General features: G+C 41.5%; 2 protein-coding genes across 2 annotated transcripts; both read right to left on the bottom strand.

Annotated features, from left to right (window-relative positions):
• Nucleotides 1–35,494: 35,494 nt before the first annotated feature.
• Nucleotides 35,495–38,974, bottom strand: LOC147623357 (catalase isozyme 3-like). Its single transcript, XM_086821511.1, has 8 exons — nucleotides 38,521–38,974; nucleotides 38,304–38,400; nucleotides 37,704–37,981; nucleotides 36,625–37,401; nucleotides 36,300–36,389; nucleotides 36,018–36,085; nucleotides 35,819–35,912; nucleotides 35,495–35,712 (listed from the first exon to the last, which is right to left on the bottom strand). Exons 1-8 carry the CDS (start codon nucleotides 38,533–38,535, stop codon nucleotides 35,653–35,655), a joined length of 1,479 nt encoding a protein of 492 aa, XP_086677637.1. The 5' UTR covers nucleotides 38,536–38,974; the 3' UTR covers nucleotides 35,495–35,652.
• Nucleotides 38,975–96,259: 57,285 nt separating this feature from the next.
• Nucleotides 96,260–139,387, bottom strand: LOC147623356 (beta-glucuronosyltransferase GlcAT14B-like). Its single transcript, XM_086821512.1, has 4 exons — nucleotides 138,196–139,387; nucleotides 125,753–125,828; nucleotides 125,512–125,627; nucleotides 96,260–97,031 (listed from the first exon to the last, which is right to left on the bottom strand). Exons 1-4 carry the CDS (start codon nucleotides 138,773–138,775, stop codon nucleotides 96,511–96,513), a joined length of 1,293 nt encoding a protein of 430 aa, XP_086677638.1. The 5' UTR covers nucleotides 138,776–139,387; the 3' UTR covers nucleotides 96,260–96,510.
• Nucleotides 139,388–144,179: the final 4,792 nt, after the last annotated feature.

Below are 144,179 nucleotides of genomic sequence, written 5' to 3'. Positions count from 1 at the left end.
TTCTTCCATGGATTCTTCACTACTAGTTTCAATGGTGGTCAGGTTCCTTAAGGCACTCAGGTGTGTGCTTTTTTGATAAGAAGATCCTAGGTGATTCGATGCACTATCGTCGTCAGGTGTGAGATTGTCTCTGATGAGCTTTCCAGATCTTAAGTGCATGTATGTATGATTTGATAAGCTACTTTGTTGACCCAATTTAATTTTGATCCGATTCGGGCGCTCTATTTTTGAGGCCATGAGATTGCAAAGAATAGCTCATGGTGTGAAGTGTCAGAAAACAGTTCACGTCGTGAACGTTTTTCTGCACTTTCATGTGTTCAAAAATTTTTCTCTTAGGGTCAAGTGACCCCTCGTCCTTGTTGTAGGCGTCTCTCCTTTATGACCTTCTTGGCCTTAGCCTAACTGTGCGTTGGATTAGACTAAACCGTGGTTTGCAAGAAAAGTTCACGTCATGAACAAAAAGGGTTCACATCGTGAGGGTTTTCTAATTGGCTCACGTCGTGAACAAATTGGTTCACACTGTGAAGAGTTCTAAAAAAGTTCATAGCGTGAACAAATTTCTGAACTTCCACGATTCTAAATCTTGTTAGACCTCGTGGTGTCAGAGGTGTCAGGATAAGGTTACCTATTTTTGGCAAGGCAATCCTGTGATTCGCGGCGTTAATTGTGGCGCTGATGTCGGGAGCGATTCACGCGTGAAGTTACAAAAAAAGTTCACGGCGTGAACGTTTTTTTATAGTTTCACGTGGAAACTTCCCACATTGAATGTTATGATTTTAGGTGAAAAATACTTATCCAACGGTTCCCAAAATGATTGTGCCACGTCTCAGGAGTGGAATACAAGTTCACGGCATAGTCAATGGCTCCTTATTTTTTTTATTTTTGTGAATTTTTAGAAAAGAAGAAAACAGAACACCAACTTGTTCATTCACGTTGGTGCTTTCAAAATGATTCAAATATCAAAATTAACTAGAAAAAACAATGAAGCTCTATTCTAAGACCACTCCACCATACACACACAACAACCACAACCAATTTTACACGATTTCTTACTTTTAGACAAATCTTATCCATTTATTTTCTACACAATGCACTACCATAATGCAAGGGCAATCATGAATCTTATGCAATGGGATCTGAAACTCCAAGAGGAAGGAAGAAACAAATGTGTTTCCTTGGCAAAGCAGCGATGCCAAAAATGTTATGGGCTACCACACCTCCAAGAGAGAACTCAATGCATTCACCTAAAGGATGAGCAATAAATTACAACTGTTGTAGGGCACTTACCAATGCTTCAAACTTGAGTCCCTTGAGGCCTCCAAGCTCACTTGTTAAGCTCCAAACCTCCAAGCTCCACCTCCACACTATCACCATAGAGTCACTCGCACCATCGCATAAGGCAATCACTCTCTCTCACTCTCCCACACAAGCATAAATCATACAAGCATACAAGAGGAACAATGCTAGAATGATCTCTCTATCTCAATATCTCTCAAGACACAAGGAAGAGCTCTCTATATAGCACAAAAGGGGATTGTGTCTTTTCATTATAAGAAAATGCCTTATATACATTTGGCCCTTATTCACACTTGGGCACCCAAAACTTACTTAATCAGGCCTTGGGGCCAATATCTCATAATGTATAACTTTTATAGTGCCGTTTCATGACACTTATTAATGTCCTCAATTGGAGGATCATGTTTGTTAATCCAAAATGGGATTAACACACTTGAAACTATCAATTTATTAGATTTGGCCTCCCTCAGATACAATGACTAAGTTAATGGTGCAAACTGGTGATCATCGCCATCATCAGGTACAACCTGGCACTTCTAAGAGCAGAATAGACAACACTAGACAACTAGTTGCAAATGTTTTCTTAGTTGACAACAATGCAGGACCAAGAAAGGTGCAAATGAATGTCACAAAGGATCTCTTAACAACATCTTTGTTGGGGGATGAGAGGGAGGATGAGATAGAGACTATTCCACTTGGAGATGCCGAACTTCCAAATTTCCTTAAAGAGCTGCCCCCCTTGGTTGAGAATCAAACATAAGACTTAAATAATAATTTACTCAAGCTTTTTGTTCTAGCCAAATCTTTTATTGTTCCATGAAAATATATTTGTTTCCATCCTCAGGTTCAAGAGAATAGTTGCAAAAGAGAAGAAATTAAAGATGCCAATGGGAGAAGGCTATGATAGCCTATTAGCACTAAAGAAGAGTTCAAGGTATCCTTTTTTCCATGGAAGTCGATTCCCAGGACAAGGGTTTCCTATGCCATGTTTATGATCCAAGGTAAGATTACTTATCGCTACATCAAATAAATAGTTTGTGTTAAAAAAGTAACACATTTGGATGGAGCTGACTAGGTGTGTATGTTTTTGGAGACCCTGAAAGGATTATGGATGGTAGAGAAAGGTCATGTCTATTCCATTGGGAACAAAATCTACACCAACATACCAAGAAGTACATAAAGAAGGGTTTGCATCATGAAGAAAATATCTCCATGTGTTCATTGGATAGAAATTCAATTTTCTGTATTTACGCGTATTTTCTTAATTACTATTTTGTTCATGTGCAAAAAAGCCCACTAGAAGACGCACACACTCTAAGAACAAATCTAGTTGAGAGTATGCATGGAAGCTGGTTAGTTGGAGATGGAAACAAGCAAAATATCCCCTTATATGATGCATCTGTATCTAATATGGCAAATGCTTTATTGCAAAGTGCAAAACAAATGCTTATATGAATGGCAAGCATGTGGGAGATGGTCCTAGTTTAGAGGCCTTAATAACTAGAGCAATTGCTAGGAGTACACCAACCCCACCACAGGTGAGCCATATTGATCACAATGTAGTTGGAGGGAGTCCAATGTATGAAGACACACCAAATATTCATGGAGATAAGGAGACAGTTCAAAGAAAGAGATAATCATTGACAATGTTGGGATAGAGAAGAATAGCTCGCATATCGACCTGATTATGTGATGGAGAATAGGGATAGAAAGCCAAGGAAGATCAGCTTTGACTTTGGAGCTACAATTCCACAACACCAATGAAATAGAGATGCCTCATTAGGCATAGTTAAAAAACTTGTGCACAAAACTTTTTGGGCTATACACAAGACTCCAATGAACTCTAAATTAAAATATATAAGTTGGGTGGAAGGTAAGGTAAAGTGTAATCATTACATCCAAATTTCAACAAAAGGTGTAGTGGCTCCTTATTTCTACTTTGAGAGAAGACATCAACATCCAATTCCAAGAGCGCAGAAAGCTCAGATGATGTACTTTTGCAATGATGATGTCACGCACACTTGGCATCTTGATCTCAACATCATACATGTTCTTGAGCTTTTCAAAGCATTTGGATTGTAGAGGAGGGCACAAGCATCACGTAAGAGGAGATAAAAATGCTTATGTAGGCAAGGTTTAGGCTACAAACACAAGAACTCTAAAAGTTCAAGTATGCGCAAGAAGAAGTTGAGGGCACCTCCACAGCACAACCAAGAGAGGTGTGTCCAACTATGCATGTAGAATTTGAGGATGCATGTACAACTATGCAAGAAGAACCAAGAGATGCCTCCATAAGGAAACGAAGGTCTAGATGGAGATCTACAATCTCTAGGGATGCAAGTAAGAGGATTGCCAAAGCTCGGTCAGAAGCATTTGTCTTAAAGGGAGAGATAGTAGAAGCCATTGAAGAAGGATATCTTTCATGTAAAATTAACAAGCTTTGACATGGATGGTCTGCAATATGATGTGTATGTCAAAGGCCAACCTTCTTGCACATGCCCTGATTTTCAAAAGAGAGAAATAGGGAATAAGTCATATCTAGCTTACAAACAAGCACATCTATTTTATATTCCTGGTTGTCTTAGGCCTTGATGAGAATCAACATATGTTTGTGCATCAAGCAAACATATCTAGCAGAGATCTTGCAACAAGAGTTCTGAGCTCAAGAAGGAACCATCCTTGAGGAGGGTGGGATACAAAGATGAGGATGCTTTAAAAGACTCTACTTTTTGGAAACAATCATCTACATTTTGATTATTGTCATGTACATATGATGAAAGAAGTGTTGGCTACTATTTCCTATAAAGTAACTCCAAGAGAGTTAGGTTCCCTTATAGATTATCATTTTTTCACACTTAAGCAAAGTGTTAGATACTCCTTTTGATAAGTTAAATGCAAAAGGGACTTAATCAATGTCTCAACTCGATGGCCATATTCATGTCAGAAAGTCTAAAAGGTTTCTCTTTTTTATAAATTCTACCTTTGAGAGTCTTTCATTGTTGTTGTATTTGTTGCAAACATGATATATTAGCTTCCATTTATCTCATAATAATAGATTATTTCTTAAGTGCAATAAAATCTTGCAAAATTATCAAAAAATCTTGCAAAAAATATTCCCCAATGGTGTGTTGCTACCCGCTATTTTTTTCATAGTGCCCCAATGGTATGTTGCTACCCGCTATTTTTTGCATAGTGCCCAAGGGGTCCCCTATGCAAAAAATAGCTGATTTAGGTGGAACGTCATGCTCGTATAGCATCCGATGGGGGTGAAACTTTACAAGTGGGTCAATGGGTTTGCTACCCCTCCACTTGCAAAGTTTCACCACCATCAGACGCGAGATGGGTGGGACTGTGTGTTGCCACCCGCCATTTTTTGCATAGTGCCCAAGGGGTCCCCTATGCAAAAGATAGCGGCTTTGGGTGGGACATCACGCTCGTATGATGGCATCCGATGGGGGTGAAACTTTCAAGTGGGTCCATGGGGCTACTACCTCTCTATGCACAAAGTTTCACAACCATCGGATGGGTGGGATGGTGTGTAGTCACCCGCTATTTTTTGATAGTGCCTAAGAGGTCCCCTATGCAAAAAATAGTGGGTTTGGGTGGGACATCATGCTCGTATAGCGTCCGATGGGGGTGAACTTTACAAGTGAGTCCATGGGGCTGCTACTCCTCCACTCACAAAATTTCACCACCATCGGATGATGGATGGGCGGGACGGTGTGTTGCCACCCGCTATTTTTGCATAGTGCCCAAGGGGTCCCCTATGCAAAAAATAGTTGATTTGGGTGGGGACGTCATGCTTGTATGGCATCTGATGGGGTTGAAACTTTACAAGTGGGTCCACGTGTCAAAGTTTCACCACCATCAGACACCGGATGGGTGGGACAGTGTGTTGCCACCTGTTATTTTTTGCATAGTGCATGCAAAAAATAGCAGGTTTGGGTGGGATGTCATGCTTGTATGGCATTCGATGGGTGAAAATTTACGAGTGGATCCATGGGGCTGCTATCCCTCCTCTCGCAAATTTTAACCACCCACCATCAAACGCCAGATGGGTGGGATGATGTGTAGTCACGCTATTTTTTGCATAGTGCCCAAGGGGTCTCCTATGCAAAAAATAGTGGGTTTGGGTGTGTGACGTCATGCTCGTATTAGTGTCCGATATGCGGGTGAATTTTTTTTAGTGGGTCCATGGGGCTACTAACCCTCTACTCCACAAAATTTCACAACCATGGAATGCCGGATGGGCAAGACGGTTTGTTGCCACTCGCTATTTTTTGCATTGTACGCCCAAGGGGTCCCCTATGCAAAAAATAGTGGGTTTGGGTGGGACGTCATGCCCGTATGGCATCCGATGGGGGTGAAACTTTGTGAGTGGATCCATGGGACTACTACCCCTACACTTGCAAAGTTTCACCACCATCGACGAATGCTGAATGGGTGGGACGGTGTGTAGTCACACGCTATTTTTTGCATAGTGCCCAAGGGGTCCCCTATGTAAAAAATAGCTGGTTTGGGTGGGATATCACGCTCGTATGGTGTCGTATGGTGTCGGATGGGAGTGAAACTTTGCAAGTGGGTCCGTGGGGATACTACCTCTCCACTCGCAAAGTTTCACCACCATTTAATGCCGGATGGACATGACCATATGTAGCCACCCACTATTTTTTGCATAGTGCCCAAGGGGTCCCCTATGCAAAATATAGCTGGTTTGGGTGGGGCATCACACTCGTATGGCCCAAGATACGGTAATTAAATTTCAGGAATATTTGAATTCATTTTTGGTATCTCGCTCGAGATATGGTAATTCAAAATCACACATTTTAATTCATTTTTAGTATCTCGCCCAAGATATATTAGATAAATTTCCAATTCTTGCTTGTGAAATATTTTTCTTCATTACATTAATTCATTTTCAGTATCTCGCCCAAGATACCAAGAATGTATTTTCATTTTTCGGTTGTGAAATATTTTCTTCATTACCATATCTCGCCCGAGATATATTAATTCAATTTCACGCATATATTAATCCAATTTCATTTTTCAGTGTCTCGCCCGAGATATATTAAATAAATTTCCGTTTCTCTCCCGAGATATTTTAAATCAATTTCATGCAAATACTAACCCGATTTCATTTTCGGTATCTTGCCCGAGATATATTAAATAAATTTTCGTATCTCGCCTGAGAAACATTTTCTCAATTTTTATATATCACCCCAAGATATAAATATACATACTGAGATGGCATGGCACCATGATCAAGTAATCTAGTCAGCAACTCCACCTATCTCGCCTGAGATATGTTACTATGCTGACTAGATTGCCTAGTCATGATGCCATGTATCTCGCCCCCAGATATAATGTGGCAAATCTACTCAAACCTACCTGGCTACCACATATCTCGAGCAAGATATGTGACCGTGGCAGCTTGGCAGTGTATGATTGGTACTTTTTAACCCACCCGAGATACCCACAGACACGGATTCGGGAAGCTAAAAAATGTCCTACTTCTTTCCAAACTGCCCCAAAGTAGCCATCTTATCATGTTACCACCCTACAATAGTACTCAATAACTTTGCCAATGGACTCTCTGAGTATAGAACAAGAGAGATACAAGTCATATGAGCAATATGACTCATATGGATATCTAGAACAACCTCCATCCATTAATCATACCTCTTTGTTTCAAAGCCATGGTGCAACAAAGAGCAAGGGACTTTAACAATATGGCATGTAGGCAACCTCTTTGGTGTTTCCATTACAAAGGCCCCACACCATGTTGATGAGTGTCCTTATAGCCACACCATGTTCATGAGTGCCCTTATAGAGTCATTGCATCTAGTGCCCAAACTCCATCCCCGAATCTAGTGCCAAATCCCAATGTCATTCCATACTAAGGCACATGTTACAAGTCTGGATTTAAACATGGCTTCAAGGATTATCCTAACAAAGTGACAATCACCCCAGTGGTGGTAGGAGCATCAACCACTTTGACGAGTCTTAAATTATTAAGTGTACAAGGAGGACTTATTCATATAGTCCTGCCCTTAATGCTATCACAAGGCTCCAAACCAAGTCGAGGTTTGCCTAGGAGACATCCAAGGCAACAAAGAAGAAGTCCTCAAAGCTAGTAGCCCAAGAGAGGCACCATCCCCAAAGGTTGCATCTACCCCTAAAAAGGCTAATGAACCACAATGAAAGGTCTAGAAGAAGAAGAGCTCAAAGAGCCTACCGCCCCGCGGGTGAAAACACAATGCACGATCACTTTGTTAAGGGAAATGACATCGTGACCATTGAAAGTGATTCAGACAATAAATTCAAAGCTACCTCCCTCATGGAGACGATGAGAAATCCCCCGTTCAAACCAGCTCTTCCTAAAGAGAAGAAATCATCTACAAGAACCTTCCAAAGAAGAGCTACTGACCCTGCCTAAGTCGATCCCTTACCCCTTCCTAGAGCCGATTATAGAACCAATAAGGGAACCTCAATGCCTACCAAATGCCTTGACCAAGACTTGCAAAAAATAGTCAATTTTGAAGCCTCTAGAACCAATCCAACTAGATTTTACATTGCTAGATGCAGGAGGACTCGGCTTGGAACAAGGTTTGGACAATGCTCAAATCATATCCTTGTTTGTGCACTCGATGCATTCGAGACAGAATTTGTAGTGGAACCGGCTCACCTTCTTGAGTTAGAGTTCCTCTAAAAAGACCATCAAGTTATGGCTAGCCTTGGTTGACATCAGGGCTAGCCAGAACTTGTTGTCTTAGGATAGGTGGACCCCATTAGGCCACTAACCCCTCGCACTGAGCAATAACCATTACCACAATAATTCCCAATCTATAACCATCAGTTATTTTAAAGTAGAGTTTCTAATTGGATCTAAACCTATGCCATGTAAGTTTTATGTGACCCCATCAGTTTTGAATTGGTACTTCATGAAAGTTTTATGTGACCCTTTGTGCAAGTACATTGAAAGAGAACATCATCATTGTTGGGAGGGGATGGATTGCAACCACAGATTGTATCATCAACTGGAAAGAAGGACCACGATGCTTGAACTCCCCTTTGGAATGGTTTTATTGTACTCTTGGTGGATGATGGCACCTCGAACCCATCAGCATCCTAAGCCTCATCCTTATAAATCACCACCTCATGTAACCTCTAACACTAAGCAACCCTATTCCCTCGTCACATTGGCCCCACCTCCTTAAACCATTATGGAGATCTAAAACCTCATTAGGGAAGAGACAAAGACCACCCCCTAAACCTCAACCCCCAAACCTCAACCTCAGCAACCCTTCAAGGAGGTCACCACAAGAAAGAACGAGTACCCAAGAGTATCCTAGCTAGCCAAGGAAAGTGTGATGCCCATGCAAGGACTTAGCATAGCCATTTAGCCTAAAGCCCAATTAAAATTCCCATGTTCAATGTCCTACCCAAACCCCAAACCCCAAGCCCCACTGGGATCCCCATCAAGCTGCTAGAAGCCCATAGCCTTTATGAAGGGAACCCATCTATCTAGGTCCCAAAAACCTTATCGTCTACACAAACCTAGAAGCCAAAATGATCCAAGCAATGGCCTTATAGTAATACCTAGTACCACCCTAAAAATTGATGTCTCGTTGGATCCCAACCAAACTAATAGAAGCACAAGGATTCTATGAAAGGAAACCCCCACATCTGGGTGTCGAGAGATTAAAGCAACCCATGTCCCATACCCCTATAAATGTACCCTCAAACATTAAATCCAAGTGGGTGTGGAGACCCAAGCTATGTCTCTGATGCCAACCCCAAAGCTTAAGTAGGAATGGAGAGTAGTGGCTTCCGTTTTGACTCGTGTGCTAAGACCACCTTCAAAGAAGTCAAAAGAGCATGTGGATAGCAAGCAACAAGGCAACACCTTACCCATGTGCAATGGCCCTACCCCATCGAAAAAGAGCTACCCATGGTGCTAAAGCCCAAAGAGAATTGTGCACACACTTATGTGGCATTACCAAGCAACCATAGGGCTTTAAAAATTCACTATGACCCCATAGCACCTATGTGGTGCCACGTCGTAGCATCAACTCACCAATTGAAGGCCAAAGTTTAGAGCGGCCAAGCTAACCACACAGTGGCATCTAATATTTTGTCATAGATGGGCAAGTGACTCTTTTCCCTTGCCCATGCATAGTAGCATCAAACCCCAACTCATGTGTGCATATGTAACATAACCTTCTCCACTTGTGTATAGTCAATACCTTCACCGAGAATGATAAAAAAACATAAAAATCTAAAAACATACCAAGAGTCATTTTATAAAAAACAAATGAATCGACAAGATCTCAAAAGTTTAATCACCCGATTGTTGTCCCTAAAGTTAGATTGACATGGTCGGATCATGATGATTTGTGGGGTCTGACGATTTGTAAAATCAAATCGACAATTTGAAGGTAATGATTCAAGAAGCGGGATTGTCTAGAAGTTGGATTGGCATCGTCCAAAAGTGAGATCGCCACAATCCAAGGATGGACAATCCAAGAGGTTGAATCACCTAGAAAGTGGGATCATCCACCAAGAGTCGAATTGCCACAATCCAAGATCAATGATCCAAGAGGTTGAATCAGCTAGAAAGTAGGATCGTCCAGAAGTTAAATTGCCATGATCTAAGAATCGATGATCAAAGATGAATCATTCAGAAATCATATTACCATGATCCAGGAATCGGCAATCAAAGATGTTGAATCATTCAAGAGTTGGTCACCCCATGATCTAAGAATCCATCAAAAGTGTGAGATCGGTGAGGTCAGATCGTGATCTTAGAAGTGAGATCAACACTTAAAGAGGTTGGATCTTAGAAGTGAGATCAACACTTAAAGAGGTTGGATCACCTCGAAAGTCCAACTATTTGGGAAGTGCAATCATACACTTGCTTGTATGGATCACTTCATGCCTAGAGAGAGGAGAGAAAGCATGAATGTCCACCTGCATGTAGAGGGAGAAGACTAGATCTGTGTGCAAAGAGAAAATACTAGATCTACATGTAGATAGAGAAAATTATAACTTTTTATAGAGAGAGAAGATTAGATCTGTGTAGAGAGAGAAAACTAAACTTGCATGTATAGAGAGAAAATTTAACCTACATGTAGAGAGAGAAGAATAGATCTACATGTAGAGAGAGAAGATGACATCTAAGATCTCCATGTAGAGAAAGAAGCAGCTAGGTTTGTAGGTGAGAGAAGGAACCCAAAATTGTGAGATCGATGAGGTCGAATCACGATCTTAGAAGTGAGATCGATGAGGTCGAATCACAATCTTAGAAGTGGGATCGACAATTAAATAGGTTGTATTATCTAGAAAGTCACACTGTTAGGGAAGTGTGATCACACTCTCACTTGCATGGATCACCTCATGCCTCATGCTGCCTAGAGAGAGGAGAGAAAGCGTGAACGTCCACTTGCATGTAGAGGGGAGAGAAAGCATGAACGTCCACTTGCATGTAGAGAGAGGAGAGAAAGCGTGAACGTCCACTTGCATGTAGAGGGAGAAGACTAGATCTGGATGCAAAGAGAAAAGACTAGATCTGCATGGAAAGAGAAAAAACTAGATCTGCATGGAAAGAGAAAAAACTAGATCTGCAACCATTTAGGGAGATTCCTTCACTTCTAGGAGTGGAAGTGGAGGCCTTTTAGTTTTCCTATTTAGTGGTTTCATTCAATCTTAATCTCACTTTGTTAAGCTCTTTACCCATTTCTCAAAGAATTCCTCATGTAATAACCCCTTGAATTGCAAGTTTTTTTGTGATCAAGTATGTGTTAGAAGAAAATCTAATTCTAGGATGTGAATGGATTTTACCACCCATGCTCAAATAATATATTCACCTTATATATATGATTTTGGGATGTAAATGGATTATTCTCACACAAGCTCAAATATTATTCACTCACCAACAATATATTCACCTTAAAGGTAGACAATAAAAGTTGGTGGTACCATTTTTTGATAAATGAAGATCTAACACTAAATGGCCTCTATGATTCTCAACAGAAAAAGCTACTAGCTTCTTCCCAAAATGCTTTCCTACTTGAAGACATGACTTCTCCATCAACAACCCTCTCTAATAAATCCACTATTCCTTGAACTCTAGCATTATCATCAAAGAAACATGTTCCTTTATCCAATTTAATAATCTCGCAATCAACATCCATTTTACTAACTCAAACATTGTGGGTTCTAAAGAACTTATTGCAAGCTCAGGGATACTAAGCTTGAAGAACCTACTTTCTTAAAAAGGAGGGTAGCCACAATGACACAAGTCAAGTGTTCACATAAGAATCTATTAAACTATCTAAAATACTTTGATACATTGGATGAATTGTACAAAAAGGGCTCAATTAAAGAACCTACATCAACATCTTCTCTTCAATTCAAGAAGGATATTCAGTCATCATTGGGAATATTCATCGAAGATAGATGAAACTCTTAAACATGCCAACAATTTCACTACCATGAAAATTTAAATTTTTTCATATCGGGAAAAGTATTGGTTTTTCGTGCCCATGAAAATAATCAAAAAAATGGAGATGATCTACAAATCGTACTTACATCTCCCCAACCTCATTATCAAACTGAGATCCACCCAAGGTGAGACTCATGAGTTTTACACCGTGAAAATCACTTGGTCTTTCTCAATTGTGAAACTAAAATGGTTTTTCACACCATCAAGGAAGACATAAAAATGGTAAAAAATAAACATTGATGTGCTAGTGGGATAATTCCACATCTCAATTAAATATTTCCTCAGGAATTTTGGACAGTGAAAAACTCAACTAGTTTTTAATGCCATGCAAAGCTACCCTAAATTTTCAGCATTAGTCATGGAAGAAACAAAAATAACATTACTCTACCACTTCTACATGACTTACTGAATGATTTCAAGATCAATCAACAATAAAAAAGGGAGACAATGGAAAACTTTAGTTTTTCACACCGTGAAAGGCTTCCCTAGTTTTTTATGCCACACTTAAGCATGATGTTTGGCATCTAAACACTCATATATCATTACAAATGTGTTGTATTAACATGGAATCATGTAAATACCAACAAATGAGTTGGTTCACCCATGAAAAACTCATGTTTTTCACATCACAAGGTGGTACACATTAAGCATCAAAATTATATCTACATGGCTATCTCACTTCATCATGGGCATAAAAAAGCCTAAATAAGCTTACCTTTTAATTGTGGCATGAAAAACTCAGCTCGCTTTTCCCATTGATGGGTTTTTTTGTGTCAAGAACTTAGTGCCCAATAGATGTGCCTACCCCAAACCTAGAACTGAAAATAAAAAGTTAGGCATGTTCGAAACATTAAGGAAAAAGGGGTTGTTGCATGGCCACCTGCTACTAGTGAACTAGTTGTTGTGAGCTGTTGTTAAGTTGAGGGAGAACTGGTGCATGTGTAGAGGAGTTGGCGGCGGGGACAAGCAATAGATGCATGAGCGGCATAGTTGTGAAAAGGAGGATAGGGTGAGGGTGAGAGAATAGTTGTAGATAGAAGTGGTGTGAGAGAACCAAGGGGGAATTGGTGAATAAGATCTGTGGAAGCTTGCTAGTTAATATAGTGTTTTGTTTGGGAAGAAGATGTGGGAATTGGTGTGAGGAAGCTTGGGTTTGTCCCCAGAGCAAAGGGTGCAAGGGTGATAGAGGATCTTGTAGGAGGTTGATGCCCTAGGATCTCTGGGGAGTTACAGCTCTGTTAGAACTTGGACTAGCCCAAGGATTTGCTCAACAGTTTTCTGATGTGTTTGAAGGTGAACACCTACAGGGTGTGGCTGCAGTGTTCATTGATACTGGTTCTTGAAGAATTGAGAAGAAATTCTTGAAGAGCTTTTCTGGGACATACATTGAAGAGAATCCCTTTGTTTTCTTGGTGCTTTTATATATTGTCTAAACCCCATGTCGTAGGGTTGTTAAGACTGGCTAAATTATCATCTACATGCAAAGGGCTTCCTATGGTTTTGATTTGATTTAATGTCATTTTTATGCACTAATATATTTTGTTTGGTTTGAGATTGTTAAGAGAATAACTATGGGAATGAAAATCTAAAGTTTGTTGAATCAGGTCTGAGTCAGAAAGCTCTAATTTTAAGTCAGCAGGGTCTGACAAAGTCAGCTAGAGTCAGCTCTATGTTTGGTTTAGTTAGTTGTTGTAAAAGAGTAGATTTTGTTTGGTTTGAAGCTTGTGAAGTCTAGGCTAAAAATTAGAGAATAGTCAAAAGTCAATTGGATAGATTATGGGCTGAATGGTGGTCTAGGTCAACTGAGGGCTGATTCAGGTCAGAAGAGTGTCAGCCTATAATCAGAGTTGTGCATCAAGGGAGGTCAAGTGAGGGTATACAAGGGTACATCTTGTCTTTCTTGGAATAAAGAGAATTTAATTAGGGTTTGGTCTAACTGTCCACCAGCAAAGACCAATCAACAGAGCAGGAAGTCAGTTTTGAATTATGGGCTGAAGGTGTGTCAGGGTTAACAGGAAATCAACAACTGCTATCAGTTTTGGGCTCGTTGTGTTGGTTCTTGGTGTTTTCTTGGGTTTTTGAGAGTGTAGTGGTGTCAGCGCGGACATTGGGGTGAAGCATTCTAAGTCAAATCTGAAGCAGCTGAATCAACTAAGTCAGCTAAGTCAGGTTTGGTTAACAAGAAGTTAGTAGGGGAGTACTGACAGATTCTATGAGGATCTGGGGGGCAAGTATTTGAAGTTTGTTGATACTAGAGTACTTTTTGGGAGCTTGGAGGACATATCTGATGGGGCCATAGCAGACATCCGGTTCAGGTTGTTACAGCTAGCAAAGTGATCAGTTGAGAGTCATCTGAGAGCTTTTTTGGTCAGCTAGTTGTCAAAGGAGGTTAGTTGAGGAGTTAGGAGTGAAGATCAAAGCTGTGGGAGGTCAAGATTGACCTGGGATGATAGCTGGTGGAGCCAGGTAATTAGTTTGAGGGATTTTAAGGTGTCCGACTATGTCAACAGGTCACAGGATATCAGCTAAGTTGATTAGTACTGTGGATTTGTGTTTTACTAATGTTGTGGTGCTAATTTGTAAAACCCTCCCTGCTCTACAGTGGTGTGTTCGAACAAGCTATAGAGGCAAGACTCCCTCGACACATCAATGCCACAAAGGTTCTTCCAAAAAACCAACATATTGATCAAGGGATGTACTAACAATATACAGGAAGGGTCCCAACACACCAAAAGCAAAGACATGATGGAGGACTTAGACATTGAGCCAGCTAGGCTGAGAGTTTAGATCTCTGCTTCCAGGTTGAGAGTTTAGATCTCTACTTCCAGTAACCAAGTCTCTAAAATACCATTGATTGATATAGGGTTTCCTTTTAAACATGGGAGATCTTGGGTAAACTAGATCTTGTTCTCACAAGTGCTAAAGTGTGAAGTGTTAACTCATGCATGGTGTACGCTAAGGGACTTTTAAAAGTTCATATCAATGTGAGAAATTATCCCTTGGCTAGAAAAGGTGTATGTGATGCTTCTGGCATATATGGCATACAAAAAGATGAATCTTCTATAACACCCCCTTGTGGTGGTTGATGTGTAGTCATATGGATCTTTTTCTTGTGTATGTGGATATGTCATTCTTAGAGATACGTTCTTATAGATAATGTGCCCAAGGATGACACAATGTTTAACCCAAAGTAGGGTTCAAAGAGATGCGATAGAGTTTGCATCTCTCAAAAATAATCCTAAGATTAGTAAGATTCTCATTCCACTTTGAGTGAGTTCAATGAGATGCGGTAGAGTCTTCATCCCTCAAAAACAAGCCTAAGATGAGTAAGATGCTCCTTCTACTTTGAGTGCACACAAAGATCATCTATGAATATCTCCAAGATCTTCCAGAGGATATCCTTGAAAGATCATCTAATATCTCCAAGATCTTTCAAAGGATATCCTTGAAGGTTGTACACATTAAGCATTGAAAGGGGATAGAGGCATTAGTCAAGCCAAATGGCATGATGCATTTCCCACTTGATAGCAAATATTATCTTGTATATTGATCACGTGAATTGATTATTACTTGTATATGTACATGTAACATATACATGTAGGTCCATATAGCACCAGATGACCAGCATAAGACAGCTTTCAATACAATGTGGGGGACATTTGCATACAAGGTTATGCCCTTCGGTCTCACCAATGCCCTAGTAGCAACATTTCATGTGCGCAGCCTTCAAAGACTACTTACAGAAGTGGTTAGGTATTCATTGATGATCTGTATGCATACTCTCAATGGGTGGACCATCTGACCTACTTAAGGAAAGTGTTCGAACAATGTTGATTATATCGTATATCCCTGAACCCTTTAAAGTGTTAGTTTTGGGTCAAACATGGTGTGATATTGGGACACATTGTCTCAAAGCGGTATATCCACGGACGATAGCAAGGTCAAGTTGATATTCGAGCTGCCACCGCCAACCAATTACAAAGGTGTGCAAAGATTTATGGGCCATGTGGGGTATTACCGCTGCTTCATAATTTTCTATGCTGAAATTTCCAGACCATTATACAAGCTACTCATTGTCTTTGAATGGACTTAGGAATGCCAGGAAGCATATGATCAACTCAAGAGCAAGCATTGGCTAGCGCGCCAATTCTACGACTCTCCAATTGGGATCTCATATTTTATGTGCATATTGATGCATCAGACTTTGCTATTGGTTGCGTACTAGCCCAACCTGGTGAGTTCAAATTGGACTATCCAGTCTGCTTCACTAGTCGTCAGTTAAATGATGCACAGAGGTGAACTACACCACCACAGACTTTGCTATTGGTTGCGTACTAGCCCAACCTGGTGAGTTCAAATTGGACTATCCAGTCTGCTTCACTAGTCGTCAGTTAAATGATGCACAGAGGTGAACTACACCACCACAGAGAGGGAAGGATTGGCCATGGTTTACGTCGTCAAGAAGTATCGACATTACCTATTGGCCAACAAATTTATATTCTTGTGGACCATCAAGCCTTATTATACTTAGTGAATAAGCCTTGCGCCATGGGGAGAATCACACGATGGTTGCTATTATTGTTGGAATTTGACTTTACAGTCAAAGTAAGAAAAGGAACACAGCATGTGTTAGCCGATCATATGTCAAGAATTCCAAATGGGGAATCAGTAACTAGTGTTGAAAGATGATCTCCCTGATGCTTGTTTGTTCAAATTGGACATGGTACCCGAATGGAGCGAGGAAATCTCAGATTATCTAGCTCATGGTTTTTCGTAGGAAATACCTTTGAACAAAGATAAAATGTGGCGGCTTATCAACCTTGCTGATGCACCCGAATGGAGCGAGGAAATCTCAAATTATCTAGCTCATGGAGCGAGGAAATCTCAGATTATCTAGCTCATGGTTTCCCGTAGGAAATACCTTTGTTCAAAGGTATTTTCATAGGAAATACCTTTGAACAAAGATAAAATGCAGCATCTTATCAACCTTGCTGAACCTTATCACCTGATTATTGTGGGAGAACTATATAAGTTAGGAAAGGATAATGTGCTAAGAAGATGTGTGAGAGAAGATGAGTTTGTCACAATATTAGATTAAGCTCATTCATGGATAGTAGGTGGGCATTGTGGCTGGAGAGATCACAGCTTGTAAAGTGCTTCAAGCAAGACTATGGTGGCCTACATTATTCGGAGATGCCATAAAATTTGTCAAAAGGTGTGAAGAATGTCAACGTTTCGCTATCCCACAACAAAAGGACAAAATGCCGCTCACCCCTATTATTGTTGTAAGACAACCATTCAAAAAATGGGGAATAGATTTTTTTGGACCTATTAGTCCAGCGGCACATCCATCCCGAGCCTGATAATATGTGATTGTTGGCCATGGACTATTGCACAAAATGGGTAGAAGCCAGAGCCTCAAAGAGAGTTGATACACGAACAACAACAAAATTCTTATACGAGCAAATTATCTCGAGGTTCGGCTGCCCATTAGAATTAGTTAGTGATTGCGACTCACATTTTATTAATGAGGTGATTGATTATTTACCAAGAAAAAGAAACTCAAATACTGAGGCCTGGGACCATCCCGAGTGTCTGAGATCACACCTTAGGGGTCAATTCGAATTGAGACGATTAATGGCATACAGATGGAGGATTATGTCAATGGAAGTAAACTCAAAAAATATTTTGGACCACTAACCCAAGAGATGCTCTTACCAAGAACATCTCTTAAAACAATAGAAATAGCTTGTAAAGGAAAAACTCCAACAAGCTCAAGAAGAGGCTAAGGCAAGGGAGGCAAAAGCTAAACAAATACTCCAGAAGAGACTGCTACATGTCAACACGGCTTCCTTGATTCTCTCAGATGAAGAGGAACTAAACATTGAGCCAGCACGACTCAAGGTGGGACTTACTACAACTAAAGGCCATGCAACGAGCATTGCACTAATAGATACGGGATCAAGTCATAACTTGATCTCGTATGAAACCTAGGTAGCATTAGATAGACCACACCTTCAACCCATGCACAAGTACGTAGCACAAGTACGTAGTGTGCACTTAATAACTACGAGAGCTGAGGGATTTTTAAGTATTAACATTTCCATCAGAAATAATTCCTTAGTCGGGAAGGTGTTTGTCATGCCTGCACGATCCATGGAAGAGAAAATGATTCTAGGATGATCCTGGATCTGCGCTTGCAACAAATGCAATATCCAATGGGAAGAGAGGACAGCGTTGTTGAGCAAGGGTGGCAAGGTCATGTTCATACCCTTATGGAGCTTGACAAATAGAGGGAAACAGATCATGATTGATGAAAATGGGACACCTAATATAGTGACATCACCTCATAAAACAAAGCAAGCATCAGTCCCACGAAACTCACACAAACAATACCCAAAATCTAAGGGTTTATAGAAGTGGGTGCCCAAGATTCAACTTAAAAACCAACCCCACAAGAAGGACACCATGAATAATATGGGGACAGTAGGAAAAATTTGCAAAGAAATCAAAAGTCAGACCTTGCTTATACAAACAGATTAACAGGACTGCAAGCATCCCAATATCCCATAGGGGTTCCATAAGCAATGGGTCCAAAAAGACTTACTTTCTATGAGGACAAGGATACTACCAAGGCAATATACGAAAATATGGGTACCCAAACCCTACTCAGTGGCCAACACCACAAGCAATTCAAGTCACAAAAGAGAGAGTAGTAAAAGCATGCAACATCAACTCCCAACCCATGCAGGAACCTCGCCAATCTTTGTGTGGAGAAAAATGACAACTCAATAAAATGGGTTGGGAATTGCCAAAACAATGACAGTAGCCACTTTGGTCACAGAACTGAACATGGAACCTAATGTAGAAACAAAGAAGTTCAGCAAAGAGACATAGATAGAATCCCTCCACCACAGGACCCAGTAACAACATTGTTTAGTTGGGTGGAAGGAAGATTAAAAAACTCCCACATAGAACTAAAACGACTGCATCAACAAATACCCAGAAGTGCCCAAGTGTCACCTTGGTTCTCGTGGCAATAAAAAATGAAGGTATCCAATGGTTGCACAATGGGTACAAGGTAAGTAGGGTATCATTCACTCAATATGTGCATGTTTAAATGCTTGAGCATGAAGAAAATAATACAAGGTATCAATCTTGTGCATTCATGATCCAAAAATGTTCACATCATGAACCAGTTCAAAAATGTTCACATCATGAACCAGTTCAAAAATGTTCATGCCGTGAACCTGTTAAAAAAGAGTTCACGCCGTGAACCAATTCAAAAACGTTCATGTCGTGAACTGGTTCACAAAGGTTCACGCCGTGAAACAGTCATTTCTTGAGCCAATCAAACAACACCACATGGTTTTCTTCATTAAGGCAACCTCCCTATCCGACGACTGCATTATAAAATCAAATTTCTTTCCTTTCTCGTCATTTTGCATTGTGTGACCTTTGCTTTTCGATTGCGCTTCCGCTGCTGCTTATTATTCTGCATCTTCCATCCCGAATTTTGTGCTATAATTATCTTCTATCGAGGTGGGAGTTTGATCCATTCCCTTTTCGTTTTCTTTTTCCTTTTTATTTATGATCTTCATGATTGATCAATATCTTCTCGACAATACTTGTTGTACATAAATTACCAAATCATAATTATTCTAAGATTTCTTCACGATATCCTCACATGCATTAAGCACAGTCGACACCTTAAAAATGAAAGAAAAAATGGAAAACCAATAACATAAAAAACGGCACCTTCACTAAAGTTTCATGATATTATCACCCTGTAGTTTCACGAAACCTCAGGTTCGTAAAATTGTAGTTTCATGGAACCTTACCGGTTCACGAAACCTCATTGTTTCATGGAACCTCACCGATTCACGAAACATAACTTCACGAAACCGTGTTTCACGAACCTTACTATTCCTCACCGGTTCACGAAACCTCATTGTTTCACGGAATCTCATCAGTTCACAAAACATAACTTCACGAAACCGGGTTTCACGGAACCTCACCGGTTCACGAAACCTAACTTTATGAAACCTCATTGTTTCACGGAACCTCACTGGTTCACGAAACATAACTTCACGAAATCGTGTTTCACGGAACCTCATTGTTTCATGGAACCTCACCGGTTCATGAAACCTAACTTTCAGAACCTCACTGTTTTCACGAAACCTCACCAGTTCATGAAACCTAACTTCACGAAACATAACTTCACACGAAACCCTGTTTCACGGAACCTCATTGTTTCACAGAACCTCACCGGTTCACGAAACCTAACTTCACGAAACCTCACTATTTCACGGAACCTCACCGTTTCACAGAACCTCATCGTTTCACGGAACCTCACAGGTTCATGAAACCTAACTTCACGGAGTCTAACTTCATAGCCTCCAAGTTCACGAAACCAGTCAAACCCTACACCTTTTGCACCTTCACGCCACAGCTTTCACCTGTCTATTAACACACCCTATGATTACTCCTACACTAACACACTTCTCATTTCAACTAATCGGTTATCCACTAACCAAAAGAAGAAGAAGAAGAAGAAGAGAGGAAATGGTACCGACGCCTGTGTTGTTCATGTATAGATGTTGGCCTCGGAGTCAGAAGCTATCGAGACCCCAGCTGCCACACTCAAGCCAATGCCACTGGATCCCTAGCAAGTCAGAGAAAGAAGCCAATGTGGGTCCCGAAGCTGAATTATTTGGGCCCTTATGCCCAAGCCTTCCATGGGTCCATCATCAGCAAAGAAGCCCTCACGACCCATGGAAAGGTAGCCCTACATTACCACAGCCCAGAATGCCTCCAAATTATGGAAGAGGCTGAAGTAAAAGCGAAGCTAGAAAAGGTGGGCTTGGGGAGAATGGCACAAATACTCCCAAGAAGCATTGACACAAAACTCTGCGCTCGTCGCTGAATACATCAAGACCTATAACAAGGGCACCAAACGGGAAACTATCACAAACGTTGGCGGCACTATAAAGCAACTCCTAATCACAGAAGAGCTCACACAAGATGCTTTGCAGCTCCTGCCCCAGCCAGTCAAGGTCCATGCCCACGCATTTGACAAAATGCCTCTGAACGCAATGCTCAAGAAAAGTTCTTACAACTCCAATGGGATCGAGTACGAAAACATCTGTGATGAGCATGAAGAGATATCGGAGATCAATCCGACTGCTTCTGTAGATGTGAAAGAGTTCAAGGATTGGAACCAAGGAGCTAGAAAAGTTATGTATTGGCTCTCTATCAGTATACAGGACACCATGATTGGGCACATTCAGGATGATACCAAGTCCCCCACCACGGAGGCATGGGACACCTTGGTAAAACTCCATGAAACAAATATCAAGGCACCAAAGATACAGTTGAAGAATGAACTTCATACTATGGAGAAAAAGAGTATGTCTGTGAATGACTATGCATTGAAGATAAAGGGTATTGTGGAATCCCTTGCATCTATTGGTGTTTCAGTAGATGATGATGATAAGGTGGAAGTCTGTCTACGTGGTCTCAGGCCACAATACAAGGCGTTCAAGACGTCTATTCAAACTCGAAAAAATATTCCCAATTTCACAGATTTGGTGTTTATATTGATTATAGAAGAGAAGAGCTTGGGTGAAGACCAACAGCCCTCAAAACAAAAACAGTTCAGAGCAACAGGCCTTCTACACAAGTTTAGGAAGAGAACAAGGTAGAGGAGGCCATGGATGACGCGGTCAAGGAGGTGGCCGATCAGGTAATCAGAATTATGGCCAGCAGTAGCAACAACAAGCAGCCCAGAATTTACAACAACAACAACAACACACAGGTGGAAGAGGCCAAGGGGGAGTCAAAGAGGTCGTGGAAATCGACAAAGGCAGTATAATGATACACATGGATGCTTTTATTGTTGGTAAGCCTGGACATGTGCAAGTAGATTGTTATAAGAAGCAGGCTGCATGCAAAATGGAAAATTACAGCAAAACAACTATGCATCCTCAAGCAAAAACAATGAGGATAATGAAAAGGTGTTTGTTATGTAGCATGTTGTTAATGCCATGTCTGAAAATGTTGAAGCAACACATAAAGATGATGTATGGTACGTTAATTCAGGTGCTTCGAACCACATGACAAGTCATGGGGAGTGGTTCAAGGAGATGAAAAACCTTGAAAGACCAGGTTTTGTGGAAACAGGAGATGACACTACTCATCCAATTGCCCATGTTGGAGATATGCCATTGTCTATGCAGGATGGCAAAGTGAAGTACCTCTTATAGATGTACTTCATGTTTCGAACATAACAAAGAATCTGGTTTCAGTTGGCCAGATGATTGAGCAGGGTTTGCAGGTTCGGTTTAATCTTGATGTGGTTGTTATGTTGAAGACTTTAAAGACAAGTGCAGGTTGGTTGCAAAAGGCAACAGAGTGGGCAGAATGTTTACATTGAATGTAAACATGCCTGAAGTGAGTGCTACAATGTTTGCAAATGGTTTAGGAATTGTTGCAGACACAGACATTTGGCATAAAAGAATTGGACATGTGAATGTGCAGAGAATGAAGTCTATGCAGACTAAAGGAATTGTGACAAGGCTGCCAAAGTTTAAAGTTGAAGGTATGCAAAGAATATGTGAAGCATGCCAATTTGGAAAGCAAACAAAGCATGTATTTCCACTTAACAGATATGTGAGCAAAAATGCGCTAGATGTTATGCATTCAGATGTATGGGGTCCTACGAAGACCATGTCTATGGGAGGCTGCAGGTATTATGTGACATTTATTATGATGACCACACAAGGAAAGTATGGGTATACTTCATGAAGGAGAAGAGTGAGGTGTTCACTCATTTTTAGAATTTCAGAGTTATGGTTGGAAAGCAAACAGGGAAATATATAAAGTGCCTAAGGTCAGATGGAGGGGGAGAGTACTTCTCCAATGAGTTCTCTAAATTTTTGAAGAAGAATGGTATTCGGAGATAGTTTATATGCAGATACACTCCGCAGCAAAATAGAGTTGATGAGCGAAAAAACAGGCACACTGCTGAGATTGCGCGAGCATTGATGGAAGAGAAGAATATGCCGCATAGCTATTGGGCTGAGGCTGTTTCTACAACAGTTTACATCATGAACAGGACTCCAACTGCAGCAATACATGATGTAACTTCAGAGGAGAAATTTACTGGCAAAAAACCAGATTTGTCTCATCTGAAAGTCTTTGGATGCATTGCATATGTGCATGTGCCAGATGAGCTCAGAACTAAGCTGGATCCAAAAGCTGAAAAATTTGTGTTTATTGGGTATTCCCTTGAGCAAAAGGGATACATGTGTTATAACCCTACTACACGTGTTATAACCCTGCTACACGTGAGTTGAGGGTAAGCAGGGATGTTGTTTTTTATGAGATGAGCAGCTAGTATGCTATTGAAAAAGAAGCTGTTGGGGCTGATGTGAGTGGAAATGTGGTTGCACAAAATGCAAGTCAGCAACAATCACAGTCTCTGAGTGGACCAGGAGAGTCCTCATCTAGTGGTTCAGTTGATAGACCATGGAGTGGCAAGCTGCGTCATAATACCAGTCCTACAAATGTGATTAGTACATCACATAAAGGCAAAGAGAAAGTGGTTGAGCCCCTTTAGTATGCCTGACATTTCTACAGGGCATTCTCATGTTGATGGAGAGTCTAGTGGCTCAGAGATGAGCCTTGATGTGAGGAGCTTGGGATACCAGCTATGAGAACACCTGGTGTAAAGAAGGCTATGGAAGCCATGAATGCAAAGCTGCGAAGATCTGGGAGAGTGAAGAATCCTGTAGTAGTACAGAGGTTTACCTATGATGGTTATGTGGCACATCACTATGCATACATGGCGAAAGTTGTACAGGTTGTAGAGCCCACATGCATTCATGAGGCTGTTGGAAATGTGTGCTGGGAGAAAGCTATGGATGAGGAGATGGATGCACTATATGGAAATTAAACTTGGGACTTAGTGCAATTGCTTGAAGGCAAGAAAGCCATTGGATGCAAGTGGGTGTACAAAGTAAAACATAACAGTGATGGAAGCATAAGCAAGTACAAGGCTAGATTGGTAGCCAAAGGATATGCGCAGACATATGGCATTGATTATGAGGAAACTTTCAGCCCACTTGCCAAGATGGCAACAGTGAGAATAGCAGTGTGGCTGCGTCAAAGCAATGGTCTTTACATCAGATGGATGTAAAGAATGCATTCTTGCATGGGGATTTGCAAGAAGAGGTGTATATGTTGCAGCCACCTGGTTATGAGGATGTGAGTCACCCCGAGCATGTTTGCAGGTTGAAGAAAGCCTTGTATAGCTTAAAACAAGCACCAAGAGCATGGTCTAAAAAGATTTCTGAATGTCTTGTCACTATTGGCTTTCATGTAGCCAATGCAGATTTCTCACTGTATGTGAGACACACTGATAGAGGGGTTGTGCTTGTTGTCATCTATGTAGATGACCTGATCATTACAGGGGACCATGATGTAGAGATCTTTGATGTAAAGATCTTGCTTAGACAGAAGTTTGAGATGAAGGATCTAGGGGAGCGCAGATATTTCTTGGGTATTGAGGTGATTAGGTCACCACATGGTATTGGATTACTGTAGAGACAGTATGGCTTGGACATATTGTCCAAGTATGGTATGACAGGCTATAAGCCTATGCATTGCCATTGGATCAGAATGGCAAGTTGAGTGCAGATTCAGGAGAGATTTTGGAGGATCCTACTATGTATAGGCGCATAGTAGGAAGCTTGATCTACATGACGATCACCAGGCCAGATTTAAGCTATGCTATTGGGTTGGTGAGTCAGTTTATGCAGGTTCCACGGAAGCTGCATTTGGATGCATTGAGACGCATACTGAGGTATGTGAAGTCTACTTTGCATTGTGGACTATTTTATGAAACTGGGAACAGAGATATGTGTACATGGGTACACAGATGCTGATTGGGCTGGTAGTATCTCAGATAGAAGATCTACTAGTGGCTTCATGTTTTCTTTGGGGAGTGCTGCTATGACTTGGAGTAGCAAGAAGCAGCCTACGGTTGCTCTATCCAGTGCAGAGGCTGAGTAACAGAGGTGCTGCTATGGTAGCATGTGAGGTAGCTTGGTTGAGAAAGCTACTTGTTGCAGATTTGGGTCTATCAGTGGGGTGGATAGACAAGTTGTCATTTTTTGTGACATTAGCAATATACATTTGGCCAAGAACCCAGTTTTTCATGCTCGCATGAAGCATATAGAGGTCCACTACCATTTTGTCAAAGAGAAGGTCTTGGCAGGAGACGTTGACCTTGTTTATGTCAGCACACACAGGATCAGGTAGCTGACATCTTCACCAAAGCTTTGGGTATAGAGAAGCTCTGCATATTCAGGGCTTTGCTTGGTGTACATGAGATGGAGTTGAGCTCGAGGGAGAGTGTTGAGATATCGAGCTCATCTAGTGAGGCGGTGGACACTGATGACCCGCCTGGGGGATAGGCCCCACACTTACACCATTGGCATGGTTGGTGAGATCATGGGTGATATGTGGCCAGTGGGATGACAGGCTGTGTCACAGCCATTCTAGAAACTAGCATAGTTATAGCGCCAGCTCATTTAGTTGGGTTCACACTATAGAGAACCTTAGTATGTATTTGGTTGAGTACCTTTTTCATATGTGTGTACTCTTATCTTTGTATATGGTGTGTGGAGTGAAGAAGAATAAGATTTTCAGCCTCTCACCTTGTGTGTTCTCTTTTAGGGTTTTGTGAGAGTGTATGTGCTTGCAAGAGCTCAAGCTCTCTTCTCCCCTCGTGCATCTTTTCAATTGTGTAGATAGTCTCGAGTTCCCTAGCGAGGAATGGCGAAGTCGTCCACATACATAAACATGTCCACGGATACTTTTCTATCCTATTACCAAACTAGTGTTAAGTTTAGGCACCCGTGTGTGAATAAGGACTAATTATATATATAATTAACTTTCTCATAATAAAAAAACACAATCCCCCTTTGTGCCAATTGAGTGTTTCTTATCTACTTGCTATTGTCTTGTGTGAGCGAGAGAGAGTTGAGAGTAGAGTGTGTGTGAAGCTTGGTGCATGTGCCTCTTGTTTGTTATGAGAGAGTGAGCAAAAGTGAGAGAGGTGAGTCCTTGTAGTGAGGTGAATCAACTTCTATAGGTGAGTCCTTGTAGTGAGGTGAATCAACTTCTATAGGTGATGCCAATGAGGATAATTCAAGAGCTTGGAGAGCTAGCAACCATGTGTGGTGCATGGAGGTTAAGGAGATCCTGAGCGGGAGAAGCGAGGTAAGTTCCCCACATTAGTGTACCATCTCCCTACACAAGATGAATATGAGTTCACATTACAGTGTGGTTTGGAAATTTCTCTTTAAAATGGTGCATGCAAAGAAGAAGGATGAATTATTATTTTTGGAAGCCTAGCTTAGCAAGCATGGCACATAAGTACATTCTTAAACTCGTAACCTCTTTGTTGTTTTTAAACTATGTTTCACTTGTATTAGTTTTGTTGTATTTTAGGATCATGTTACTATAAATCATACCCATGTGCAATCAAAAAGCAATGCAAATGTAAGAGTAGAATGTGTGAGAGTGTATTTGTGTTTTTAACAAAGATGTTAATTTTTAACACATTCATGTGAATACGACCTCGATCCTGTCCTACTTCTCTTTTTGTTTTGCCTAGGATAAGGCATAACTCTAGTTTACCCCAATCCGATATGTACTTCTTCAATGATTAGGTATTGAATACTATATTTTATTTGTCCACAATCTTATATGAAATTTGTTGTCTTTCATATGCTGTCAATGTTTATATGTGAATATGAGTATCTTCACCTTCACTTGCACATGCATAAGAAGAAAAGAGAGGGCTCCCACAACAGTTTCTATTTGGCCACAATCTTATATGAAATTTGTTGTCTTTCATATGCTGTCAATGTTTATATGTGAATATAAGTATCTTCACCTTCACTTGCACATGCATAAGAAGAAAAGAGAGGGCTCCCACAACAGTTTCTACAGTGCATCTAAGGGGAGCCCCCTATTTTTTGTTACAAGCCTAACTCAGCCACCCACTCTCCAACTGGCTACCTACATGGCTACAGAACTAGCTACTATAGTTGACCCATCTATTCTTGGACTACAGACTCGGCTTACAGGCTCGATAGTGGCCAGGTGGGACAGCTGTGTGGTAATTTTTTGGCATTTTTTGCCCATTCCAAAAAATACACATACTTGCCTGGCTATAGACCAAATCCCTACGCCTCCATTGTTTGTAGTGGTAGTGACATATTATTGGACAAAAAAAAATATTAAAGTACTATAGCACTCTCCACAAAGCTAGAAGTAAGGTTAGGTGAATGTAGTGGTTGGGGGTGAGGTCAGACTCTAGGTAGAGACAAAAGTAAAAAATGCAGTGGGGTTGGAGGTGAGGTCAGACTCTAAGTAGAGACAAAAGTAAAGGGAGGTGAATGTAGTGGTTGGGGGTGAGCTCAGACTCTAGGTAGAGACAAAAGTAAAGGGAGGTGAATGCAGTGGTTGGGGGTAAATCCCCCCTAGAGTGATGATGTGAACATGTATAGGGTATGGCCGATCAATCTTGAAAAGGCAATAAGCCCAAAGCTTTACAAAAAGCTTTGAACTTTTCACGAGGAAGAGCCTTCGCGTCGTGAATAAATCTGCCATGTTATGTGTAGGCACATATACCAAGTTGATCTCTACTACTGCAGAGAGTCTTTCCCTGACATAGTGGTAATGCACCTCAATGTGCTTAGTGCGAGCATGAAACACTGGGTTCCTCGACTGCTAATGCACTCTGGCTGTCAGTGAAAATTGTAGTGCTAAAAAACGACTGTCCAACACACAAATCAGCCACCATAAGATGTCTGAGCCTTCGCGTCATGAATAAATGTGCCATGTTGTCATGTTGTGTAGGCACATAGACCAAGTTGATCTCTGCTTGCAGAGAGTCTTTCCTTGACATGGTAATGCACCTCAATGTGCTTAGTGCGAGCATGAAACACTAGGTTCCTCGATTGCTAATGCACTCTGGCTGTTAGTGAAAATCATAGTGCTAGATGACTGTCCAACACACAAATCAGCCACCATAAGATGTCTGAGCCACACACTCTCAACTGTAGCTGTAAAAGCTACCTTGTACTCAGCTTCATAGCTGGAAGTGGCCACCGTAGGCTGCTTCTTGCTGAGCCATGATGTACATAAATCACCAATGCAAAAGCAAAACCCACTAGTCGTGTGTCATAACATCCAGCCCAATCTGAATCACTGAAAGCATGTAGCTGTGACTCACCCCCCTTAATTTGTAGCATTATATGGTAGTGATGTGTGTGAACACACTTAGGACCACTGGGGCACTTTTTTCCTCACTAGGAGGTTTTTTCCCCATGTGCGTATAACAACCTCTTATCTACTCATTTTAGGGTGTGTACTTATCTTTTGTATCTGGCACACATTTGTTTATTCTTATATAGTGAGTTTGTGTGCTCTCAAGCTTCTCTATCTTGTGTGTGTGCATTGTTCAACCGTAAGCCTAATTCCAATAATTGGTATCAGAGCTAGCTTCCTTGACACTTGATCTAGTAGTTTGCCTTCCTCATGATCGTGTTTTTCTACCTTTGATTGAGATACCCTCTTAGGAGAAGAAGGTATATACTGTAGTGTGTTGTATACAATGTATACAACATTTTCAAGGTCTGTGGTGCAATTCGGGTGCGTTTTAGGCACCGCAAGGTTTCTACAGACGTTCTGGAGAGGCGTCATTTTGGATTGGTTCTGCTCATTTTTGGGTGTTTAGGCTATGCAAGCAGCGGCAAATATTTTGTGTGCAACAGCATCTAAAATGTCAACAATAACATCGACCATCATACTTTTGCTAGTAACACTCTATTCTATATTTTTCATACACTTTGCAGGTGATCCAGTTAGTTGGCAGCCATCCGGGGTTGCATTCAGTGAGAATACTGAGTACTTGCAGCAGTGGTAGACAGTCATGGCTGGAAGTAGTGATGTATTCAACATGTTGTCTACTAAGGACAAACTTGATGGGAATAACTACCCATTGGGATCCTAAATGATGAGGCACGTATTGGTTGCTAAAGGCCTTTGGAATGTCGTCAATGGTAGTAATCTAGTAGTGAAACTCGTCCTATTTCACAACTACCAGTGCAACCAGGTGTTGTAGGTACATCTAAAGTAGAATTTGATATAGATGTGGCTCCTCCACATGCACCACCAGTACCTCCCAGTGCTGATCAAACAAGATGGGATGGAAGAGATGCATAGGCACATGCATTGCTTGTACTTTCTGTGAAGCGAAGCATTATTCCTCATATTTGATCATGTAAAACTTCAAAACATGCATGGGATACACTTGCTGCATTATACCAGGTGTGCAATGAAGCACATGTTGCATATCTACGCAAACAGTTGGAGTCTGAGCACATGAATGAGGAAGACTCAATGGACAGCTTCTTCACCAAGATCAAAGATTTTAAGGAGCAGCTCGCTAGTATGCATGAGATATATCCTGATAGTACATTGGTGCCCACAGTTCTCAATGCATTGTCGGATTCTTATCAGAGTTTTAACTCTACCCTTAGACTCATGAAGAAGGGAAATCCAAATGCCCTTACATTTGATGAGCTAGTTTCAGTACTCTTGCAAGAAGAGCAATCTAGGCAAAACAGATCTGTTATACGAGTTGGTGACCAAGCTTTTGTTGCTAGTCAGAAAGGCAAAGGTAAAGCTTCTTCGCATGGTGGCTATAAGCCAAAATTAGAATCCTCAGGTAAGGATGCAGAGAAAGAAAAGTCAATATTAGATAAAGTGGAAAAAATCCCATTCCCATGAAAAAAGTGGGGGTATGGTAAACTCATCCAAAAGTTTGTCAAAACATATTCATGTGACATATCATTGGAAAGAGATTGAAAAGTAGAATCTAGATCTACTTTGTCCGACAAATTTGGAGTTTGCATGTTCAAGTTATGGCCAAAATAATTTTTTTAAATACATTTCCATTTTATCTAATATTAACTTAGAAGGTGATAAGCCTAAAAACAAGGGCAAGTGTCACTATTGCAAGAAACCAGGGCACTACATAAATGAGTGCAAGAAAAGGCTCCAAAAGGAGAAAAAGAAAGAATCATGGCTATGGCTGATGCATCTGCACCAAGTGCAGAGAAGAAGGAATCTGCAAGTTTTACTCAAGATGATTGGGCATGGACTGTACATTGCAGTTATGACCCTTCTGTTCATGATGTATGCACGTCAGTGGGCAGAATCGGATGCTTGGTACTTTGACAATGGTGCTAGTAAGCACATTACTTCACAAAATAGTTTGTTCTTATCTCTGGAATCTGTCCCAAGTGCAGGAACCTCCCATGTGCAAATGGTTCCTCATATCCTGTAAGGAGTTGTGGCACTGCTGTAACTAGGGGTGCATTTATTCTTTCTAAAGTTTTATATGTGCCAGGCATTAAGAAGAACTTGCTGCTGTCAGTTTCAGCCTTAGCCTTGTCAGGCTTGATGGTGAAATTTATGGATGATAGATATACAATTCAGGATAAAAATAATGGTTATTCTATCATTGTCTTAGGTAATTCTTGCGAAAGAATGGCATTCAGAGGTAATTTACATGTAGATACACTCCGTAGCAAAATGGAGTTGCTGATGAGCAGAAAAACAGGCACATTGCAGAGATAGCACGAGCATTAATGATGGCAGAGAAGAATATGCCACATAGCTATTGGGGGCTAAGGCTGTGTGTACAACAGTTTATATCATGAACATGACTCCTACTGCAGCCATACATGATGTAACGCCAGAGGAGAAGTTTACTAGCAAGAAACCTGATTTGTCTCACTTAAAAGTTTTTGGATGTATTGCATATGTACATATGCTAGATGAGTTACGTAGTAGCAAGATGGATCCAAAGGCAGAAAAATGAGTGTTTACTGGGTATTCCCTCAAGCAAAAGGGATACAGATGCTATAATCATGCTACACGTGAATTAAGGGTAAGCAGGGATGTTGTATTTGATGAGATAAGTAGCTGGTATGCTGTTGAAAAAGATGCTATTGGGACTGAAGTAAGTGGAAACGTGGCTGCAAAAATTTCAAGTTAGCAATCACAGTCATTGAGTGGACCAGGAGAGTCCTCATCCAGTGGTTATGTTGATAGACCATGGAGTGGCAGGTTGTGTCATAATACCAGTCTTGAAAATGTAGTTGGTACATCACATAAAGGCAAAAAGAAAGTGGTTGAGCCCTTTGGTATGCCTAATATTTCTGCAGGGGCATTCTCTTGTTGATAGAGATTCTAGTGGCTCGAAGATGAGCCTTGATGAGGAGCTTGGGATTCCAACAATGAGGACACCTGGTGTGAAGAAGGCTATGGAAGCCATGAATGCAAAGTTACGAAGATCTGGAAGAGTCAAAAACCCTGTGCAGAGGTTGACTTATGATGGTTATGTGGCACATCACTATGATTATATCGCAAAAGTTGTGCAGGTTGTAGAACCCACATGTCTTGATGAGGCTATTGGAAATGTGTGTTGGGAGGAGAAAGCTATGGATGAGGAGATGGATGCATTGTATAGAAGTGAGACTTGGGATTTGGTGCCATTGCCTGAAGGTAGGAAAGCTATTGGCTATAAGTGAGTGCATAAGGTGAAACATAACAGTGATGGTAGTATAAGCAGGTACAAGGCTAGATTGGTAGCCAAAGGATATGCGCTAGACCTCCTCCACTTGCCTCTGTAGAAGAAAACACAGCCTGGGGGCTGGCCCGACAGCAGTTGGAGAGGTTGTAGAGCAGAAAACGCAGCTAAGAAAGGAGAAACGCAGCCACTGTTTGAAGGATCTACAGCCTAGAGAATCTAGGGAAGCATAAAACAGAGAGAAACAGATTGTACAGCAGCCAGAGCCTAGGCGAATGATACCATAAAAGATGTGCACAAGCGGAAGCAATGAACATGAGAGAGAGAAAGATTGCAAGCAAGGACTAAGCTTTATTAACTTGAGGTTACAGAGTACAAGAGCCAGCAAATAGGGCACAAAATGATATAATAGAATGAATAAAGGGATCACCTCTTATATAGTTGTGCATGAAGCAGCCGGCTGTAGGAAAACAGGCTGACAGCTCCACAATAGCATAAATAGAAGGATGCAATATTTAACAGGATGCAGGTTATGTGTTGAAGGATCCCACTATGTACAGGATGCAGGTTATGTGTTGAAGGATCCCACTATGTACAGGAAGATTGTGGGGAGTTTGATCTATGTCACAATTAGCAGGCTAGATTTGAGTTACACTGTTGGCTTAGAGAGCTAGTTTATACAGGTTCTGCGTAAACCACATCTTGATAGTATATGCGACGCACGCTTCGGTATTTGAGGGCAACTATTGATTATGCATTGTTTTATGCAGCAGGTGTACCATTGGAGCTATATGGGTACACAAATGCAAATTGGACAGGTAGCATCTCTGACATGAGATCTACCAATGGATTTATGTTTTTCATTGGGGAGTGCTGCTGTGACATGGAGCAGCACAAGAAGCAGCCTGCAGTTGCCTTGTCGAGTACAAACTGCACAAACTGTTGTATTCTCTGCAGACAGCAGCACTCTGCAGTAGTAGTGCTACTATACTGCACCCAAACTATCACAACTAGTGACCTCAATTTGCATACATACACACAATGGTAACTTTTAGACCTCTTTGCAGCAGTGTATGCACAACCAATCACCCTTCCTGCGGTTCCAAAAACAGAGTTCTGTAAAGAATCGAAACTTACCCGCATTGCCCGTGAACGCCTGTGAACTAAAAAACAAAGGTCCAAACGCGTCGAAACGCTTTTTCGGCCCAAATATTTTATCCAACGTACCTAATAGTTGCCCTCCTGTAGCTCTCCTCCCACGAAGAAAACTCCTCAATCGAAGTTCGTTTTCCGGTGCCTCCCGAAGAGCTCCCGACAAAGGGTGTAGTAGCCAACACAAATGGGAAAGAGTAGATGAAGCTCTTACCCTCGTACCACTTCCTATGCTTCTCTTGCTTGCCGCTCAGCCCTAATAGTTGCCCTGTAGCTCTCCTCCCACGAAGAAAACTCCTCAATCGAAGTTCGTTTTTTGGTGCCTCTCCCGAAGAGCTCCCGCGACAAAGGGTGTAGTAGCCAACACAAATGGGGAAGAGTAGATGAAGCTCTTACCCTCGTACCACTTCCTGTGCTTCTCTTGGTTGCCGCTCAGCCCTTAACATGAACTAGGCTTTGATACCATGAAAAGATGCAGGGGAGGAGAGAGCTTGAGCTCTTGCAAGCACACACACACTCACACGAACCCTAAAGGAGAACACATAAGGTGAGAGGCTAAAAGTTCTTCTTCTTCTTCACACAATAAAAGAGGTCTACAAAGAAGATAAAGTGACTAAGACACATAATAGAGTATATACAATCGGTCCATAATGTGAACATGCTAAGAGGAGTACTAGTCGGTGTAGTCCAACTGTAGAATCTCTGGGCGAAGATATGTCAGTGCTAGCTACCAAACCCGCTAGTGATGTAAATGTCGAACGGTCATGTAGGCGCCTCGTGAGTGTCAGCTCATATCGAGCTTGACATCTCAACAAAATTGTAGTCTAAATTAAAGTTTAAGATTATTCTCTCAACACCATTTCTAGTTATCATGGGTAGTTAAAGATTTTTTGTTAATATGGTATGCGTTTAGAGATTTTTCTTACATTTGATGACATCGCATACATCTTTCAATAAATAAAACACTTAAATTAATATTCATTTCATAATAATAAAGATCGCACAAAGATTGTTATGGACAAGGAGCACATGCTTGGAGAGAATCTCTCTTGTGCTAGATAAGATTCAATATAAACCACAATCTGAATTTTAAAAATCATGTTACAAGGTTTGATTATTATGGTTAGAGTTGATTGCTACCTTTGTGTGCATGCATTAATAACATGGAAGTTGAGAGAATGATAATTTTACGGGACTATGGAAGGTGTGGAAAAGTCTACATTGTACCATGTGTTCTTCTATTTTTCTATAGTACAAGTTTACAAAAGCTCTTTCTATTTTGCTATAGTACAGGTTTACAAAAGCTTACCTAAAAAGAAAATATTCGTACAGTCCCTCTTAAAGGAAATATAGAAAAAATGCCATAAGTAGAGATTCATGGTATTTGCTCAAAGAAATGGTTATAGGCAAAACTCCATTATAACTACATATTTTTTTAGTTTAGATACACTCATTTTATATATTTTCAGATGATACAATTATCCCTTATGTATAAAAGTTTTGAGTTTTTGAAATGAAACCCATAATTTAAAAAAAAATCCAAGAACTGAATACATATGTTACCTTACATACTTGTTAGTGAACCCTTTTGAGTATCCATTTAATATTTTAAAAAGGGTCAGGTGTTGGACACAAGCACAAGTTCACACATTCACATGGGTCTATAAGAGGTCTACAAGCAATTATATCTCATCCAAGTAGGGATTCAAGAAAGGATTTCTTTTGTTAAAAGTCTTAAAATCAGATTGTGATTATTTCGACAAAACGAAAAAGTGATTTGACTATCTTTGAATATTTTACATTTAAAAAAATTGCTACTCAAAATCATTGTTGTCAAATCATTCCTTAGAAACCAAAAGCAAGAAACTTATCCTCCAATTACACATAATTTTGAGAGGAAGCATGCTAAGTCTAGCACACTAGATATTCTAATCTATAGAGTGATAAAAGTATCCTCAAGCACGAGCTATCCAAAAAAAATTTATTTAATCCAAATTTATCAACACACTAGTATATTAATTATGTTTTAATGGCTTGCACATTAACTAGTTTTTTTTGTTGGATACACATGTACTGGTGAGGATGATTTTTAACGGGATGGGTCACCCTTCCAAATGTCAGGTTTAGTAGGAATAATACCCGTTTTTTTACAATTTATCTTATTTTTTGACGGTCACTCAAAATACGTGACTTTATTTTACGACCAAAATACCCAAAACGGGCACGACGCCCGTAAAAAAGCAACCTTGCACGTACATGGAGGAATCAATTTGAGGGGAAAAGACAAAGAGGATGATATTCACGAATCACAAGGATTTAGCAGCTTCCTACTTTTAAAGTTAGAACTTTAAGTACACTTTGTGATAATGTTTCAAAGCATCCAATTGGGCTTTGAAAGTACCAACTAAAAACATCGGCAGAGGGGGACATTTGAACCCGTGACCTTGGGACTTTTTTATTATTGCATTTTTTTAAATTACAAATGCTAGCCGTATGGTGGTGGGTAAGGAGTCATGTGACTTTATATATTCTTATTATTATATTTACACTGTGAAACAAATCTCAAATCTATTGAAAATCTTTTCCATAAGCCATCGCTATAGAGTCTATTTTTAATCTTTTCCGTAGCGAGTGGATTATTTCAATCCTGTGTCCAATGAGAGCACCGCTAGTAGATTGAGATATTAATTTAGCTTATGATTACATTTTCCCATTTGCCCAAAGTCATTAATATTTGTTATTCATGTTCAGATAGCTATGCGAAATATGGATAAATTAATTGGGTTGTGATTGCTTGTTGGTAATAATTAAATGGCGTCCAAAAAAACATTCATAACTGTTATTAATGGAGCTGCTGATCACTCATGTGCTCATAATAGAGAGAACCTTGCATTGCAGTATTAGAAAAGTAATTTACAGATTATTCCTGGTAGGACTGTATACACTTATTTAGACAAACTATCTTATTGTCATTCTGTTTCTTAATAGCATGGACACTATTGTGCTGTGTTCACACTTGTTGATGTCATATGTTGGATCTTACCCTCACCCGAGTAGCAATCTTCTGCCCTAACAGCTTGTCACACTGCATCATCAAGTATAATTAGCAAGTAATCAGTGCCCAACATTAATTAACGAGCTGTTAATTTGAGATTATATTAGAATTCAAACCTCACTAGATGAAAACCTACTTGAGTTAGATAGGAGAACCAAATGTTTCGGACTTCTTGGGTGAGTTTTGGATCAGAGAGGGCTTCAATCCAGAGCTTGATGAAGCGTTCTTGTCTATTATTTTATCATAGCACGTTCTGAGTTAGCAATCTAGATGCCATTGATTGTACTCATTTCAATGAGTTTTAAGGTCTAATTATACTAGAGTAATTAGTATACCTGTCTGGGGCCCAAGATCTGTATCTCACACCAGGTTGAATAAAGTCATTCTGCTTATCAATTATCACCTGCAAGAGTGAGCTATTATAAGCATCTTGGGTCAATTAGTAGTTTAATTTGACCTTAATTACCTCCTTGAAGGCATCTGATACCATAGCACACTCACTAAGCCACATTTTTAATTAGCTCCTTGTAGGCTTTTGATTTATATTTCATACCATAGTACAACCAGTAAGCCAAATTTTTTAGTAATGTAAGCTGCATAGTAGAGGAGGTTCCCACCTTCCTTCTTGGGCCTGTGAGTGTATGTGAAGGGATGGGCACTTTTTCAGCTGGACATGCGGGATCGTAGCGTGATGGAAAGTAGTTCACCTGTTTCACAAATTAATCAATATTCTTTTATAATTAACCCAGGAATGAGCAGCTAAAACCAAAGCTCCTAACTTGTTAGTATTTTGCTTCTCTCATCATAAGAAACATGACCAAGAATCATGAAGCTTATAAAACAGTAGCTGATTTCTCTATTACAAATGAAGTAAATGAGGAATCTAAGCTCTTCAGTGGCATGATCAGTTGATAAAAACAAAGCAAAAATCTCAACACTTACCTCTTCATCTCTATGCATGAAATTCATGAAACCATCATAGTGGTTGTTGAAGTGTGCACACTTGGGAGCATTCACAGGCAGCATGAGATAATTAGGGCCCAACCGATGCCGTTGTGTGTCAGAATAAGCAAAAAGCCTAGCCTGGAACATCTTGTCATCAGTATAGTAGATCCCGGGAACAATATGGGCAGGGTTGAAGGCCAGCATCTCGTTCTCTGCAAAGAAGTTGTCAATGTTCTTGTTCAAAACAAGCCTTCCAACAGGCTGCAGTGGGAAAATATCCTCTGGCCATATCTTGCTAGTGTCAAGTGGATCAAAATCAAACTTGTCTTCATGTGCAGGGTCCATGGTTTGGATGTACAGTTTCCATTCAGGGTAGTTTCCGGCGGCGATGCTGTCATAGAGGTCCTTGGTTGCATGGCTATGGTTAGTGCCCCCGACTACAATGGCCTCCTCAACTGTGAGACATTTCACTCCACAGGTGGGTTTCCAGTGAAACTTCACATATGTTGGAGTCCCCACTTTGTTGAGCAAGGTGAAGGTATGCACCCCAAAACCCTCCATATGCCTGTAGTTGAGGGGTATGCCCACATCATCAAAGAAGAACATGAAAGTGTGGAGGGACTCTGGGTGGTGAGAGAGGTAGTCCAGAATCCTCCACATCTCCTGGATGTTGGTCTTTGGGTTTGGCTTGAAGGCATGGATCACATCCGGGAACTTGATACCGTCTCGGATGAAGAAAATGGGGAAGTTGTTCCCCACTATATCAAAGTTCCCCTGCAGGATATCACCACCAAAACACTCATTCAAATCAAACAAACAAACTAAACCCCCAAAAAAAAATAACTCTTGTAAATTTCTACTATTTTTCTTTGATTTCAAATTCATCCCCTTTTCAAGCTGCAGCCACCCTTGGCAGCCCCTTGTCATGCATGCATGCACACATCTTAAATAGCCACCCTTGGCAACCCCTTGCCATGCATGCATGCACACATCTTACTAATGAGGTTGATTAAGGTAAAGATACAAGTACTAAGCAGCTAAGCTGCATCATAAGATCATGATGATGAGCTGATTACCTCTCTCGTGTAGAACTTGACGGCAAATCCCCGGGGGTCTCGGATGGTCTCGGGACTGCCCCTTTCATGGATGACAGTGGAGAACCGCACAATGACAGGGGTTTGCACACCTGGGCTGCGGAGGAAATCAGCACAGGTGAGGTGGGAAACGTCATGGGTGACCTCGAAGAAGCCCTTAGCACTGGCGCCTCTAGCATGCACCACACGCTCCGGGATCCTCTCCCTCTCAAAGTGTGCCAACTTCTCCACCAAATGATAGTCCTCCAACAGGATAGGACCTGGAAATCGCCAAATGATCCAATAACTACATCATTAGTGCTAACCATCGTGTAATAAGCCGCAATGTTGTTGATTTATGTAAGTACATATACCTCCTCTCAGGAGAAAAAAAATTCGACAATCACTTTTAAATATTAGAGATAAAAGATGTTTAAATATTAAAGCGCTAGCTGATGTTCAGTAAGTGAAGACATTAGTTCTTGCATGGAGCAAACAGGTCACAGTGAAATACAGCTAGCTGATTAGGAGCTGGTAAACGGGATGAAAAGCAAAAAAAAAAAACATGATAATTGAACATAATTAGAGATGTAATTATCATACCTCGAGAGCCTACAGTGAGCGAGGAGTTGTCGTTCCACACAGGCGCTCCGGCGTTGGTGGTGAGGTATGGCGAGTTGTAAGAACTGGATGGACGATACTGCAATTATAACAAACGATCTACCAGTTAAAAGATGCGAATAAATAATGATCATGAGCACAATTAGGAGAAGACGGCAATGACTGATATTGATCTTAATTTAATAATGATCGATACCACCTTGTAGGGATCCATAAGAAGAAGCTGCAGCTGGGGGCTACTAAAAAGGGTGTCGAAGAGGGGTTGGAAGCTCAGGTAGAGGGAAGGCTGCTTTTATAGTGAGCAAAGGTGGCGAGTAGCTGAGCAAACGTCTGCTGCTGCTGCAAGTAGCGGGAGGAGGGGGGGGGGGGGGGGGGGGGGGCGGGGGGGGTAAAGTCTTTTTCTCGGTAAGAGTGGCTGCAGGAAACTTACTTTCTCGGCATTATCCTCACAAGGGCGCTCAATTCAAGCACGCAATTAGTTTGATTGGCAGCTCCCCCACCTCGCCTCGCGGCGGCCCCTCCTCCTCCTACTGCAGTTGAGCTTACGTGGATTGACACGCCACTCCCCCCCCCCCCTTTCACCCTACAACTTTTAACATCAGGCACCATGCCAGCCGAGCATGCATGTAACCTCTCTCGATAAGATCCCTCTCACTTCAAAAGTGCCCACCACCTACTCGTACCCTTTATCTCTAAGAACACATCACATGCTAGAGTCCAGAGCCTTTTATATAGCTTGTTCACACGAGCGGCAAATGTGCGGTGCATTTCCTTACCGTAGCCATCCCTCCGCAACCCCGCGCACCCACCCCAACTACAATAGTGCTCTGGAAAAATAAGGCAACTTAGTGTATTTTTACTGGCTAGAATCGTGAAAACATACTTCAGATTTTTCATTGCCCTTATTTTAATTATTTTAAGGATTCATTTGTTATATAGTTTCATTTCCCTTATTTTAAGGATTCATTTGTTATATAATTTAGTTTCATTGCTCTTACTTCATTTCCCTTATTTTAAGGATTCATTTGTTATATAATTTAGTTTCATTGCTCTTACTTTAAGAATTTATTTTTTATATAATTTCGTTATAAAACCAGCATGTACTATATACATTTCGAGAACTAAAACTCGGTCGGCGGATCGAGGACTTGCCTTCGGTTGAAAAACATGTTTTTATCGAGCACACGACTGCAATGCAATGTGTCAAAAGATGTGAACACATCCATTTTCCTTTTCGATAAGAAAAAGAAAATAGATAAGATCACTCTCACTTCAAAAGTGCCCACCAGCTACTCTAAGAACACATCACATGCTAGATAGAGTCCAAGAGCCTTTATATCTCCTGGTCACACACAAGGGACACATGCCAGCAATTCCCTCATGGCATGGCCATCCCTTCCCAACATGCACACAAGGGTTTGAAAAAAACCCCCACTTTACTATAGTTTGCACCTACAAATTTTGAAAAATACCTTCAAATTTAAAACTTGAAGGTACAAATACCTCCATATTTTGAGAAGTTGTAGAACCAAAACCTTCAAGATTTCAAGATTTTTCTTGATAAATAATTTCACAATTTTTAGATGAAGGTTTTTGGGAAAATACTTTTTTTTAAATACTACTGCACGCGCATCATACATTGTGCATGTTGACTATACAACAGTGCTCAGAAAAAAATAGCAACAGTGTATTTTTACCGGCTAGAATTATGAAAAAATGCTTAAGATTTTTCATTGCCCTTACTTTAAGAATTCATTTGCTATATAATTGAGTTATAAAACCGGCATGCAGATCGAGGACTTGCCTTCATTTTGATTGGTTGAAAAAATGTTTTTATCAAGTACTTGACTCAATGCAAAGATTCAACGGCAATCCAACATGTCAGAAGATGTGCACATCTATTTTCTTTCTCTTTTTTTTCATCATATCAGTGGTGGTAGTAGTGCCGTGGAAGTGCTGCAGTCCAATGCAAAGCAACGTGCACTGTACATATTGGATGTATGGGGAATCCCATGCATGTATAAAAAAGAATGTGACTTGTACATATTGCATGGAGGTTTGGAAACCACGACCCGCATACCATAGCGACTTGCTCTATCCATCGCAACAACCATCTTCGATTTTAAATTATACAAGTAGGTGACTCACGCGTTGCTACGGCTGCGGCCATACCCAAAAATTTTACTTTCCCAAGCACGACCCAACTTGAAAAATTATACCTTCATTTCAAATTTTGAAAATTCGAAAATCTTGCTTTCTTTATTGCCCCTTTTCTCCCTCTTGTTTTGGCAATCCTCCTTTCTCTATGGCCCCTTTTCTCCCTCTAGTTTTGGCCATGTAGAGAAAGAGTAAGTTGTAAAAGAGTAAATGTAAGTAATCGTTGCACTGCCGGAAAACACGTGGCCCACTTGGCCATAAATCACTGATTAGGCCCTATGCATGGCTCGAAAAAAAATATTATTTTCAACCGTTAAAATTAAAAGCAATGCGTAAGGTTTAACCGAAGTTTAGGGTTGAAAATCCCAAGAAATCACACAAGGATTGGGATCTAAAACTAAAATGAACAAATATGGCACAAGCCGGGGCCGAGGCCGCCCACATATCAACTTTGGACTTATAAATCTCCCAAGGGAGATGATACCACATGAGGCCCCCACAAGACTCGAACTCACGACCTTGGGGATTAGAGTCCAACACTCTAACAGTTAAACTAGCGCTCAAAAAAAAATGAACAAATATCATCCCTTAAAATTAAAGGCAAGATTGAATGTAAGTGTGACATACAATGATGGTACTTTCTTTGATGTCATTTCAGCGTAGTTTGAAGTTTGAGCCCAAGGGACACCAGTGCTTAGCTTTTCTTTGCAGCGCCTATGTCCACTCCACGTGGTACAGTCTCCCATCATCGTCTCTCTTTCAGATGATGTCACCAGTGGCCATTTTGATTCCTGCTATCTCTCTTGAACATAATTCACGATTGATATTTTGGACTTATTTTGAAAAACCAATTCAAGACAGCAACCCACCACAAAAAATCCGAACAGTCTTTTAATTTTCACGATTGATATTTTGGACTTATTTTGAAAAACCAATTCAAGACAGCAACCCACCACAAAAAATCCGAACAGTCTTTTAATTTTCAATCTAACAAACATTGAAAGTCTTTCGATGCAACCATGACCCTGTTTTTACACTCGTTTAATTATTTTTAAGAATCAATTAATCGCAAATCAGAACAATCTTTCTACCTAACGATGATCGATCTTTCTTCAGGATGGTGGAAAGGAAATTGCACTTTGACAATATTACTATTATATATATATATATATATATATGAGGCAATAAGAAAAGCCTACCTTCAAAAAAATGCTATAAATTGGTCTACCAAAATCAACCAAATGCCTACATTTTTCTCGATCCAAAATATTGCAATATGCATGTATTTATTATGCTCACTTTTTGTAACACATGGTTGGTTGAATGAGATAATGGATGCATTTATGTTCATGTTTTTTAAAGATTGTTATCCTCCCCTCCTAGGGTTTACCCCACTGGCAATGTCCTTTCCTTTCCAACATGGTTGGTTGAATGAAATAATCAATGCTAATATTTTTATAGAGATTATTGTCCTCACTTGCGAGGGTTTGTTTACCTTAGTGACGGCGGTAGCGCCCTTGCCTCCCCGGAAAAGGAGGTAGCGGGTCCGAATCTACCCACTCCCATTATTGATGGTGGATAGTGATGGCATTAGTGTCCTTGATTGATGCATGCAACTTGCAAGCTACGAGTACCTGCTCTTTAAAATTCACGGGTTTGGTGAAATATAGCAAATCCTTGATTGATGCATGCAGCTTTCAGGCTTGATTTCTGACTAGCACCTTTGCCCTTCAAAATTGACAGGTTTGGTGAAATATACTAAGTTTTTTTGTATTTTACTATAGTTTTTTATGTGCATTTTAAAATTTTGCAAATATATTACGGCCAAAATCCTCAGAAACAGGTGTGACTCGCGTTAAAAAGTAACTATACATGCAGGATAAAGGAGAGATGCCCACAGCTAAGCTTCATGTTGTTTGAGTATTTTAGTAGTGAAAATGTATAGTTTCTTAGCATGCAAAATGGTGGTAAAATTAAGAACTCATTTTCAAAGTGCTAAAGATACGCATGTGTTGTAATATACATCATCAAATTGAAGCAACATGTCATAACTAAAAAATCTAAGTTACCAATAAAAATTTATGAAATGGAATAATTTGCTCTTTTTTAAGTGCACGAAATCATATTTTAAAAAAAAGTAAAACAAGTTCGATTACAAAATATGCGTTTGATCCAAGAAGCATGACTTTCCCTTTAAGCAAGAAATGGTATAATTTAGGATGAGCACATTTTAATGTTGGAATTATGGTATATTAATTAATTAATACCTAAACAAAATTTGAGACCCATAATAAGTCAGTGGTTAGAGAGAAAGAGAGGGGTATTAACGTCGGTAATAGAGTGAATATGTCACCGCATCAGGTATCCGTTTTTTCAAAGCACTTATCGGAACGAAAGTTAATAGAGTCAAGGGGGCGGGTCACGTCAATGGAGAGATGTTCTTGTCGTTTTGAGTCACACGCGTAGAATTTTAAGCGCATTATCGTAGGCCTGTCGCTCGAAGGACAAACGCGTGACCAAACCTTCTTTGTCAGATTTTGGCGGCTCTTCCCACGCAACACTGACTGGTGGCCTAAATGCCCGCATCTACGCCTGCACTTCTGCTCCGTGTGAACACCTCCGTTTCCTCCACCAAGTCCTAGACTTGAAGAAAATAGCCTTTTTTTTTTTTTAAGAATCCCAATTGGTTCAAATTCTTTTTACGGCTAAAGGTCTCAATTGGTTCAATTCCTTTTACGGGAAGATCTCAACCAGCCATTTTGAATTTTCAACCGGCTAAAGGTTAACCTAAGGCATACCTTTCCCAAACACCCATTTTGAATTTTCAACTGGCTCAAGGTTAAGCATTGCTTTGAAAGAATGCATGTCAATATATATATATATATATATATATATATATATATATATATATATATATATATATATATATATATATATATATGTATGTATGTATGTAGAGAGAGAGATAATATGTATGTTACAGTACACACACATACATATATACATACATAAATATATGTATGTATGTATGTATATATGTAAACATATATGGGGGTTTGATTGTACTGATTATGTGCCACTAACTTCTTTTACATTTGTAACATGCTTTACACACTAGACTTGTGTTTTTTTAACACTATTTTTAACTTTAGGAAAAAAAAGGTATTTGAACTTAGTTATATTTTATCACATGAATCAATGGATCTGTAGAGACAAGACAATTGTGGATAGAAACACTAGCCACAATGCATTTTTTTCAAGGGTTATATTATTCAATATACACACTCCCTACCATATATTGTTGAAATGTGAGTATTGTCATAAGTAAAAAATTTCAAAATCATCTCTTGTCTTTACTCATTCTACTCCATGAAGAGTTTAATAAGGTTTTCTCGAGGAATCTAGAAAATCTAGAGATCTACTTTTAATGGATATTTAACACATTTAACCTCTGTGCATATGACCACATACAATCTGAGGAGTTTTTCCTATCAAATGGTTGAAATAGCTTGTTGTCTATTTCTATTCACCAAAAGTGATGTTGATCACCTTGTTTGTGTACACGGAAGGCCTCAAGTAAATTTTCTACTTCTAAAAATGTGATCTTGTATCTAAGCTCCTTTTTGTGGGAGCTAAACGATTGAATAATTATTTATGCATGAAAATCTATGGAAAGCACATAAAAAATTGTTTAGAAAATGAATTTAGATTATTAAGTTGTAGTGAGAAGTGTGAATAGTGATGTGATTGAGAAGTGATAGGTGAGGTGGAGAGATTCCAAGACTTGAATTCAAGAGGAGAAAAGATGTGTTGTTAGCTTTACTTAGGTCTATATGTTGTAATCTTCGCATTCAAAATCAAGCAATCAATAATGAACCTCATGTTAATTCTTTTTTCACTCTAATTTTTTGTGATATTTTCAAGATCAATATCTATTCAATTCATTTTTATGGTATTACAACCTAATGTGAACTTAGGTTTAAGAATTCTATTGCTTGTTGGAATGTTGGCTTTACATTATTGAGTGGCAAGGAGCTCACTCATATGTATATTAAGGGCATCAAGTTGTTCTCCGAGATTTGATCATTGAGGAGAGGCGTGTAGAACTCCAAATGGTGTGATATTGTTGTATGATGTTTCTTTGGGAAAATGTTTGTTTGTATGATGTAAGAGGAAAAAAGGGGTGAAAGAAGCATCTAGAATGATTCAAAAAGTTATGGATAAGGATTGGGGAGATGAGGACACTTAAGAGGCCACATGGGTGTCTAGGTGTCTTTATGGCAATCAAGATGGTTGATTGGTTTTAGAGAGTTCTATGGAGAGCTATGAAATTCATGATTAGTAATATGTTTAATGTCTTGTGCTTATCTTAGTACACATTTATGATTGAGCTTTATTCTTTCTTAATGCGTGTCATCGCATTAGAAATAGAATTGAAATTAGTGACATTTGACTGACCATCATTTTGGATTATGGTCCATGATTATGGTCTTTTTTCTTCCTTACTTGTTACTCACTTGTTATCAATCTAGTTGTGGGTTCTTCTCTCATTCTCCTTATTTCATTAGAGGATAAGGAGCACTCTTGAAACACCCAAAAGAAAGAGTCACACTTATTTCATTAGAGCACTCCTTATTTCATTAGAGGATAAGGAGCACTCTTGAAACATCCCAAAGCAAGAGTCACACTTATATACCCAAGATTTACCTATAATCCATGGCCATCATTGCATTAAAAGCATATCCAAGAATCATTTACCTATAATCCATGGCCATCATTCCGTCATCATAGAGTACCTTGAGGAGAATAAGTGGGCTTGGTTGGCCCCCCAACAATAGGCTTCAAATCAAATATAATGATAAGCCACCCTTGAGCTAGAGATTACATAATCTTGGCCTAGTCTACACCCTCAAGGCGTGCACATCCCAAGGTGTATTTTTTTTACGAGCATTCTTTGGCTAGCGCTTTTTGGTTTTAAGGCAAGCGTTTTCTCTCTCTACTCTTCTTTCTCTATCTCGCTCTACTCTTTCTCTCTCTATTGTTTCTCTATCTCTCTTCCAAGCTTCTCTCAATGTACTACGATTCCATAGCACATTTTTAAAGACAATGTATAAAGATGAAACTTCCAATATATTCCCAAAATGTATTCCAAGACTTTTGTATATTATGGAGATATTATGAGCACCACCTACGGGACGTTGAGCACAAGACACCATGGGCTAATATCATTGTTCCTTTTGAGATGAAACTTTTATTATATTCCAAACAAAAATTACAAGACTACAAGATATTTTGACGAACACCTATGAGATGTTGAACACAAGTAACAATACATGAAAGCATGTGGGACCTCAACTATCATCTTCAACTTCTCCAACTACCCTAAATTTGCAATGAAGGTGGCAACTTCTCCTTGAAGAGAAGCCTCTTTTGCCTCTTCAAAGGATCTCCACATCCCAATGGTTGTTCCCGCTCTCACCTCTAACATGTTCTTGTAAGGTCTACCACCTTCTCCATTGTGAGCTTCTTGTAGAGTTCCTGTAGCTCGGACGTTGTTGTCCATGCCTCCAAAAGGGCATCCAATCTTGGTTCTTTTTCTTTGAGGTGCATGGAATATGTAACAACTTTAATTACGGTGCTTGCAAACGTCATATTATTAGAGGGATTGGTGGATGAACCCATGATAATAGAGATGAAGTGATCGACGGGGTGTAGAGTACTTGAGAGGGTGAGAGGGAGAGAGGGTGAGAGATTGGCAATTATGTTTGAGAGGGGAGAGGGGAGTGGAAAGAGTTTGAGGGAGAGAGGGTGGCAATTGTGTTTTAGATGGAAGAGGAAAGTGTAGGGTTTGAGAGGGATGCGAGAAGGTGAGAGGGGACAGGATGGTTTTTGAGATAGTGAGAGTGGGGCGATTAGAAGGGGGGGTGAGAATAGCCTTTGAGAGGGTGAGAGGGGAGAGGTGAGTTTGCTTGAGGCTAAGAGAGCATGGGGGAGAGAGAAAGCGAGGGAGATTGCTAGCGTTTATTTAAATGGTGCATGCCACGATGGCAGGCGCCACGTTTTGCGCAACACATGGTGGCAAGCACCACATGTGTTGCATGCACAACACATGGTGGCAAGCACCACGTGTGTTACATGCACAACACATGGTGGCAGGCATCACGTGTGTTGCACGCACAACACATGCATGCAACACATGGTGGCAAGCATCACGTGTGTTGCATGCATAACACATGCATGTAACACACGGTGGTAGTGTTACATGTGCAACACACACATACACCACACGCATGCGCAACACACGTGGTAGCGCCACATGTATTACTCGAACGCAGGCAATACACGTGGCATGGGCGTGGCGCTGCCATGTGTGTTACCTGCACATGGGCAGATCATGTAGCAGTACCACGTCAATGGGCCTCTCCAAGTTGAATGATACATTTCCCCCCATTAGGTGAATTTTAGACTCAACTTTGGGCCTTTTTCAAGAGAGAAAGGCTTTCGACCAATAGGAAGAGAGCCACCGTAACGGAACTTTTGATAATTAGACGTTTTTTATATATTCTTTATATGAATATATTGTTATTAAAGAAATATGAAGTGCATTTGACCACACTTTATAATGTCATTTCTTTAATATATATGAAAATTAGAATGTTGTCAGCTCATTTAATAAATCTCAGCTCATTTAATGAATGGTTTTAAATCAAAAAATTTCCCTTGTTCAGCTCATTTAATAAAAGTGCTTTTTTCCTCTAAAAATTTGAAATGTTCTCTTCGAAGTTCCTAGGTCATTTAATGAATAGATTTCCCTCTAAAAATTTCACACGTTTTGGAGGTTATCTCTTCTGGAGAAATACAAAATGTTATCATGATTTATGTAACTATATGCTGTTAAAAATACGTTTATCTCCATTTATCTCTATGTGATGGTCGTTTGCACTAGAAAACTTGCTTCCTTGTAATGTCTTTACATTGAATGGTCCTTTCTTTTCTCCTTGGTACCTATTTTCAAAAATCAAAGTAATGTATATAAGTAATAATGATTATAACGTAGTTTTGGAATGAATACTTTTTCGAGGTTAGATTGAATAACATACCTTATGGTCGTTGCACTTGAACACATAATCATCATGCACTTATAGGTCATCCTCATTTGCCAAGTCTGTTCTCACTGACGTAGTGAGATTTTTGACCTTATATTAAGTACTGTCAAGAGCTCATGTTCAAACCTTATGCATCAATGGATTTTCAATGTCATCCTCCAAGTCCTTATCAATTGCTACAAGTTTTCCATTGACATAATGCCATCTCATATAATGAAAGGCCAAAATAAAATTATGGGAGCCAATCATATATTTACAGACAATAGATTTCCTATGGATTTTGTAGGTAACCCCATTTAATTCTTTCACATCCCAATTTTGACCTAAGAAATCTAAACATTTCTCTGATTTACAAATAAACATTGACGATGTTTTTTTGACCTCCTCGTTCATAAAAGAAGTCGACAAAAACATGCAATCGCATAAAGACAACGATTTTCACTTGACGATTTGCTACATTTGGTCTTATACACCTCTACACGTCTTGGTATATCTTTAATCAAAAGCACTCACTTGTTTCTGCTATTGGTATGGGCCATTCTGGACTATCAAATGAAGGCAGTGGTAATGCTTTCAAAGATCCATAACCTGTAACACTATGAGGTGCCGTGTAAAATTCATTATAAAAGAAAACTCCTCTCTCTGCCAAAGACCTGCTTGATGTTTCTTTGTATAGCTGCTCAACAATAGATGCATGAAAAACATCGAAAGATTCCCAAAATACTATCTATAGGCTGCCAGTCAACCAAGTTTGAAGGATATATATCTATACAGAGACGAATACAAGAGAAGCATAAGTATAGAAATGAAACACATTATATAAACATAATGTAAAAACATTTACTTACAGTTTGGTCTATGGAGTGGGATTCCATTAGGCAAACATTGCAGAGGTAGTCCTAAGTGCATGTAGGCATGTTATATAAGGACTTCCTTAATGCTCCTACCTATGTCAGATAGTTTGAAGTCTTGAACTCTGCCTTTGTAAGTGTTGATGAACTCATTCTTTGTTTTTTTTCGCTTCCTAGTCTGTAACATAATCCAACTATCAATAGAGATTGTGGTAGGAATCCACCTGTGATTATCCATATCAAAACTGTTGAACTGTTGTATATTATAATAGCTCTAGTAGAGGAGCAAGGACACCTAAGCAATAGAAACTAAGACAAATATTCTGCATTTTCTTATTGGATGTTTAAAACATTGATAGCACGAAGCGTGCTATTGTGTGTGGGATGATTCTTGTTGTTGGGGCAGTAAGGCTTGTCATTGAGGGGGTGCTTGCTCTTCGGGATGCTCTTGGGTTGGTTGCTCTTCCGGACGCTCTTGGGTTGGTTACTCTTCCAGACGCTCTTGGGGTAGTTGCTCTTTCGGACGCTCTTGGGGTGGTTGCTCTTCTGGAACTGAAGCTTGCTATCGTTTGCGGGGTTGAAGCTTCCAAATTGATGTCTTCAGATTCATCAGATTCTAGAAGCTCGACAACAAACCTGTTGACTTGTGTTCGGGGGTACTGCCATGGCGGTGGTCCTGGTTGCGGCCTTGATGGAGGGGGCACAAACGCAATAGGGATATTAGGCGGCCTGCTATGAATGTTGATAATAAGGAGTATTCTAATAATCGTGGATTCTACAAAAAGCCAAAAAAATAGACATGTGCCGTCAAAGAATGAGGAAGGAAAGTAAGATATCATTAAAAAAAAGGAGCATGGCTACATTTTCTGTGGGCAACAAGAGAACTAAGTGTAGCAACAACTTTGCATTATTGTAGCACACCCTCCAACCGCAACTATGGCCATCCCGTTTTGCTGCGAGACTCTGCATCTCACAGTCCTTGTGTGTTCTAGCAGCAGTGTGTCTTGGATTATGGCCTCGAGAGCAGTTATTAGCTTTCTAACCGATCTGCACAAAACAATACTGTTGTCAATACTGAAAGTTCTCTAACTAATTCTCTCTCTCTCTCTCTCTCTCTCTCTCTCTCTCTCTCTCTCTCTCTCTCTCTCTCTCTCTCTCTCTCTCTCTCTCTCTCTCTCTCTCTCTCTCCAACTTGTTTTACGATATATAAATCATGAATGTGTGGACTTACAGTCTCACGATGCCATGGAATTCTTCACCTGAATTGGCCAAGTAACAAGTCTTGGATTCCATATCGTAAAGGATCAAACTCCAGTGTGAACTACAACATGCAATTAGGAGTATCAAAACTAACATCAAAAATATATAGTAAATTTAGGTCACAATACTAAGACTATAAATGAGATTGCATGTCACTTACTGTTCATTGTATGCCATTAGAATTATTTGAGCTACATCAAAATTTATTGAACTAAACCACGGACAAACATCAACCAATGAAGTATGTTGTGCAGTAAGAACGGAGGAAAGAAGGGAATCTACAATATATACACGATTTTGAACATCGAATGGGAGATTTGATATAACCAAGCTGCATAAGAAAATTACATTATATTAGTTACTTTGGACAAGCAACCCACTTTACAATCAAGATGATGAAATAGACGTAGCAAACCTTAGAACTGTTATGATAATTCTATCGTTGACCTCCCTTAAAACATTGGATAAAACATCAATCTCCTCCGCATCGAAAGGGAAAAATTACGTGGTGCCTCGCCACCTGGAAGTCTAACGTGAAACGAGGAGACAAAATAACTCAAAGCTCTCACATTCGACTTATGCATTTCCCGAATAGCCGCTTTCTTCAACCGCAATTCTTGGAGCTCCTGCATCCTGGCTTGGTCGCCAATCCTTTGTGCGTTCAGCCTTGTGTCACATGAATGACTAGCCTCTGTCACTTTTGTGATCTTAACTTTCTTCATCAAAGGCGGGATTTCCAAAATTCCTTTTATTCTCTTGTCATCACTAAGTAGGACGGGCTCCAGCATACAGTCATATCTGAACCTAAGAAAACTAAGCGAGTTCATGTCTTTCGATATCACAGTGATTCTGTGTGCATGCGCAGCAAGGACATAGCTATCCTCGAAAAAACCCGACAAGCCAGTCTTTAGCCTCTTGCAAACATCCTAGGGTAGAGGCCTGCCAACGCATATGAATGCCAAAATTCTCGCATGTAGACTGGACTACGCGCTGGAATGGCAACTTTGGAACCGCGCAATGCATATGTTTCTCCACCTTCCTTAGTTCAAGAAGGACGGATCTATGTTGGTCGTATATGCGTCTCCTCATTGAGCGCAGTGCAGACATTTTTCTTTCCCGAACTAGCTTTTCTACCTAATTGAGGATCATCTGCTGTAGATGAGAGCCTTGCGGTCTTCTTCGTATGTGCCATCTGAAAATAGTCATAATGTTACATGATAAGTTTCTCAATAAATACATAGGATAATAATACAAAAACTACTGAAAAAGTTAACTTGGATAACGAATTAGCTTCAAATCACTACAACGTGATATGGGTACTTTAGAGGACAAAATCTACATCAACTCCTCGCATTGTATTGATTCTCAAAGAGACCTTTTCATTTGACAAAATAACACAAGAACAATACACCTAACAACACCTATGACGATAAAATAGGTCCAAATCACTACAACACCTATGACGATAAAATAGGTCCAAATCACTTCAACGCGATAGAGGCACATCAGACCTAATCGTCATACCCTCCTCACGTTGTAGTGATTTCTTGCACAAAGCGTTTCATTTCACAAAGTAGGTCATGGAAATAAGTCGTAGATAACATACACAACACAGAACAATGTATAGGACAAGAAAGTATGTCCAAAACACAGAACAATGTATAGGACAATGTATAGGACAAGAAAGTATGTCCAAAACACTATAACGCGATATGGCTACATTAGAAAAAATCATAATTCATTCTTTGCGTTGTGGTGACTTGTCAGACATTGCCTTTTGTTTGGCCCAATATCTAATGAACGTAGGTAAAACATGATATATATGATTGAATATAACATTTAAGACCACTAGGAAAAATATGCTTGATAACTCACCAAAGAATTACGTAAGGAAAATGTTGAAGTGATGGACGCTTGCTTGATAAATCGCAGAGATGGCGTAGATGAGGCACGGCGGAGGAATACACACAGCTGAAGGAGGTAGAACAAAATGGGGGCGAAAGACAAGGACACTTGACATTTACCAAGTACCACATTTACTGAGAACAAGTACGACACATGTGCAAAAGAGCACATCCACACGTGTGAAGGAGGACGTGGGACTGTACTCATGATGATTACGATCAATCAATTTTTGACACGTATCATCATACGTGCGCAGAGCACGTGGTGTGCCATCATGCATGTTTACCACATGTACAGACCATTAGTTTCTGTGGATAAAGGTAACTAACATTCATTATTCATTGCTTCTTGCTCTTGTGCAATTTTTCTCGCAGTCATCTCATGCAATTTTTCTCGCAGTCATCACCTTGACGTTGCTTCTTGCTCTCCTACAGTCAACTTCGTTGGTTGCTTCTTGCTCTCCTAGTGAATTTCGCGGTATGTTTTCAAATATTTTCGTGTTTCAATTTGGCTGAAGTTGTATAATTGTTTCATAAATATTCCATCAAAGATTGTTGCTTTTAGATTTTTAAGAATTTAATTTATTTCTCACAAATATTTTATCAAATCACTACAATGCGAAGAGGGATCTCGGTGAGAACTAACGTACCCATATCGCGTTGTAGTGATTTTGCCCACAATGGTAATTTGCTTGCATAAACTTCTTGTAATCACTACAATGTGAGAAGAGGTCTTGGTGCGAACCCTCTCAAGCATATCGCGTTATAGTGATTTGCCCTACTGTCGTTCTTTTTTTGCTTTTTCAAAGATTTCATCTTTTAGATTTTTAAGAAATTGATTTTTTTCTTACAAATAATTGATCAAATTACTACAGCGCGAAGAGGGGAACCGGTGAGAACTCTCCCACCCATATCGCGTTATAGTGATTTATCCTACTATCGTTCTTGTAGTGATTTTTCTTATAATCGTCATTGCCTTTGAAATATTGCATCAAATCACTATAACATGAAGAGAGGGCTCCTTGGGAATTCTCCCACACATATCGCGTTGTAGTGATTTTGGCACATTTTTCCTTGCAATTTCATTTTCTCACTAATATTTCATCAAATTACTACAATGCGACTAGAGATGTCGTGAGATTTCTCTAACGCTTATCGCCTTATACTGATCTTGTCTAATCCTTTATTATCTTACACAGAACTTTCGTCGTCCTCACATATTTCTTGGCTTGTAGATGGAACCTTTTGGGATTGAGGTTGAGTCTGATGCTGGCCTTCAAGAAACTCCAGATGAAAAGTTGTTCGACTTTCTTTATAAAGTTCGACAGCATCATCGCCATCTTGAAAATCTCACGCATGTTTAATTTCAATTTCTCCATCAAAGACATGATTGTTTCTGCTCGTTCGTATCTTGAGGAGAAAGGGCAGCAATTTCAGTAGACCACTTTAAGTGGTACAATCATGTTTGACGGCGTCCAGTACGTGCACGTGAATGATATTGTGCCTTCAACAACCCTAAGACAAAAGTTAAACAGGGATTTTTTAAAGGTGCAGATGATAAGAAGACACACAGTAAGTGCCCCATTCACAATCGCAAGTGTCATCTCGTTGCTTACCACTATGGATTTATCTGCTACCTGCATGTGCTGCTTGAGGATGAAGAAGTTGCAAATGAAGAAATTGAGGAGAAGCCAGAGGAACCTCCAAGAGCAAAAGATGAAGTTCAAGAGATTGCAAAGGAGATAAACTTGGCTGTAGAGAGTGACTTAAGTGAGCAGTTGGATATTGACGCGCTCAGAAGAGAAGACACCTTAGTGGTTACAGGTGACGATCAGCCCTCTATGATAGAGGAAGTAGGGGACATTCCAACCCCACTACTCCCTACATTTCCTATTGGTGACAAAGAATATTTGTTAATTACAGATATTCAAGCCTTTCTTTGACATAAGGGAAGACTACTGTCTGGCCATCATTGCACAGAATCTTGAGGAAGATGAAGATTTTGTGGATCCAAATTTGGATAAGTATCTCTTATTGGATTCAAATGTCAAGGACAGTGAGTTCCATTCTGCTACCGACACATTATCTATGATGTACAAGGATGCAAAAAGCTATGAATCCAACCTTCCCACTGAAAGGAGAATTTTAGGCTATTCAGCAAAGACTTAATATTTCACACATGGGAAGGGAAGGGGCGTCCTCATCGGCGGTCCAGGACACTAACTCAACAAATCAATATATGTACAGATGATTTACTTGTTAAAGACAAAAATCAAAAGGTGTGTTTACTTTTTATTGTGCTGAGTAGCTTATTCTATTTATTGTGTTGGCTCATCGACAATATTGTTTTCCAGCTAGTTGTGTTTGAGGATGAGTTTCTCGGGCGCGGAGCAGGCAAACGCGTGGGAGGACTCAGAATGGACTCAGCACTAGGAGAGTACATAAACCGATTGAAGTTTCTAGAATTCATTATATTCCACAAGAAATTCTCGAAAGACAATGCAGAATTTCCTTTGTTTGTTGCAATCAAGACATTATCGAGATACCTTAAGGCATATCCCGTCAGGTGGAATGCAGACAAAGTCATGCTTTTGGAGAAGCAGTTAGCGTTGTGAATCTTTGGGCAAGGCCCTGGAGTCTATGCACTAAGGAGTAAATATTACTTAGCCTAGACAGCTTATGGATTGGCGTGTGGGATTAAGGATCCCAATATGCTAAGTGATTATGGCAAAAGGGAGCTTCTCAAATTCACAAAACCGAAGGTTTCTCCAGTTTGCCAGTTGGCAGGATGTTGCAGAGCCATCTTCAAAAAGGACAAGGCTTCATGCACCCGAGGATGTTAGTGAGCAGGTTAAGGAGTAGTAGTATATTCCTATCTCTTGTAATAATATTCTCTCTCGTGTAATGTCATGAGAGTTTTGCATATGATCATTTTTGAATTTGAAATAATAATCATGGATCTATGGGTATCCAAATCTTCCCATTTCTTTATTTTGTTCATTGCCATTCTGCATGCTTAATACTTGCATTAGACCTCCTCCATATATCTTGTTTTCTTTCTTTATTCACAAGTTTTACTTCTTAATTAATTTGGGATACTTTGAACTGCTGGTTCTTTTTGGCTTTGTTTACAAGCTTCCTATATGTCCACTAATGTAATTCCTCTAAACTATTAGCGTTTTTTGCTCCTCCACCATGTCTTGTATGATTGAAATACCCAGAGCGTGCTTAATAATGTGTTTTCTCCATTCCTTGGGTTGACCATATTGATAAACTACCATACTTCTTTGCAAACCAAGGGGTATGATGGTATATAATATGCTTCAAGAGAATAAAAGAATACATTAATTAGTATATTTTTAATATACAGTATAAAAACTAGTTCAATGCATAATCAATCTAATACCATATAGTGGGTAATGTGTTGATCCGTCCATGCATCGATCATTGATCTCTTGAACTCATCTAGCACTATTTGAAATATCTCATGGTCCTCCTTCGTCCACACTTTCTTGTCATAGAACTTAAACATAGTGTCTAGAGATTTCCACACCTTGGCTTTCCGTGTTCTTGCTTGACCATTGTCTGCATGGTCTACTACTGCATTGTGAACACACTTCCATCTGTTGTATTTTACGATATACACTGATGATCGTCTTCTTCTACGATCTTCTGGTGTTGGTTCAAACAGAAACCTTCTTGCTTTAACACCCCCAATGGAAGGTTTCTTAGGTACATTCTTCCCATCCTTAGACCTTTTTTCATCTTGTTCAATTTTTGCATGTCCACCATGCAAACCAATGTCTGATAGAACTTTGCTTTGATGGATGTAACCTTTGCTGTATATTGAGTTGTAGAGTCCATGCAAAACATATGTATAAAAACAAGAGTTTTTCAATGATTTTACAAAGAGCATGCATTGTACAAATGTGGACACTTGACAATGGAATATCGAGAATTGGCTTGAAGTTTGGGTCTTTCAAGTGCCTATCCGGTGCCTTCTTCCAATACCTCTTATCAATTTGTACTGCACATGCAATATAAGTAGGGACTTTTTGAATTGGCACCCTTTGACGCATTGTGCATACATTTCAGAGTTTTAAGATCACCCGCCATATGCCACTCCACCTTAGATTTTGCCATTTCTCTGCTCTCGCTGATGATCTCGGGTATCGATGTCTTATGAAACACCCAATGCAGAACATCAAAATTCTCTGATTCTACTTGCAATACATAAGAAACATAGGAATGCAACACCCATTAGTGTTTTTTATATGTAATTATTTTTTCACAAATATATCCGAGTCTAATAAATTTTACCTCAAACGATCCCAACGACAATATATTGTTTTCAGATTGAACACTAAACTATCTAGGATCATCTTTTAGAATAGATGTATCAAGTGCCCTATTCAGTGTGATGGTAACCCTTTATAACTTTCTCTCCTTCATAATTTGACACTCATCAAGCTTTAGCACAAATTTAAAGACACCATCACATTCTTCAAGAGTAACTATAAACAATTGAACAACATATGATTATAAGGCCTCCGAGTCATAGAAAATATTATTGTATCTATTGTAGACCACATCTCTTGTTGGTGCAGCATAGGTGTCTTCAATATGAAATGGGGTTACTAGTGCTTGCAGTACCTCTTCGTTTACTTATTTACGCATTTTTTTTAACAAGAAGGATTTGGCAATAATGATCCTTTCATACTAGAATCCTTCATCTTTTCCTGCAAAGTCTTATAAATGGCTGAGTACACTCTGTGTGATATACCAGCCTCATCAAGTATTGCTTGGATGTCCCATGCTAAATCCTTAGTACCTTGAGGTGCCTAGTTAAGGGCATGTCAACACACTCAAACATGATGTGTCTCATGGCACCATCCACATAGAACTTACTTTTTCAATGATTCTATTCCAAACTCTTAACCAACAAAAATAGGGGTCATTCCAACCTAGACTATATCATAGATTCTATGAAAGAAACTATTACAATCCCAAAAAATAGTTATAAAGATCAAACTAAAGCTCAATACATAAAGGCTAATTCACATGCCCAATTTTTATGAGAAAGGTTTTCTGTATTTCTATCCAAATATACAAAGCCCTTAGAATAGCCAGATACATACAAGTCTCCTTAAAGAGTCATTTACACAAGGACCACAAGAATAGATTTCTACATCACAAAAGAAAAATAGATAGTAAACATAAAAAACATGTTCTAATGGGATGATATTTGATAAGAAATTAGAACAAGCCCTAAAATCATGACATATGTGTTAGCACATCAAAATACCCTAAGAGGGTATTTGTTGCCCAAACTACAGCACGTGACCAAGGGGTGGTCCCTAATAGGGGGGATGGCTCTAGTTGCTCTACAGTGGTTAAAAATGAATTTTTAGTTTTTTTCAAACCCAAAAAATGGGTTTTGAGAGGTACCTAAACCCTATACCACCCATTGGGGGCCCCAAACACTAGAATTCGGGCCAAATGGAGCCTCCAAATAGGGCCAACATGTAGCAAGATGCCACCAGCTTCTGAAACCATTGATTCAACCTCATACCTAAGAGTTGGGGACCACCTCAGTGCCCAACATGTCCTCCCCTAGCATATTGAGAATATCTTTACTTTTCCTCTTAGATTGGAGCTGAGGTTCTCACCTAGGGAAGATCAAGAAGATGTAAGGGGTGTTCCATCCACGTTTTCCTACCCAATTGCTTCCTATAAACATCTATCTTGTTTGGTGACACATGAGTTTGTGTAGACCAAAGCTCAAAAACTTAATATGTAATTGGACTTGTGCATTGCTTCCATCTACAAATCTCGAACAAGCAACTAACCATCCTTGACACCAAGGAGATAATTTCTTGCTGCCTCATAAAATCATCCTAACATTGAGCACTTTGGAGATTAAATGGACACTCAACTCTAATGAGTCAATTGTTGCATCATTCATAAGCTTTAACATGCTAAACCTTTTCACAAATAACTCCTTTGTGAGGACCTCGGTAGTTTGACCATGTTTAGGCTACGTAGGTTGTAAATGAGTGCTTCATGGATCGCACCATCATCCTTCCTAGTACTATTATGTAGGCTTTTTAATTATGGATGAACTAGTATGCAATTGAATATATACTTAACATCATCAATATTCATACCACTAGTCTACCGAGGTAGAAATATCTTACCACATCATTGTATATCCTTGACGTTTTTGATCATTGATTGTAGCATTCTTTTGCTACATTTTTGACTTCCTCAATCTGGATTTCTCTTATTGTTGCCTTTTCTTACTAGTCTCATAATCCTTGATTAAAACTTGAGCACACTTAGTGCAAGCTAGACTAGTACAATTGTGGGGACGATTGATGTCCCTGGTTTAACTGTATGCCCTACAAACTATTATTTTAAGCTAGGCTTGACATTGATTCAACCTGAAAACTGAGAGAGAGAGAGAGAGAGAGAGAGAGAGAGAGAGAGAGAGAGAGCTATTCTAAGAAGAGCGTGATCATATTCTAGAAGAGAAAGAGACAGACAGATAGACAAAGAGAGCTATTTTGAGTTGGGAATCACAGAGAGAGAAAGAGGGAGTGAGAGATGTTCTAAACAAGGCATGGCCACATCCTAGGAGAGAGAGAGAGAGAGAGAGAGAGTGTGTGTGTGTGTGTGTGTGTGTGTGTGTGTTAAGGGTCACCCTAACCCTCCTCGAAACACATCCAAAAAGAGATTACCTGGTGAACCGCAACTATCGTGAGGATCTTCCCAATGGCCGAGCTCATAACCCTCGAGGTCTCCAAGCTCTACAACTCCTTGAGAAGCAATTCCACCACGTCTCCCGTGAGAACGTTGTCACACCACCGTGTTGCACTACGGGTCCTCGCCCCTCCTCTCACCTCACTTCACTTACACACACTCACTAGCATGCATTAGGGAGAGTGATTAGCAAGAGGATTAGCAAGAGCAAGACTCAATTGCACAATGGGAGAGTCCGTTGTATTATGAGAGAAATTCACTCATAAGTGTTCACACTCACTTAAATTGTGGCCGCCTGGGCACTTTAGGCTCTTAAGAGGCCTAATGCTATTACAATGACTACTCTCATATTATATCCATGAAGTACATCACTTAGGACTTTACCCTAACTTGCTACCACACGCTCTTGAAGCGAAAATCGCCATCGTCACACCATTACGGGTGCCCGTCCAAGTTGTAGCTTTGGACACTATTGCTTGATATCTTGAATGTGTGACTGATATCTTGAATGTGTGACCCTTTGGTGTATATATCGTGACTCCTTGATGTAAGATAATGGCAGTAGCTCTTGTTAATCCTAGAATGGGATTAGCATTCCCCCCTTCCTAATGACGATCACATCCTTGTGTGTGATCATGTTGAAGACCTTTGTGTGGGGAGAATAAACAAGCTTTGTCGATGGTTTTGATGTTGAATGGCGTTCAATGGTCTTTGTTCCTCTGGAAGAAATAAGAAAATCTAGTTAATGAATGAAGAGATTAGTGGCATATTGGGAATTCCTAATGGGTTTGGGGGGTTTTGCGAATGATTGCATTTTTATATATTTGTGAGCAGACGTGAAACTGTAAACGTGAAAGTCATGACGTGAAATTGATGACGTGAAAGTCATGACGTGAAGATCTAAGACGTGAAAGTCATGACGTGAAATTGTAGACGTGAAAGTCATAACATGACATAGCAAACGTGAAAGTCATGACATGAAATTACAGAAGCTATGCTTGAGCTCTGGTGATTTCATTTGAAATTTCCAATCCAACCAAAATCCTAGGGATCTTTTCAGTAAGATATGTTGGAAGTTTCAGCTCCTACAAGGTTTCTTCCTGCCGTAATAGTAATTGTACATTGCATGCAGGAGTGTTCAAGGTGAGTGTTTGCATGGATTCATCTAGTGAATACAACGATTCACTAATCCAAGGTCCACCAATGATGACATCATACTCAAGGGAATCTAGGGTGACATGAAATGTAAATTCCATATCGCCATCGATTGTTCGAGTAGTGTATCTGAAGTAGCCTAGAACTTCAATGTTTTGTTCATTGATTCCTTTTGCAAGACTATTGCTTATCGGGGTGAGGTTAGGTTGTCCCAATGACACCCAAGTGTCTATTGTTATGATGTTACGACTTACTCAAGGGCTAATCAATGCGCGCTTGCGCTGAACATCATTGCCTCTGTAGGAAAATCCAACCATACCATGATAGAGTCTTCCAAAGGAACCATGGGTGTTTCGGTTATTGTTTCAGCTTCAGATCTTGTGTCTGTTTTATATTCCCATTCACTTGATTTGATGGTATTCGGTCTTAAATCAATCTTCGTAAAAAATCTTGCTCCCTTGAGCTCATCCAAGTGATCCTTTGGACTATTTTTGTTTTGTGCTGCACGGGAGGTTTTGAGTCCATTGTGGATGAAGCAAGATACTTTTTAGTATCATGGTCAAAGGTTTTACAATAGTTGCAGTATAGAAAAACAGGTGCCTTGTATGCACAATGAAGATTAGGATGGTCATAGTGATTACATTCAACACAAGACATTTTGCTCGTCATTTTTATAGGCATTAAGGATGTTTGATTTTAAAGGTTTTCATCCTCTCTTAGGGATGTTGGCCATAAGGTTTTAAGCAAGGCTACATAGAATTCCGAAAATCAATTCCGAGATCGATCTTTCTTTTGCCATTGCTTCATTTGGTTTAGATGAGTAACACCTTGTAGCATGATCATCTTCTAGCATGTTGTCATCTAAGCGTATTGCTTCTTTACAACATTGATCGAATGTTTTCGAATTAGATACAATGATCAAATGTTTCCGAATTGGATACAATGATCAAGGTATGTAAGCTATTATTCTTTAAGCCCATCATGAAACATCTCCTCAATTGAGCATCGTTTAATTTTTCCCATGACTCACAACGTGAGTCCAAGAGTTTTATCCGAAGGATAAAATCTCTAATGGATTCATTTGGTTGACGTCTGGTCTTTCACGCCTCAGTGTTTTACGTCTTAGCAGTTCACGTGAAAAAAAAAACATTTGACAAGAATCCTGCCACACAAAGGGACATCATCACAAGCTAATTATTTCAAATGATGAATGTCACGTCAATGAATCAAATGAGGAACTGAGAATCACCATCTCATTCTAATGATTAAGTCTGCGTTCCTCTGGATCCGTCTCTCTCTTCTCTCCCATTATTAACATCTCTTAGTGTCCCCACTAATAGGAATCACATGTAACCTTGCTGATGATTGCCAAAAACAAAGTGAGAAAATAATAATAATAATAATAATAATAAATTAATAATAAAAATAAAAATAAATTTGGGGCTCACAAAAATATAAAAATGCAATCATTCGCAAAACCCCCCAAACCCGTTAGGAATTCCCAATACACCACTAACCTCTTCATTCATTAACTAGATTTTCTTATTTCTTCCGGAGGAACAAAGACCATTGAGTGTCATTCAATATCAAAGCCATCGATAAAGCTTTTTCATTCTCCCCACACAAAGGTCTTCAACACGATCACGAGGACGCGATCATCATTAGGAAGCGGGGAATGTTAATCCCATTCTAGGATTAATAAGAGCTACCGCCATTATCTCACATCAAGGAGTCACGGTAGATACACGATCATCATCAGGAAGCGGGGAATGTTAATCCCATTCTAGGATTAATAAGAGTTACCGCCATTATCTCACATCAAGGAGTCACGGTAGATACGCCAAAGATTCATACATTTCATTGAATGCTCATTAGCCTTAATGAGTTATGTAAAAAGGTGATTAAAAATTAATCCAAGATTAATCTTTTCACTAATCTTTTCCTCTTTTACACTTATCAAGGACTCTAATTAACCATTAATCCCTAATTAATTCACACAATTGAGCACATCATTGGATAGAGCAAGGAAAAACTAATCTATGTGCATTAAGAATTGTATAAATTAATTTAAATTAGGGGATTAATTCGACTCTTAAGTATAGTCTCCTTTTTAAGGTAAAATTAAGCAGAGAGTCAAATTTCTCCAATTGATCAAACAATTGATGCGATTAGGTGTTTTGATGCATCTAGATACTCTCAAAACACTCAAAAATCCCAATTTCGACTACTTATATGATCAATTTAGACCCTAATTAACATATTTCTAATTTTTTAGCCTCTTTGAACAAGATTAATCACTCTCTTAATGACAAAAACCAGTCCATTAAGAGAAATAAATCAAATTCAAGGATTTTTTGATGGTTTTTTAAAAAAAATTGAGAGATTAAGCTACTCCTAACACTCTAATCCAAATAATTTCAACAAAAAACTCATAATTAAACTAAAATTACTGATCTTAGATCTATGTTTAAACTAAAGAGAGGTAACATTTACTAAGAAGTACATTCTCTTGCATTGTTTAATGCAATGGATGCAAACTAAGCCTAATACAAACTATGTGCAAGCCCTAAGAACATGAAAAACCATAAAAACAACAACAAAAATAACAAATTAATCTAAAAATTAAACAAAAAACATTCTTTTCAAAAACAAAAAAGAGAGCTACTATTCTACACCAAATCTCACACAAATCACCATCAAATCCACATCTTTTTCATAGAAAACCATTAATCAAGATAATGGGCAATGGGTTATGAATGATTAGAGACAAAACGATGAAAAAAGCTAAGGGATGGCTCCCCGGCAGTGGCGCCAAAAATGTTAAGGCTCACCCTAACCCTCCTTTAAACACATCCAAAAGAGATTACCTGGTGAGCCGCAACTGTCGTGAGAATCTTTCCAATGGCCGAGCTTGTAACCCTCGAGGTCTCCAAGCTCTACAACTCCTTGTTGAGAAGCAATTCCACCGTATCTCCTGCGAACGTTGTCACACCGTTGCGTTGCACTACGGGTTCTCGTCCCTCCTCTCACCTCACTTCACTCACTCACACTTACTAGCATGCATTAGGGAGAGAGATTAGCAAGAGCAAGACTCAATTACACAATGGGAGAGTCTGTTGTATTATGAGAGAAATTCACTTATATACATGGCCATAAGTGTTCACACTCACTTAAACTGTGGTCGACCGAGCACTTTAAGCTCTTAATAAGAGGCCTAATACTATTACAATGACTACTCTCATAATATATCCATGAAGTACATCACTTAGGACTTTATCCTAACTTGCTACCACACGCTCTTGAAGTAGAAATTGCCATAAATACTCCGTCACACCATTACGGATGCTCGTCCAAGTTGTAACTTTGGACACTATTGCTTGATATCTTGAATGTATGACCCTTTGGTGTATCTACCGTGACTCTTTGATGTAAGATAATGGCGGTAGCTCTTGTTAATCCTAGAATGGGATTATGAGAGAGAGAGAGAGAGAGAGAGAGAGAGAGAGAGTAATGAACTTTATGACACTTGGAGAAGAAACTCTAGTTCTCAAGCACAAAAAATAGAGCATAACATATACTTTCACAAATTAAAAGCATAAACCTTAATAAACAAAATTAAATAAACAAGAAAGATGGAAAATAGAGAAGAGATCACCATCGACCCAAAAGGTGTTCACATATCTTCCAAAATATCTTATATAGTGGTCCCAACACATGTTTCACCCATGCTTACCACATAATCCACCACTCAATCATCGCCACAGCTGTGTGCATTGTCTTTACTAAAATAATATTAGTCAATGTACACAGCTGAGTAAAGACATTAATCTTGACTATATCACACCAATGCACATAGTTGATTAGACACATTAATCCTAGTAGACATCATACCAACATACACATCTGATTAAGCACATTAATCCTAGTAGATGATATAAGTAAAATGCATATCCAAAATAAAGTATCCTCAAGTTAAAATAATGGGTATCTCCAAAGAGGTTATGACTAGCATTCCCTCTTGCTCGAGTTGCAATTGATCTCAATTGCATGGATGGTATGGGTGGATGACATTCTGGTAAGAGCGAAAGAACCTTTATGGCATCCATTTAGCATCTTGAATAGGATGATTTTTAAAGGTCATAAGATACTTAAAATAAGTGTTGCATGTGTGTGTAGTGATGGTCTCATGGTCAATGAAAGACTTAAGCACAAGATGTTCTTCTTTGTCTATAATGTTAAAAGGTCCATAAAATCTAGCCTGCTAATTTAGCCATAGGTTACTTCCTTGTCCTTAATTTGTCCTTTCATTTTTAGAAGCATATGAGGTGAAACTTGATTTTCAATAGGTTTAGGCATACCTGAATCATTAAAAATACCTTCATGTTTAGAATTACCCTCTTGCTCGAGACAGAAGTCATCATCCTCATGGTTGACTAGAGGAAAAAGTAAGCCTTGATGAAATTTGCAAAAAGCAAACCTTGATAAACTTTTGAAAGTCTCTTGTTGTTTGTAGCCATTGAAACCCTTGATGCTCAAAATAGTAATCTTTGATGTTCAATTTGCTTTTAGCCATGCACTTCAATGTATCCCTTGCAAGATTTGATTATTCAAGCTTATGGATTTTATGAGCTTGGCTAAAGCTAAGGCTTTAAGCCTTATAAAAGTTCAAAAGTTTAGAGGGTAGGGCTTTAAATCTTATAAAGCTTTTAAATAGTATAACTTTAAAACTTCAAACCTTTTAAACTTTATAGGTTTAAAATATAAAGATTTTGAAATCATATTAATCTATAAGCTCAGCCCCATTACAAAAAAAAAAATTACAATAATGGTTATTCTACTCTTTTTTAGGGAATAAGAAGAGTTGGATTATCTCTAATCTTCTTATAAACCATAAAGGAGGAGTTTAAAGAGAGGCTTAAGATTCTTAAATTAAGAAACCATAAATAAAGGGGAGAATATCTATGAGAAATTTCGACAAGCAACCTAACAACGAATTGACTAGAGCACAACTTAATCACATGATTTTATTTATCTAATTACCCTAATCATTACACATAATCTCTAATCTTGATTGATTTAATTTCCTTAACTGAACTTTAAGAGAAAGAGATCTCTAATTTTAAAATTGAGAGAGAGAGAGAGAGAGAAAGAGAAAGAAAGAAAGATTTTATTAACGTCTTCCAAAAGACCGAACTCGGCCTATGAGACAAATCGGGGTTCCTGTATGGGGTATCCTCTGTCATCCCAACAAAATGAAAAAGTACTGAACTAAAAAGCTGAATCTGGGTGTGCAATAAGTACAATGCACTGTGGTGAAGGGGATGGAGCTCTCCTACTAGGAGAATGCAAAGCTATATGCATGGAGTATACAATCATGATATGCAACCTAGCTAGCTCCATCATGTACCATACTAGGGGTATAAAATGGTATACATCAATGAAGGGGGTGTCCACAGCTCCCTGAAGAACATGCCTAGGTGTGCTCTGAAGCGAGCCAGTCACTTCGCACCCTCTCTGTGAAACTGAGCTCTGAATTCTGTCATCTCTCTCTGGTATAGGCATGGTGTCCAAAAGCCAGGTGTCCTCTATCTCCTCATGCGGGCTCTGAGTGTCTCTGCTCTCTGGAGAGTAATTCCCTACCGTGTAGGGGCTGGGAGTGGGATGGATCTCTGAAAAAATGTAGTAATCTAGGTCTGTCGTCCCCCCTCTGGAGCTGTCTGAGCCTGTAATGATGTCTCTCTGTGGCGCTGTATGTCTAGAATGAATCTCCCCAGTATGGTCTGCTGCCTCAAAGATCTGGCATAGGGAATGTGGCTCTCTGAATAAAATGGGATATGTCTCTCTGATGGCTGTATATGCTCTACATCTGCATACATAATGCTCCTCACTCTCCACCTCCTCTCTGGACAATCTGCATACCCTCTCCTCACTCTCCACCTCCTCTCTGCACAATCTGCATACCCTTTCCTCTCGGGGGATCCGTGCTGCTCTGCCAGTCTCAATCTCCAATCGGTGTGATGAAACTCTAAGCTGACCAATAGCCACTCGGGAGCCGTGTGGTAAAAAGCCCTCCATGTATCTAGGTCTCTCTATAAATCCATCATCAGTGATACTCATGAAGTGATCTCTGTAGTATAGCATCTTCGGTGTAAGAGGCTGTGTAGGCGATATCCATGTCTGTCGTCTATAGAGCCACCATAGATCCTGTCTCAATACTCTGTTCCTCTCACTATGAGAGAGACGGATATGTGGTGCATCCCTGTCATACTAGAATGGTGGTAGATGACCCATGTCTAGGCCATGCTGTGAGAACCAATGTGTGACCTGTGCATACCATGATCCTCTGTCTCCTGCCTCAGCCAGCTATCTAGATGCCTCAAGAGCTCTGTATGACAATCTGTCCTCCTGCGGCATCTCTCTGAATCTGTCTAGCAGGCATATAGTCTAGAATATGGCCTCTACCATCATAGGAGGCGCAACAAACTCTGCTCGGATAATGTCATGAGGTACTAATGGTTTGCTGCATATCATGCATGCCATCATGAGGGCCTGTGGTCTCTCTATCTGTGTGTCCACCAATGGGTAGCAAGGCCTGGTGCCCATACCGCTGCTCCATACATCAATGCCGGTGTGACTAATGTGTCAAATAGCCACCCCTTCATCCGAGGCTTCTGAAAATGCGCCTGGTGGCACTGTCTCTCTAGCATAGCCAATGCTACATATCCCCGTGTCAATCTAGCTCTGGCTACTGAACCCATGGTGAAGCGTGTGGCTGCTGTGCAGAGAAGGTAACCCCTAAGTACACGTATGATGTCACCACCTCCACCTGGCATCCTGCGAGAGTGAATGTCAGCTAACTCCTACCCTGTCTCGATGTATGAAAGACCATAACCTTGGTTTTCCCAAGGTTCACAGTAAGACCCCTCTGTGTGCAGAAATCATCGAGTGCATGTTGATGCTGCTGTAGACCACTTGGAGACTCAGACACTAATACAGTATCATTAGCATAAAGCATAATATGTACTGAGGTACCTACTAAATCAACTCCATCTCTACCTCCCCGTGTAATGAAGTCAGCCACCTCATCAATGTATAACCCAAATAGCACGGGGGAAAGTGGGCATCCTTGCTTCGCACCAATGGTGCTAGCAATAGTCTCGGACATACCTCCTGGACATCTGACTTGCCCAAAAACTTGCGCACATAATGCATAGATGCCCCATGTCATATCTACTAGTATGCCAAGAGACTGCAGGCACTGAAAGAGCCTCTCTCGTGGTACTGTGTCAAATGCCTTGCGGAAATCCACAAAGCAGCAATAGAGCTTTCTCTTCCTCACTCTGGCCTAATCAATCATACATCTCAAAGTGAATACATGGTCAGTGGTAGAGAAAGCTCTCCTGAAGCCTGCCTACCCTGATGAGTGTAAACTTGCTCGCTCAGCATATAAGCTAAGCTCTTGCTCCAACACTGCACCATAGAGTTTGGCCAGCACGTGGCCAACCATAACCGTCTTGTAGTTGCTCAGATCGAGCATATCCCCTGTTTTGTGAATCGGCACAATGGTGTGCATTGTCCACTCCGCAGGCAAAGCCTCTGCTAGTGCCCTGTTAATAAACAGGTGTGCAAGAAAAGGAGCCAAATAATCTACTGTATATATGAGATGCTCACCCTGCAGGCCCATATGGTCGGCGGCCCATCCATGCTGTAGGTGACGGATAGCTTCCTAAGGGACGCAAGTTCAAATATTATTGAGATTTGGACACCGTTCTAAATCTCCTCCCATGTCATTAAGATTTGAACTTTTATCCAAATCTCAATGAGGTAGGAGGATATTCAGCCTAATATCCAAACCTCAATGGTATGATGAGATTTAGACATAAGCCTAAATCTCATCCTACCTCATTTACATTTGGACAAAACTCCAAATCTCCTTCTACCTCATTGAGATTTGGACTTATGTCCAAATCTCAATGAGGTAGGAAAAGATTTGGACTTGTGTCCAAATCTATCACCATATATTGATATTTGAACATGTGTCCAAATCTCACCACCATAGATTGAGATTTGGATAGAAGCCCAAATCTCATCTTGCCTCATTGAGATTTAGAAACAAGTCTAAATATCAATGAAGTAGGAGGACATTTGGACACGTCTAATCTCCTCCTTTCTCATTGATATTTGGACTTGTGTTCAAATCTCAATGAGGTAGAAGGAAATTTGGACTTGTTTCCAAAACTCATAAAGGTACATCTATATATTGTGTTTTAGATATGTCCAAATCATAATGGCATGCATTAAGATCTGGACTTGTGTGTTTTATTTGTTTCAATACAACAATGGATCCAAAATCATGAAAGGTAAACATTAACAAAATAAGTGTTGTTTACAGGAGCTAGGTATAGGATCATAAATACCAAAATATTTTGAATCAAGAATGGAATGTGATGGGCATGAATTTGGTCCCAAAGCTAACAAGAGATTAGAGTGTTCCTATGGTTCAAGGATAAAATAGATAACTGGAGAGAGAGAAGTGCATTCCTATGGTTCGAGGAAAAAACACTATGCCTTGGCAAAGGTGTGATTCTCTTGGTTTATCAATATGAGATAGTGAAATTTGAAGTTCTTTAGAGACGAAAATGTGGGGGTTCATGGTTGAAAAATTAAGCAACAAAGAATCACCAACATTACATATAGTGGACAGTTCAACCTCATGAGTTGGCTTATCAAAAGGCTCACATTCATAAATAGATCTCCTTTGTTGGAGGAAGATATGTAACAAGAGCAGAGAATCAAAAATCCAATCGCCGTTGCTAGCTTTGGTTCCTTGCCTCTTATATTTTCTCCTTCTAGGATATCCAGTGGACATAGTATCACAAGTATCCACCATTTATTGTTAGCTAATCAAGGAGAATTATTAGATTTGCAAAAGAGTTTCTGAGGAAAAATACCTTGCATGCCAACACAAACTATGTGTACGACTCACACGAACACACGATGCTATAGGAACAAGACGATATGTATTCTCAACAATGAATTGGTGAGGAGAATATGTTGCAAAGCATGGTACGAGATGCATGGTATTCCAAAGATATCATTACAAGGAATATTTTGACAATGGTATGAAAAGAGAATACAACATGTGGTGTATACAAGAGCACACTCACAAGAAGTAGGATCTTTCACAACATATGGTCTATGTATGGGAACAAGGTGTAAGAGAATACAACATGTGGTGTACACAAGAGAACACTCACAAGAAGTAGGATCTTTCACAACATAAAACTTTAAAACTCAAATTGCATAATAATAGAGAAAGATAAGATTTTGTATTATTGAAGTGATGTAATAGATCACGAATCCCCACGCCCATGTGCTCCTATGAAGGGAGATTCGATGGGGCTAATCTAGAATTACTAAGATGGAGGTTGTCTTCTATAGAGGCTAGGGAGTAAACTCATAGTGGCGACTAATAAAACTACGTGCAGAAGGGGCTGCCATGTATCTATATAGGCATGTACACAGACAATAGTGCTCACAGAGTGCTCACATGACTGTGTAGGTCTGCAGTTATAGTCAATCCACTTTTCGCATGATGTAGACTTGGCCCATAAAAATGTACTAATAATTATGTAGCAATTATTACACCTCCCACAACTCATCTTGGGCTCTATTTGGGTCCTCGAGGGATGCACTACTAAGAAATCCTATGTATCACGTGCATTCAATGATGGCTATCATCTAGAGTGCAACCACACTAAAGTTAGGCGAAGAGGGAGAGATGATAATGAACAAGATAATCAAGGCAACATCAAGGGGATTGTGGGAGTACAAGTTGTAGTGGAAAGCATAAATTCATTATACAAGTAGGTCCTTTTTATAGGAGAGACCTCATTACATATTCTAAGCATATGCTTGATTTTATGCCACCACATATGCTAAATAAGATTCCACCAAATATTCTAAGTATGATGCCACCACGTATGCCAAATATGATGCCACCACATACGCCTTTTAAGAGGCTGCTCCTACACAAGAGACTTATACAAACTAGTGGTTGTTCACACACATTGGAACTGCTTTATTTAAGGCTTACATTCAGTGCTAGTTTACTCAACCACCTAGCACTTGTTTATTCCCACATTAATCACTATTAATATTTAACATTCCCCCCATTGTGATAATGTGGCTAGAATGCCCAGTCATCTTGGACTAGGTTTACTTTATCTTCTGGCTGCTTCTTCTTGTAATCGGAGGTGGAAGATGCAGAATTTGTAGAGTCTTCATTAGCTTTCACCTTTGCGAGCCTCTTCCGACACTTCAATGTAGTGTCCTGACTTGGCAGTAGTGACACTTTCTTCCTTTCTTCTTCTTGGTGTCACCCTGTCTGCTAAGAGCCTTTGTGAAGATGTTTGCACAGTTCTCTGTCATCGGTAGTAGACTATCTCAACCTTCCTAAACATGATGAGCACCCACAAAAAATGATAATGAATCTCAATGTGTTTCGTGCAAGCATGAAACATAAAATTCTGAGCAATGGCCATGCAACTCCGGTTGTCACATTGCAACTTTCTAGGCTGCATCTGCACCACTCCTATATCCTGTAGAATCCTTCTCAACCATAATGCATTACACGATTTAAAGCATGTAACTTTGTACTCAACCTCTATCATCGATGATAGTGTAACAGTGGGCTATTTCTTACTGATCCAAGAAATGCATCTCAAACCAAAAGAAAAATAATACCCAGTTACTGAGTGCCCGTTGTGTCAAAGTCACCTGCCTAGTTTGAGTCACAAAAGCCACTGAGGGTCTTGCCCATAGCATTGGTGATGCCATACTAAGTATCTTTGATGTATTGCATTCTCTTGAGGCTTGCTGCTTAAAACACCAATAAAAAACGGATGTCTGATATACAGTCTCATCCACAAGGTCTGAGGTGTCTTTGACAAATAACTTCAGATCAATCTCCAAGGTGTGAGGTGTCTTTGACAACAAATAGCTTCAGATCAATCTCCATTAGGGTACCAACTACCTTGCATTTAGTTATGCCAAATTCCTTGAGTATTACACAGAGAAGAAGACAACCAGTGTCATGTCTAAGGTCTGAGTAGCTTTAGATCAGCTAGGGTACAAAAACTTCCTTGCATTTAGTTACGCCAAATGCCTTGAGTATCTCACCTACATATTTTTGCTAAGAGATGAAAATGTTATCTGGCTTTCGCTAGACCTCAATCCCCAAACAATAATGTATGAGTCCAAGATTTGTCATCTCAAACTATGCACTTAAGCATCTTTTATGTTTGTGAGATCTTTTTTTGGTCCCCTATCAAGGGGTGGCCATCTACATAGAGAAAATGACCATATACTTCCTATACTCATCACAAAAGACATACAAATTTGCATGTGAAGGGCTACATAAGAGACTAATACTCACAAAGAAAACATCAATCCTTTGGTACCATACTTGTGGGGCCTATTTTCAGCCTATAGAGTGCCTTCGTAAACCTGAAAAACTTTGCTTTCGGACTTGGGAACCATGAACCTGGATAGATGTTCCATGTATACCTCGTCCTCGAGGCTCCTCTTGAGGAAAGAAGATTTTTTATCCATTTAGAGAAAAAGCCATCTCCCTTGCGCTACCAATGTAAGAATGGTGCAGATTGTGGTTAACCTGGCTATAGGAGCAAAAGTTTCATAAAAGTCAAAATCTTCAACTTGTGCAAAACCTTTGGCAAACCAGACATGCCTTGTACTTTGCTAAAGTACCATCAAATCTATATTTTAATTTGTAAACCCACTTAGTTCCAATTACCTTATGCCTTTGGAGGACGATAGATACAAGGTCCCAAAAGTGGTTTTTTTAGGATGGATTCATATCGCTTCAAAGTTACAGGGGCCTCCATTAAAGTGTTGGTTAGTATGTCATATCTAACATGTTGCATAGTGACATTTTTAATGACACTATCTGTGTCGCTTAGTGGAAATAGTATTTATGTCACTAAGTGACCCATCTCTCTCTCTCTCTCTCTCTCTCTCTCTCTCTCTCTCTCTCTCTCTCTCTCTCTCTCTCTCTCATGCACAATCAACTATATCTCTCTATTACTCCTATCTCTTATATATATATATATATATATATATATATATATATATATCACATTGAGATAATATATCATCTCTCTCTCTTTCTCACTCACACGCATAATTTCTCACTCTCTCATCACACTATCATCGATCATGTGTAGGATACAATGTACATATATATTCATTTTGTAGTTAGACATTCTATACTTGGATCTCCCTCTCCATGGCTTAGCATTCTTCTTAAGTTCATGTATTTAATTGTGGTTATAAGATCAAAGTTTTTTGTTAAAGAACGTGTAAATATACATGTTTCTTTTATTAGAGTTTGTTAATATAAATGATACTAGAGAATATACTTACACAACAAAATAAATAAAAATATATAAACGCAAGATCACATTGATTGTGTGTATATATAAAAACAATGATAAAGTTTACAACATCCATCCATGGCTAAGTAACCAAATATCATTTTCATTACTTAATCACTGAAGAAATACATTTTAGATTGGGAAAAAAAAGCATAATGCCTTATAATAGGAAAAACAAAAACATAGCAAAATGAAAATCTATGGAGTTGGGGCTACATCGAGGTCTTTATCTCACGGATGCGATATTTCTCCTCATCATCTTCACAAAAAACATAGGCACAGACACACATTCCGATTATTATCATCCCTTATAGCTTCACCCTCTACTCTCACATCTCAATTGCTTTATGGTTGCACATGGGCACAATTTGCAGTAACACGGTTTGTAGTAACATGATCCTAAAACACAATAAAACTAACTTAGGTGAAACTCAAGTTTTGAAAAAATAAAGAGGCTATGGATTTAGGAATGTACTTACTTGCCATGCTTAAGAATAGCCTCCACAAGTCGAATTCAATTTTGAAAAAACAAAGAGGTTATGGTTTTAGGAATGTACTTACTTGCCATGCTTGCCAAACATGGACTCCATAAACAATAATCCATCCTTCATCTTGCACCCTTTCAAAGAGAGCTTTCAAACCCTGTTGTAAGGCAAAATCATATTCATCCTACATCATAAGGGGGCAGTCCACTGCTTCAAGCTACAAGTATACAAACAAATGAACATTGATTTTATGTTGTTATAAGATAATCTTTTTTTCTTAAAAGATAAGATACAATTGAGGCAATATATTTATAAACGCTATTGGGATATCTACTCCTCCTTCACGTGTAACATCGTGCTCCAAGTTTTTTGTTGCCATCTATCCATTCATAAACATAAATACTTAAAACTCCTATGCAAATTCTATGCATAATCGACAATTCATCCTAGACCACGGAACTATAGTATTGCAAGTTATTTACCATCTACACATGCATAAAAATAAATACTTAAAACTGAGATTAGTCTAGGTTCCTCTCTCCCCTGCCCACCCCTCCACCCCCTCCCCATTGTATGAGTTTAACTCCTCCCCCTAGAATGGCCAGCTAGGGGAAAAGAGCACCCCCCGACACCTTTTTTTCTCATCGCTCCTCGACAAAGCCAAGTCTATACTTAGCCAACATGGTTGTTTTTTCTTGGTAGCTAGGATCTCTTTTTTAGAAAAAAATAAATGTTAATGTAAAGCATACATGCATAGAGCATGCTCTATGTATGCTCCTAATATGTATGCATATAGAGCATACATAGAACATGCATAGCTCTAATATGCATACACCCCGAGGGTGTACCATTAATAGAAAGAGTTTAAGGTTTAGAGATTACCTCGATAAGAAGGGTAGGGTGTTGGACCAAAACAAAGAAGACCTACAATCATAGAGTAGAGGCAATGCATAGGCATAGAAGCCTTTTATGCATTCTCTAAGCATGCATATTATTGGAGCTTTGCATGTTGTATGTATGCATATTAGAGCATGTATAGAGCATGCATAAAGCATACATATGCATGCATGCATATTAGATCACACATAGAGAATGTATAGCTCTAATATGCATGCATAAAACATATGTATTATTATAGCCATATTTGGTAGTGATGTGTGTGAACACACTAGGACCAACCAGGGCACTTTTCCCTCTTTAGGAGGTTTTTTTTCTCCATGCTAGTATATACCCATCCTTGGATATACTTATCTTCTTTGTACAGCACACATTCATTATCTATCTATCATCTCATTGTGTGCTCTCTTGAGCTTCTCCACTCTCTGTGCATGTGTGTGCATTCCTGCAACCCTATTTCCAACATTTGGTATCAAAGCATACGATCCTCACCCATGTGCTGCTGCCAATATACCCCTCACCCCAAGTCGCCTGTCTTCTTGAATCGGATCAAGGAGCCCTTTTGGGAGAAGAAAGAAAACCGTGTAGCATGCAATACTTTGTACTTTAAGTTTTCGATCATATTTTTGTTCCAGGCGCATTTTGAGGACCGTTCGCGTAGTTTTTTATTTTCTACACACATCTTCAAGGACCGGATTTGCATTGTTTTTCATCAGATTCTGGAGTAGTTTTGTCAGATCTACTACATTACGGGTGTGAAGATGCACGAGAAAGAATCTATGGGCTTATTCATTTATATGACATCCTTTCACATATCCTCACATCTCATTCTCATCTCTTCTTTCACATCCACATCCATTTCACATTTAGTAACATTTTTTATTTTTGATACCGACAGGACTTTTCTAATATTTTTGCCAATTACTTGGCCTAGGTAAAGGTTCTTTTTCTCAACGGATATTTTCATATTCTTTCTTAATTTTCTCAAGTGAAATATATTCAATATTTTTCTTTTTGAGTAAAAGATTCATGGGATTTACAAAAATCAATTCTACCCATATTTTCCAATAATGCTCAAAATTCCACTTTTGATAAATACTCATAATTTGAATTATGCTAAAAATTTCTCTTTTTCCTATTTAATTTCTTGGATCCCAAATATCATGGGAATTCCTCTTTTTACATTAAATTGATTGAATTCTAAATGTCATGGAAATTCCTCTTTTATCATCAAATAAATTTATCTAAAATTTCTCTTTCCTTTAATAAAAATATCCATTAATTCAATATTCCAAATGTCATGGGAATTTCTCTTTTATCATTTAAATATTTCTCATGCATAAAATAAATTTATCTAAAATTTTTCTTTGAATTTTAATAAAAATATCCATTAATTCAATATGCTAAGCATTTCACCTTTTCTATTTAAATGATTGAATTCCAAATGTCATGGGAATTTCTCTTTTATCATTTAAATAAAATTACCATAATTTTCTCTTTTCTTAATTATGCATAAACTTTAAAAATTAGTTTTTCATTGAATGTAATGAAAATCATTCTTTTAGCATAGAATGACCAATCCTAGAATATGGTAGGAAGTTCTCTTTTCACGTTATGCATAAGAATGAATTATGTATCAATTTCTTAAAAATTTTGCCATAGCTCCGCTGCTATTACTGATAATTTTTAATATTTTTGAAAAGAATAAACTTAGTAATACAATTATGATAGTATAACTATCTTCTAAACTTAAATTCAATTTATGGATTTAAATCATAAGATTATCATATTTTAGAAGCATAAAAGTATAAAAAGCCCTTTCTTAACCTCTAGCTTCACAAGCCTAGAGTTTGATTTGTGAATTAAGAATTTATCAATGAGAAGCATCATTTGAATAGAGAATTGGTCATAGAAATGACTATTCTTTTGGGGAGAGAGAGATATACATAAAAACATCCTAAATTAAGCATAAAGATAAACTTTTCTTAATTATTCATTATACAACTCTTAAGAAAAGCTTGATTTGCATTGTAAACACTTAATAGAAACTTCTGAAGCTTGAGAGGGGTTGAGAAGTGAAAACATTGACAATAGTAGAGAAAAACCATAAAATTACACTTTACCTCTTGTTTTTGTTTGCTTCTCTATCTTAGAAGAAGCCCCCAACTAATAAATTGGTTAGTGTGTTGAGAGGAAATCTCCAAGGAAGGTTGAAGAGAGAGAGAGAAGCTCCAATCTCTCCAAAATGTAGAGGATTTTTAAAGGATAATAGAAAATATCATTATTTTAATGTAATACTGGCATGGTATAGTTCATAGATGAGAATACAAAAGAATGAGGGTCTATTTATAGGTGAGGGAGTCCACTAACTAAGTCCAACTAAGTTTTAGAATTTTTCAGCTTCAGTTGTTTGGCTGAATTTAGATAAGATTTGGACCAGTTTAGCTCCCTTTTTTATTTGGTTTGTTCTAGGAGAGAGGAGAGATAAAAATATCACAATTTTTTTGAATTAAAAACTCATCCACGTGTGAAATATGCACCTACCTTAAAGGTCTCCCCTTCCTTACACCAAGGTGTGAAAAATTCATCATTCCTCCAAAATATCTCATTTTTTAGTAATATCTCATAGTTTTTAACTAATAAACCTTGTACTTAGTCAACTCTTCATCTTATGTGAGCATTTACTCATTTTTGGGTATTTTTTTTTATTCTTTGGATTTATCTTATCCAAACACTTGGATTAATCTTATTGGCTCATAGGAACCTTAATTGGATCATACTCCAAAATTTTTAGAAAATCTTGACCCTTAGGCTAAGGTTTTTTATACACATTTTCAATTAATTCCAACTGCATATTAGAAAGTTCTTTTTGAATTTCTATTTCAAGGGAAACCATTTTAGACACTAGGAGGATTTTTATGTCCAAAAATATCTCAATTTTAGATTATCTCTCTCTAGATATTTTCTCTCTCTAGGCTAAAATAGGGTAAAACAAGATCTTTCTTTTATTTCAGAGAGGGGAATAATTACAAGAACAGAAGGAGAGGTTCTTACACCTTTACACCTCAAAAGCTGGAGGGAGGTATCTTACAACTTCAATGTGAAAAGGATACAAAAGGTGGTGCATATGCGGTATGGCAAAAGTTATGCGACCTGTATGACAAGCAAAGTGCTACGAGTCAAGTGTATTGGCTAAAGAAGTTGATTGATCTTTGGATGAAGGAAGGGACTTCTATGTCTAGTCATCTGAATGAGTTGAATGCCATATTCAGTCAATTGTCAACTCAAAAGATTGCTTTTGATGATTCGGTCAAAGCTATGTTTTTGCTAGTGACATTGCCAGAAAGTTGGGATACTTTTTGTATGCCAATTAGCAATAGTGCACCTACTCGTGGTCTTAAGAGTGCTGATGTTGAGAGCAGTCTTCTCACTACTGAAGAGATGAAGCGAAAGAATGTTGAAGGCACTAAAAGTGCTAATGTTCTCACTGTTAGAGGAAGGTCTAATGCAAGGGGGAAATATGTTGAGAGAGGTGAATCTCGTAGTAAGTCTTGTGGTGGCAGAGTGCTGATGTTGAGAGCAGTCTTCTCACTACTGAAGAGATGAATCGAAAGAATGTTGAAGGAACTAAAAGTGCTAATGCTCTCACTGTTAGAGGAAGGTCTAATGCAAGGGGAAAATATGTTGAGAGAGGTGAATCTCGTAGTAAGTCTCGTGGTGGCAGAGACATAGAATGTTATCATTGTGGCAAGAAAGGCCATGTTAAGAAGGACTGCTATACAAATGGAAAAGGGAGAAAAAGAGCAAAGAGAAGAAGGATGATTCCAAAAATGATGACAAGGGCAAGCCAAAAGTTGAAAAGGTGAACACTATTGTCAATGGCAATGATGATGGTGGTATTTGTTATGCCTCTACATTTAATGATGCATTTCTTGTTGCCACAGACAATGTTTTGTCTCAGAATTGGATCATTGATTCCGGTGCATCTTTTCATGTCACTCCACATCGAGAGTGGTTTGTCTCCTATGATGCAAAGAGAAAAGGATGTGTATGATTGGCCAATGATTATGCTTATGAGATTGTTGGAATGGGAGATGTGCATCTCAGATTTGCCAATGGTTTTTCATTTATGGTCAAGAACGTGAGACATGTGCCACAGCTTACTAAAAGCTTGATTAGCACTAGACAGCTTGATGATGGTGGATACCATGTTACGTTTGGTGATTGCTCACGGAAGATAATCAAAGGTTTCTAAGTCTAGAACACTTTATATGCTACATGTTTCCAGTGTTAAAGATCATATCATTGCTATAACCAAGCAGCCGTCTACTTCTTTGTGGCATCGCTGGCGGTTAAGCCATATGAGCCAAAAGGGAATGAAAGTGTTGTCTCGTTTTCGTTATATTCTTGACTTCAATTTTTCATATTTTTCTATTTGTGATCATTGTTTGTTTGGCAAACAAATGAAGTTGGCACATAAAAGAAGTGGCAAGAGAAAAAGTGAGCCTCTAGATTTGGTTCATAGTGATGTGTGTGGACCTATGCCTACTATGTCTTTGGGAGGTGCTTCGTATTTTGCTACATTTATTGATGACTACTCACGGAAGGTGTGGGTGTTTCCTCTTAAGCGAAAGGATGATGTTTTTCAAGCCTTTCAAAAGTTTGTTGCACTAGTGGAATCAGTGTAGCCAAAAGCTTAAGTGCGCGCACAGACAATGGTGGAGGGTATGTCTCTAAAGTCTTTCAGGACTTTTGTGACTCGAAGGGTATTAAGAGAGAGTTGACTACTCCATATAATCCTCCACAGAATGGTGTAGCTGAGAGGATGAATCGGACGATTCAAGAGAAGATTCGTAGCATGTTGTCCAATGCTAAATTGCCTAATGGTTTTTGGGCAAAAGCTGTCCATACATCTATTCATCTTATTAATTGATCACCTCATAAGGCTTTAGATGAGAAGGTTCCAGAGGAGCTATAGTGGGAGATTGTTGGGTTAAAGGCCATCGTGCCTTTATACTGCCCGCCCGTCCACTAACTGCTTTCACTAACACTTTATAGTGACCATTCTTTATGATTGTTGATAGTATCAATAAGGGTGTTTTTCCTTTGTACACCCACCATACAAGCTGTGTCTGCTTCTCTGTCTCTCTCTCTCCTCCTCCATTTCCATGCTTAAGCTTCCCTTCAGTCTACACTCTATTTTGGTACCACATGGTCAATGTGGAATAGTGGAGAATTGGGAAGATCATATTCCACCACTAAAGTGTTTCTCCATTTGGAATTATGGAAAGGTGTTCCAGCATGGATATGCATGGGCGCCTTTTTCACAATGATAGAAATCAAACAACCATCTAGTGATGTGCCTTGTGGTGTAAGGCTTGTTCACCAAATACAAAAATGGTCGATAAAGAACATAAATTTGGTAGCCATGTGCATGTACTTCTTCACCCCTCTTTCAATGGTGGTGTAGTTATGCTCACCAGGGCCTTAGTCAAAGAATGCCAACAACAACTTCATGAAGCCAAGCTAAGGGCTACTAACCAGGTCAGGGATACAATTTATCCACGAAACGAGCCAACCAGGGAAAGGGAATTGGACGTACCTACTCCAATTCTAGAAGAAACAGAAGAGGGATCCCAAGCAAACACAATGTCCATAATGTTTGAGGAAAATACGTTGGGTGAGTCCATCCATTCCTTCCCTATGGATGAATGTGAGTCACACACCTGGGGAGAACCCTCAATCTCCAAAGAACCCAGAGACATAGGAAGTCTCGCAGGCTGTACTGTCCATGCCTATATAAATGCCATTAGAGCAACTGTTACGCAATTCACCAACCCCATGGATAGACATAAAAGAATGGGTAGAAGGCGGACTAAAGCCAGCCAATACTATAGATGAGGTTCTGCCACCTCTGGCAGAAAGAACCTTAAGACACACAAGGAAAACCTGAGTCGTTAAGATACCAGCTAATCAACTAGGGCATTATTACGAAAACAACGATACAAATGCTACAATCGCAATTCATCATAACGGGTACCAGGCACTGGCTATCCTGGATAGTGGGGCAAGGGTTAGCATCATCATAAAACGTTGTTGGGAGAACTAGGGAAAACCCGATCTAAAAAAAGTAGATCTAATCGTTAAAATGGCTTACGGAACATCTTCAAGGCCTATTGGACTTCTAGAGAATGTGAAACTCAAACTCTTTATGTTTCGCTTCCATCATACATTTGTGGTCATGGACTTCCTGTGCCAACCTAATTCATATGACATAATATTGGGAAGACCCTTCATGAGGGAATCCAAATTGGTGCATGATTGGGCATTAGATCACGTGTATGTATGTAGGGATTCGTAAATTTTAAAGATAGATCTGAGAACATGGAAAGCACACCCCATGGAAGGATAAGTGTTTGGTAATGATTCAGTCACAACGGAATGGACCATATCTGTACAAATATGCTAGCCCTCAGTGGGAAATTCCAAGAAAGAAGAGGAAACGGAAATGTATGCATCACTTCCTCCTCCGAACTTCAATGAAAACTGGATGCATGTGTTAGCTACCATAAATGTGATGCAACCTAGGGGGACCCAGTATGAGAAATCTAGAACTGTCCTCCCACGACCTCTGTCTGTAATTGGTACACCATTGATGAAGCATCAAAAGAGGAGACATCAAGTATAGAACGGACCATAGCACAAGGCCATACCAATGCTCAACGCCTCAAAACATGGCGAAAACAAAAACGATATATTGCCCGACGAAATGCCCTATTCGAAGAAAACCCACGGATGCCTAGTGGTTGAGATACCTTGAGGCCACTAAGGTACACGATGAGAGTTTTCTAAGGATTGGGGTGAGGAGTTAAGATATCATTATTGGAGGGAAGACACAAGGAGAAAGTCACCCTTCAAGAGCTAGAAACACGCTAGGGGTCAAAAACGCAATAAAGCCTTGGCAGAAGTGAAACGTGAGGCAAGAAAGATCATGACTAAAACCAAAAGTGAAAATAAAGACAAACCAAACTTGCTCTTAGTACCCGACCACTTCAAAACCTATGTTATTGAGACGAGCGTAAAGTGGTCCGACTAACGAAAACAAGGGTTAAGGAGGATGGGCTATCCACATCATACGATGGCTTGGCGGAAGTCAAGGAAGTTGATATTGTGGGACCAGGGGAGGAAGTTCGACCCATGTACATTGCTAAAAAGACTTGACTTCAGCTAAAGAAGATGAGCTCATTACTCTCCTTAAGGAATTTAAGGACTGTTTTGCCTGGAATTACAAGGGGATGAAAGGGGTACCACCTGAGGTAGTACAGCATACGATTCCAATCATGGAAAGGTCAAGGCCAACCAGGCAGAGACCATACCAGATGAATCCTAAGTATGCGTACATTGTAAAGGAGGAAATAGACAAGCTCATTGGTGCGGATTTCATTATTGAAATCAAAAATCACACCAATACAACAGTACTCAATGACATGACCACATAGATAGAAGTCTAGGAACAAGAGAGCTATGAGTCTTATGACCAACATACGATCAGCAACCCTATGGGTATCTTGATTAGGGTTCACCCATAGACTACACCTCTCTATTCGAGGCCATGGTGCAACAAAGAGCAAGAGACCACAACAATATGGTATGTAGGCCACCGATGCAAAGGTCCACCTCTCTATTTGAACCCTAGTAAAGATACCCTATGGGTATCTCGACTAGGGTTCACCCATAGACTACAACTCTCTATTTGAGGCCATGGTGCAACAAAGAGCAACAGACCTCAACAATATAGTATGTAGGCCACCACCAATGTAAAGGCTCACACTGTATTAAGGAGTGCCCTCACAAAGACTGCACCAAATCCCCCGAGTGCTCTTAGCACTCCAAATCATGTGCCCAACCTCAATGTAATTCCTTATGGGGGCACATGTTATAAGTGCAGATTCAACCATGCCTATAAGGATTATCCCAATAAAGTGAAAATCACCCATGGCTAGAAGCATTTTCCTCCATTTTGACGAGCCTTAACCTATTAAAAGGAGAACTCATTCACGCAATCCCCCTTAATGGAATTACAAGGCTCCAAGCTTAAATGAGTATCCATTCTTATAAGACCTCGCAAATAGAAACAATTTTTTAGAGCCTCTGTCTCTGGAACTAATCTAACCAAGCCTCACATTGCTAGATGCAGTGAGGGAGGACTCGTGTCCATTATTAAGGCATCATAAAACATAACCAATTTCAAAGGCTCTATCCTCTAGAACCAATCCAACCAATCCTTAGATTGCTAAGGTGATTGATGATGACTTTATTTCCTCCCCTTTAGAGGCACTGCCTCCTAAGGTACACATACCTTACACATTAGCAAGTCCTAGCCGACCTTAGAGTAAGTACAAGCCTGGTGAGTGCGAGGACATAGCAAGCTGAAAAGCCTTCTTGTCCTCGGAGGTCCGAGTTCCAATAAGTTCCATTCTCAACATTGGAGAGATTTATCAAATTGGATTAATGTGAATTTCAGACAGCTGAGCTTGAGCTAGAAGAGGAAGAAGATGAACCATGTCCCATTGAGCACCCTCCCTCCATACACAAAACTAAAGAACATCCCAAAGTATCCATAAACAAGCTAGGACACTATTTTAAAAGCAACCAAGGGGACTCATAGGCACAAGCCTTATAGTGAAGCCTATCGATGGAAACACATCCAATCCTATAAGCATCTTGCAAGATGCGAAAATCAAGACCTTCAGATTAAGTTTCCACCACACATTTGTAGTGATGGATTTTCAGAGAAGAGGGTCACACACAATAATCCTCAAAGGCCTTACATGAGAGAAGCAAGGCTGGTTCTCAACCAATTACATATATATATGGAAAAGCAACTAATCCTTGAGGATAAACCTAAAAACATGGAAGACTCATTCCATGGGCCAAGGCATTCTCGCCAATGAGTCTAACACAATTGTTCAAATTTCTTTAGTAAACATGTGCAAATGTTGTACTAACAAGAAGTTGGATAGTGAAGAAGTTATTAGATAGTGAAGATGAGAACCAAAAGATTATGAACCTCCCCTAGAGCCTGACGACTTTGAGGATTAGGTTCATGTCTTGGAAACCATGGACACTCTTCCACAAAAGCTTGGAACAAGGTTTGCACGATTGGGTGGGAAGGAAATCACTTCCCTTGTTATGCTTAGTGTAGCATCCCTCTTGGGAGCCAACATTGCTACAGTACCTTGTGATTCATCTAGCGAGGAATCCTCTGTAGAAGGATTGAATTCCTCGTTAGCCATAGTCACCCTTGGCCATAGCTAGGGTGGTAGTACCGGAGGTGGATATGCAATTAGGAAGGTCTATACATACCTTGCAAAGTAAAGGGTTTTGATATATCCAATGGTTGCCTTGGCACGAGGAGCATTTGTCGTGGTTATGGAGTCCACCCAATTAGGTTTCCTTGGTACCAACAACGAGCAATGTTATGGTACCTATGGCACTGGCAATCAGTGCAAAATATGTCTAGGACAATGGTTACCTTGGCACGAGGAGCACGAGGAGCATCTATCGTGGTGCCGAAGTCCACCCAGCTAGGTTTTCTTGGTACCAACAATGAGCTATGTTATGGTTCCTATGGCATTGGCAATGAGTGCAAAATTGTTAATGTCTAGGCCTCAATAATAGACACTCTCTACTTGTATTATTCTTGCAAAAAATTGTGCACCAAACCATCTCTCTTCGTGGGAATAGATGTGGGTGTCTTGCTTGAGGAGCTGGTTGGGGCTAGCTTTGAGGTTTCCCTTGGTGTTATACATATTCACTGCTGCTGGCCTAAACAGTTGAGTGGATTCTCTTCCAACTCATCCATACTCTTGTCCTTAGCTAGGACTCTAGGTAGTGTTATTTGGGCACCCTTGGCCAATGATGAGGCTTTAGATGATGCCTCCTCTATCTATCAATTTGGGTGGACGACTTCTATATCCTTATCTTGTAGGTTGTCTACTAGGTCTATTTCCTTGCAGTGTAGCACTCATCAAAGATGTAGTACCTAGACTTGTAGAGATGATTCTGAAGCCTCTTGCTCTTAAGACTGAGCATAAATCAATCAATAAGCATTAAGTCATCGTGGGTGTTGCATCCCATGTGGAGATACTTGGTTTTAGCGATGTAGTCTTGCATGGTTGCTCCATCCTCCTGCTTAAGCTCATGTATCTACGTAATAAGGCTCCACTAGGCAAGAATCCTACTATGAAAGTGTGTCTTAAGACCTCGTAGTTGGCCTTTCCAAGTGGGTTTAGTGACCTAACCCATTGGCTTACTTTCCCTTCTTCAAGGCAAATTTCGAATGAGCAGATCTTGAGGATCATTATGGCCTCACAAATTTGGTCATCATCCTTGAGATGTGGATTAACTTGGTTTTGCCCAACTATGAGCCTCTAGGTGCTATGTTGGCTATAACCCCCCTTCCCATTCGAAACGCCATAGTAAGCATGTCTTCAGCATATTTCACGTGGTGGTGGAACGTAAGGAGGTGGTTGTGCAAGACCCTCTGCTTCAAGGTACAGAATCCCTTGTCCTATGGGGTTGTGCAAGACCCTCTGCTTCAAGGTACAGTATCCCTTGTCCTATGGGGTTGGGCTATGTGGTTTTCAATAACACTTATCCTCCATCGGCTTGGCTTTGAGGCTATTAGCTTGCTTGGCAGAGGACACATTCTGTGAATATCCTTGTGGATACCTTTGTGAGCAGGTACTCCCTCCCTAACATTGGCTCTTTACCCTTCCCTGTGTTCCATGTTCCTCGTCCAAATGGAGAAGAACTAGAACTTGGTTTCATGGTAAAGGCACTTCTATAGTAGGCTTATGTGGATAGCGGACCTCATGCTTGTGTTGTTTGTGTGCTTGTTGTACTATGTGTATTATGGAACATTTGTCCCTGGTGGTACGATAAAAGAGACATTTCCCATCTGTCATGACTACGATTGTTGGGCTACTTACAAGTCATGGTCTACTTGGGATAAACCCAACTCAGGATCGATACCAAATGTTTGAAACATTATGGCATCCAGAGATGGTTTGATCGCTTCCTATGGGAGAAAACCTTGTGATTCTAGGTCCTGCTCCTGCTTTTTCACTGGAGTTGGACCCAAAGATACGGTGGTTAAATGCCTTCTTCATAAAATTTAAGGTGCTATTTACAGAGCCAATTCGTGAACCTAGAGTTCAGAGGACCTTGGGGGCTCTTATTTTGAGGTGTTCCAATGTTCCTCCACTCACATCTATGTTTTGTTTACTCATTTCTTCCCAATATTTCTCACCTAAGGTGGATCCGAAGTACTCTAGCCTTCTTAACTAGGAAGCACTCTATTGATTCCTAGTTTTTTGGTGGGATCAAAGGCTTGGTGGGTTTAAGGAGGTCTGGTTTAATGCGTTGCAATTGCATGTATTGTCGTTTCCAACAATTAGTCCATATCAGGTTCGCATCAAAGGTCCTTGATGCTTTGGATCAGGTTTGAGAATAGTTTTAGACAAAGGTCCTTGACGCTAGGCTCACGTGTCCAAGTTCACACCTCTAGAGTCACATCTCCAAGCTCAATTCTACAAGCACACATGTTTACAAGTTCACATGTCTAGGCTATATACAGACTCGTGTCCCCAAGTTCACGTATCCAAGTCCATGCCTCCTGGCTCACATATGCAGGTTTACATGCCCAGGTTTCACGTATGTATGCTCATACCTTTTTTGTATGAACTTGGCTCACGTACTTTCTTGGTGTGAAATAGACCTATCTGTGGCATGGAGATCAAGGAGAATAGGGCTTATAACAAGGTTAGTGTGCACTTAACTCCCCGATAATTACAAAGGACAATAATATTTCTTGAAAATTATAGCTACTGGTACATATTGTATGACAAGATTATCTTCTAAGGACATGGATAGCTATGTTTGTATAGATCTTTATGGCTGTAATAATAGGTCGATACTATATTAGGTATACCTATTTCCAAGCTTACATCTGTAGGTTCACATGTTCAAGCTCACGGTTCATGTGTCTACACTCGTGACTCACATGGATCACGTCTCTACTAGGCTCACATTTGCAAGCTCACGTGTCCAAGTTCACATCTTTTTGTGTGGGACTATGGACTCACATTCTCTAGCCGAGCTGGTTTCGCCTAATTTTTTATGGTTTTTATGATTTTTTGACTTGATGGGACGAGTTAAGGATCCTAATCCTAGTTAATGATTGTAATACAACTAACTAAGTATTTTTATTATTATTTTTTTATGATCTAGCATGCTTCTACTCTATCAATTTCACAATGCATAAATAATTTATGAAAATTTATAAAATGCATGAAAAAAAATTTAACAATTTCACTCTAATCCAGCCTAATGGAGCTCAATGCTCATGTTTTTGGAGTGGATTCCACTCCTACTCACAATTACTAAGCTAATTCTTACATCAAAGAAACGAAATCTAAGCCTCTTGCTCCAAATTCATGCAAATCAAAAAAAAAAAAAGTCAAGGTTTTACCCTACCAATAAATGAACATAGAATGCCCTAATGCAAAATACAAGTAATCCCAATAGCTTCGAATGGACAAAAAAAAAAAGAAGCTAAGTCCTCGGTTAGTTCTCAGAAGCAACGCCAAAGATGTGAGCTCACCTTAGCCTTGCGCCAAAGCATGTGTCATTGGACCTTGCCTTAGAGTCGCAATCCACAACTTCCTATGTGGGTGCGCTAGCTCGTCCATCACGTCCTCACTCCATTGTCACACCAGAATGCTCCTTGCCAAAGGGATGAAGGGAGAGTTCTCAATGCCTAGATGGAGGCAAAAAGCCATGGTCCTTTGTGATGGTTTTCTCTCACAATAGGTAGGGGGAGAAGAAGCTAATCGAAGAGAGGGAAGCCTACAATCAAACCTACTCAAGCATGCATCCATCAAGCAAGCATAAATTCAAAAGCATAGAAGAAAACAAGAAGAGGGAGGAAGGAGAGCTCACCAGTAAACTATTCCAAAGCAATGATTATGTATTATTGCTTATTGTCAAAAACGACTTATATACAAGTGACTAGTTTTCACACTAGATTGGCCAAACTTAAAATGGTACAGCCTCTATTACTAGTCTTAAAGCAACTATGTATACTAAGTCCGTAGACTTTCCCTATTTGACATTAAGCTCATGGTAAGGTTGCTTTATATGTTTCAACCATGTCTTATAACAAATAAGTATATGTTCACATGAGTAAGATGGCAAAGCACTTTACAATAGGTCGGACTGGCGAAACCATGTTAACCAACGGAGTGGTGAACACGCCTTGATTTGATATCATAACCATCCTTAAGAGAAGAGGCCGCAAAAAGATCTATTTCCAGAGCCTCTACCCCTAGAACCAATCCAATCATATTCCCCATTACTAAAGAGAACTCAATGGGAGGTGACAGTTGGCCTTCCATGGATCATCACAGTCACCATAGTATTTTCTCCGATGTGATAAGTGACGACTTCATTTCGACCCCATCACAAAGGCACTACCTCCTAGGAAAGGATCAATGCACATCCCCTGCACGTTGGCTAGGACCTAGCCATAGCCCGCCTTCCAGTGAGTAGGAGCTAAGTTAGCATGAATATCACACGAGAGACATAGTAGACCTCACATCCTTCTTATCTTTGGAAGTCCAAGTCTCAGTAAGTTCTCTGTTACAAGGGAATTCTCAACTTTGGAGAGACTTATCAGACTCGATGAATAGGAATTAAAGAACCCTCACAGCTTGACCCTGAAGAGGAGGAGAATGAGTTGTGCCACATTAAGTGCTCTCATAGACAAAAGGACAGCCAAAAATGCCCATGAAAAAGCTCGGACACTAATTCAAAAGAACAGCCAAAAATGCCTATGAACGAGCTCGGATACTACTTCAAAAGAAGCAATGAAATGAACGTTGTGTTACCTGCCATTTATAAAGGAATGACGGTCTCCACAATCTTGGATGGTGGGTGCTAGTGTCAAGCATTCACACTTTTGCATACACATGTACCCACATTCACACATGCACGTGCATGGACATTTATTTACCTACACGTGCACTCACATTTATGTACAAATGTGCAGCACACCCAACCATCCACACGTTCTTGCACATTACACATTCATGTCCACATACATGTACCCACACTTACGCATTCACCTATCCACCCACACGTGCACACTCACTTACACATTTACATCCCACACACGTATGCTACATCACACGTACACACACACCCCGCCCTTCGCACACTACATATTTACACTCACTTTGCATTCACACGTGTTGTTAAAACCCTAAGATCTCTCTATGTAATCATCATGCATAAACATGCATAAACCAGGCATAAACTCATCCACCCAACCACCCCCGAGCCCAAGGCTGCACACATAAATACAATGAAGTACCACATACCTTACCTTGGTGTCCCATACCACCAAGATATATGACATCATTCTAGCAGCACATAGCTCTAGTGTGAAATGACATGAGAGTAAATATAATCCTCTATACAAGAGAACCTCCCTTGAGTGTGCCCCATGTCCCTATTATATAGGAGGGCCCTCAAGTGACTCTTGACTCTCCATTTCCCATGTGTGACCCTTGGATGCCTAACCCTAACCTCAACCCTTAAGGTTAGCCCTAACCCATGCTCCACTAGAGCTTGTTCCCATGCTCCCATGCTCACAAGCCTAATGTGGGTTAGCCTCCTAGTATATGCACATTTACACATTCACACTCACCTACCTGCAAGTGCACCCACGTTTCTTTGCATGTGACACCTGCACATTTTTCTACTTGTGCACCCACATAAAAACACTCTTATCCATTTGCACATGCACGCACCTACATGTGTACCCATAGCCACTCACACATGCACATGTACCCACATTTGCACTGTGTATGCACACATCCGAACTTGCACATATCTTTGCCCCGTGCACACATCATGCATGGGCACTAACCCTTGGACATGTCTTTGCCCCGTGCACTAACCCTTGCATATCACACATGCGCAGTTCGTGCACACGTGTACATCTGAATTGCCTTTGCCATGTGCACACATCACGCACATGCACTAACCCTTGCAGATCGCACACACTGACTTCGTGGACACAAGTGTACACACCGCGCACATTGTGCTCCCATTTACCCATGCCCTCACGTGCACACACTCATGCCTATGTCATCCCAACCGCATGTAAGTTTGTGTGTACAGCATCCCTACCCCTCTCAAAAATTAAACTCCTTCCTTTGTTTTTTTTTAATGAAAAAAAAAAGTTTTTTTCCTTTTTTCCCTCTCCTTTTTCTTTTCTTTTTTTCCATTTAATGTCTCAAAACAACATCATTTTCTTCTTTCTTTTTTACCATCGTTTTTTGCTTTGCCAAAAAAACATAATTTTTTTATTTTTATTTTTCACTTTTTTTCTTTTTAAAATATTTATTTAGTAATTTATTAATTACAAAAAATTAACTCTATCCTCCCCCTACGTCCCCCCTCCCGTTTAGTTTTTTGCTTTTTTATTAATTCTAACCAAAAAATATATTTAAAAATTTGTGCCCTCTGCACACCTCATTCGACGCCCTACCCCACAGTCCTCATCACTATATGGCACAGCACAGCGTCTTTAAGACCCCTAGAAAATGGGATCAATGGCTGCAAAATCTCTTGCGGTCATGCCACCATATTTTGTGTGTCGAATCGAAAAGAAGTAAACTCGGGAAAAAAAAAGTAAACTAGGGATGGCTGCCCACCGGCCACACCATTTTTCGGCGTCTCTAGTTTACTTTTTTTTCCCTAGTTTACCTAGAAGTTGGACGCAAAATTTTTCTAAGTCCGAAGTCTTAGAAAGCAAAAATTTACTTTTTGTAGTAGATGAAGCTAGTTTACTTTTAGATGTGATGGCTTTAAAACGATGGCCGGATGCCACAGCACTGCTTGCACACCTTCTCACCTAAGCTTCACCTTGCAACCCCATCTCCTCCCCCTTCTTCCCTTTGCTTGTCTTCTTGCCCCGTCTTCTCTCGAGAGCCTCCGTGCAATCTCCCGCCAATCTCACTACTACCTCTTCACCACGACCCACGAGTGAGTGTTGCAACTGTGGGGATGGACTTGTTGACTCACCAGCAAGCTCGAAGCGATCTCTCAATGAAAAGGCTGCAAAGACTTTGATTTGAAGGGTCTGGTTTTGCAGGATTAAAATGATGCCTTGGATGATCTTTTCGTTCTCTGTGCTAAAAGAGAAGGCCCAACATGGATTTTCTTTGGGTTTGAGTGAGAAGCCCGTGATGGACTTTGAGGATGTAGACAATCCCTTGCTACAGTCATGGAGTGGGGTGATGGAGAAATTGCCAAAGGTTTCCAAGCTGCAAATGGGCATGATGTGGTTAATGTCATGGACAGAGATGTGGAAGATTGGGATTTCTTTGATATAGGAGGAGCCATCACCCAAAAAGACTCCATCACCTTATCAAGGCACTCTGACACTGTATCCCATTCTTACACGCAATATCCATGCCCCACGCCAACACCTTGCATGTTTGCATTCAATCCAATTGTCTTGCATGGTCTTGTATGCTTCATTGAGTCTTGTTCTTACTCAGTCTAGCCCTCTCTCCATCCATGAACCATAATTCTGACGACAACACACTCACAAGGGCTACGAGCCCTTGCAAGTCTCTCATATCATATTTGTAGTAGTATTGATGTTGCGCATATTTAGTATAGCGAGGCCATCGAGGGCACCCTCATCCTGCGAGTGGAGTACATCCGGAGCATCTGGCTCGATATCATCCATACCCTCCCTGGACGTTGGGGAAAGCTTTAAGGTGTCTCCAATCACATGCAAAAGAGCCGTGAGGCCTTCCTGCGGATTTGGCATCATTGTCCTTTTCTCATGACACTGGTGTTGAGCCCATTTGGCATTATAGACCACCCATGTGGTTGTTTCCCCCTCCTCCCGCCCAACCCCCCATTGTATGAGGTAGCCTTCTCCTCCCAAAGCAGCCAACCAAGAGAGAAGAGCACCCTTCCCCTTTTCAATTTCAGTTTTCTTGATCATCACTCCCCTTCATGGAGCTAAGTTTGTACTTAACTAGCAGAGTTGTTTTGTTTGGTAGCTAATAGAAGGATCTCTTTCTTGGAAAAAAAAAAGGGGGGGGGGGGGTACGAGCCTTATGGCTACAGACGGCATGACGGGACTTCATGAAGATGCCACATAGAATCTTCCATCTTTCCCAATCACATGGGCATCCCAATCGCGGTCCATGGAGCCATCGGATCCATGCACCTAAACGACAATCTTCACACAAAGCGGGAATCGAGGTCAAGACGCCCAAAAGGTCAAAGCAACAATGCATGGCATTCCCTAGCAATCCAAAATTGCACCCACAAGCCACTGAAGCTTTGTAATACTTGCACACCGACATCGCCATGCTTCAAGCAAGCAGGCCGAATAGCCACCAACACTTCAAAAAGATGCTCAAAAAGCACGCAAATCCATGCGACCATGTCCGAAAAGCCACACATAGTTCACAACTTACCAATGTACTTGCTAAATTGGGTGTCCTAAATTCTTTCATTCTCATGGACAACCCAACCTCATTCACACCCGCCTTATTGGCCAACCATAGTACACATCAACCACCAATTTCCCTTCTCAAACCATGTGTAGGAGTCGAAGAAAGCTGGAGTTTTCACTGGTAGAAGCTTCTACACAGGCACACCTTTTGCCCAATACCCATGCACACCATTTCCCATATATACATAGGTTTTGCATGTTATAGTAGACACATAAGTAGTGTTCATACACAAACCTGTAGTTAGCCTCATTGTCGACAACCCTCTAGGTACATTTTTGGATTGGGAGACCATGGTGGACGCAATCCTGACACATGGTACAACCCATCGCGAGGACCTTTCTACAATAAGCAAGAACCCATTGTCACCTCGTCCTCGACTACCACTCATTTAACCCACACCGCCTCTATCCCAAGTGCTCGATAGCACCAACTCCTTCGAGCCTCCTCACAGGCCACCCAACTCCATTATAACTATGGGCACAACTATGCGCAAATCTACCGCCATGCCTCAAACAATCTAATGATTTTCACTCCCCATGAAAAGGAATGTCAAGTAAATGTCGAAGAAAGCAAGAAGAGAGTCAAAGTACTAGAAAAGTGCACACACGCACACCTTCCACGCACTCCCATGCACATCACCTATATATTTCACTCTAGGCATCACAATTTTTCGCTTCTCACATTTGACAACACCACGCATTGACACACGCACCTACAACTAACTTCATCAATGCCAACCCTCTGAGTACATCTCTGGATGGAGGGACCATGGTGGACACAAGCCTGGCCCATGGTATGACCTAAGATAACCCTCGCCCTTGCAGGTATCTCCAAAACGCTTTAATGCATATAACCTTTACTTTTGGCTCCAATTCAATACCACTAACACCAACCCCTAGCCAACGTATTTGCCATAAACAAGGCTAATCTCTAAGCATCACGCTATGAGATCCAAGCATAATACCATGTCACACCACGGACCACCAACTACCCATCCAGATCATTCCTCCATGGTGGTTCTAGCACTCATTTTTCTAATCATAGGGTGCGGACCACTTCTACCAACTATCTCATATTGAAGAATCTAGGCCACTTCCATAACCAACAGAGGCCCGGCAACATGAAGAACTTCTACATCGCCTATCACTTTCAATGCCACCTTCACAAGTTGCCTACTATGAGAGCTCCCCAAAGCTTCACATCACTTTCACTACATTCAGCTGCGGATCAATCCTAAACCATGCCACTTAACATCGGCTCTGCCAACTTCATGGCATGTACTAGACCTTCCACCCTGACCATAACTTTACAAATGACTTGGGTGACGCAAGGACGTGATCACCATTAGGAAAGGGAATATGTTAACCATTCCATTGGTTAACATGGTTTCGTCCACTCAACCTACCGTAAGACACTTTGTCATCTTACTCGTACGAACGAGCACTTAACTTTTGTAGGACAACGCTCAAACTTATAAAGCAACCTTACCATGCACTTAATGTCAAATAGGGAAGTCTACAAACTTAGTGCATACTTGCTTAATTAAGATTAGTAATGGAGGCTGGACCGTTTTTAAGTTTAATCGAGCTCGTGTAAAAACTAGTCGCTTGCATATACATCATTTTTGACAATATGCAAAATACAATTATTTCCTTTAAGTTTTATTGTGAGCTCTCATTCCCTCTTTTTGCTTCCTTGCATGCTATTGAATGTTGCTTGCTTGATGGATGCATGCTAGATAGGTTTGATTGTAGGTTTTCATTTCGTCTTTTTCCCCTGCCTATGGTGGGAGAGAGCCATCATGAAGACCATGTCTTCTTGCATCCTTCTAGGCCTTGAGACCTCTCCTTTCACCCCTTCGGCAAGAAGCATTCCGATGTGGCGACAAAGTGACGACGTGAGCTAGCGCACCCACAATAAGAAGTTACATCTATGGCTAGAAGGCAATACCCAACTACACATGCTTCGTAGTAAAGGCTAAGATAAGCTCGACATGAACAAATGGTAAGGTGGAAAACAAGAAGCACACACATCCACCCTAATATGAGATACATTATCTTGCAAAACGGATTTTGCATGCTCTCACAAAATCATTGAATATACGAACCATAGATGATGTGCATGTATTTACTGGAGCTTCGTCATCAGAGAAGTCATGCTAAGCCAACAATCCAAGACAGAGCCAAAGTGGCACCTCTCAAACCACCATCACGTATTTCTTTGGGTCATACAAACCGACTACATAGGCCCAACCAAAGCAACAACACCGCCAACCAAGTCCACAGTGACCTACAGGAACACGTGATTCTCTAGCCCCCATGTACACGAGCATTCACTAGCGAGCGAGTGTAAACCCTGCTGAGAGCTAGATGCCCCATATCTCAAAGGTCTCATTCCTCTTCTCGACAACTACAGATCCAAGATATCCTTCAACGACATGGCGACCTCCCAATACGGAGGGAAGACACGTGGTGCATTTTGAAGGAAAAGAAAAGCACAACACCACTCTCCTTTGGAAGCTATGCACGTCAGCTTTAAGACATTCCAAAGCACATATGTCGCACATCCCACTCCCTGCATCATGTATCCTCTCAACCACTACCATTGTTAAAAGGGCTCTATTAAAGTTGCATAATCGAAGGGTGAAATGAAGCTCTATGTGTGGAGCATTTCCCACATGAGCATCATATATTAGCCCCCATTCTCCCAAAACTCTTTAATAGAGCCCTTCGTGTGAAAGCTTTCCCCCAACCCACAATATTACAATCCAAAATGCAAGGCACTTATTAAAACTAATAATTGCATCCAAAAGCAACGCTAATCTCAAGAATCGTAACAAAATATTATAGTAAAGCTCATAACTTGGTTTCAAATCGCAAAGCAAAGTAGTGACCTCAAATATAAGAATGATATTTCATGCAAACATCCATCACATCAAGAAATTCGCATTGCAAAATTGAGGCATGCGTGCATGCATTCGTGTGGCCAAAAGATCGTCTATGAGACCAGTACAAAGCTTAGGCCCTTAAACATATGGGGGAAAAAGAAAACAAGGGGGTGGGGAGGTGTATATAAGAGAAGAAATCTAGAGCAAAGGTGTAGATTTTGTGTATTCATCCACATCAATGAGAGAGAGAGAGAGAGAGAGAGAGAGAGAGAGAGAGAGAGAGAGAGAGTGTGTGTGTGTGTGTGTGTGTGTGTGTTCATTTGCCATGCAAAACTAGTCAATTCGTCTCAGAGGAAAAGGGTTAGCTGGTTACAAGCAGAGAGTGGCATGGAGACCAAAAGATGACCTATGGGACCAGTACTGAGCTTAGACCCTTAAAGGTGTGATCAAAACGGAGGGTGGCACAAGAGAAGAAATCCTACAGCAAAGGTGTAGCTTTTGTGAATTCAGCCACGTCAATGAGAGAGAGAGAGAGAGAGAGAGAGTGTGTGTGTGTGTGTGTGTTTGTGTGTGTATTTTCAATCTTTTACATCAACAATCACAGAAACTATAAGAACCTTATCCAACTTGACTAGTAAAAAAATTAAATATAATTATATAACCATGGATTTGTTTACAATAATCATGTTACAAATACGTGGAGCTAGTGCCTCCATTAGGTGAAACAGATTGTCATATTAGTATCATACTAATAAAAATTTCAAAAAAAAGAGAGTATGAGACATGCAAGCCCCATCAGAGGCAATATTAAGATTTGCAAAACTCGTAAAATCATTCGTTTTGTCTTTCTAGAATATGAGCTATATTATCACCTATATAGGCAATCATTCACAAAAAGCCGAATGAAAATAGAACACCAAAATGCCATTAAAAAAGTGCTATTGCATTATTCCATTATTAAACAATATTTTCAAACCTTTTATGTATCAGTTTCAGAGGTAAATTCTACGTAACCATGTATCCTCAATAATCATAAATGTGTGCATTACGGGTAGGTTCCCAATTCCGCCCATCGACAAGGATCAAGGGAGTTTTTTCTCTCATAATAGCCGTCAGTTATTCGGCCATTAGTATAACCAGTAGGACGCAGAGATCACCTCAAAAGAATAGGCCAGATGACTCACCTTCCAAAGTCCATAGTTATGTATGACCAAGGATAAAGGAGACTTATTTATAAAAAACATAACCAGAGCATCGTATACTATTTCTAGTTAGGCACAGTCCCGTATCCTAACTAATCCAACATTCCATGTATGAGGGGATTTACGACATCCATAGAATAAAATCAAGGTATGCCCATATTAACATAATAGGTGTAATGTTAGTCGAGCATGACAATAGGAGTGCCGCCTGCAAAATTGAAATAAAAGGGACCAGAGAACATATAGTCATCATCCAAATATGAATCCCAGATAGGATACCCCAAGAGGTGTGAATCATATCATCCTTCAAAGATAAATAACATGAAAACTATAGACATAGCATATTGTGAGTTTCCATCAAGTCCTAAGCCTATACTCGTATGCCACATGCAAAACTAAAAGGAAACTAGAGAACATATTGTAATCATTCTACTATTAACCCCAGATAGGATACCCCGAGAGGTGTGTATCATCTCAACTATCGAAGATTAATAGCACGAATATTACAATCAAAGAATACTATGGGTTTTCATGAAGTCCTTAACCCATAATCGTACGCGGAATTAGAATCACATAGTATGGTGAAAGCTATCATAGAAAATAGCGAGCCGCTATGATTTACCTAAGAGGAAGAAGAAATCCCAACTGTTGCAAGCACAATAGACATGGCGCAAGAACACAATTACACGGGCTGAGTGTCAAAGCACTCACCATTTGCTGCTATTTATAGGTGGAGTCAAGCTGATGCCACCGATTACCACCATGAAAGCCATGTATCAAGTCGTCCACTCCTCAGTGTATTTATCACAACCAACCATAGCCGATTTGAGCCCAGAATGAATCTCATGTCAAGCGTAGTTCCATTGCACAGAATGTTAACCCATAATTTTTTGCCAGCTAATGTATGTGGGGGAGAGAAGTGCCCATTTTTTAGTAAGTTTATAAAAGAAGAGCAGCATGTCTATGTTTGTGTGTGTGTGTCTGTGTGTGTGTTCATTTCCCATGCAAACCTGGTCAGTTCATCTAAAAGGAAAAGGGTTAGCTGGCTACAAGCAGAGAGTGGACTGGCAAACAACAAAAAATGAGGCACGCTTGCATGTAATTTCATTTCTACCTGTGTGTATCAGTTAAGCAGTTCCAAAATGATGGCTGTACTTATCTATAATTGCATATACATGCTAATACAATCTTTTACATAACATGTAGCCAAGGCGCACTACTTCTGTATTAGACTGGCTTAAAAACTACATTAATTTATGCCTGGACCTTTATAATGGTCAACAGCAGTATGCCGGGTGCCCAGTTACACTTTCTATGGCTGAGAAGGGACAACCCTAGGATTTAAAAAAACACATGACAACTGCTCCATGACCCCTCCCTCTGTTTCAGCCACTCGTTCTCCAGTCAACAATAGAGATCACAATTTGAGCTGAAGAAGTTGGCAACAGTATCTAATTCAGCTCATACTGCACTGATTTGCCCGAAAAGACTCCGGGGCTAGAAGCTTCAAAATCAGGCCTTCAAGTCTCTTTGCACCAGACCCAGGTTTGAGCACAGAAGCATCCCCTTTTTCTTTACAAGGATCTTTGCCATTTTCATTGCTAGCCACACACCAACCACCAGGAGTAAAATAATCACCACTGCGCCCAAGTAGTTCCCTGTCAATCTTATCAAGCACTGGGTCATCCTTCTCAAACTTCCTTGCAAATGCAGCACCACTCTTCTTCATATTGTCAAAATCATTCAAGCCCAATGACAGTGGATGTTGCTTGGGTGGAGTATCCCAAGCAATGTAATGTAAGTCATGATTGACGGTAGTATTCTGAAACTCTCTCGTGTTACAAATAACAGTGTGAAAATAACCTTCAGGAGATGAAACGAAGTTTGTATAGTACATAAGTACTGTTCTGGGGAGGTTGTCCCAACCCATGATACAATATTCAATGAAGCTTCTTGTCAATGCTACCCAAGCTGAGCCTGTAGCATGAAGGTGACCAAAAGTCAGCCAAACAAGCAGCGACATCAAAATCAATAGAAGAAATATCAAACTTCCCATATGGCATTTGCATATGTATGTCCATTAAGAATTAGTCCCTCAACTGGGGATAAGTTAATATTGTCAACCTGCTCTTACAGATCAGAAGAAATTAAAAGGTGATAGACTACAAGAAAATATTAATAAAGAACTTGACCACCTCCTGTATTATTGCTAATTTTCTGGCAACCATGAAGACATAGCCCTAAAGTTGTGCAGTCCTGGTAATTGTCACAAATTTTCTGTAAAAACTCTCACCAGTACACCATTATACTACTTTTTACTTGATGGCCATAATCTTTAGCACATTAGTGTGTACCTGTAGCATCCCAGAAAAAACAAATGGAAAGAACACACAGAATGTAATACAGATGCAGATCTTCACAAGGCTTGGAGTCCTTGAAAGGCAGGGTTAGGTGCCATCAGACATGACTCTGGCAACTTATCAGAACAGTGTGCATCCATAATGGCAAGCCACAATGGATTTTGGTACTTCACTATATTGAAACCAAGATAGAAATTTGTGTTCAATCATACACTGCTCCCAAGTAAAGTGGTAAGTACGAGATCCTCAACACCAAAAGCCAACCTTCTGCATTGATATTGCTTTTGGTATACGTTTTGATTGATATCCAACTGTGCGTGTGACTAGGCCCTAGTGCAGAGACCTTCTGGCTGTTGGATTAACCAAACCCTAATGTGCACAGTAGACAGCAGAGAGAGAGAGAGAGAGAGAGAGAGAGAGAGAGGCACACACAGTTCGACCAGAGTTGTGCGTATGGTTTTGGTATTAGGATAAGATGTACAAAACCAAAGGTACAAAGGATAATAAAAAGTGGTGTCCTTTCACACCTGATTGCTAGGGGGGGAAAACCCTCCACACACGTGAAGGTAAAAAGTGCACCTAGTTGCCTCCTGTTCAGACGTAACACTACCATAAGTGCTTTCCTATAAATCCCCCCTATAGTGATAGGAATATGTAGAGTAGTAGATCACTCTCCGAATGGTAGTAAGCTTAAAGGTTTGCGGAAAGCTTCAAACTTCTCTCTAGGCAATGCCTTTGTAAACAGATTTGCGATGTTGTCATGTGCAGGACATCATCAAGCTGATCTCCCCTACATGTAACCTCTCTCTGACAGTGAATATCTGTGCGCCTGGTTCTAGCATGGATAACGGGGTTCCGTGCTACAACCATAGCACTCTTACTGTCACTAAGGATGTCTGCTAACTCCCACAAAGATCTACCATCGATCTCAACCACACACTCAACTGTAGTTGTGAATGTTGCTTTGTACTCAGCTTCACAAGATGATATGGCCACAGTAGGTTGTTTTTTACTCAACCATGAAATGCATGAACTCCATAGACTATTCGCTATATCAGTCACCAACCCAATCAAAATTACCGTAAGCATGCAGCTGAAAATCACCCCCCCTTGCATAGAACAATCCAAGAGACTGAGTGTCTTTTATGTATCTGAAAACAAGGGTTCCCCTCATAGAAGCCTTGAGTTTCTAGCACCTTGATGGGTATCTAGCGGGGCTTGGTTTGACGGTACAATACTTTTGCCTGAGGCTCCCCCTTGGCAAATTTGTGCTCATAGATAGTCTTCTTGGCTACCAGGTCTTTGCTTTGGCATCGTACTTACCTTGGCTAGCCAAGCTACTCTTGGGTACCCACTCTAAGTGACCTCCCTGAAGATCCGTTGAGGTTGACGTCCGAGGGGTGGTCTTTATCCCTGTCAACGAGGTTTTGGATCTCTGTAATGGTTTGAGGAGATGGTCTACGCATTGAGGCGAGAGTGCATAGTCACAAGAAACGTTTCAAGGTTTCAAAGGTTTTTTTCAAAAGGTTTCATCCGCTCTAAAAAAACTAGTAGTTTCGAAAACTTATATACATATTTACATACATTAATATATATATATATATATATATATATATATATATATATATATATATATATATATATACATGGACACTCAAGTTGCTACTACAAAAGGATCTACTCAAGGAAAACCAAAAAAAAAAACCCCAAAAAATATTTGTGAATAAAAAATGAAACTTCCTTGGCCAAGAGGTTTCGAGGTTTTCTAGAAACATTTTGCTTCAAAACGTTTTGAAGGTTTCAAATGGACAAAACGCATTTTTTTGTGACTATGGCTGAGTGTTAGGGGTTACCTCCGGTGATGGTGTGTAATTGGACAAGGAGGCTTGATATGTTGAAGGATTCAGGACATCCTCGTCTGCCAAGGGTACAATGACCATTTTCTCGACAACTCGACCCATAGTTACCGCGGAACAAGAGCGGGGGGGACATTTTGACCCCTAGAAACAGGAATGTTTCGGGGGATGTCCAAGGAACGTTTAGGGGGATGGGGGGAGCGAGAGAATGCCATGTCATATCTTCACTTTTGATTTTTTTTTTATCAAAATACATTAAAATTATAGATGTACAAAACATAATATAATGAGAGAACTACAAAATGGAGTTGCAACTTTCAAGTTTCAAGTCTTGACTCGTAGGCCGAGGCCAAGGCCTTTGCAAAAATGAGATTACAAATTACATAAATCATCAATGATCAATGTCAATTCATAGATGATCTACAATCAAGACTAATAAGTCAAAGCTTAAAGTAAGAGGTTACAACGACAAAATGAATCAATGATACATGATAAAACAAAACTACATAGTACAATGATCAATCATGGTAATGACAAGTCTGCATATGTAGCATCAGCAAAATCCGCATCAACTGCATCTCCCTCTGCTCTGTGACTACCAACTGAGTCATCGTCGCTATGAGACCCGAAGCCAATGAAACACTCCTCCATGAACTCCCCACCAACCTTGTTAAGCAAACGCAAGTTTACATCAACAAAGACTACATCATTTGCCTTTGCTATGCAAAGGTAATTCCTCCTCTTTGACGCTATGTGACCAAATGAGCTCCACAAGGGCTCACAAGAAGAGGAACTAGCCCCAAGGCTAAGAATGCGAATGGACAACCACTGTAACTCTGGGGTGTCAGCAAAGCTGATCCAACTACAAACATGTCTATCAAGACATCTCCATATGAAAATAGGCCCATTTTGTTCCTATGGAAGCCCAACTAAGTTTTGATGGTTCTCCTCTGAGTTTGATCTAGCACCAATCTCTGGAGAGTCTTCTCCCACCCTCTAGCCACCTCTCCATTAGTCTCTTGCCCCTTGCCCTGAAACTCTGGATCCAATACAAATGTTGTTGCCTACAAATGTGAGTGGTAACTATCCCACCGTGACTGGCATAGCTCCTTCAAGTCCTCAAACCTGTCAGCATCTGGCTCAATCTGCCTAATGTGCTCCACCATCTTATCCAGTCTCTCATATACCTTGCCAATGCAAGGGTCATCACCATCAACAAGTCTCATCATGCGAATAATAGGTGATACAATAACAAGCACATGATGAACCTGTTCCCAGAAGCTCTAATCGAGTGGAGTCTGAGAGCAACTTGTACCTCCACTAGAGTGGGACACTGGCCAATGCACCCACTCATCACTCACCACAAGCTACCTCAATGCATTCTTGCACTCATCCAACCGCTCCAATATTAGACAAAGCGTGTGTCAGAGTACTTCAATAGATCCTTGGAGCCAATCTTGCGATAGACTGGAGGAATATAATGATGGCGTGTGATGAGGGTCACCACCTCTCTCCCCATCTCAATGACAAGCTAGTAAGGCAATTTCCCAATGTCCTTCAAGAGACTGTTAAGACAATGGACAATGCAAGGACTAAAACAAATGTGGGAATAGCATGCCTCAATGATTGCACTTGCTCCCCTATTGGCATTTTCCCCATCTCCAATAAACTACAATACATTTGAGGCCTCAACATACTCAATGGCCTCACTCCAAATATCAACAAGTCTCTCTACGGTCTTCCCTCCCTCGGAGTTGTCCATGGAGCTCACAAAGTATGACTTACTCCGTAAGTATGCAACGATGCCCTGAATGGAATGAGGCCTTGTGTAGCTCCAACCATCTCCCATGAGAGTGACCCCATGCTTCTGCCACCCCTCTCGGATAGTCTCCAATGCCAGCTCAATGGATGTCTTGTCATCCTGTAAAAGCTTGGTCCTCAAAGCTTGGTGGCTCATAAGTGGGACCAAACCTTGCAATTTCCTGAACCATCTCCTTGTAATAAGGAGATCTTGTGGCACTGAAAGATATGCCACAACTATAAAAGAAACAAGCAACTACTGCATCTACATGTGCCTTCCTACCTGGATGCCATGTAGGAAGGTGGAGAGCAGAAAGCAGTATTGATGCTTGCATGTGGGGTGAGCACTCACTAGCGAGTAGCTAGCACAGGCAGAGACTGAGGCTTGAGCAAGCGATTAGCAACCGTTGCACAGCAGTGGACGCCGGTGGATGGTCAATCGTCGCACAGAGTGTTAAGCTTTTAGCTTAATTAAACATGATTAAAATATCTTAATACTAAAAACTTAGTAAACATGACGCAAAGAGCGGAAAGTTGTGTTGTTTGCATTAAGACACAAGGCCTTGTTAAATAAAGCTTGAAGAGGTACAAATGAAGAGGCACATCCCTGATGAAAGGGTGTGACTCTTGAATGAATAGTTATGTCCTTTGAATGTAGGGATGTGTCCTTTGATCAATAGATGTGTCCCTTTGAACAGATGTGTCCTTTGGTGATGACCCATGTGATAGGTTATATATATGTGTGTGTGTGTGTGTGTGTGTGTGTGTGTGTGTGTGTCGGTGTGTGTGTGAGCTGAGGACTTGCGTACAGCTTGCCTGCGACTGCGTACAGCTTGCCTGCCACCTGTTCGCTTCTCGCCTGCGACCTGCTCGCTTCTGGCCTGCGACCTGCTCGCTTCTGGCCTGCGACTTGCTCGCTTCTCACCTGTGTACAGCTTGCCTGCGTAAGCTTCTCGTGTGTGTGTCCTGATTTCAACGTGCGACATGATTGCCTCTTCATCTACGACTTGCGACCTGCTCTCTGCATCTTCCATCTTGTTCCTTGCGACCCGTTTCTTCGCTTCCTTTGCTTTGTGTCTGCTTATTGTAACCAGTCGATTTCTGCCTTTTGTTTCTCCTTTCTGTACATCACCTTCTCAGTCTCTGTGTGTGTGTGTGTGTGTGTGTGTGTGTGTGTGTGTGTGTGTGAGAGAGAGAGAGAGAGAGAGAGAGAGAGAGAGAGAGAGAACATCATGGCTTCTCCTACAAAATATTATGCTCATAAAAAACAAAAGCAGGCTGTGGATCAGAATGACCCTGTGCATGAGACGCCCGAGGCTGGGCTGATTTATGAGGTAATTGAAGGCAATGAAGTGTTAGGGTTAGGGTTTACAGAAGCTTCAAGCAGGCGTGGAAACCAAGAGAGAGAGAGAACACGACTTCAGTCTATTGCTTGATGATTAAAGTGAAGTACAATAGCCACATAATAGTGACCCTAAAGATAAGTGTTCACATGACCGGCCATAAAATGTGCCGGGTGGACCAAAACACTTATAAACTGCATATAAGTGAAACTGAGCTAAACTGGGGGAAAAAACCTCCACTAACTGAAGTAAAAAGTGCCCCAGTAATCTACTGATGATCACTAGCACTCCTCTGGGTGCATACACAGCATAAAACCCAACAAACCCCCCTGGAGTGATATGTGATCACTGTACATCATCCACCAAAAGGAAACAAATTCAAAGCACTGCGGAATGCTTCAAATTTCGGACGTAGTAATGCTTTGGTGAAGATGTCTGCCACATTCTGATCTGTAGGACAGTAGATCAGACTGATATCTCCTGCCTGGAGTCTCTCCCGAACAAAATGATAGTGAATCTCAATGTGTTTCGTGCGAGCATGAAACACAGGATTCCTGGCCACAGCAATGGCACTCTGACTATCAGTATAGATAGGTGTAGGCTCCTCCACTGAAATATCCATATCAGTCATGAGACGACGCAACCAAACACACTCAACAGTAGTAGTGTAGGCTGCTCTGTACTCTGCCTCACAAGACGAAGTGGCCACTGTGGTCTGTTTCTTGCTTAGCCAAGAAATGCATGAAGAGCCAAGAAAGAAACAATTTCCACTAGTGGAATGTCTGGTATCAAAATCACCAGCCCAATCTGAATCATTGTAAGCGTATAACTGCATGTCACCCCCCTCAGGATAAAGCAATCCAAGAGACAAGGTACCCTGCAAATAACGGAATACACGCTTCACAGCTTGCCAATGTGACAACCGTGGGCTGTGCATGAATCTGCTCAACTGAGAGACTGCATACTGAATATCTGGCCTTGTATTACACAAGTAAATAAGGCACCCAACAGCCTAAGCATATGTAGTGGCATCAAAGGAAACACTGTCATCTTGTAGTGACAGTTTCATCCCAGGCTCCATAGGAGTACTAATAGGCTTGCACTCCTGAAATTTAAACTTCTCCAGAAGTTTAGCAACATAACGTGATTGCAACAACCCAATGCCTCTGTTATCCTGCACAAACTGTATGCCCAAATAGTAATGTACAAGCCCCAAGTCAGACATGTCAAATGTCTGTTGTTGCAGTATCTCTTTAAAAGCTGCAATTTTGTCATCATTTGATCCCATGAGCAAGAGATCATCCACATAAAGACTGATGACCAGCAGATCTGTCTCTTCTTTCTTTACATACAGAGTGGCTTCTGATGGACTGTTCACAAATCCCTGAGTGAGTAGAAAAGCATCTATTTTTGCATACCAAGCTCGTGGAGCTTGTTTCAAACCATACAAGGCCTTTTTCAGCCTGCATACTTTCCCCTCATGACCATGTTCTGCAAATCCCATGGGCTGAAATACATAAACTTCCTCCTCGAGGTCCCCATGTAGGAATGCAGTCTTTATGTCCAACTGGTGAACAACCCAACCACGATGTGCAGCCAATGCAATGACACACCTAAGTGTCGACATACGGGATGTAGGAGCAAATGTCTCCTCATAATCAATGCCCTTCTTCTGTGCATAGCCCTTTGCAACTAGACGGGCTTTGTACCTGTCAATGGATCCATCTACATGTCTTTTCAACTTATAGACCCATTTAGTACCAATTGCTTTCTTGCCTTTGGGCAAATCAACCAAATCCCATGTTTGATTCCTTTTAATAGAATCAAGCTCATCCTGCATGGCTTTGTTCCAATGCACATTATCTCGTGCATCCACAAATGAATCAGGCTCATCATCATCCTGTAAACTGGCTGCCATAACCAGATTCAAATCCATGATGTGTGCATGCTCATTGGTCCTTGTTTCCCTACGAGTACGACCAGCAAGAGGACCCTCTAAATGGCTGTCCTGTAATGTCCTCAAATACCATCTAGGTATATGTCTGACCTGTGGTGCCTGCTGCCCCATATTTGGTTCAGCTTCTGGCTCATTTGGCTGCTGAATTTCTGCACCACCTACATCATTTGCTGGCTGTCCTGTACCCTCATGAGTTGGATCACCAACTGTGGAATGAAACTCCATGGGTAGTAGACCTTCAAACACATCATTTTCAGCCTGATTTGCCTCATAACCAGCCATGGATATTTCTGATTTTTCATCAAAAATCACATCCCGACTAGTGAATATCTTCCTGGATAGTGGGTCATATAACCTGTAGCCCTTGCTCTCACGGCTATACCCAACAAAAATGCATTTTGTGGCTTTATCATCCAGCTTCCTCCTCAACTCTTTGGATATGTGTGCATATGCAAGACACCCAAAGATACGAAAATGCGATACAGAAGGCTTGCGGCCATGCCAAGCCTCAAAAGGAGTAATAGAAACCAATGCCTTTGTGGGACATCGATTCAAAATATGACAAGCACACATGACTGCTTCCACCCAAAAGATATGTGGTAGCCTTTTTGCCTTTAGCATACATCTGGCCATCTCCATGAGTGACCGATTCTTCCTTTCTGCAACCCCATTCTGCTGTGGTGTGTAAGGAGTAGTATACTGATGTTTTATACCTCTACTCCCAAGAAAGGAATTCAGCATATGTGACATATATTCCCCCCCTCGGTCAGAACGGAGAGTCTTCACCTTGCATCCTGACTCTGTCTCAGCAAGTGCTACAAAGGCCAAAAATGCATCATATACCTGTGATTTCTGTGTCAAAGGATAGACCCAGCATATATGAGAGAAGTCATCAATAAATGTTGCAAAATAGAAGCAACCACCTAATGACTTCGTCTGCATGGGACCACAAAGATCACTGTGTATAAGTTGCAACTTTGCAGTTGCTCTTAGAGCCTGATCACGTGGAAAGGAAAACCTGTGCATTTTTCCCAAAATACATCCTTCACAAATGTGATCTGGAGGCTTCTCCATGAGAGGTAGATCTGTAAACATGTTATGTCGCTGCATAAGCATAAGACTACCAAAATTTACATGCCCCATGCGAGCATGCCATAACTCCGCATCAACCATAGCTGGAGTAAGAGTGAATGCATTATAAGCAGACTAATCCACTGGCTGAAATGCATCCAACTGATAAAGTCCATGACATAATGTACCAGTAAGCATCAAGGTCAAGGCATTAGCTTTGTCTCTGACCATGCATTTATCATCATCAAAGTGGACTTGCATTCCACAATGTACTAAAGAAGAAATGGACAACAAATTCTTCTTTATCCCTGGTACATATAAGAGACATCCCAGCTTCCTTTGCCTTTTCTTTGGCAATCCTCTTCCTACATTCCGTGATGTAGTGACCTGGCTTCTTACAGTAATGACATTTTCCCTTCTTCTTGGGCTGTCCATCACCTTTCTTGGTATCCTGTGAAGAACCACCATCACCTGAATTTTGATTTGAACTCTTTGGCTGAGTTTTTCCTTTCCCCTTTTGACCTGTAGTAAATGCTTGTTCAGCATTTGTGTTCATATTCATATTCTTCCTCATTTGCTCCTCTTGTAGTAAGAGAGCAACAAGTTCCTAATACTTGAGGGGTTCAACAGCATTCCTCATGCTGAGGTTCAAAGAGGTATGAAAAGCCAAGTAAGATCTTGGCAAAGAGTGCAAGATGGTGGACACAAGCTGTGTCTCAGGAATAATCTAATCCACATTGATGAGTTGCTCTCTCAAATCCTGCAGCTTGTTTAAGTGGCTAGACATATCATCTCCTTCATTCATTTTCTGATTTTCCAGCTCTCTTTTCAAAAATGAGATCCTAGCCTCATTACGAGCAGCATACATCTGCTCCAAAGTCACCCATGCATTCTGTGAAGAGCCAGCTGAACGAATATGAGGTATAATGGACCTCTGTACTGACAATGCAACGAGTGACAAAGCTTGTGCATCCCTGGCATCCCATGTCTTTTGAGCATTTGTTCTTTGAACAGGCAATGGCTGTCCTGGAGCCTGTACCTATTGTCCTCGTCCACGAGCACCCCCTTGGGGAGGAGTCTCTGGAGCCAATGGACCTGGACGTGGTTCATCACCACTAACAAAATCCCAAAGACCTTTTGCCACAAGCACATTTTTCAGCATAAAACTCCACAAGGAGTAGTTCGTGCCATCCAATTTGTCTTCCTTAGACAAATATGTGAATACATCACTTTGCTGTTGATTTGCCATTATGCTTACGCACAATGTTGTACCTGTTTATCAAAAAACCCAATAGCAGAAACCCTGAAAATAACTGTACTCCACTGAATACAGTTCACCCAAATATGCCTGCACTCTCAATCCTCTGAATGTGCAGGTCAATGCACCAATGACTGAGTAGAGCAACAAATGGCGTACACAATGCCAAAATGCCCCAAAAATGCCCAAATTTGCTGCACGCAAAACTGTGCAAAAAACCTGTAGACTTCTTTGCTAGAAAGTCTGTTTGTTGTGCCTGTATATTTTCACAGAGAAAATAATATTGCCCAAAAACTGAATTTTAATGCTTACCACAGATTGACTGAGTAGCTTGTGGTATTTCTGCAGGTACAGTCCACCAAAGAGCAAGTAGAGCAAGTACAGTTGACTGTACTGCACAGGACTGATGAAGGCTGCAGGCAGATTCGTGGAGGTACTGTGCAGGTACTGTGGTCGACTCTTGAAGGTACGGAAGCTGCACAGTGTCGAGCTGCACAGTTTTGAGCAAGGCGACCAGGTACTTGAAGGCGGCGCTTACTGTACGGGCAGGTACAGTACTTGAAGGCGGCGCAGTCTAGGCAGGTACAGTACCTGAAGGCGCTGATAGGTATACGGGGTTGGTACACGTGCGCTGACAGGAACAGAAGCTACAAGACGATAGCGCTGTCAGGTACGGAATGCAGTACGGCACACAGGTGTACGGGCAGCAGGTACTGAAGCTGCAGTACGGTGCACAGATGTACGGGCAGCAACAGTACTGTACGGCGCACAGGTGTACGGCGCTCAGGAGTACGGGCAACAGCACTGGCAATGTACGGGCAGGGCAGGGCAAGGCTTCAATGCTCTGATACCAAATGAAGGCAATGAAGTGTTAGGGTTAGGGTTTACAGAAGCTTCAAGCAGGCGTGGAAACCAACAGAGAGAGAGAACACGACTTCAGTCTATTGCTTGATGATTAAAGTGAAGTACAATAGCCACATAATAGTGACCCTAAAGATAAGTGTTCACATGACCGGCCATAAAATGTGCCGGGTGGACCAAAACACTTATAAACTGCATATAAGTGAAACTGAGCTAAACTGGGGGGAAAAAACCTCCACTAACTGAAGTAAAAAGTGCCCCAGTAATCTACTGATGATCACTAGCACTCCTCTGGGTGCATACACAGCATAAAACCCAACAGTAATGCATGAAGGATTTCAGGATACACGCAAGAATTGGAAAGATCCTGTTCCTATGGTGGGGCTTGCAGTGGATGTGGATGAAATCATAGATCCCATTCGAGAATATGCGAAGCATGCCGTGATTATCTTTTTTCCAGGCAGGATGCCCGTTGCTGCTGATGTCGGGAATTGGTTAACACGGACATTGGGTGGTTGTTTTGTTCGCAAAGTCCACTATGTGGCAAGAGGTTTCTTTGAGGTCATTATGGTGGATGAGCACCATAAACAAACCCTTTTAGAGCACTCCCCTCTCTTCTATGGACAACAGATGGTTCATGTATTGCCATGGTCCCCCACCAGAGACTATCAGGCTTTGATTAAGCATCGCTGTCCTGTTTGGGTAGAAGTGGTGGACTTCCCCCAATGTTTGGCCTCCTTGTTACCTAAAATTGCAGCATCTCTAGGAAAGGTTGTATACCCTCCTAGACCAAATGGCAACTCAAATCGATTCTGTATTTTATGGGACACAGATCAGCCCACTCCGGAATCTTATGCTGTTACCATAAATAACGTTTCCATGGGGAGTGCATTTTTCAGACTCAAATGGGGTCTTTTTGCAGGTGCATGCTTTGAGGGCAAAAAGTTTGGACATATAGCATCTCAATGCCCTCTGGTCCTCCATAAGATGCCGCCTGATGCCTTGCCCATCCCAATGCAAAATAAGGACACTCCTGGTCCTTCAGGGATTAAAAACAAAAGTATAAAGACTCCTGTTATGCCTCAAGAAAAAGGCAAAGTGCCAGTCTCTTCTGATATGAATGTAGCTGTGGCTAATCCCTCTACTTCTTCACCAAAAGGAAAAGAAAAGATACTTCAAGAAACCTCTCAGCCACCATGTGATATGCAGCGGAAGTCTTTGTATTGGTTGATCCTGTCACACAATATGCTCACACCGTCTTCTGTATCCTGAGTTTCGTGAGTTTAGCAATCCATTTCATTTACTTCAAACTTTAAAGAGATGAGAGAGAGATATGAACACTGTACACCAGATTGGGTCCCGAATTACCCACTGAATGGCCCCCTATCCCGATAACGAGATAGTATTTGCTTTATTACTTTAGAGAGAATGACTTTGGACTGTAGATAAGCCAAACGCAAGATCTCGGAGGATCGGAGTAGGGCTGATCTGTACACTGCTATAGAAACACCTCGATGACTTGATCTTGAGCCTATGCACTCCTCCCAAGGGCATGAGGAAGGGCTGCACACCTGAGGCTCAAAGAAGAAGAAGGTGGACTGTTCTACACACTGTTAGAATGCTGAAAACACATATGAATGCTGAGTTTTCACCAGATGACTGCTGAATGTGTTGATGATGCATAGAAGGCTGGACACTAATGCAAACAGCAGATTCAGGGCTGGAAACTGCTGTGGACAGAAACGCTGAAGAGTAGGGGTGCTGAGGAGCTGAAACGCAGACCTGTAGGGCTGCTGGACTGCAAAACACAGGTATCTGGAGCTGCTGGACAGAAACGCAGCACTGCTGCCCTGCTGAATCAGAAAACGCAGGAGAAAACAGGCTGAAATCTGGCGTAGAACTCTACTGTACTGTGGGCTGAACTATGGGCATGAACTGATGCTGAATCTGGGCTGATTAGAGGCTGAGGACAAACACCTAGGGCTGGACTGAAGCTATGGTTCTCAAGGGCTGGAGAAGAAAGCTTATGGGCACTAAGGCATGGATTAGTCTTATGCTGAGAGCAAGAGAGAGAGGAGAGCTCTTAGCACAATGAAGACTGAATGAGCAAAAGAGGCTCTAGGCAAGCCTATTTATACTAACTGGAGGTTGGTCATTTAATAAAGTTAATATTTATAAATGGCCAATAATGCAAATAATGATAAATAAATACTAATAAATATGGAAAAAAATACCAGATAAATCCCAGTAAATTCCCTAAGGCTTTGGGGATGTTCTAAATGATGCACAGGCATATGTATGCATATTATGCAAGATGCAGAGTGCTTTCTGATGCAAACCCTAAGGCTTCTACTGACTCTACATGCATGAATGATTCTCTCCAAGTGGGTTAAGGGACTTGACTGACTGACTGACCCGCTATGGCTGAGGAATGACCTACGTAGCTCGTGCCTGACTTATCCTGGACTGAGGATGTACAATGGGGTCACGGCGTACGACAAATATCATCCTACTGGGTTCTAAAACTGTACAAATGCTGCACTTCTGATGATGAGCCATCTTGTCACCATGCACTTAGTGCAGAGTGCATGTGACATTCCCTCCTGATTAGCTTGGCGGCAGGTTCATGGCTTCCAAGTAGTCCGCCAATAACTGGGGGTACTCCTGCAAGAACTCCTCGTCGAGCCATACGGCTTCGTGGGTGCCTCGATCTCGGAACTTCGTATAGAACTGACGAATTCGTCGACCGGAACCATGCTTCCATTGATGAAGAAGGATCTGCTCAGGCTCAATAACTTTTGCCTCGTCTACCACGTCTGGCTGCTGTTCATCTGAAACATCAAACACTTCTGGACCAACATATGGTTTTAGCCAAGAAACATGGAAAACATCATGCATTGTCCAACTAGCAGGCAACTTTAACTTCATTGAGACATCACTTATCTTCTTAACTATTGGAAAAGGGCCAAAACTACGGAATGAAAGCTTGGGACAACGTTTGCCCACTTGTTTCAATCTCTGCTTCATGATACGCAAATAGACCCAATCCCCTTCCTTGAAGTGGACATCTCGTCTAGATTTATTTGCCTGTCTGCTATATGCTTCCTGAGCTTTGGTCAAGCGGTCTTTGACTGACTCAATGATCTCGGAAAATGCTTCCGTGGTTTTATTAGCCTCTAAAGATGGAGACACCATTCTCATCAAAAGAGAAGAAAAACGGCGACCAAAGGCTGCTTCATATGGAGTCCGTCCGACACTGGATGAATGAGTGTCGTTCAAGATAGCTTGGACCAACGAAAGATAGTGCTCCCATTTGGACTGCTGGTCATGACAGTATGACTTGAGGACATCGAAGGCCAACTGATTATAAATTTCTGTATGGCCATCTGTCTGGGGATGGAATGCACTAGACAACTGCAACTTAGTTCCAAAGTTTTCAAATAATGCCCTCCAGAAATGCGAGGTAAACTTGGAATCTCTATCTGATGTTATGGTGCTAGGCAAACCACAAATTGGATACCAATGCTTGAGAAACAGACGGGCTACGTCCTCGGCTGTGGCCGTATGCTTGCATGGGATGAGCATGCAGAACTTACTAAAGCGATCCACAATGGTAAAACACTGAGTGTTACGGGATCCAGTGGATGCTGGTAGAGGCCCTACAAAGTCCATAGATATGTCGATGAAAGGTCCGTCGGGGATAGGCAAAGGTTGAAGTAAACCTGCCTTCTTTGTATGGGGAACCTTGACTTTTTGACAAATCTTACAAGCTTGTACATGTGCATAGACATCACGCCTCATCTTTGGCCAATAAAAGGACCGTTCTAATTTCTCGAGGGTACTGTTGATACCCCTATGTCCTCCAACTAAGGAGTCATGGGCATCGTGGAGAAGAGCAGAACGCTTTTCCCGAGTAACACAGAGACGGTTCTTGTAGAACAACCAACCGTTCTGTACTGAATAGTGGCCAGGCTCAGAAGTGAGGGCCAAACTATATTGAGTACCAAACTCAGGGGAGTCGACATATTGGTCTTTCATACTATCCAAGTCCTTCCCCGTGATTTCGAGAATGGTAGCTTCTTGGACTACCTGGATGCTGGACTTTCGACTGAGAGCATCTGCTACTGGGTTATGCTTACCAGGGATGTATTCAATCATACCTCCAAACTGTTGGAAGATTTGACTCCACCTGGCCTGTCGATCACTCCACTGGGCACTTGGCATAGTCTGAAGCCACTTAAGTGCTTGGTGGTCTGTTTTCACTGTGAAAGCCTGTCCATAAAGAAAAGGCTTCCAATGTTTGAGCGCTGTGATCACACCCAAAAGCTCTTTGTCATATACCGAATAATTCTTTTCGGCGACATCCAATTTTCTGCTGTAATAAGCCACGGGTCTATTGTCCTGCTGGAGGACTGCACCTATGGCTACATTGCTGGCATCGGTGATGACCTCGAAAGGTTCGTCCCATGATGCTAACTTTAATACAGGTGCTTCTGAGGCAGCTTTCTGGAGTGCACGGAATGCATCAAGTGCCTTACCTGTAACTGAGACTTTCTGCTTGCGAGTCTTCACCCCCTTGAGCAAGTCGGTAAGAGGTGCTGCAAGGTTGGAAAACTGATGAACATGTGTGCTATAGGCTTGACAAAGACCTACGAATGAACGGATTTCTTGGGCGGTCTTAGGAATATCCCAATCTAAGATCTCTTGAACCTTTGAGGGGTCCAGTCTAATCCCATCGGAACCGATGATGTAGCCCAAATACTGAACTTCCTTAACACCAAAGATAGACTTTTTGGCATTTATGTAGAGCTGATTATCTCGCAAAAGTTGCAAGACTTTCTCCACATCTTTCTCATGCTGCTCCGCAGTGGCTGAGAAGACTAGTATGTCATCAAGGAATATGAAAACACACTTCCCAATGTGGACTGCGAAAATCCTAGACATCATCTTATTGAACGTTGCGGGTGCATTTGTAAGCCCAAAAGGCATGACTACGAACTCGTAGTGACCACGCTCTGTCCTGAAAGCTGTTTTTGGAATGTCAACTTCAAAAATGCGAACCTGATGGTAACCACTCTTGAGGTCGATCTTAGTGAAAAACTTAGCACCGTCTAACGCTCCAAAATGTACTCTATCCTGGGCATAGGAAACTTATTCTTTATAGTGAGTTTGTTTAATGCCCTGTAGTCTACACAAAGGCGTGCAGACTTGTCCTTCTTTTGGACAAATAGGATAGGTGCAGCAAATGGGGAGGAAGAAGGCCGAATGAATCCGGCTCGGAGAAGCTCAGATAACTGCTTTTCCAACTCACCCTCTAAAGTCTTGGAAAGACGATAGGGAAACCTGCTAGGAGGATCTGATCCAGGGACCAAATCAATGTGATGGTCCTCAAGGCGAGAGGGTGGGAGACTGGGTGGGAGATCGTCCCTAAGCATAATGTCCTGGTGTCTGGATAGGAGGTCTGCTAACTGAGGGACTGAAGATGTAATGGATGCTACTAATGAGGGAGGGGCTGTTTGAGCACGAACATAAAGGAGTGCTCCTTCTGCTCCCTTGCGGATAGCTCGTCTGGCCTGGAGATGCGAAATCAATGGAATGCCAAGAATGCTTCTATCCCAACGAATCATGACAGGCTCAGGAAAACCTTTACAAATAGTAAAAGTGTCCTGCCCCCAATCGGGAATAGGCTCATACTGACGGAACCACTGAATTCCTAAAATCATGTCACACCCTAACAGAGGGGAGACGATGAAATCTCGTTGAAATGAGGCCTTCTGAACTTCAAAGGCAAACTGCTGTGCCTTCTGGGAAATGTGGGTGCGAAGACCAGGTGTAAACCCGTCCACATCCAGATGATATGGGACTAAAGTGCAGTTCAATTTATTAGCCAACTGGGGAGAGATGGCGTCTTCAGAACTACCCATATCGAAAAGGACTACAAACTGTCGGCCCTGGGCAGAGCCATAAGCTCGGATAAGGCTCTTCTGAGCAGCATCGCTCTCACCCTCCTGCTTAGCATCAAATACCACGGATGGTATAGGATGCATGGAAGGTAAAAGTTGAACTGCATTTGAGGTAGTAGGCGGGGCTGGAGGAGCTGGGGAGGCTGTGGCAACTGTGGCAGAAGGAGCTTTGGCAACTTGTGCCGCTTGCCATTTGTGGCAATCCTTCTTACCATGCCCTATAATATGACAGAAAAAACATCTATTTTCTGACTGGTACTTCTTTTGCTCCTCTGGAGGAAGATAACCTCCAGTAATGCTTGCTTTAGCCTTTTCATCAGGGGTTTTCTTAGGTTCTTTATCCTTTTTACCCCCTGAACTGGAGCTATTACTGCTGTCCTTCTTAGCATCTTTAGAAGATGCGTTACCTTTCCCTGACTGTGCAGCTGATTGCTGCTGCTGGGGTTTGGTACTGGACTGAGATGTCTGCTTGGGCTTGCCCCCATTGAGCTTCAATTCTTCATTCTGAGCGAGAGTCAGAGCCCGGTCATATGTACTTGGTTCAAAGTTACGAACTGTGAACCGAATGTTGGAGTCCAATCCACGAATGAATTGCTCCATCTTGGCCTGCTCAGATAACCCTAACTGCTGTGCTAAAGTAATAACCTTACCGGAAAACTGAAGCACTGGGGAACCGTTCTGTCGGAGTCCATAGAACTCGTCTTTCAGACCGGTCATGTACTGGGGCGGGAGAAATCTGGTCTTCAGGTCATGGACAAAGATGTCCCAGTCAAAGGCTGTGACACCTGTGGCCTGGTCAGTATGAATACTAGACCAATGCTGCCACCAAGTGACTGCCTCACCAGTGAGATGGGGAGCCGCTAAGTGGACTTTGTCTTGTGGGTCTGTGATCCTAGCTAATGAGAAATGAGCATTAAATTGATGAACAAATTGATTAACTAAAGAATGATCACACTTACCATCATACTTGCTGAAATTCGGTTGACTGCGAATGATGGTGGTTGAAGCTGCTGCGGGATGCTGGCTGGTGACACCTATGACTGGGGAGACTGAGGAGAGCTGCTGATACCTCAAGTGTATGGCCTCCTTTTCCCGTTGGTGTTCGAGTAACATACGTTCTCGATCAAGCTCACGTTGGTGTTCCCGAGCGGCGAGTTCAGCCTGACGCCGGTCTTCTTCGATCCTGCGTTGGGCTTCCTCATAGTCCCGTCTTTCTTCTTTTTCTCTTCTCCTTCGGGCCTCGTCCTCTCTCCTTTGTTGTTCCATCTGAAAGAAGAGGGAGATGTAATCGGGTGCTGCTGGAGGTGTAGAAGGACGTGCTGCTGCTGCCTCCAAGAGTTGGAGACGCTCCATGAGTAGCTGGTTCTGAGCTCTTAGAAGAGCTATGGTGTCTGCTGTAGGCGGAAGAGCAAGGTCTCCTTCGGGGGAGACGTCTTCCGGCTGATGAGTACTCTCTCCTGTAGACATGATGCTGAAGTCGATGGTCGTGCCGGAACGCAATCTAACCATCCGAGGATGCCCCCACGCTAGGATACGGTGTGTGTGGACTATCTGAATCTGATACCAATGTGATATGCAGCGGAAGTCTTTGTATTGTTGATCCTGTCACACAATATGCTCACACCGTCTTCTGTATCCTGAGTTTCGTGAGTTTAGCAATCCATTTCATTTACTTCAAACTTTAAAGAGATGAGAGAGAGATATGAACACTGTACACCAGATTGGGTCCCGAATTACCCACTGAAGGGCCCCCTATCCCGATAACGAGATAGTATTTGCTTTATTACTTTAGAGAGAATGACTTTGGACTGTAGATAAGCCAAACGCAAGATCTCGGAGGATCGGAGTAGGGCTGATCTGTACACTGCTATAGAAACACCTCGATGACTTGATCTTGAGCCTATGCACTCCTCCCAAGGGCATGAGGAAGGGCTGCACACCTGAGGCTCAAAGAAGAAGAAGGTGGACTGTTCTACACACTGTTAGAATGCTGAAAACACATATGAATGCTGAGTTACCTTCACCAGATGACTGCTGAATGTGTTGATGATGCATAGAAGGCTGGACACTGATGCAAACAGCAGATTCAGGGCTGGAAACTGCTGTGGACTGAATCTTCAGGGCTGGAAACTGCTGTGGACAGAAACGCTGAAGAGTAGGGGTGCTGAGGAGCTGAAACGCAGACCTGTAGGGCTGCTGGACTGCAAAACACAGGTATCTGGAGCTGCTGGACAGAAACGCAGCACTGCTGCCCTGCTGAATCAGAAAACGCAGGAGAAAACAGGCTGAAATCTGGCGTAGAACTCTACTGTACTGTGGGCTGAACTATGGGCATGAACTGATGCTGAATCTGGGCTGATTAGAGGCTGAGGACAAACACCTAGGGCTCGACTGAAGCTATGGTTCTCAAGGGCTGGAGAAGAAAGCTTATGGGCACTAGGGCATGGATTAGTCTTATGCTGAGAGCAAGAGAGAGAGGAGAGCTCTTAGCACAATGAAGACTGAATGAGCAAAAGAGGCTCTAGGCAAGCCTATTTATACTAACTGGAGGTTGGTCATTTAATAAAGTTAATATTTATAAATGGCCAATAATGCAAATAATGATAAATAAATACTAATAATATGGAAAAAAAATACCAGATAAATCCCAGTAAATTCCCTAAGGCTTTGGGGATGTTCTAAATGATGCACAGGCATATGTATGCATATTATGCAAGATGCAGAGTGCTTTCTGATGCAAACCCTAAGGCTTCTACTGACTCTACATGCATGAATGATTCTCTCCAAGTGGGTTAAGGGACTTGACTGACTGACTGACCCGCTATGGCTGAGGAATGACCTACGTAGCTCGTGCCTGACTTATCCTGGACTGAGGATGTACAATGGGGTCACGGCGTACGACAAATATCATCCTACTGGGTTCTAAAACTGTACAAATGCTGCACTTCTGATGATGAGCCATCTTGTCACCATGCACTTAGTGCAGAGTGCATGTGACACACCACGCAGGACAATTATCCCCAGGCGTCCTTTACCTTCTAGAACTTGGAATGGAGCCTCCTCCAGTGGGCATACCCCGGAAGAAAATTCTGGAATTGGCATCACCTGGGCTACTGTAACTGCAGGTCGTACTTTGTTTCCCAAAGAAGAGGCTGCTAGCTTGCTAGCCACCCGTCTCATAGATATTCCTCCTCCTGATCGAGGTGCAGACCCTGTGGAGGAAATGCAAGCTTGAGCTACTTTTTTTGTTCATGCTGTACATACACTATAAATATGATGTCATATATCACAGTTTTGACTCTCAATGTACAGGGTTTGTGTGACCCTAAAAAGTGGAAGATGGTTTGGGCATATTTGAAGCATATGCAGCCACATATTGTTGCTCTTCAGGAACACAATCAACATCACTATGCTGGACAGCAAGGCCATTATGCTGGTTATGATATTTTTTATGCAAGCCACCATGCCTTTTCGGGTGTACTTTTTCTTGTGAAACATCATTTGCAGCCAGTCATGGCATTTAATGACTTCCAAGGCAGATGGATGGTTATGCAGTGCTTTATTCAGGGTGAAATCTTTGAATTTGCATCGATATATGCACCTCAATCCTCTCAGGCTAGAGGACAGATATGGCAACAAATGAAATTGTACCCTTGGAGACAGAAAGCATTCATATGTGGAGATTTCAATAATGCCCCTCAACCTGGTGATAATACATCCGGTCGTACACATATGCTTGCTACTGAGAGGTCTTCGTGGGCAGATTTTGTAGCAACGCTTAATCTGATTGATATTTGGAAAGAATCTCAGCCTCTGATGCCTAGGTATACCTTCCAACATAATGCACAATCCACTTACAAAGCTCGATTGGATCGATGGTATCAGCTTGATCCGTTTCATTATGATACTCTCACAACCAAATTGTGGCTAGATTATACATTTACATATTCAGATCATGTACCCTTATGGCTCAGAGTTCATCTGCACGACATGCCCGATGATAGATTGCCACTTCGAAGGTTGCTGATCATCAATAATAGTTACTTGGAGCATGATGCATTCAAAGCACTGATACTTGAGGCCTGTCAGCCACTCTTTCCTCAATCTTTCATTGACTTGGATTATGCATGGACAGCTTTTATTGCTCGCATGCAATCAGTCATCCGTGATTATGGTAAACAGTATCTGAAAGGTTGGAGACAGACTGTTGCTTATGCTAAGCAAACATGCCAATCGTTAATCGAGCTTAGTCATCTTCGCTCTCTAACTTTGGCTGAAGCCACTTCTTTATGTCAAGCTCGTCACTGTATTCAGGTAGATGATCATCGAAAGCTTGTCAAATGGGAGATACGGGCACGACATTAGGCGCTTTTGGACAAAGGCTGCTCTTCCAAAAAAAATTTCAAGAGTTTACATTCCAAAAAACAAGCTGCATCTATATGTCGCACTTTAATTTCAGATGACACGTGGACCTCCACCCGAGCACAATTGGCTGCGACTTGTGTTGCCCATTTCTCCTCTCAATTTGATGAGGATGATTCTCATGCCATGGAAGTGTATGATGCACGTCATCAGTTATTACAGCATGTATCCCCCATCCTTTCTGCTACCCAAGCGCAACAACTAGAAACAAAATTCTCTGAACAAGAACTGTCTGATGCAATCAGGTCTTGTGGCCGATGGAAAGCTCCAGGATGGGATGGCCTTACAGTTGAATTTTTTCTTGCATATTGGGACACCCTCAAATTACCTTTGCTGCGTATGGTAAACATTGCCTGAGAGACAAGGCAAATGCCAGCTTCCTGGAAAAAAGGATTAGTGAAGCTATTGCCTAAAAAACACTTATGTCAGTCTTTGGCAGACTGGAGACCAATTACCCTTATGCCGGTGATATACAAGATTATCAGTAAAATGGTTGTCGATCGCATTAAGGGTTACTTGAATGATGGACTTCATTCTGCACAGTATGGATTTATTCCTCGCAGGCACATTACAGATAACATTGCAAATGCTTATATTGGCATTGAATATGCCAAATACACGCAGCAGGATGTCTTATTATTGCAAGTGGATATTGCTAAGGCTTTTGATACTATTAAATGGGGGTTCATTCAAGAAACCATGCGTGCTTTGGGATTTGGAGAAAAAATGTAGAATATCATTTACTGGCTTTATGCTGATAGTCAGGCGGCTTGTATATTGTCAGGAGATCTCTCAGAATCATGGACTTTGCATCGTTCAGTTAGGCAGGGATGCCCTTTAAGTGCTCTTTTGTATGCTATAGCGACGCATCCCATGCTTCTTTATATGGATCATTTGGTTGATACTGGCAGTCTTCATGGATTGGACATTCAGAATAGACGTCAGTTGGTTGCTCAAGCTTATGCTAACGATTCTTTTTTTCTTCCTCGCAATACACATCAGGATCTCTCTACTTTGATGCAAGCTCTTTCTTTGTTTGCACTTGCGGCTGGCCTACAAATCAATTTTCAGAAATCTAAATTGCTGCCTTTGCATTCAAAACAGTGGCATAATTTGCTATGGCCAGGAGAAATAGTTCACTCCACTCATTTGATTCGGCATTTGGGATATCCTTTGGGATGGACAGTCACTCGCCGTCAACAAACAGATTGGGTCTTGGCAAAGCTCAAGAAAAAGTTGGAATACTGGAAACTTGCAACATGGCCTTTGCATGTTCGTTTACAGATTCTCCAATCCATCTTGGTTGCCTATATTCAGTTCTACCTTCCTCTCATCAGGTTTTCTCAGGGGGAGCTGAAATTATTTATGTCCACCATCTTGGAGATATTCTGGAGATCGAAGCAGGGGAAAAAGAGTGTACGTTTGCTTTCAGCAAATCGTTTGTGTACCCCTAAAATGCATGGAGGCTTGAATATCCTTAATTTACAGGTGCATATTCTTACCCACAGAGGTAAACTGATGCTTCAATTTCTGGAAGGCACTCAGCCTTGGACAGCGATGATCCGTCATTTGTTACTTCATCTGACGACTTCGGCTTTTGGCCATTGGCAACCTACTCATTGGGAATTTATTCTTGGTTACATTACTGGCAAAATTAAGGGCTGTCCTCTCATTTCTGGCTTACTTGCTGATTGGAAGCTTGTCCTTTCAAATTTAAAATGGAATGGTCGTGACTCCTTACAAGGCAACTCTCTCCGCGCTGAGAGCATCCATTGGTCCAAAGCATTTTCAGTTCCCCTGGCGGTACAAGAACCCCGGCGTTCATATTTTCTCCACTCAAAGGGTGTTACCTCTGTGGGAGATGTCATCCATCCTGATGGCTCCCCTCTTTCTTTTCCACAGGCTGCTGCACATTATGGCTGGGGACCTCACTATCGTCGTCTTTGGCGTGATATAATTCAGATGCTTCAGCCTTTTTTGCCAATTCCACTGTTGGAAATTCGAGATCGCCTACAGGATTGGACTATCTCCTCTTTTGATTCTTCATGCCATCCCTTGAGGCTATCTGATATTACAGTTACTGGTCTGTATAAACATTTGTTGCCATTGCCTTGGGTTTCTGAACGGGCAAATCTCTTCTGGCATATGCATCGGTCGTCTTTGTGGTGGAAAAGACGATTGCGATCTCTTTGGCATTCGAAGCGGAAGCTTCGACAACAGCTTTTTTTGTGGCGCGTTCTTTTGGCTGTTATTCCCTCAGGACAGTTTCTGGCACGCAGACATATATCCTCATCCACTTGCCATAGATGCTCTGCTTCCAGGGAGACAGTCATTCATATTTTCTGGAACTGTCCTTCTTCTCGTCAGTTTTTTCTTCCTATCATCCAGCTTCTGCGGGCTAGATTTCCAAATATGAAATTTGGAAAGTTTTTCTGGCTATTTGGTCTTCATTTGCCCAGACCAGAATTCACTCTTTTCTTCTCATGGGTGCGCTACTGGGCTTTATGGACACTATGGAAAGTTCGCAGCCATGGAGTTTTCGGTGATGCGGCTTTTTCTGCTTTTTCTTTCTTTCGGTACTCCCTGCATCAATCTTTCTTCGATTGCATGCAGGTTGACCAAATAGATCATGATGTATATTTGTCTTATATTGACATCTTCAGTTGATGTACTTTGAGACTATCTACTTTGGATAGTCATCTTGTAAATCTAATATACTTATGATTCCACCCAAAAAAAAAAAAGTGTGTCTATATATGTCATGTGCATGAAAGATATATATGGCTCTTCAACTTCCCATGCTCTTGCATATGGCATAATCCACCCCAACTTCTAGTCATGCGATAACCCGAGAGTAGCTACGAGAGTTGCCACCTCCAACAAAGGCTACATGGGAGACTCTGCGCACTCTAAAGAGACATTTCCCCAAATTCATTGAGGACACCAAAGGTTCTCAAGGAGGGAAAGTATGTTACATTTCAAGGTCCCAGCAAGGTTAACACGACTAACCTAGGGTTAGGTTAACCGAGGGATGGTATTAGGCATCTAAAGGGGGAGGTTTATGGCACCTGATTTAAAGGTGGCCTACATAAGTGTGACACACCTTACCTGGGCAAGTATGAACGGAACAGCATGTCTAGGCAGTCAGGTAGGTACATGCATGCCAATGGGTAAGCCAACACAAGTGCCACATGGCAAGCGCCTATTGGTCATCTGGTCAACAGCCTATTTATGCTAGTCGTGGACACAATATAGTAGGCTGACAGTCCCAAATCTGGCCGACAAACATATATGCATCATATATATACGTGCCTGGGGTATTCGCCAAAGTTGCCTCCTTTCCTCAATGTTGGGACTTCTAAAGCATTCCACTGTAGGTAAAGTGCTAGATAGGAGTGTCCAGTAGGTCCTAGGGCTGTATTTGACGTTTTCATTCAGCCATATCAATTGTACTAGAGATTCAATTGTAGTACTTCTTTCTTGTACATATTGCAAATAGTAGTTTAGGACCCATGTGTGATGTGTGTGACTCTGCTGCACTCTCCTCTCCACTCTCCTTTCTATCTATGAAAACCCTAGCACATAGATGGAAGTGTTATACAGTTGGCATCAGAGCTTAGTGAACCTATAATTTTTTTTCTTCTCTCGCGCCCGTGTGCATTGACTGCTTGGATAGGGTAGAGTCCCTAGGCTCAAGGAGTGGCACAAGTCTAGGTTTCAAAAAGGTAATGACTTGGGTTCTTTCTCGTATTTGTGTAGTAGAGTGACCCCCCCTTATCCCACCCACCCTTACTTGGGTTCTTTCTATTTGTGGTGTAGGGTGACCCCCCTTATCCCACCCACCCTTACTTGGGTTCTTTTTGGTATTTGTGGTGTACGGTGACCCCCCTTCGGTTCTTTCTAGTATTTGTGGTGTAGGGTGACCCCTAGCACATAGGCACAAGTATTCCACAGTTGGCATCACAACCTAGTGAACTTGCAAATTTTTTTCTTTTCTAGCACCAGTGTGCGTTGACTACTTGGATAGGACAAAGTCCCTAGGCTCCAAAAGTGGCACAAGTCCGGGTTTGGGAAAAGTAATCACTTGGGTTCTTTCTTGTACTTGTGACCCCCCTTATTCCACCCACCCTTACTTGGGTTCTTTCTTGTACTTTTGTATTGACAAGAACCAAGGTTTTGACTTCGGTGTATCAACGGATGTATAACTTGGAGTATGTTCCACAAGACATGGGTGTTAAACATACGAGTGTTGCACAGTACAAATTTGGTGCATCGAACCTGAGAAGCATTGTTCTTGATTGCTTTCTTCCTTCAAGGTGCATTGGAGCCGGTGCAAGCAGTTCTTGTGCTCCATATCCTGAGCCGATGCATTAGTGGTTGGAGTTTGGATAGCAGAGTTTTGCCAGGCCATTCTCAGTGTTCTTCTCGTGGGCTACTGGAGGATACTCAACGGCCTGCAATGTTTCTTCAGAAGCCGTCGAACAAACAGGAAGTGCTGGATCAAGCAACAGTTGGTCATCCGCAGCTTTCTTTGTAGGTCTTTGTGCTGACGCAACGAGGACGGAATGTGAACCTTCGCATTGGACACAAAGTGGTCTCATAATGTTCGGGATCTTATGTATACCGTGGGTGAGATTTACTTGGATCTTTTCCTTTTGTGACAAGCCACTTTATGTGGAGATCATGCAGCTGCAATGCAAGTGGGCGAGAATGTGACACACCTCAACTAGAAGTATGCATGGAACATGTCTAGGCAGTCAGGCAGGTATGCGCAGGCCTATGGGGAACAACTGGGCTAGCGCGGGTGCCACATGGCAGGCTCCTATTTCTCATCTAGTCGGCAGCCTATTTATGCTAGTCATGAACACAAATAGCAAGCCGATAGTCCCAAATCTAGCCGACCACAATATTTGCACCAGCGTTAGACTTCACATAGTGTTTCTTTGTGGGCGCCAAGAGTGTACACTAGCTCACAAGGCTGCAGTTGACGTTTTCACTCAGCCATATCCTTTGTACTAGAGATTCATTTGTATAACTTCTTTCTTGTACATAATACAAACAATAGTTTAGGACACACGTGTGTGGTGTGTGATTCCACCACACACTCCTTTCTATCTATGAAAACCCTAGCACATAGGCACAAGTGTTCTACAATAAGTGAGTTATTAAGTCAATTTAAGGGAGAGCTCCTCATACCAGACTCCAGACCCTACTCTGCTCGGAGGGGTGCACCCTAGTGGTGTAGGACCCCAAGGCAAGCTAAGTCTTCAAATGCTTCTAACCTCCAGCTTGGAGGTGAGCCTTAATGGCTCTATGATTGGACAGTGAGCTTGATGCCAGTGTCCTCATGTTCCTTTGTTTAACAAACCATAAGTAATTTGTAGGATGTGGTCCTAACATTCTAGGTTACCTGCACAAACAGGCCTTTACATTTGATGGAGAGCTAGTAAAAAATGTACAAGCAAACATATACTTGGGAATCCTTTTCACACCTAAAATTTACAATGAGACCAGATGCCACATCACAACTAGAGAGATCTTTCAGTAGGTTGGGACTTCTTTTTGATTACCTTATGTCACTCGTAGGGATGCTAACGAATTTCATTAATAGGAGGCACTTCACTGATGGATGCAATCTGGCAAGTTCAGATTGGATTTGATGTCTCTTATCTGGCCACTCCAAATAAGGTAAGGTAGATGCCTAGAATGCACACATGAATACAATGCTTTGTAAGACGAGAGATATGTGTTTGTGCATGTGCAAAGGGTCTTCATTCTTATCGAGCATGATGGTGGGTCGTGTGTGAGCATGTGAATTTATTTCTATGCATAGGCATAGCATGCAATTGCACTAGCCAGAACGTAAGGACTGGCCCTGGCCATTGCGGACTTATAATAATATGTGAAAAACTATTGATTCATTTTCAATGCTTTTCATCTATCCTTGGATATATAAAACAATGACCAAGACCCCCCATAACGCGCAACTCCAGCCACCCGTTGCAGAAAAGCAACCAGCGCTCAATGCTTACCTTGCAGCATTCAGCCCCTCCATCTTCTACATTGCACGGAAAGATGAAAACAGCATCTGTACGGATTGTAGGGGGCAGCAGTCAGAGCTGTATGGCAGTAATCACATGTGCGCATGAGCTGTGCAGCAGCAAACAGCACTATACTGACTATACAGCAGCCGTGCATGTGTCATTAGCAATGGACGGACAGGTTCCACTTACCTGGGCACTCTAGACAGTCAGATGTAGCATCAAATCCTGTGCTTATTGTGTGCACACCAGATCTCAGGACACTGTATCTATGCCTCCACAAAGCATTGTAACCAAATTTTTGAGGGGGAAAAAAATACTCGAAAGGGGGGCACCAGCCCAAACTTCAGTCACCACCACAGTATTCTACGCATGAAGCACACATACTGTCAAACCAACAATCATGTATGGTGCACTCTTTTGGGCTATGGGCCTCTCTCACCTAGAGTGGAGCCAAATAGAAAGACAACAGATTCTGATGAGGCCGCCACAATAAACCTTCCACTCCATACCACAGTATTTTAGCCAAGTTTGCAACTTGCCCAATGCACATAGATGTATCATTTCAGCTGAGTATATGCATTCGATAGATCCAGCACACGGGGGGAGACAGTTTGAGGGTAGATAGAAACTACCATGGTCCTCTATGCAAGGCACTCACCGTCACACAAATGTTGGTAAGCACGGGATAGCCATCAAGTATGAAGACCAAAGATGTGTGGCTCTCTACTTCCATGACATTCATAGGCATAAAGAGCAATTTTCTTGAAGACGCAGAGTTGCAAACAAGAAGACACCACAGGTTCACACTCCTTATTTCTTTTTTTGCAAGTATGCCCAACACACATTGCCCCCAGCCCTCAACAGCGCCTAGTTAAAGCTCGATTGAGGCCCACCCATAGGGGACTTGTCTGTAGACATCTCGCAGCACCACAGCATCCCGCAAATCTAGGAGATTCATGATCCAAAGGATATCACACAATCAGAAGGATTGCACCATACTAGTCTAAGCAATAAACAAAGCATTACCTCTTTAAAACCTTATGATGTGTCTTACACCTCTAGAGCACCCAAACAACGATCTTTTTGATCTATAAAAGTATGGCCTATGATGGGAGCAATGATATGGAAATAAACAGGAACCACCTCAGAACGTTCCTCCGATAAGACCTAGAATACTTCACAAAGCACACAAATCAATTAGAAAAAGACCCCCGGTCCGACCATCACATGGTTACAACTAAAAAGTTCCGCCTGTAGCGTCACACAGACATTCCAGTTAATATGTATATCTTATACTACACTCGCTTATATTCCAGATTATTCCAACCAGGCTGTCAGCACCATTGTTCTTTATCCTGTCACTCTCTACCCTTGAATGCAAGAAAAAAGGGTGCATATCACACGCCATGTGCATCCTGAGAAGATCCTATCAATGTCATCAATCAATCAACAAGGTAATTTAACAGGTTTAGCTGTGAGGGTGCTTTTGAGAGTAGCTATGCTTGAAACATATGACACATACCTAAAAACAGCTTAAATGCATTTGGCACTGGTCGCCGTTGGGTGGCCCAGAATATGTCTGTCTTTTTGGACAGATACAAGCCAGGGTCAATAATTATGGGCTTAGCCCTCTGAAATCTGTGACATAACAAAACAAACAACCTTCATGATCAGTAACAAACTCCTTGCCCATCTTAAAAAGAGGACAATAACTTTCTTGGCTTTCCAAATTGTTCAGAATTCAAAGCTGCAACTTAACGTACTCCTTCCATCCAATGTCACTGGTATGCTCAATGAAGTTGAGGTCCCTTGGCAGGTAGGAAAAGACATGAAGAAAGTCTGCAAATTAAAACGCCAAATCAGACATGAAAATCAGCAGCAATGAACCCCGAAAGTACAATTTTCTGCTTACAAATTCTGAAGCAAATGTGTGTCCCATGAGTATAATTCTTCCAGAAAACCTCAAGCACGCAAATTGCCATATATTTGAAGGAGAAATTGTAACGTGTGGAAGCTTACAGAAAAGGATTATACTTCGATAAATACTTTCAGCCCAATGTAGAGAAGAGAAGAGTGGAGAGAGAGAGAGAGAGAAAGAAAGAAGAAAGAAAGATATATTAACGTCTACGAGAGGCCAAAGTCGGCCTATGAGACAAAAAATAATACAACTGTGTTCTTCCGGTCATCGGAAGAAAAGAAACAAAAGAAAAAGTGTGCATGTGTCTGGATACAACTGTGAATCATCATGGATCGGTGGAGCCCATATACAAACAATATAAGGGGGGTGGGGATGTGGATGGAGTGCTAAGGCAAGATGCATCTCTATATGCTGAAGGGGTAGTACAAGCATGCTATGCAGATCTATGTCTAACTCCATCCATAAGAGGGATATAAGATATCATACATCGCCGATGTTGAGGCTGTGAATGGCATGAACATGTACCCTGAGTCTGAATGAAAGCGAGCTACCCTCTCCTGTGTCTCCATCTGGTGTCTCATTCGGATAGCTGCTATCTCTCGGTGACGGATAGCTGCTATCTCTCAGGGTGCTCTATGTCCAGTCTGTCTAGGTCTCCTCCTGGCTCTCAATTCCTCTGCTCTCTGTGCGGTCACCCCACGTGGTACATCAGCTGGCACTCGCATAGCTCTCTGGAAGAAATCTGTGAGCTGGGACTGTCTCCCACCCCTAGTGGGAGCAGGTGTCTGGAGGAGTCTCTCTCGAGAACTATGAAGCTCTAGTAGTAGTCTGCCAAGCTGTCGCTGGTCCGAGGCCTCCATCAACTAATGTAGTGAAGAGTGCTCCTCAAACAATCCTGCATATCTATCTCTGACCCCCTGGTGGGCTCTACATCTACATACAAAGTGATCCTCAGTCTCCACCTCCTCGCGGCACAATCTGCATATCCGCTCAGCTCTAGGAACCGGTGCCGCTCTCCCAACCTCTATCTCTAGCTGATGTGATGAGACTCGTAGCTGTCCAATAGCAACACGAGAGCTGTGTGGCATGTATACATCCTTACCGCGGTCGATGTATAAACCCATCCCCTGAGATGCTCATAAAGTGGTCTCTGTAATACATCATCTTCGATGGTAGTGGGCTCTCTGGTGCTGTCCATGTCTCCTGTATGTAGTGCTGCCATATGTCCTGTCTCATCACTCTGTTCCTCTCATTGAGAGAGAGGTAACCCCGTGGAGCAGACTGATCATACTGAAAAGGTGGCAACCGCTCAATGTCTATACCATGATGTGAGAACCACTGTAGCATCTGTGCATACCAAGATCCAGTGTGTCCAGCCTCGGCCAGCTGTCTGGATGCCTCAAAAGCTCGGCGGGATAATCTCTCCATGGGCATCTCCCTCATCCTGTATATAAAGGAGATCGTCTGGAACAATGCCTCCACTGCCATAGGTGGTGCAGCAAACTCAGCTCGAACAATGTCGTGCGGGACGGATGGTTTGCTGCGTATCATCCTCGAGAGCATCAAGATCTGTGGTCTCTCCAGTTGTACCCATGTGGAGGCTGCAAGCCCTGGTGCCCAAACCGCTGCTGCATACATCATGCCCCAGAACCGATGGTATGATGATGAGTGCAGAAACCTTTACTGCAGTCTCCGAGTGCAGAGGGCTCGCGGGGAGATCACCCGGAGGCAGGCAGGTAGGAGGATGCATACTCTCACCCACCGTAAGCGGCGAGCTTATGAGGAGGCTCAGTACTGGGACACATATCACATGCTCATGAGCAGAGATGCTGCTGCTGCTTCGAGGAGACTCAGAGAGTCCCGTCCTCCCACACCTATTGCCGATCCTCAGACCTGGCAGACATATTTAGAGAGATTTTATGATGTGACTATGTAGGTGGCCGTCCTGTCTGTATGTGGTATGGGAAACTCCTCGCGGCTGCGGAGTGCAGTACATGTGAGAGCTGGGAGGTGAGCATGGCCATGGGTGCCGATGGATCTAAGGCAAATAGCTGATCATGAACATGATAGTCGTACACCTCGGCTAGGTCCTGAGTGAAGTGAAAAATAGTGCGTGGTGGCTGTATGATGGGTGGATGGGTCTCCAATAAGCTCCTGAAAGTGAGGGATAGGTATGTATGATCCGCCCCAATGGGGCATGGTGGTACGGTGAAGTGAGACACCATATCTGCTGCCTCTCGGGATCCCATCACATAATTCACTGTACTACTACCGCCTCCCACTGGAAAGCAAGTCAACCCACCTGAATCTGGCCACTGAGTCATCCCGTTATAAATAACGAGATGGTGTCGGGCCCCAAGCTCCAGCAAATGTTGCCCATATCCAGTGCTGTCAGCTCCTCCATCAGCGAAGATCCGAGTGGTCCCTGTATCCTCTGTAGCTAGCGGCTCTAGTCTCAGTGGATCCTCAAAGTCATAGATCTCGCACTGTCTGCTCTGAGTCCGTGCATTGAAGTCCCCCATCAAGAAGACTTCTCCCAGTGTCGAATAGTGTAAGATCTCCTCAGATAAGACAGAGTATGGAGACTCACTAGCCTCTCCTCCACCCGGCTCCTCGGTGGTGGCAAACCGCGACCCCTTCGGAGGAAAGTAGCAAAGGGCAATATAAATCCATCTGGTCTCCGAGAGGCGTAAGCTAATCCACATGTATCTCGCCTCCGAGTCTCGTGCTACGACTCGAACATGCTCATGTAACCCATGCCTGAAAAGCACTGCAATACCTCCTGAACCTCGGGAGGTGGCCTCTCTCATCCCCTGTCGTTGAGCTGACTCCCACTGATAACCCTCAACCCGTGGTAAGCCCCTCTCCGGGCTCTCATGTGTCTCTGTCATCAAGATGATATCCCAGCCCTCCATCACCTCCTCAAGTCTCCCTGGATGTGTCCATAGGACTCCATTACAGTTCCAGATTGCTTTGTGTATCTCTTTGTCTTCATGTTGTTTCCTCCGTGTCTCATAGGCCAGATGGCGCTATTCGACCCTCTTTCCATCAATGTAGATGTGACCATCCCTATAATGTGCCTTCTTCCCTTCTTTGCGTGCCGCCTTGATCTTCGGCAGGCATAATCTTCTGTGCTCCAGTTGCATCCATGTGAGGTCATCATCGAAGTAGATGGGGTCCCCTGGCAAGCTCCTCAAGATAGCCCGTCTTCCAATAAAGCTCATCCTACTCTCCTCGTCCGGAAACTGTAGCACTAAGGCCTTGCCTTTGGTGGAGTCCTTTGGGGTTGTCCTCCATACTCTAGTGAATGGGAGCGGCTCATCCTCCTTTAGTCCTACCTTGGTACATAGGTTCCGCCCGTCAATCTCGGGCCTGGAGGTAGTGCTCTCTGGTATCCCTGTGACTCGGATGTTGAGGCGCTTGATCCGTCGCATCTTCTCTTCATCAAGAGTGGACTGCATCATGTGTACATCTTCTTGTACCTCCTTCTTGATGTTCTTCTTCATCACTTGTACATCTTCTTGCACCGCCTTTTTGATGTTCTTCTTCATCACTTCTACCCATCCTTCGCGGGCCGCCTCCATTTTCCCCTCGATTGTGTGGGTGAGGGTTTTGGTGATCTCTTCTTTGATTGCCTCTTTGTCCACCTCAAGAGTCTCTCCTTCCTCCTGTAAAATCGCGTAAGGATGCCACTTCGCCCTTCAAAAGGTTGATTTCCTCCTGCATGGCGAGCTTTTCCTTCTCCCACTCCTCTTGCATGGTAAGCTTCTCTTCCTTCCATATTTCGGCTTCGGCCTCCAGCTTCCCCATGCGAGTCAATAAGTCCTTCTTGATGGCGGTGATGGTGCTGTCCAGTGTCTTCTTCTAGTCCTTAATAAGATCCCTAAGGATATGATCAAGCTGGCTAATTTTGTCATCTACATACCCTCCCATTGTAGAGGGAGGGAATGTTTGAAAGGAGCAGGTAAATATGTGGGAGAGAGAGAGAAGAAATGGATGAAATTCAAGTCCCCATTATGTTGCTGCCTTGGGGGCCTGAGCAAGGGTGGGTGGGAAAAGGGCGCAGACAGATGCAGGCGAACAGTGACAGAGAGGCCTGGCGAAAAAGACGGGCTGAGAGGGGGCGACTGCTGGCGAAAAGTGACAGAGAGGCCTGACGAAAGAGACGGGCTGCACACATAGGGGGGCGAATGCAGGCGAACAGTGACAGAGAGGCGCAGGCAGGCAGCGGGAGGGGTGGGCGCAGAGCGAAACGGAAAGGGTGGGCGCAGCGGGAGGGAGGGGCGCAGGCAAGCAGCGGGAGGGAGGGGAGAGCGAAGAGCGGGAGGGGGGGCGCAGGCAAGCAGCGGGAGGGGTGCAAGCGGGCAGCGTGAGGGGTGGGCGCAGAGCGAAACGGAAGGGGTGGGCGCAGCGGGAGGGGGGGCGCAGGCAAGCAGCGGGAGGGGAGAGCGAAGAGCGGGAGGGATGGGCGCAGAGCGGAGCGGGAGGGGTACAAGCGGGCAGCGAAGCGGGAGGGGTGGGCGCAGCGGGAGGGGGGGGCGCAGGCAAGCAGCAGGCAGTGAAGCGGGAGGGGGGGGCGCAGGCAAGCAAGCGGGAGAGAGAGACCTAGAGGCCTAGAGAGAGAGAGAGAGAGAGATGAAATGAAATGATATATTAACGTCTCTAAGAGGCCATAATGGCCTATGAGACCAAAACTGAGAGTACATCTGAAGTTGGTGTCTCATCAAAGAGAACAACTAAATGAGACTAAAAAGTACAATAAACTGATTGTCCTACAGTTAAAAGAACAGAACTGTAAGACTCCGAGATGATACTGAGTAGAAAATATTGGAAAATACTAAAAAATGTATATTAGGTAGATCCATGTATGCTGATCAATTGAAGTGTTGCCCTCTCCTTAGATCAAGTATCTCCGCCATGGGGCTGTCTAGAATGGAGAGATCGTAGAAGCAAGGTAGGCGCCTCCGATGCCGAGCAATAATGGCTCTGATCTGGCGATGGTGAGGATGCCGTGGTCGGGATCTTGGTGGGCGTGGCCGATGAGCACGACATAAGATAACTCCTCTATCAGTGGTGACTCCCTGGGAGCGTGGTCGGTGCCCTAATGGCCCAATGGAGGAGGTATCAAGAGGTGTGTGGGCTGAGTTGCTGGTGCTGGCGCCGAAGAAATCTGTCAGGGTCCTCTATCTAGGTACATCATGGCTCGACCTCCTGTCTGCCAAGAGGGTCTCTCTGTGTCTCCTGAGCTCAAGTAGAAACAATCCCAAGCATCTCTGATCCTCAAACTCCATGACCCTGCGTAACGGCCCAAAACCCTCTCGGAAGAGGCAATGATATCTCCCTTGGATCTCATAATAGACTGTACATCGGCAAATGTATCGTTCCTCTGTCTCTACCTCCTGGTAGCATAGCTGACAAATGCGGTCATCCAAGATCTGATGCACATATCGCCCTGTCTCAATCCGCAACTGGTGTGATGAGGTCCGGATCTGTCCAATAGCACAACGTATCCCATGTGATAGGTGTACATCCATGTACGCCGTGCGGGTGATAAAATCATCTAGTGAGACGTGTAGAAAATGGCTCTTGTAATGAGCCATTTTCGTGCCTAAGGGCTCAAGGGGGCTAGTCCATGTCCTCTCTGTGTCCACTCTAATGATATCCATCCTGATCACGCGGTTTTGCTCTGAGCGGGTGAGATCCAAAAATAGACAATCCAGACTGTACTGAAAGGGTGGTAGTGCCTCTATCCGCAAACCATGTAGGTCAAACCATGATCTCATCTGACCGTACCAGCAATGAGTATCTCCATCCTCTGCCAACTGTATGGATGAGCTCAATGCCAATTGGGAGTACCTCTACTGAGGGAGCTCACATAGCCGCTGTAAAAAGGTAACTGCTTGGAATAGGGCCTCGGTTACTACTGGTGGGGCACCCAGCTCAGCCCGAACAATCTCATGTGGTGCTAATGATTTGCTCCGAATCATGCGGACAATCATCATAATTAGTGGTCTCTCCATTTGCCTCCATCCCTCATCTATCCCTCTCTGAGATCTGTGATGTATACTGGGCCCCCAAATTGGAGCTCTGTACAAGAGGGTCGGTGTGACAAGCGTATCAAATAGCCACAATTTGGTGCATGGCTCCTGAAACTGTATGTGTGCACACTGCCTCTCAAGTGCCCCCAAGGCTACATGCCCTCGAGCTAATCTAGCTGTTGCTGCCTCCTTCAAGGAGAAACGCGGTCCTGTGAAAGTAACTCCCAAGTAGACATATGACCTAACGTACTCTACCGGCTCCCCTCGGAAAGTGAACTGAGGCTCTGATCTCGTCACCCATGCCTGTGTGGTGTTAAACACCATAACCTTGGTTTTCCCAAGGTTCACTTTCAAATCTCTATCCGCACAGAAAGCCTGTAATGCATCCAGGTGTCTCTGTAATCCCTCCGGAGAGTCTGAGATTAGAACAATATCAGCAGCATATAACAAGATGGGTATCAACACCCCTGCCAGAAATGAAATGAAATGAAATGAAATATTAACGTCTTCAAAAGGCCAAAATGACCTATGAGACCAAAAAGGTTACAACAATTGGTGGATCTGATACAATGTCTATGTAAGAAAAGCTAAAACAACTAAACAACTAACTGAAACTGAAACAACTATGAGGAAAAGTAAGGTACTAGAAGCTTCTAAAAATGGATAACATCTGGAAAGGAAAACTCCAGCAACAAAGGTAAGCATCATATACATCACTATCCAAATATGTCTCTCATCGGTCGATGGCGGATATCCTCAATGTCCCCCATGGTGAGTACTCTGACTGGACGTCTCCCATGCCGTGCTAGTATGGTCCTTATCCTTTGTTGTAGTCTCCGTCGGTGTCGAGATGGGCCTCTCATCTTGGGGCGCCTGGACCGCCCCAGCTCTATAGCCCGATCAATCAGTGTACCTCTGGTGCAGCTATACTCTGGGGCTAGCTGCAATGCCTGCTGGCCTGACTGCTCAATCTCTGGCCGAAAGAAGTCTATAATCTCCCTCTGTAGGTGTCTCTCCCTCTCTTATCCCCTCCCTCTCAAGAGACCCTCTCTATGTCTACGCAGCTCCAGCAAGTATAATCCGAGGCATCTCTGATCCTGGTATCTCATGACTCTGGTCATTACCCTTTGGCACGTGCTCGGGAACTCCAAGGGCAGTCTGAGATCACAAATACCATGTCTAAAAATGCAATGCTTCAAAAGGTTCGTGATTTGGCAATTGTCCTAGGCCTAGTACACGGCCTTGTTGATTCTTTTCTGGGAAGGTTTATGAAAATTGTACAATGGAATGTAAAGGGTATTTCTTCGCGCCAAAAGCAATTCAGGCTTTGGCGTACAATTTTTTGTCATGGTTGGGATGTTTTGTGTGCAGTTGAACATAAGCAGCATAAGTTGCCTGGCAAAGCCTATGTATATAAGGGTTTCATGTTTTCTACAGCAGACATCCTGCTTCGCAATCAGGTGTTATGTTTGCCGTTTGTTCACAGTTTCAGCCTTCTCTTGTGATTCAAGATGTTCATGGAAGATTTCTAGTGATACAGATTGTTTGGGATGATACGCCTTTATGGTTGTTAGGGGTGTATGCTCCAAATAATGCTCGTGCACGCCATTTGCTGTGGAATGACTTGTGTGCTCTTTCAATCTCTCATCCTGGCTTTGTGATGGGAGACTTTAATGTGTGTGTCTCCAGGGAGCAAGCCACGTCGCCTCATTCTGTAATGGATGGCCCGGAGAGAATGGCGTGGGAAGCTTTTGCAGCAAGGTCGCTAAAACAGGACATGTGGTCTTGGTTGCATGCAGATGAAAGGGGTTACACTTATGCCTCACAACAGTTTTGGGACACTTACGCTAGATTGGATAGGATGTATATCAAGATCTCTTTTTGCCAGAGGTTCTTACTATGATGGTTGATCAGCAACAGGTTTTCTCGGATCATTGGCCGCTTGTGTTTGAAATGGTCTATCATCCTGTGGATGCATATAAAGGCTTGTTGGGACGCTTGCCTTTGCGCTTAAATCACACTTTTTTGGAGCATGAAGTTTTTGATGTTTAGCTTCCTACTCTTATTCATCCATATCAATATGGATTTGTGCATGGCAGGAATATTTTGCATAATATTCTTAATGTTCAAATTGGAGTGGATTATGCCAAGGCAAAGAAGCAAGAGATTGTGATGGTGCAACTGGATCTTGAAAAAGCTTTTGATCATGTCAGCTGGTCTTTCCTTTCTCAGTTAATGACAGCCATGGGCTTTGATCCCAAAATAGCTAATTTGGTGCATTTACTTGGCTCTGGCTCTATCACGTGGATTATGCTCAATGGGCTTTTGGATGGTATTTCTCTCACCCGTTCTCTCCGGCAGGGCTGTCCTCTTAGCCCTCTTTTCTTTGCCATTGCCACTCATCCGATGTTATCTCGCCTAGATGCTATGGCATCGCATGGTGAAGTGGTTGGTTTGCATCTCCCTCATGGCAAGCAATTGGTTGCTCAAGCCCTTGCGGATGACACTTTTATGTTTCTCAGGGCCGAAAAAGCCAATATAGATAGAGCAATGGAAGCTTGGAATAATTTTGCATTGGCTTCTGGGCTGAAAACAAATTCAACAAAATCAGCCCTCATTGTATGCACGGAATTTGATCTTGAGACATTAGGGTGGCAAGGCCGTGTGGTGCATACACGAGACATTGTTCGTCATCTTGGGTATCCGGTGGGTGTGGATGTGGAGCCCCAAGCGCTTCTTGCTTGGATTTCTGCTCGGATCTCGGATAAATTTGTGTATTGGAAAGCTCAAGGGTGGCCTATGCACGTGAGGGTTAAGGTAGCTCAGGTTATTATGCTTAGCATGATTTCCTATTTTTTGCCTTTGCTACCTTGGACGCACAAATCTCTTCTCCGTTTGGTTGCTCCCATTCGGTTTATGCTGTGGAAGAGGCAAGGAAATATTATGGATCAAACATGGATAGCTTGGAATCACATTACGACGTCCAAAAGAATGGATGGGACTGCTTTACTGGATGTCCGCTTGCATATGGTGGCACGTAGGTGGTCGCTTTTTCAGGATATGTGTTTGCAGCAACAGCCTTGGGTATTTATGGCTCGTGACTTGATTGAGTTGGAGGGATTGTCACATGGACGGACACGTGTGTAGGCTTCATGGTGGGCGGCTCATCCTGTCCGTATTCGCTCATCTCACATTTTATCGCATATTCTCCTTTCTTGGCATGAAGTTCTACTATTGGCTCGGTGGGATCCTGGCCATGAAAGACTACTTTTGAACTCTTTGCAGTTCGAAACATTCGTGGAGTCGCGTGTCATTGTTTGGCCAGACAGAGATGCTTCACGCATACAACTCAACCGCATGGTCAGGTTAGACTTGGTTAGAATCCAAGATGCTGTGATACCTAGTCGTGACAGGCCATATTCCTCGCACATTTCAGCCACTATGGGTTGACATCATGCATGCAGTTGAGCCTTTTACTCCATTGCCTCGGCCATCTGCAAATCAGCCTTGGCTTGATTGGGCACTATGTAAATCTGGTGACTTTATATCACTTTCAGCTAACCAGGTTTATCATAAGCTAGTATCAGAGAAAGATTGGGTTTCAGCCAAGGCCAATAAGGTGTGGGGATTGCATAAGTCTAAATCATGGTGGCAGAAAACTCTTATGCGTGGTTGGCAATCTAAACTCCCTTACCAAGGTAAGGTTTTCATTTGGAGGATGTTGGTGGGAGGATTACCTACACGGGATCAGCTCAGCCGTCATAAAATTACATTGGTCTCTTGCTTCTTCTGCACGACATGCACTGAAACAATTATGCATCTGTTCATGAGTTGTCCAGTGGCCCGTCAGATTTGGTCTTTTGTCTCTCACGTTTGGGAGGCAAGGTCTACTGTTTCGGCTCATCAGTGGATATTTGGGATTTATCCTCAAGTCATTACTTCGGACAGTCACCTTGTGATATTCCATTTCCTTAGATGGACAGGACTTTGGCATATTTGGACTACACGGAATGGGTTCATATTTGATTCCTTGTCTGGAATACATGGGCACATTCTACGTATCCGCGGTTTGCTACTTTGGCAGTTTTCTTCTCTTCTCTCAGCTCAGCTACTGGATGCAGATGTTATTTCGTTATGGTCTACGGCGGCTCGGCTGGCTCATCTTTGATGCTTTTATCTGGGATGCTTATTTGGCTAGGAGGCTTTCTTATTAGTGTACAAGTTTGCATGGTCATGATCCTTTAGAGGATCTTTTGTGGGGGTTTTTTTTGGGGCCATAGGTTCAGTGTGAGCCATGTGGCTGATGTACATTTTTACATATAATATAAAACACCATTTCACGAAAAAAAAGAAGTAGAGGCACAGAAAAAAAACGCAACAGCTCCTTCTTGAAGAAAAAACACAGCACTTCAAATGCAGCACCTTCAAAACGCAGGAGAAGAGGGAAGCAAAAAAAACACAAAACGTGGCAGCCAGGACCTAAACATCTGATAACATGTTGAAGTATGTAGAGGGAGAAACATAGACAAGAGAGAGAGAGAGAGAGAGAGAGAGAGAGAGAGAGAGAGAAATCAAATGAAATGAAATGATATATTAACGTCTCTAAGAGGCCATAGTGGCCTATGAGACCAAAACTGAGAGTACATCTAAAGTTGGTGTCTCATCAAAGAGAACAACCAAATGAAACTGAAAAGTACAATAAACTGACTGTCTTACAGTTATAAGAACTGTAAGTAAGACTCCTAGATGTTACTGAGTAAAAAATACCAGAAAATGTATATCAAGTAGGTCCATGTATGCCGACCAGTTGAAGTGTTGCCCTCTCCTCAAATCAAATATCTCCGCCATGGGGCTGTCTAGAATGGAGAGGTCGTAGAAGCAAGGTACGCACCTCCGATGCCGAGCAATAATGGTGAGAGAGAGAGAGAGAGAGAGAGAGAGAGAGAGAGAGAGAGAGATTGTTGACAAGATCACCTTTATTGATTAGCAAGAGGTTTACAATGGTGATAGCCAACAGATGAGCATTACAATGTGTGCTTGGGATTGGATACAAAACAAGTGATGAGTGGAGGCCCTTTATATAGGACGGCATGAAGCTGGCCGACAGCAATAAAACAGCCCACAACTCATAAAAAATAGATAAAATACAAGTGTGCCAATAAAAAGGACAAGTTCCCAAATCAATGACATCACAATATTCTAACAAATTTTACATGTTTTCCCATAATAGATGCAAAGTGGATGGAACCTCCTTCACAAAGTTATGGTTTAAGTTTATAGTTTTTTCTGTAACAGTGTCTAGCAATTGGAGCCAAGGTGATTCTCCGACCACCGAGAACCTTTACAAACTTTTGAAAAAGCATTCCAGCTGAGACTAAAGTTTCAAAGCACCCACTGGGCGCAGGGAGGGGAGGGTTGGGGTGGGTTGTTTTACAAGACACAAGGAAGCCTTGTGTAGAGTCAATCCTTTACACCGTTGTTGCAAACAATATTATATACAGTCCTTAACAATATCTGATGTCTTGTGTATATGTGTAGCATCAACCTCTACATGTCTGATCAATTTGCTAGTTTGCTCTTTGTTTTAATTTGAGTCATTGAAGTGATGACATCTTGTGATCATACCCAGCACCATGAGATTCAACGTGATGAATTCATGACAACTCTGGCCCGTTTAAACTTAGGCTAGAGATGCATAGGCCTACACGTGGTAATTCATGATGTCAGACCAGAAATTTCCAAAGGGGCTCGCAGCCACTCTTTCTCTTGAATTACCAAAAAAAGGACCTACCAGGATACTTCTGCGTCCTAGAGGTAACCCCTAGGTCATGTGCATATGCAATAAAAATTGGAGTCCTAGCTGCTGTCACTGCTTGCTATTTGCTGGGGACGTCTATGGGTGGGCCTAGGAAGGTTTCATGTCTATCAATGAGCTGTAGCATTGTTCCTAATGCTTCATATGACATCCATCCAGGTACTGACTACTCTCTCTCTCTCTCTCTCTCTCTCTCTCTCTCTCTAAGGTGTCATCAAAACAATTGATAATATGCAAAAGGAAGCCAAGTATCACACACACCAAACAAATGCCAATGCCTGTAGATCAGGGCATCTTGGCATGGAGGGGATCTACCAACTCAGCTATTGGGACATCTCACAATTAACCAAAACTAGAGTATATGTCACCTGAGCTTTATGCACAACATGTCACATCTTAAAGCATAAGGAAATCTGGCAGTATAAGAGCACATACCATCTTGAGTTATCAAAGGGTAATCAGATGCGCTGAGATTGATAAACCAGTCCCAATCTTGACCTTTTCTGAGTAAAATAGCCGCCGCATGCAGGGTGCATGCAGTCATGCTGGGTCCCTTGTAGGTTATAAGATTTGCTTTTCCAATAACATCCACATTCCCTACTTCAGCAAGGGTAGGGTGGAGTTTCACGTATCTAGCTAGCTCAATTCTTTCTTTAGGCAGGGCCTCCAGATCCAGGTGCAGTATGTAATGGTTTCTGGGATGGTAAAGGGCTTGCAAGACTCTTTTCATTCTGTCTCCATCCCCTTTAGTTCCAGAGATGAGGTAAGCTAATCTAGGGGGTTTGGGGATGTCTGAACCTACAAAATGGCCCAGTTCTGCATCCAAGGGCCTTTCATCTGGCTGTCTGATACTAAAAAACTGGTACAAGGATGACCTGCTTCCTTGAGAAACCCTAAAGCTGGCAGTGGCAGCAAGAAGTAGGGTTAGTGAGACTAGACAACTGGCAACAAGGGGCAACAACCACTTTCTCTCTGCAGCCGCTGCTGCTCCTGATGCTGTGTGCGATTTTTTCATATCTAAAAGGCTTAAAGTAGTGCACCTTACAGAAACCTTCACAGGTGAAGACGGCCCTGGGCTTAATTTGTGTTTTTTCTACTCAGAGGCTCTGTACAGGATGCGAAGGAAAAATGCCCCCTCAAAACGAGTTGAGGAATCGCGATTGCTGCTCAAAGGATCACGCCTTCCGCCATGGCTTTGCTTCTCGAGCAAATAATTCGTTTCTTCAAAGGATCGTTGACTACCAAATGAGCAACAAACTGACGCTGCTTTAGCGAGGGCAGTAGCAGGAAACAGAGGCAGACACAGAAGCGAAAAATTGAAAGGTGAGCGCGTCTGTGGTAGTGGTGGTGGTGGCGGGTAGCGCCGTGCTATATACATCATCAGGGGGGAAATTATGGTTCCGTGTCACGGTAGACTGAACAAGATAGTCAGAACGAAAATTTCGAAAAAAAAAATAAGAGAAAAATTAAAATGTAACTCGTCTAGGACATCCTTTTGCATGAGGTGCGAATCTATTGACTTTATCTCTCTCTTTCTCACACTGTCTCACACACACAAATGGTGAATGTTTTTTTGTTGTGTTTGAGATTGTAGAGAGGCAAAAAAGCACAAAGAGGTTCTCTGCTCGCCGCTCTACCCACGGCATGTAATTTTAGTACCCTCTTCTCGCATTATATATATATATATATATATATATATGTATGTATGTATTTATTTACTTTCAGTGCCCTTTTCTCGTGTGTGCATACACACACACACACACATATATATATATATGAGGAAAGTTTCTCGTATTCTCATGGGAAAGATAATTTTGGTGCAATCTATTGCACTTTTGTAAGTGTTCTCATGATAAGTCTATTAACTTTATATCCCCGCCCTCTCAAGCACACACACAAATGCTGATTTAAAAAGGGTTTGCAAAGAGGTTCTCTGTTCTACCCACGACATGGATTACCCTCTTCTCGTATATTTCTTTCTTTCTTTCTTTTGTTTCAGTACCCTCTTCTCGTGTGTGTGTGTGTGTGTGCGCGCGCGCGCACGCACATATGTATGTGTGTGTATATATATGAGGAAAGTTTCTCATGTTCTCATGGGAAATATCATTTCAATGCAATCTTTTTCAAATGTTTTGATGGTAAATATATTGACTTTATATCCCCCCCCTTTTCAAACACACACATAAATGATGATTTAAAAAAGGGTTTCTCTTTCCAAATGTACATGGAAAAAGTTTCTCATGTTCTCATGGAGAAAGATCATTTTTTTGGATGTTCTACTAGTAAATCAGTGATTTTATATCCCTCTACCCCACACACACACAAATGGTGATTTAAAAAGGGTTTCTCTTTCCAAATATACATGGGGAAAGTTTCTCGCGTTCTCATGGGAAAGATTATTTTTGTGCAACACACTACAGTTTTGCACTTGTTTTGACAACAATGGGAAAGGTGATTTTGCAACTATAAGTGTGAGCCCTTGTCCTTACATCCCAAGGTTCATATTTTCTTATGGATGTAGTTTAACTTTATAGCACTAAACTTGAAATATTATCATCATGCACCTTATCTCATAAGACATGCATTTAAGTTCACTGAAGTGCAATTTCAAATATAATCATCCATATTGCCATTTGGGCTCATATAGAGGGACTAGCTTCTCTGCATTCATGAGGGAGTGAGACCATGGGGTTTTCTTATTGCTAGGGCTCGTATAGAGGGACTAGCTTCTCTGCATTCATGAGGGAGTGAGACCATGGGGTCTTCTTATTGATAGGGCTCATATAGAGGGACTAGCTTCTCTGCATTCATGAGGAAGTGAGACCATGGGGTTTTCTTATTGCTAGGGCTACCCTACCTTGGACTTCAAAAAATAATAAAATTAGCAGCTTACAAGGTGTGGCCTTCATGTGAAACACATTACTCGTGATTTTTTTCTTGGGGTGGCTTTCTTTTCAAACCTAAGTTTTAGAGGGGCTTTTATTTGAAGACCAAAATGGGTCTTGAATGTCAAATCCCCACGGACCCCCTCGTGATCGATCTTGGTTCGAGACTTGAATCCTGCAAACAAAACAAACAAACAAACAAACAAGGGGGTGCAGGCCTGACTCACCTCCCAACCATGACAGCCGTGGGCAAGCCCACAGTCTTAGATGTCCCCACTGAGCCACGAGCTGAGCTAACTAGGTTGACGTACCGACCAATCTCCTCCTCGTGACGTCCCATACTACCACGAAGCTGCCCTCGCGGGCCTCGAGATTGCTGCCGGCCTCGGCTGCATAAGCAAGTGCACGTTTGCACACTAGATCCAGGCTCCAAGACAATAGAGCTCTCACAAACTCGCGAGATTCTCTATATCCCAATAACTAACCTTGGCCACCCTTTTATAGGCTCTTGGAAGGTCATCGGGCATCCACACTTGGACGCCCGCCCGTCCATACTTGGATGCCTGCTCGTGAGTATTTCCCTAACTCATCTCGTCAATCAGCCTGCCTAGTTCCAAGCTTCCCCAAGCCTCGAAACTAGTCTTGCGTGCATGTAGCACACGGTAGATACACACTGTGCACATGACATTGAAGCCCATTGCACCCTTCAAATTTGAGCATTACTTCTCATTTGGACTTTTCCATGATATGACCGTATCCCAGTCTATTTTAGTGGTTGTGAATTCTAATAGATATTTTCATACTTAATAGAAGTCATTTTTTGCCCCAAAAAAAGTGATCATCCATGCATTGTATGATCAAATGACTCATTTTTTCATACTTATTAGAAGTCTCATTTTTGTGGAATCATCCATGCACTCTATGACCAAGTGACTCCTTACTCCCCTCGTTTAAGTCCTTATGTGTTGGAATCTTTGTAGAACCTTATTTGTAACTTTTCTTTTAAGTGTTGGGGAGCGTGTTGTATTTGCAACATTGCTTTTATTTTTTGAATGTACCAAACTTTTTACATTGTGTTCTTTACTTTAAACTATATGAATCCAATTTCGGCTTACCTTTGGAAAAGGAAGGACTTTGTGGCATTTTCAAATTTTACAAGTATCCAAAAAAAATTAGTGGAACTCAGTGTTAAACAAGACACAATGAAAAGATATATCTTTAAAGACTATTCCTTCATAAAGAAAAATAATCTTCTTCTTTATGTTGAGAGTACATAACGTTGACAAATACAAAGATTTCTTACTTTTTGATCCTCGCCTTATATTTACTTTTTGATCCTCGCCTTATATTCTCTCTCTCTCTCTCTCTCTCTCTCTCTCTCTCTCTCTCTCTCTCTCTCTCTCTCTCTCTCTCTCTCTCTCTCGGCATAGTTGCTACGACGTAAAAAAAACTTCTCTTCTTCTTCTTCTTCTTCTTCTTCTTCTTCTTCCTCTCTCTCTCTCTCTCTCTCTCACATGCATGCTGAGAGGCCACCATGAGACCTCTTAGCATATCCTTGAGTACTTGGTTGACCCTTTCTGTTTGACCATCACTCTAGGGGTGGTCAATGGTGCTCATATGGAGCATAGTTTCCAACCTTTTGAACACTGCTCACTAGGAGTAACTATTAAACTTACAATCTCTATCACTGACTATATTGGTTGGCAGCCCATAGAGTCGATAGATATTCTCAATAATGAAAAACTGAGCTAACTCTGGCATTTTCATTGTGGTTTTAGTTGAAATAAAGCGAGACATCTTGGTCAACCTGTCCACTACAACCCAAATGGCATTATGGCCTTTGCTAGTTGTAGGTAGACCTACAATAAAATTTATAGAGATGCTTTCCCACTTACCATCAGGGATCTCTAAGGGTTGTAATAGGCCGCCTTTCTTAAGACACTCAGCCTTATTGACCTAGCATTTTTTACAAATGCAAAACATATTCTTGGACATCCTTGTGAAGTCCAAGACAATAGAATTGCCTTCTCACTAAGGCATAGGTCTTCCTAATTTCTTGATGACCTGCACTTGGACTATCATGACACTCATAAAGTATTTAGCACCTAGTGCTGGAGTCTGAGAGTACACACACTCCTCCTTTGTGTAACAAGTACCCATTATCGATGGAAAAATGCTTCTAATAATTAAGCTCGTCCCTAGAAAGAGTGGGAGGGATCCCTGCATATAACAACTTTCCACACCTGGCACTTGCCTCCTTTGAGTGAATCTAAAAATTCACTTTTCAACTCCATAAAATATAACGAGTTGACTTGAGGCATGCGACTTAAGGCATCAGCCCACGACATTGTATTGGCCTTTGTGCTACCTTAATTGAAAGTCGAATTCTTGGAGGATTTCTGTCCATCGAGCTTTACGACCTTTCAAATCAGTTTGAGTTGTCAACCATTGGATGCTCTCATGATCAAAGATAATCTCAAACTTAGCACTCTAGAGATAATGTCTCCACTTGCCTAGAGCATAAATGATAGCATAAAGCTCACATTCATACACATAATAATTCCGCTGAGCTCTATCCAACTTCTTTACTCTTAAAGCTACCAGTCTTCCTCCTTGAAGAAGTACAGCACCAACAACTGCATGGTCACTAGCATTCGTTTCAATCACAAACAGTTGATTAGGATCTACTATTACAAACACAGGTGTAGTAGCTATGGCCACCTTAAGACAATTGGAACTTTGTTGTTAGACAACACCCCAAACAAAGTTGCGACCCTTGGATTTTAATTGGTCCGTCATGGGGGAACCGCTAACATAGCATAATCTCGGATGAATTTAAGATAGAACCCTGCCAACCCAAGAAATATTTGTAATTCCTCTAAACTAGTTGGATGAGGCCACTTAAGGATTGCCTCAACTTTCGCAGGATCCATCTGACTTCCCTCTCCCGAGATTATGTGACCTAAACAATGGATCTGTGAGGTAAAGAACTCACACTTGCTTTATTTAGCGTAAAGTATGTTTTGCCTTAGCAAGTCAAACACTAATCATAAGTGCTGCAAATGCTCTTCCTCGGTGCGACTAAAGATCAAAAAATCATCAAGAAATACTACAACGAATCGACCAAGATACAAGCGTAAGTCGCTATCCATAAGTGTTATAAACGTAGCTGGAGCATTAGTTAGACTAAACGGCATAACTAAAAACTCATAATGCCCAAATCTGGTACAAAAAGCTGTCTTAGGCACATCCTCCATGTGCGGATGCGAACTTGATGATAGCTCGGCCTTAATCAATCTTGCCAAAGTATCGCGCACCTTGCAGTTGATCAAAAAGCTCATCAACTTACGGTAACGGATACTTATTCTTTATCATGATTAAATTCAAACCACGATAGTTCACACATAAATGCATAGACCCATCTTTTTTCTTCACCAATAAAATTGGTAATGCCCATGGTGAATTGCTAGGCCTAATGAAGCCCCTAGCGAGGTAGTCAGCAATAAGCTGACGCTCTACCTCACTCGCTTCACT

Source organism: Cibotium barometz, chromosome 27 (genome assembly GCF_041138505.1).
Source record: "Cibotium barometz isolate CiBa-2024 chromosome 27, ASM4113850v1, whole genome shotgun sequence".
Taxonomy (NCBI): domain Eukaryota; kingdom Viridiplantae; phylum Streptophyta; class Polypodiopsida; order Cyatheales; family Cibotiaceae; genus Cibotium; species Cibotium barometz.
The sequence above is the reverse complement of the archived record's forward strand: the minus strand, read 5'-3'. Positions and strand labels throughout refer to the sequence as shown.

What these genes read in the sequence shown, in the direction of transcription:
- LOC147623357 (XM_086821511.1), bottom strand. An exon ending in TCACAGGCCCAAGAAGGAAG is followed by an intron (nt 36,086 to 36,299) that starts GTGGGAACCTCC and finishes TCACTCTTGCAG; the next exon opens with GTGATAATTGATAAGCAGAA. An exon ending in AGATCTTGGGCCCCAGACAG is followed by an intron (nt 35,913 to 36,017) that starts GTATACTAATTA and finishes ATAAAATAATAG; the next exon opens with ACAAGAACGCTTCATCAAGC.
- LOC147623356 (XM_086821512.1), bottom strand. Translation starts at nt 138,775, where the DNA reads ATGAAAAAATCGCACACAGCATCAGGAGCAGCAGCGGCTGCAGAGAGA. An exon ending in AGTGACATTGGATGGAAGGA is followed by an intron (nt 125,628 to 125,752) that starts GTACGTTAAGTT and finishes GTTATGTCACAG; the next exon opens with ATTTCAGAGGGCTAAGCCCA. An exon ending in TGCATTTAAGCTGTTTTTAG is followed by an intron (nt 97,032 to 125,511) that starts GTATGTGTCATA and finishes TTCATGCTACAG; the next exon opens with GCTCAGCTTGGGTAGCATTG.